Here is a 134,502-nt window from a genome sequence, read left to right as displayed (position 1 = left end):
CAAAAATTAAGAAAATGTTAAATGTCCATAGCAAGGAAGGGCTTTGTGGGGGTTGCTGAATGAATCCGATTCTTCCCTTGAGTAAGTACAGACCCCCCCACCCCCACTTCACCATTTCTTGGGTGTGGACAGAGACAGGGCCGAGGCCTCGTCCATCTCCAGTACCCCTTGCCCCCAGGCCAACGCTGGCTACTCAGCTAGAGGCCGGGCTCAAGCCTCGAAGCGCCAAGTCCTACCCCCGCCCCCCGCCCCGCCATATCCCACTGTGATATTCTCAGCGCCTTTGCGCCTGCCGGCCTCAGGCTGCCCTGACTAGCTGCTCCCCTCTCCATCCCTTAGCGTTTCCCAACTCTCACGGGACGCAGGCCGGAGGAGCTACAGTCCAACGAAGGCCACGCCCCTTTGGTGCAGTGGGAGTCTATTCCCATTGACCCCCATCAGCTGGCTACCCTCGGAGGGACGCGGGAACAGCCCAGAATTAGCCAGGTGGATGGGTGGAGCCGGCCGAGCAGAGGATGCTGCTGGAGTAGCCATAGGATTAAATAACAACAGGGTTCTTGAGCTGCGGAGGAAATAGAAATGGCCAAGGATCCTTTCTTTGCAGTTAATGATGCTGTGTGTGGTGGGGGCTATCGCATCAGCCCAGCTGTTGAAAAGAAAAGCCCTCGCCATTAGGCCCGGCTCGGGGAAGGGCCAGAGCCCTCACAACAGCAGCAGGCCCGGCCCTGGCAAGGAACGGAGGAGACTGTGGGGGGCGGGGGGAGGGTGGAGAGTGGGGTGAGGTGGATGGCTTTGATGCCTGAGTAAGAGCTAGGCCAGGGCCTAAATCCCCCCTAAGTCTGTCTTGCTGGTGTTCTGGCTTGACCGCGAGGTTGTGAGCTGTCTTTTTCTTTCTACACCACTGAAGGACTGGGCTTGGCTGTTGTCAGAGGAGCCAATGAAAGGCTTCCAGTCCAGGTCTGAGGTCTGGCCTTGGGCTGGAGCTGGGTCTAGGGCTCTGGGGATGGGCCATGAGGGGGTATTTTGCAAATCTGGACCAGAATTCGAGGTCACAGAGTCTCAGTCTAAAATGTCTTCTTGCTACTCAAAGGTACCTTTGCAGCGTGATTTACTTACTTAGATCCTGGGGGCAGAGCCCCCCTCCCACCCGCCCAGCACTGCAGTCTTAAAGCGAAAAGAAAAACTCTTTACTAGGACAGTTGTTTAGGACCGACCTTTGCTGGTCTTGAATTAAGTGTCATTCTCGTTTGTCAGATGTAGAAAGAAATTGAGGGCAAGAGTCCTATACCTGCTCAATGAAAGACCTAGTAAATGTAGAGCTGATTTTCCCAGATCTTTGCAACCTAATTCTCTCTACTTTGCTACCACCCCTTCTCAGCATCACAAACACAAAACTTGTTTTTTTGTTAAGTCATTTAAGCACACTGAACAAGGGAAGTTGGAGTAGTAATTTTTGCAGCCAGTGCTCACTCTGGGACTTGCTTGAACAATTAAAAGGATGGCAGTAAATACATCCTTTCTAAACTATCAAAAGAAAGCAGGATGGTGGTGATAGTGTGTGTTTGCTGTCCTGTTTCCTTAATTTGGAGGAATTAGTCAAGAGACAGATGGGGTTCCATTCCTGGTCTTTTCTTAGCTTTCTGAAGGATGAGGTGAAGAAACCACAGCCCTGGTGATATGGTGAGAGGATGGAGAAGCCTCCAGTCCTGGGCTTGGCAGAGCCTCTGATTTGTAAGTGGAGTGTGATTCAGAGTGTCTGGGAGGTAAATAAGGATTATATTCTGCCTCTCCTTGGAACCTAAAGAGAGGTTTGGGGCAGATGTTACAAGAAATGTGTTCATTCATTCATTCATGCATTTGCATATTATTCTGAGTAGGAGTCTGCCCTGACTCTGGGGACTCAGTGGTAAGAGACAGACAGTGTTCCCTGCCCTTGTGAAGCTCACAATCTTGAGGAGACAGGCAGACTGAGCAATTTGAGGCTGTGATAAGTTTTGGGAGAGGGACTGTGTTGAGACCTGAAATCTGAGAAGCGGTGAGCCTGAGGGAGGAGACAAGTTGGGCTGAGGGAGCCTGGTGGAAGCCCTGTGTGGGAAAGACCTGACGTGGAAGTGCAGACAGTAGGCCTCTGCGGCCACAGCTTGGCAAACAAGGTGGAAGTTGGCCTGGTGAGGAGTTCATATACTATCCTCTTAAGGCTTTTAAGCAGCATCATGACACATTCTGTTTTGTGTTCTAAACCTCTGAGCAGCCCAGAGGCCAGTGGCTAGGGGTGAGGGGACAAAGTGAAAGGTGACAGGGGAATGCACGATGTTTGGTCCTGGCAGGCTGAAGGTGCCAAATTTGTTCTTTTGGATTGGGTGGCCAGTAGGCCTTGCATTTTTTTCTCTTCTACTTCATCTGACTTTGTTTACTCCTAAGGGACTGTCTCCTGCCCAGGTATAACTTTTCTGCTAGAGGCAGATCCTAAGGGCCCTGCGTTCTTGCTTGTGCAAATTACAGTCCTCTCACCCCCACGTCAATGTAAACATTTTCAACCCTACCAGATCATGGCCAGGGGAGGAGAGTGGCTTCACTTCTGGGCTTGGCCCTCTTATTAAGCCCCTGGCCTTGCCAAGACCTGGAAGTTGAGTTAGTGGGAGTTAGGAGAGGCAGGAATTCCAATTCAATGACTGACATTCATGGAGCACTTGCTATGTACCATGCCTGTGCTCAGCATGTTTTCATATGTACTGTTGCTTTAAAAAACTGTATTCTGGGTCTTACCCTCCTTCTTTGTCAGATAAGAGTTCAGAGGCTGTTTTAACTATTTAATTCCACCAAAAATTATTATGCACTTCCTGTGAGTCAGGCACAGTGCCAGGTGTTGGGATTATAGTGATAAAAGAGACAGACACAATTTTTGCCTTTATAGAGCTCTCAGTCAGTGGTAAGGGGGCCAGGGCAGGGTGGGGGGTGGGGTGTGCTTTCCCCTATACTCTTCCATCAGTGCCCTCATTCATTTCTATATTCACTTGACATTTCTCAGCCTTATTGTGCTTACTAAGCACTGGAAACCAAGCCCCTTAACCCAAACAGATTACCTGCTTCCCCTGTAGTCAAGTAAGGGACAGAAGACATTAAACAAACAATTGATGGAAGACTGATTTAATTACAGTTAACATCAGTGATGCAATAGAGAGTGCAGAGAGCAAAGTAGAGGGACAGAGCCTAGGGGCTTTGGAGAAGTTTTCCTGCAGCTCAGATCTGCAGAATGCAGTCTCTGTCAAGCTGGGCTCAGTGGCAGAAGGCTCAGACACAGAAAGAAGTCTCAAGGACTGTTAGAGTAACTGAAGATAGGTTGGGGTACCCTAGTCCTTAAGGAAGGGATGGTATGTCAGGCCTGAGTTAGAGCCCTGCTCTGGCCCTAGCTCCTAGGCTTTCTGGCTCAGTGTGTTCATTTGTTTCAGTTTTGAAGGCTCGAGACCTTGAAAGACAGATGTGCAGATACTGAGCACAGACTGCTGAGGTTCAGTCCTACCCTTACAAGCCTTGAACAAGTGATCCAAACTTCATGTATCTCAGTTTCCCTCTCTGTAATATGAAAACTAATAGTAGTGCTTACCACAGAGGGTTGAGGGGAACTTGAATGGAAAAATGTACATAAAGCCCTTAGAACAGCGTCTGGCAAATTGTAAACACCAAATATGCATTTAGGGATTATTCAACATACTCGGCCATTTTGGTGCAAGGAATGAGTTAGAATTTTCTTTTTTTAAAAGATTTATTTATTTATTTATTTGACAGACAGAGATTACAAGTAGGCAGAGAGGCAGGCAGAGGGAGGGGAGGAAGCAGGCTCCCCGCTGAGCAGAGAGCCCAGTGTGGGACTCCATCCCAGGACCTTGGGATCATGACCTGAGCCAAAGGCAGAGGCTTTAGCTCACTGAGCCACCCAGGCGCCCCATGAGTTAGAATTTTAAGAGGAGTCCATTTCATGGGGATGTATCAAAACCTCAGAAAGAGAAAAATAATCTAAACTGTGCACAATGTTTTAATTGTTAATAAACAGTTAAAACAGTAATACTGTGGCTGTCATCACTGACTTAACTAGTACAGTTTTGCAGAACAAAATTATGGTATTTTCAGCTGTGTGGCTCGGTATCTTAAATAGTTCACCCAGGAGTTGCTTTTAACTATGGCCAAAATTGATGCTTGAACTTCCATGGTAGCACATGTGTGATATAATGCTGAATGTATGCTGCATGATGATTCTGTTCTATTAAGCACTTGGTGACTTTGCATAATTCTTAATCTCTTCAAGCCTCCATTGTAAAAAAGGGGATGATGGCACAGTATCTGCTTCAGAGAGTTGTGAGGACTAAAGGTGATGTGTTTCAAGTAACTTAGCTCAGAACCAAGTGCATGGAGATCTTTGTGGTCCTTGATAATAATAAACCTGTGTGACAGGATTATTTTAAGATTTTAAGTTGGTTGTGATAATACAGGTCTCTGGTTTCCTTTGCCCCATTTTTCCTACAAGACCCTTGATTTTCACTGTTTGCTGAGCAGGGCAATAGAATTGTATGAGAAAAAAAGCATTCCAGAAGACCTCACGTAATCCAAGAACAATTTCCTCATAGGTATGAATGTGAAGTCAGATTTGCATGCTATCAGTTTTGGCTACCGAGTCAAGATTTTTGTGAATATACTTCTGTGGCACAAGAATATATTCTTGTGAATATATTTCAGATTTGCCATAGTTCAAAGTCACATAAAATGCAAGCACACTGTTCATTTCAGGTGTGGGAGCTAAATCAAAAGCAACCTTTGAGAGTAATGAACAGAAAGAGAAGGGAAAAAATGTCCAAGAATAGCCCCCTTGGTCCTTGCTTGCAAATCACAGAAATTCCCTAGTAACATTGAAAAATCAGGTGATAGAGTAGTTAGCAAGTTCTGGCTTTAGGAATAAACAGACTTAGACTTTGTCCAAAGTAATTGGACGCTTAATTATTGATGGATCTCAGGTGAGATCCTTTACACCCTCAATCATATCTATATAACGGGCATGATGATTCATTCTTACTCTGTACAGTGGTTCACGTAAATACCTCATAAATGCTTCAGTCCCTCATATAACAGAATGGGCACCCTGGGAAAACACAGGGACAAGGAATGAATGTCTAGACTTGGGGGTTCAGCAACTTTCTGAAGGTCCCTCTTGCTTCAGGAGAGCAATAGGGACTGTGTCCTTCTTTCTGAATGACAGTTGTGCTTCTGGCCACCTTTTCTTCCCTGACATCCATTGATGCCACTTCATTGGTCATTTATTCGTTTTCTCATCATTCAACCAATATTTAAACACTTTCCAAGTCCCAGGTGCCATGCCAGTCCCTGAGAATACAAGAGTAAAGAAATTTTAGGAATCCGCTGTTTTAATACAGCTTAGCCTATCTAATGGGGGGTGGGGGGGGCACAGATAATCAAAAGTAAACACCCAAATAATAATAATTTTAGATGTTGGTTAAATCTACAAAAGTAATAACAAAGGGATGTGACTATGGTTGGGGGATGGAGCTGGCCCCTTTAGGGAGGATGGGGAAAGCCTCTCTGGGCAGTCTGAAGGCTGAGGAGCTAGAGTCATGGAAATGCCTAGGAAGGAGGGCGGCTTGAGTGCAGACACTAGGGCAAGCGAGAACGGATGTGTTTCAGGAACACTGACACCTTGGGCCCAAGGCTGGAGTTGCTCATCTCTGCTTTAGGACATTCTGGCTTCCTCCAGCTGACTTGCATCATATTGGGGCTGGCCCAGGCGGTGGACTCTGGAGTACACAGCCAAATGCACCAGCCTCAGGCCCTGGGGGAGAATTTACAACCATCCTGAGCCTGTTTACCACCTGCCAAGGAGTCCTTGGAAGGCGTAGGCTCTTTCTCAAAACCACTTTTTACGGAGCTGTGTACAAAGCAATTCAACCAGATAGGATTTTTTTTCCTTAAGTAATCTTTTTTTTAAAGTATAACATATTAATTAAACACATGAAATTGCCGATATTCAGCCATTCTCACGCACAAAGACGGCAGTTTTATGCAATTCAACCTAAATTTCATGTGATTCAGCATTGCATAAATCAAGTGTACAACTCAGTGAAATTTTCCCAAAATGAACACAACTATGGAATTAGTGGACAGGTCAAGAAAGAAAACACTACAGTGTTCTGGAAGCCACATTCATGCTCTTCCCATCCCCAACCACCACCATAACCCACCTCTACCCACAATAGTAATCACTATCTTGACTTTTAGGATGATCTTTCTATAAATGGAATTGTATAGGAGATAACCTTTTTTTGTGTAAGATTCTTCCATGTGGTTGATTATAGTTAAAGTTTCTTTTTCATTGCTGTCTACTATTTTGCTACATAATTGCACTGCAGTATATTTATTCATACTACTTTTGATGAATATATATATATTGTTTCCAGTGTTTACTTTTTTTTTAAGATTTCATATTATTTTTTGACACAAAGAGCACAAGCTGGGGATAGGGGCAGAGGGAGAGGGACAAGCAGACTCCCTGGTGAGCCCAGGCCCTATGTGGGAGTTGATCCCAGGGCTCGATTCCAGGACCCTGATATCATGACCTGAGCTGAAGTCAGATGCTTAACTGACTAAGCCAGCCAGGTGCCCCTCCAGTGTTTACTTTTAAAAATGCTCTTTCTTGGGACACCTGGGTGGCTCAGTTGATTAAACCACTGCCTTCGCCTCGAGTCTGATCCAAGGGTCCTGGGATTGAGTCCCACATTGGGCTCCTTGCTCAGCAGGGAGCCTGCTTCTCTCTCTGCCTCTGCCTGCCACTCTGCCTGCTTGTGCTCTCTCTCACTCTCTCTGACAAATAAATAAAATCTTAAAAAAAAAAAAATGCTCTTTCTTGGGGGACCTGGCTGGCTCAGTGGGCAGAGCATGTGACTCTTAACCTTTTGGTCCTGAGTTTGAACCTCACTTTGGGCGTGGAGTGTACGCAAAGAGAATAAATAAATAAATAAATAAATAAATAAATAAATTTTTAAAAAGAATACTGCTGGCTCAGTTGGTGGAGCATGTGACTCATGATCTTGGGGGTGTGAGTTTGAGCCCCATGTTGGATATAGAGATGACTTAAAATCTTAAAAGAATGTTGCTTCTGTTAATAATTCTGTACATGACTTTAGTTGAACACGTTTGTGTATCTGTGGATATACACTGAGGACTGGTTTGGCTTCAGTGAGTACTCCCAATTATCTCATGTGGTTGTAGTAATTCACACTCTGTACTGCTTTGTTGTTTCCTTGCTGCCTAGCTCTTGGGCCAGGTTCTATGCAAAGAATGAATGGAGGGGAGGGGCACCTGGGTGGCACAGTTTGTTAAGAGTCTGACTCTTGGTTTCTGCTCAGGTTGTGATCTCAGGGCTGTGCGATTGATTCCCAGATGGGGCTTTGTTCTCAGCACAGAGTCTGCTTGAGCTTCTCTTTCCCCCTGTCCCTCCCCCTCCTGCTCTCACGCAAGCACTCTCTCTCTCTCTCCCTAAAATAAATAAATCTTAAAAAAAAAAAAAAAAGAATGAATAGAGGGGAGATAATCATGACATGATTCGTGGAATGAGTCTCAGTTTGTGTAGTGATTAAAAGCACAAGTGGGTTCAGTTGTTACTCAGCGCCTCTCTTTACCTCCCATCTCTGTGACCTTGGGCAAGTTACCCAATATCACTTCATCTGTAAAATTGGTTAAGCATAGTAGTTCTTATCTCACAGAGTCTTTTACCCATTCCTTTACTTGAGAAACATTTGTGGAATGCCTCCTGTGTGCTGCTCTGTTCTGGACACTGAGAATTCAGGGGTGAACAGGACAGATGAGGCTTTGGTCATGGAATATATGTTCTAGTTAGAGGAGGCAGATAATGATGAAGCAGATAATTAAGATAATTTCAGATAGTGATACAAGCTATACAGGCAGTAAAATAGGGTGCTCTGACCAAGCGATGGGGGAAGGGTCGTAGGGGAGTCAGGGTGGTAGTGACTGAGATGGGACCCGGATTACCAGAAAAAGGCAGTGGTGGGTGGCTCTGAGGGAAGAGCACTCCGTGCAGAGGGGTCAGCTGTGCCAAGGCCATGAGGTAGGAACAAGCTTGGTGTACGTGAGTTGCAGAAAGAAGGTTGATCCTGCTGGAGCTAACTGACTGATGGGTGAGCTGCTTGGAATACAGCAACGGAAGTAGGCAGGGGCTAGGTGGTACAGGGCCTTGAAGGCTAAGGAGTTTGTGTTTTATTTTACTGTTTTTTAATTTTTAAATTATTTTTTTAAAGACTTATTTGAGAGAGAGAGAGAGAGTAAGTGGTCGGTGGAGGGAGGGACAGAGAGAGAGAGAGAGAGAGAGGGAGAGGGGATCCCAACCAGAATCTCTGCTGAGCACAGAGCCCAACATGGGGCTTGATAGTAAGGATTCTAAGATCCTGATCAAGCCAAAATCAAGAGTTGGAGGCTTAATCAACTGAGCCAACAGCAGGTGCCCCCTCCCCTTTTAAAGGTTTTGTTTATTTATTTATTTTTTAAAGGATTTTATTTATTTATTTGACAGAGATCACAAGTAGGCAGGGGTGGGGGGTTGGGGGGGGTAGCAGGCTCCCTGCCGAGCAGAGAGCCCAATGTGGGGCTCGATCCCAGGGCCCTGGGATCATGACCCAAGCCTAAGGCAGAGGCTTTAACCCACTGAGCCACCCAGGTGCCCCTTAAGGTTTTACTTTTAAGTAATCTCTGCACCCGAGATGGGGCTCAAACTCACAACACCAAGATCGAGTTCCACACTCCGCTAAGTCATGGCTCTCCACATTTTATATTAATAACAGTGGAAATCATTGAAGAGTCTTTTTTTTTTAAATTTTTTTAAATTTTTTAATTTTTAAAAAAGATTTTATTTATTATTTACAGAGATCCCAAGTAGTCAGAGAGGCAGGCGGGGCGGGGGTGGGGGAAGCAGGCTCCCTGCTGAGCGGAGAGCCTGATGCGGGGCTTGATCCCAGAACCCTGAGATCATGACCTGAGCCGAAGGCAGAGGTTTAACCACTGAGCCACCCAGGTGCCTCTCATTGAAGAGTCTTAAGCAGGTGACCACCATGAGCTAATTTACTTGAAGATTAAAAGAGATTTTTTATACATACACAGGTATGTGTGTGTGTGCGCGTGTGTGTATGTGTGTGTGTGTGTGTGTATTTAGCACAGAGCCTGGCATAGAATGATATTTACTTTAAGTATTAGTAGCTGCTACTGCTATTATTATTACTGATACTCTTAAAGAATCTAAAAATTTTCATCCTGTGAGGATCAGGAAGCCAAGGCATAGAGCCATTACCATCCATGTATAAAGTCAATCAAATGAGGGAACAGGATTGTAAATTTTATTAATCTAAGGAAATGCTTTCCGTTGTCCCTTCCGCAAATGGGAATTTTAAGAGAGAGGATTTTTCTGTGGTTAGCAATTGTCTGAAGCCAACCAAACTCAGCTCCTTCAGCCCCATTTTGCCAAAATGCCCAGAGTTCAGTCATTTGGATTCCCCTGGCTGTGGCCCTGTCCACCATTTAGGGCCCTTGGAAAGGCTTCATGGTTGATCGCTAATCCTTCTGCCATTGCGCTGAGTCTGATGGGTCAAGAATGGGAAGGCGTTTCCTGTCCTTCACCTTGAGTGTCCATCAGGTTTACCAAGATGCCGTCCACTGCCTTGGCTTGGAGGCTTTCCTACTATGTTCTTGCCATATGAACAGCCCAGGGAATGTTTTTATGCTCAGGAAACGCTTTTGAAGGTAGCTGTGTTTAATTTTCTCTAACACAGAGAAATGGCAAGTAAGTAATCTGTGAATGAATGAATGCAAATTGTGTGATGAAACTGGGGAAAGCTTCTTAGGGTGTTCCATACCGTAAGTAACAAGAAACACTTGTTTCTGGGCAAAGTGCCTTTCTCTTAGTGAGGATGTTTTCATTCCTTTATTTGTCAGTATTGCTTAAGCTTCTGCTAGGCACTGGGTGCCAGGCACTGCACAGATGTGAGTATGAAGAGTGCCGTTCTTACCCTTAGAGAGCTTCCAGTCTAGGGAGACATACAGTCATCAAAAACTGCACCAATATGAATACAAAGTGACGCCTGTGATCAGTGCTCTTCGGGAGAGGTATCAATGCCCTGAATGTATATAATGAAGGCTGGGGCTTTGGGAAAGTTCCTCTAGTATCTAGTGATACCTGAGCTCAGTCCAAAAGGATGTCTGGTGATAAGTGGGTTTGGAGGGTGGAGTGAGAAGTCTTCCAGGCCGAGAACAGCACACACAAAGGTCCTGAGATGGGAGGGAGCCAGCATGGTGAACCCGAGGATGTAAGAGAAAGCCACTGTGACTGAAGGATTGACAATCCAGTGGATTCTGGGCCTGGAAACAGCTAGAGATAGGGGAGAGGGGACAGATCATAGAAGTCGTTGGAGGTTCTGTTAGGATGTGCAGTTTTATCCTTCTTAAGGACCACGGGATGCTATTAAAAGTCTTAAAGCTATGGATGTATGTGTGTGAATGTGTGTGTTAGGGACTGTGTCATTCTGTCCTAGAGGTGATAAAACGGAGCCCAGTTTTTCCCAGTTCCAGAATGTCACACTATCCTTGTGATTTCCTTACAGTCCGGCCACATATTTGCAAATAATTCCTTTATCAAACTCTCCTTGGATGACCACATTTATTCTGTTTGACTTTATGGGGAAATCACATTGGCTGGATGAAGCGGGAGGAAACTTTAGCAGTTACTTAAACTCACTCCCTTGTTTTACTTGTAACAAGCACATATTACTGGATTTGGGTTTCTAGCCAGCCTGCCAAGGTTTGTCTTTTTAGGGCAGAGCAGTACCTTTCAGTTTGCATGTGTTTGTATGGGAAATGAAAATTACTGAATTAGATTTCTTTCTGTCTTATTTTGTCCTATTTGTCATTTGTATGTATGTGTTGAGATTACTTTCTAGAGCAGTTTTAGATGTTTTTAAAAAGATTTTATTTATTTGATAGAGAGCAAGAGTGAGGGAGAGGGCATGAGCAGGGAAGGAAGGGACAGAGGGGCAGAGGGAGAGGGAGAAGCAGACTTCTCAAAGAGCAGGGAGCCTGATGTGGAGCTTGATCCCAGGACCCTGGGATCATGACCTGAGCTGAAGGTGGATGTTTAACTGATGGTGCCATCCAGGCCCCCTGAGCGATTTTAGATTTATAACAAAGATGAGGGCCGCCAGTTAAGCATCTGCCTTAGGCTCAGGTCATGATCCCAGGGTCCCGGGATTGAGGCCCTCCCTCTCCTTCCCACAGGTGCTATCTCTGTCTCTGTCTCTCTCAAATAAATAAATAAAAAAAATCTTAAAAAAAAAAAAGATTTATAACAACGAGAGGAAAAGTACAGAGATTTCCCATATACCCCCTATCCCAATACCTGCCTAGCCTCCCCTAGGTGCTGGTTTTTATTTCCGCTTTTCTTTCTACTTTCTCATCCTGTGGACTGAGGTTTGTTTGGTTGGTTGGTTGGTTGTTTTGGTGGGGTTTTTTTGTTTGTTTGTTTGTTTTTCCCCCAGTCATCCCATTCTTTCCTGTTGATTGCCATGGAAGTACAGTCTCTCTATCCTTTTAGTGGATCCCCTAGATATTTAAAAATTAATCACAGTTTTTACCCTCTTAAATAATTTAATACAAGGACCTTAATTTTTTTTTTTAAGATTTTATTTATTTGACAGAAAGACAGCAAGAGAGGGAATACAAGCAGGGGGAGTGTGGGAAAGGGAGAAGCATGTTTCCCGAGGAGCAGGGAGCCCTATATCGGGCTCCATGCCAGGACTCTGGAATCATGACCTGAGCCTAAGACAGACACTTAATGACTGAGCCCCCCCAGGTCCCAAGGACCTTAAATTAACTTAAATCCGTAAGTCTCTACCTACATCCCCCTTTATATTCTGCTCTAGTTGAGTGTTTTTATTCTATATTTCTTTAATTTTTAATTTTTTTTTTTCAAGAGAGATGAGACATTGTTGTTTCTTTATATGGTCAAATTATTGTTCATTGGTGATTTACAGAACCACTAATCTCTTTATTCACTGTTCCTTCTTATAAAAGCATCTCTCTGAGATTGCTTTCCTTCTGCCTGAAGTCATCCTTTAGGATTTCCTTCAGTGTCTGTTGGTAGTAAATTACCTCAGTTTCCATTGGTTTGAAATTTACTTTCTTTCACCCTCATATTTAAATTCTTTTTTTTTTTTTTAAAGATTTTATTTATTTATCAGAGAGAGAGGGAGAGAGCGAGCACAGGCAGACAGAATGGCAGGCAGAGGCAGAGGAAGAAGCAGGCTCCCTGCTGAGCAAGGAGCCCGCTGTGGGACTCCATCCCAGGATGCCGGATTTATGACCTGAGCCGAAGGCAGCTGCTTAACCAACTGAGCCACCCAGGCGTCTCTCATATTTAAATTCTTGAAAAAAATTCTGAAACAACAGTTATTTTGACTCAGGACATTGAGATAAGCTTCTGGTTCCATTGTGGCTTTGGAGAAGTCTATGGTCAGTCTAACGTTCGTTTCTTTGTTATTGATCTTTATTTGTCCCAGGCCTTTGCAGTTTCACTATGATGTAAGTAGTTGTGAATATGTTTTTCTTCATCCTTTCTTGGGACTTCTGAATCCAGAGTTTGCTATCTTACAACATTTTGGAAAAATTCTCAGCATGGCCAGCACCAGTGTGAAGCCAATGAGGTGCCTAGGGCACTAAATTTAAGGAGATCCTCACTCTTGAGCTTGTGTAAATACAGAATTGGCCCTGAGAGTGAGTGTCTAAAATACATTTTAAGCCCCAGGTTCACTCTAGTCCTGGTCCTGACTCTACGAACACTCCTATTTCTTATTCTTTCCTTCATTTTCTTTGTTAAAAACAATTAAACATATATTAGACCATTTTACTCTATCCTCCGATGTCACATATGTAGTTCTTTGTATTCTTCATCCCTCTGTATCTTTCATTTTTTAGATTTCTTCAGATCCATTTTTTAGTAAATTAACTCTGCCTTTAAGAGTATGTAAACTGAGGGCACCTGGGTGGCTCAGTGGGTTAAGCCGCTGCCTTCGGCTCAGGTAATGATCTCAGGGTCCTGGGATCGAGTCCCACATCGGGCTCTGTGCTCAGTTGGGAGCCTGCTTCCCCCTCTCTCTCTGACTGCCTCTCTGTCTACTGTGAACTCTCTCTGTCAAATAAATAAATAAAATCTTTAAAAAAAAAAAAAAGTATCTAATCTGCTATTTAATTCACCCTAGTTTTAATTTTTTTTTTTTTTTAAATTGGCTTGGATACTTTTTTAGTCTTTTACCCTTGGCTCATATGTTTAAGGCTCACATTTATTTTTTGAAATATGGGCAACTGAATGGGTCAGTCGATGAGGCATCCAAGTCTTGATTTCAGCTGAGCTCAGGGTCATGAGATTGAGTCCAGATCAAGCTCTGTGCTGAATATGGAGCCTGCTTAAGAGACTCTCTCTCTCCTGGGCAGTCCTGTCAGGACCCCTCTCACTCTTGAGAGCTTTTTCTGTATCTTCACTTGGTAAACTTATGTCATTTTAGTCACCCCACCCCCCAAAATCTTTCTCTCTCTCTGCTCCTCCCCGCCTTGCACCCCCCCTTCCACTCTAAAAAAAAAAAAAGAAAGAAAGAAAGAAAGAGGAAAAGATACATACTTACTCGTTTTTTGTACTTATTAATTTCTATGTCATATTTTTATGGATATGATTATTCAGGTTTGTTCCTGCTGATTCTCACTTATGGTATCTTGTTTTCTTTTGTGTTTTGTGGTTTTTAGGTTTAGCCCCCGTTTCTTAGGATTTTATGGGCATTCTTGAATGCATTGCTTGAAATTGTAGTCCTTTAGAGAGATTTTGTATTTGTTTTACCATTCCTGAGGTACCTAGCTCTGTTGTCTTTTGGGATCCATTGGAAGTTCCTTGATTGGCTCTGTGGGAGGAAAAAGGGCAGAGTAAAAGATGATTCCATATTTTTGAGTGACTAGATAGTGCTTTTAGGGATAGGAAAGTTGGGAAGAGAGCCGAGTTTATTTTTGTTTTGTGCCTCAGTTTCCTCATGGATAAAGCAAGGTGGTTGGGCTGACCTACAAGGATTTTGTGGTTTTAGACCCCTTGAGGTTTCAGGATTGGCCAAACAATTCAGGCATAATGGAATTTGGAGCTGGGATCTGGATGACAGTTCAGGTTTCGGTGTATGGATGTGTTAACCTGAGAAGGCCATTGGGAAGGGGAGGGATGATAGTTTAGGCCATGGAAGTGGGTTAATAGAGGAGGATGGAATCAGGCTCCCTGCTCAGCGGGGAGTCTGCTCCTTCCTTTATGCCTCATCCTGCTCTCATGCTCTCTCTCACTCTAACAAATAAATAAATAAAATCTTAACTAACTAACTAACTAACTAACTAAAGATCTTATCTCCAGGGGCGCCTGGGTGACTTAGTTGAGTGTCTGGCTCTTGATTTCAGCTCAGGTCACGATCCTCAGGGTCGTGAGATCAGCTCTCCATCAGGCTCTGCATTCAGCACAGACTCTGCTTGACAACCTCCCCTCCCTTGCTTGTGCTCACTCACTTTCTCTCTCTCTCTCTCTCTTTCTCTCTCTCTCTCTCGCTCTCTCCCTCAAATAAATAAATAAATAAATAAATAAATAAATAAATAAAATGTTTATAAGACCCTATCTTGGGGCACCTGAGAGGCTCAGTCGGTTAAGTATCTGCCCTCTGCTTAAGTCACGATCCAGGGGTCCTGGGATGGAGTCCTTATTGGGTCTCTGCTCAGAGGGGAACATGTTCCCCCCGACACACACTTGTGTGCTCGCTCTCTCTGTGTCTAATAAATAAATAAAATCCTTATAAAACCCTATCTCCAAATGCAGTCACATTCTGATGTGCAGGGGTTAGGACTGTAACATGGATTTTGGAGGGATGCAGTTAAGCTCACAACAGAGGGCAAGAATCAGGGGCAGAGGAGAGAAACTGAAGAAGGAGAAAGGTGCTGGGAGAGAGGTAGTGAGGAACAAGAAGTGGGGAAGGGCACCTGGATTCACAGTGGGAGCACCTGAGGACTGACTACCTGTCCAGAAGCATTTTCACCAGGGATTTGGAAATCAGGCTTTGAGGGTTTGAGGCAGAGACCAGCATGGCAAGAGAGTAGAGGCAAGGCCAAGCAGCAAGCTTTTGGTTTCAATTCTAGACACACTAGATATTCCACTGTATATTTATTGAATGAATGAATGAATTTTCTTTCCTCCTTCCTCTGATATTTCATGGTCCTAGGACTTACTGAGGTGAGGCTACATTCCAGGACCTTGGCTCTGAGCTTATTCTTTGATGTGGCTGGGTCTTGAGGACAAAGCAGGGGGAATAGAACATCCTTTCTCTGAGGGAGGGAGAGAGAGAGAGAGAATGAATTGAGTGAAACAAATCAAACTGCATTATCAGTAAACTTCCATATCACAAGGAAGAGAACAGGGTGACGTGAGGTTGGAAAGGCCTTGGAGGTTATTTTGCAATTTTCCCGCCTGCCCTTAAGAAGTGAAGAGGTTGTTCATTCATTCATTGAAAAATTTTTAATTAAGCACCTACTCTGAATCGGGCACTGTGTTAGGCAAGAGGGAGATATCAGTAAAGCAAGTATCAGAGATTTATTGACGCTTATGTAATCCCATATTCTTGTTAAGTACTTGGTATACCTCCTGCCTTCGAGGACAGTGTAACACAGGGACTATAATTGTTGTATTTACTTTTTTTTTTTTTAAACAGATAGGGGAATGGGCTAACTGAAGCTTAAAACTGGGTCATAGAGTTCTATGTAAACAACTTGGATACATCCCAGGGGCAACTTTTTACAGCCCTAGTTTTCACCCAGGGTATGGTAAGGGGCTGGCTTGGGGTCCTGCATGAGTCAGGCTGAGCTGGGGATAAGCAATCAAAGTTCCTGCTATTCCATCCTGTCCTTGGCCTGAGCAAGGACACAGTGTAAAGGGACGGATGTCGGCTAGGATAATAATGCCGAGTCACTGCTGATGAAAGCCCTGTGTGTTCACCATCCGCCAGCCACCACCTGAAGTCTGTCTCAGCTACTGTCCTTACAGTTACACTCACATCCCTCTCAGCCCCACTGAAAACAGCTGGGATTATGTCTCATGAACCAAAAACACATTTCCTTCCTTCTCTGGAGCTACCTCAGGACTACCTGAGAACACAGCCAGATTCTGAAATCTTACTTCCCGATGCCTGGGATTCCCCCTCCAGTTCCAGATAAAGGGAGCAACATGGGTTCTGTGAACTCTTTTCGAGTGGGATCATGAGGAAACCGTCCATTGACCTCTTTCTTCTATTTTAAAGTGAAGAGGAAGGTGGTCACACCACCAACCAGTGAGTCAGTGGGCATTGGGGACTGAAAGCTATATTTGGGTGGAGACTTAGGAGGTAAGACCAAATTTGATGAATCACCCCCAATCTAGTCTCATTTGGCAATCGGAAGCCTGAAGAGTTAAGGAGTACACAGAAATATATATACAAGGATGTTCATCATGTTGTTGTAGTAGTAATATCCTGCATGCCCATGTGTAGGGGATTGATGAAATCAACTTCGGTCGCTTTTTATAAAAGAAATGTAAGGGGTACCTGGGTGGCACAGTCTGTTAGGCATCCAGTCTGTGGTTTTGGCCGTTTTTTGGTTTTTTTTTTTTAGATTTTATTTATTTATTTGACAGAGATCACAAGTAGGCAGAGAGGCAGGCAGAGAGAGAGAGGAAGAAGCAGGCTCCCACTGAGCAGAGAGCCCAACGTAGGGCTCGATCCCAGGACCCTGGGACCATGACCCGAGCCGAAGGCAGAGGCTTTAACCCATTGAGCCACCCAGGCGCCCCTCAGCTCTTTGTAATCTGGTAGTGGTGGGATTGAGCTCCACATCCGGCTCTGCACATAGCACCGAGTCTTCTTTAGATTCTTTTTCCCTCCTCTTCTGCTCCTCCCCACTCACACACTCTTTCTCAAATAAAGAAAGAAAATCTTAAAAAAAAAAATCTAAGTTGCCATTGTACAGTGTGTGGTGAACCTATCAGGTATGGGTAGAGAAAGGTATTCCAGACCAATTATTATTAAGTGAAGAAAGCCACAGAAAAGCTTATGTGTATATACATTTCTATAGCCATGTTTTCTGGAAATACACATGAGAAACTGCTAACCAGTTTCTTCTAAAGAGTAGGAATGAAGTTTGGGTGAGGAGTGAGACTTTTGCTTTATACTCTAAATGTACTTTAAAAAAAAATAATGAGTATGTATTGTTTTTATAATACAATGATTGTGATAAAGAAAAAGTAGAAAAAAGAAACGCCTAAGGTTCGTAAACCAAAGGTACTAAACAATGCAGCACAGAATCCAGTAGTGCTGAAGGCAGGAGGAACCACTCTTGGGGCCTGAGATGACTTTGCATGATGGAACTTTCTCTTAGCCACTGCTTACAGAGAATGCTTTGACCAGCCAAGAGTGGACACGGAGACAGGGATTGGCAGGAAATCACTATTTGCAAGGCTGGCTCAGTGACAGAGAGTCTGAAGCAAAATCAAGGCCAAAGTTCAACTCCAAGAACAGAAATTGGAGTCTCTAATAAACAATAGCTATTGCTACTGAGTACTTACCCTGTGTCCAAACTGTGTAGATTGCTTTACTTAGCATTATCTCATTTAAATTTTCACATCAAATCTATGGGATAGCACTATTGTTCCAGTTTTACAGATGAGAGTACTGAGGCTCAGAGGGTCCAAATACACATAATTAGAATTGGTACGGCTGGGATTAACTCTGGTTTGTCTGTTTCTGAAGGCAGCTTTCTTACCACCTCCTGAATTCTACTCTGTGCTGAACTCTAGGGCCCTCAGGTCCAAGAACAGGACATCCTTACCATTAAGGGGCAGCCAGGCTAGTTGGGGAAGACCGCACCAACACATGTGGACTATATAGTGTTTTATATAAGGCACACATGTGGATGTAACTGGGCTGCAAAAATGATAATTACTATTTGAATTTTAAATTTGGGGAGATCTGCAAGGCCTGAAGTTGTACATAAAGGCATCTTAAAGGATGAAGGATTTAAATCAGGTCTAGAAGGTTGGATTGAATTAAGAGAGGGTTGGGGAGAACATTCCAGAGAAGAGAATGCACAAGTTGTGCAGAAATCTGCTCTGTTGTGTCTGAAACAGTGAGGCCTCTTGCCTAATCTTTGAGAGTTGAGTATATGTGAGAAGTGAGCTGGTGTGTGTGAGGAAGGGAAACAGAGCATTAGAAATCATTCTGAAGGTTGAAAACTGGCAGAAGAGTTGTGACTTAACATGGGAGGAAGTCAAGGATCTCTAAAGGTATTTTGGGGCAGTGAGGAGACACTGCCAAGTGATGCTTCAGAGAGATTAATCTGACAGAGGTGTCAAAATGACTTGGAGTGAAGGATGGAGCCATAAGAAAATGTAGGTGTGGGGTGATGGAGGCCTCACTGGGGGTACTAGAGGAATGACACCAAGGGGTCGGGGTGAAAGCTGCTATAAAGGGAGATAGAGGAAGGAACAGGACTTGCTGACTGAAAATAAACAGACTGTGAAAGTGAGGGTTCAAGCTATATAGTTGTGGGGCTTCAAATCCATGTGTCCAAAGAAGGGAATGCCTATATCTGGAACAGGGGAGAGGGAGAGGGTTTGCTACTGGAGTTGGGCTGGGAACAGTTGATGAATTGTGTTTTCATTCCAAACCTCCCTTTTTCCTATGACTGTAAGACAGTGTAGGGACTTTTCCTCTCTGTCTTCTTGGTCCTGTAATGCATAGGACCCCCTTTGTCTGGACCAGTGTGTTCATTCAACAGTTCTTTATTAAGCTGTCATTATGGTCTGATTCTTGGGAACTCAACACTGAGAGGCCAGATCTGGTCCCTGTCCTCATGAAAGGCTCATATTGAGCAAGAAATTACAAGTGTTCTTACTATGCTATTAGTATCAAGGTGGCATTTCTTCCCCAACACCAGTCCTGCTCTCTACTACCCCAGCATGCACCAAGTGGTAGGAGAATTTGTCAGACATTTTACTGTATGTTGTGTCTTATAATAAAAGATATCATCTGGGGTGCCTGGGTGGTACAGTTTGTTGAGTGTCTGACTCTTGATTTTGGCTCAGGTTGTGATCTTAGGGTCCTGGGATTGAGCCCCATGTTGGGCTCTGTGCTCAGAGTGGAGTCTGTTTGAGATTCTCCCTCTCCCTCTGCCTGTCCCACTCATGCTTGTGCTCATTCTCTATCTCTCTCAAATAAATAAATCTTCTAACAAAAATCACAGTCATTCATGTATTTCTTTGTCCAATAAATATTTATTGAGTGTCACTGTGGCTCTGTGTTTTTAGCCTTCATGCTCACAGACTAGGGAAAACACAGATGAGTAAATAGGTAGTGATAATATGGTGTAAGAAGTATAACAAGGGGGTAGCACTGGCTTGTGGGAGCAACTAGGAGGGATATATGGTTGGGCAGGTCCATTTCCCTGACAAGAATAATGAGGTATGGGGCACCTGGCTGGCTCAGTTGCTGGAGCATGCGACTCTTGATTTCAGGATTGTAGGTTTATGTCCCACTTTGAGTATAGAGATTACTTAAAAAAATAATAATAATAACATCTTAAAAAAGAAAAAGAATAATGAAGTGTATACACAAGGGGAGGGGGTGGGCATGGAGTATATGGAGTATATGTTCCATGCAAGAGGAACTTCCAGTTCAAACACTTGGAAGCTGGAGAGGCCTTGGCTTGTTGGGGAATGATTTACAACCTAGATTTTTATACCTAGCAAAACTACCAGTTAAAATATAAAGAGAGAACAAAAAGCAATATATATGCTGAAATGCAAGGTTTCAAAAAATTTACCTCCCATGTATCTCTTTCCCAGGAAGCTAGAGGAGGATTTCCACCACCAAAATCAAGGAGTAAATCAAGAGGGCAGACAACATTAGAATAACTGCATGAAGCTCAGGTAGGCACGGGCTGGATCAAAAAGGGTTCTAAAACCTAATGAGGAGTTTGGATTTGATTATAATGACAGAATTACCAAAAGTAATAGTACAGTGATTACTGTAAAATCAAAAATAGTGATTTTTTTTTTTTTAATCCTAGGGACCTATTTGAGCAACCTTGTGATTGGCTCTTACCAGAAGCAATAGTTTTAATCTGTTTTTCCTTTGTGTTCTTTTGGCAAGGATTCTGCCGAGTTTTAAAGAGTTTGGAAACCACTGTACTAGAAAAACCTAAAACTGTGTGCAATTGCTACTTAAGCAGCTTTGTGCAACTTGGCGGGGCTTCCAGAAGCTGTCTGGGCTGTGCAGGCTTTCCTGGAGCGGTGCACTGTGGGAGAGGAGAGAGTGGGATAAGGAGGTGATAAGCCCCAGCTGCCCAATCTCAGCAGGACTCTGCTGGTCCTTCAGCAGCAAAGGTGATCCCCAGAAGAATAGTTCTTTTTACCAATTAAGTGTTGAAGCTGCCTCCCCAATGACTTCCAGACTCCAACAAATAAAATTCCAAAATACAAACTCGGGGTTGGGGATATACAGCATGACCATGACTCTTCTACTGAACTTCATCACGGCTGGACTAAGGCAGGATATGTATGAGAGAGTGTTGAGAGTGTGTGTGTGTGTGTGTGTGTGTGTGTGTCTATTTATTCACTGGGCTCAGAAGAAATTTATGGATATGTTGTATGTAGCAGGGATCCAGGTATTCCCTAAATCTGAAACCAAGGAGAACCTTTTCTTTATGGATTCAGTGGATTGGCCTTTGTTTTCTTTACAGTATCTGCATCTTAAGTAGTATGATAAAAGATTAGCCCTAAAACCAAGCAGCTTGTTAAGGTGTTTATTAGTTTTGCTAACCATAAAAAAGGGTGTTCCTCAGTTTTCCATCAGCTGGGAGAAGTCCTTCCCCACCTTCTCCTGACCATCTTCTTTCCCTCCCACTAAGCCAGCGAATTTTAAATACCACTCTAAAGTTGTTGGCTGGTGACCTGGAAAATTCCTTTTGCTTTGTTATCCTGTTAATGGCCCATCAGTTTAAACCTCCCTACCCCCAGAAACTTTCTTTCTCCTAACCAGATGGAAGAAGGAACAGAGATTAAAATAAAAACAAAACAAAACAAAACAAAAAAGAAAGAAAAAGAAAGAAAGGATTCTTATTTTTAAGGGCTTTGGGAGGATTCCAAGATGGCTGGGCCTGATCGAATGGAAGGAAGGAATTTCATTTGTCTTGATCAGTCTGTACAACAGCTAGCAAAAATAAATGCAAATGTAAATTAGAGTCTTATTGAATGACTTTAGAGGAAGGTGACAATTTTTGAATGCGGTGAAAGCTCAACTATGTAGGATTGTGGTGGTCACAGGTCTTGTGGAAGAGCTCTAATGCTAGAGGCCACAATTCGGGCTTATGTTAGAGATGTGTAAACTAGTGTGTGGACGTCAGTCACCTTCCTTACTACCATTTGAGGGGTATAGTTCTTGTTATTGGATGTTGTCATTGTTAGTTATAAAGCCAACAGCTACTTTTTTTTTTTAAAAAAAAAAGACTTTATTTATTTATTTGACAGATAGAGACAGTAAGAGAGGGAACTCATGCAGGGGACGCAGGAAAGGGAGAAGCAGGCTTCCAGCAGAGCAGGGAGCCCGATGTGGGGCTCCATCCCAAGATGCTGGGATCATGACCTGAGCGTAAGGCAAATGCTTAATGACTGAGGCACCCAGGCACCGCGCCTCCGCCTGCCCCCCGCCCCTGCCACCAAACAGTTTTAACTGCATGTGCCAGGTCCAGGGCTCAGGACTTTTCCTGCATTATCTCATTTAATTCTCACCAGACAACTCCATGAGGTAAGTACTATTATTATCCCCAATTTAGAGGAGAGGAAGTAAAGGCTTAGGGAAGTGGTACAGAATCCCACCTGGGTTCTCTGTCTTCTTAGCAACTACTCTTAACCACAACATTATGCTGTTTATAAACGACAAAGATGTAAGAAAACATAAAAAGGAAGCAGATTCATCTTGTGCTGTTCATGTAGGCCATGAAGTTGCCAAGTTATCAGGTCCTCTTTGGAGGGGACCATCCTGCATACAATGTTCTGAGCGGACCCTTCACCCCTAACCTTTTGGATTTCTGGCAAGAGGTTCTCACCTCAAAGCACTATTCTTTTCTTTCGGTCTTGGTATGTCAGTTTCCATTTCTCAGCTTCCAGACCAAAACAGAGATGCACAGAGAAGTCAGAACCTTTAACTTCAATGCCACACCCTTTACCCACCTCTACTGGGAAGTAGCACCTTGGGTAATTTTCTCTCCAAATAAGCTTTGTCATCTTTTCCATCAACTGGGGCCATTAGCTTTCAAATCCATCTTCTGTAACCCAGAACTTCCACAGGGCACTCCATGACTGGAGAGGAAGCAGCTGTCTACGTAAGAGGCTGCCATTGGAATGGCATGCAGAAGAGACCGAGGAGAAAGCAACAGGGGAGAGTGATGGGACCATTAACACTGGCTGGGAAAATTGGCAATGATGACCTTGGTGGGGGTCTCTCCTGGACAGAATTCCCAGGGCCTAGGGTAGGCTTTTATGCTCCCTTTTTTAGTATTTCTTTTGATTTATAAATTGAAGTCCCCTTGTCTAAAAAAATTAATACACAGTTATCAACAATTTAAATAATATGGTGATTAATAGAGAAAGTGAAAGTATGTCATTAATGCAACACTCTGTCCTACCATGTACCTCCACCCCACACATCTGCCCAGTCATCACCAGTAACAGTTATGAAGTCTGTCCTTCCAGATGGTTCTGCTAGTTTCCTCTGTGTGTGTGTGTTGTTTACATAAATATCAGTGAGAAGATCCTGTTCTGTACCTTGTATATCACAAGTATCTTTTGAGTCTATCTGTACAGCCCTCCCCTTGTTAACAGCAGCACAGTATTCCACTATAAGATTCGATCATCTTCCCCTTTTCCTAATCTCTGATTCAACAGATCTTTCACTTCCTTGGGAACCTGTCTCAGCTACCACTTAACATGTTGTTCTCTGGGTGCCCTCTCAGAGAACTGCACAAATGGGAAGGTGGTCAGAAGGTGGGAAGAGTAGTGGTGGGCCCCATATGGGAGGGCGCAGGGGTGGGTGAGTGTTTTCTGTCCTGGCCATACTGAGGTACACAGGAAGTTCTTTCTCCTCACCCAGCTAGATGGTTCCTCTGTTTGCCTGTGGTAAAACTGCACATTTTATTGGGAATCATCTCTGAAAATGACCAAGATCAATGAGGAGAAACATGAAAGGCTATTTCCTTAGAGTTACACTCCTGTTATTTAGGACCCGCGTTCTGGGCATGTGCACTGTGAGGCTATCAGAATGAGCAGAGGTCTTATAGGCCAGTCCTGTGCCTGCATCAGAGTACCCCAGGCACTTCACTTGGTATCTCTTCTGTGTGAGTAACAACTCCATTAGGTAGTAGTTTGCTTCTTGTCACTGGGAAGGCACTCCAGGTTAGAGGATTCAAGCTCTTATTTATTTATTTATTTATTTGAGAGAGAGAGAGAAAGAGAGAGAGATTGAGCATGGGCAAGGGGGCAGAGAAAAGGGAGAAGAAGGGATTCCAAGCTGGAGGTGGGGCTCGATCCCCAGACCCTGGGAACATGGGCCTGAACTAAAGGTAGCCACCCAACGGACTCAGCCACCCAGGCACCCCAGGATTCAAGCTCTTGACCAAATTTGCTCTCTGTACCTTAGTTTCCTAAAATGAGGTTATTAATAGTACTTATCTAATTTGTAGTGTTTTCCTCTATAACTTAAATATATGGTAGATGGAAAGTACTCAATGATGTGGATGTTTATACCCTAAGTCCAAATAGGTCTCACTGCACTTTTTTATTTCCTCACTGCATTTTAAACCTAGACTTTAGAGATCATCTAGGTCACTGGCTCTTGACCCTGGCTGTATACTGAAGTCAGCCAGGGAGGCTTAAAAAAAATGCCAGTGCCCAGGCTTCATTGTCAGGCATTCTGATTCCATTGGTCTGAGGTGGGATCAGGGGGATCATTGCTTTTGAAAATCACCCTGGAGAATTGTTTTGCACCCAGGGTTGAGAGTACTGAATTTAGTTCAGTATTCTAAGTGAACCAAGTGTGAGGTCTGTAATGGGAAGGGACTTGCCTGGGTTATACAGGCAGACCAGAAGGACCCAGGTCTCTCATCCTGTATGCCAACCTCCAAGGCGTTTCCTTGGGAGGGAAATCGGTCCCTGGGATGCCCTTCAGGTGGTCTTGGGTATGATCAGGGGTGCTGCTCCTGCTTCTAGTTTCTTTCTGGGTAATATTGCTGGACTCCTCAACCTGTTCTTTGGTCACTAACTCAAGGAGGTATCCCTATAGAAAGCTGCAATTCTAGAATACCACCCTCTTTTATTACACCATTTACAGCATGTGAAATAATCCTATCCATCTGCCCGCCCCTCTGTCTGTCCATCCATCCACCCATCCATCCATCTATGTTGAGAATCTAAGTCCCCTGGGGGCAGGGACAATGACTGTTCCTGTTGTACAGGGCCTAGGATGGTTACCGGCGCTTGTTTTAAAAAAAATTAAAATTAAAATTAAAAAAAATTACCCATTAGGTGGCTGATGAAGGATATCCCAGGAGGGTAGTTGAATATTTTTTATTTTTCTGGTCCTAGCCATCTGATTCTCATTACTCCCACAGTTTGGGAAGCCTCTCACCGCTTTGGCGTTTTATAAACCTCGTGTGCGTACGTTGACATTTTAACCATAAATCCAGAGTTTGGGGGCTGGAAAATTCGAGGCGAAGGGTTTAGTGGAGGGGGTAAGAACTACCCGGAGGTCCGAAGACGGCCCAGGGTTGCCGGGGTAGGGAGAGAAACCGTGGGGCGGACGCGCCTCCGTCCCCTGCCTGCCCCCTCCGCGGGAGATGGCCCCGGGCCGCAACATCCATCAGAGGGGTGCGCCGCAGCCGGCTCCTCCGGTCCGCGGGGAGGGGACGCTGCGGGGGAGGGGACGTGATCCGGGTCGCGGCCCGGGACGGCTCGGGCAGCAGACCCCGCATTCCGGCCGCGCGCGCCCCCGGAGGTGGCGCCTTGGGGAGGCTGGTTTTCTTTCTTTCTTTCTTTCTTTCTTTCTTTTTTTTTTCGGAGCCTCAGGGGAGTGGTAGGAGGGGGGAGGGGGCCCTGTGTGTGTCCCTTTAAGAGCCGGAGCGCTGCCCCCGCCTCGCAGGCGCCCGGAGCCTCACAAAAGAACAGGATGTTGTTGATTTGTCACCAAACCACAGAGAGGAAATGATTGTAAATTTCCTTTAAACATCCCCACCGCGCTCCGGCCGCCCCCGCTTCCTCCTCCGCCGCCCCCGCCCGGCCCGGCGCAGCGGGGCCTCGGCGCTCCCGCGGGGCGCCCGCTCCTCGGCCTCCCCGGCCAGGCCACAGGCCCCGGCTGGCTCCGGGGCGCCTGCGGGAGGAGCCCCCCGCCCCCGCCGCTCTCCCGCTCGCGTTTCAGTTGCTTTTTTTTCTGATTTTTTTTTTTTTTTTTCTTTCAACAGCTGCCTCAGAGAAAGGGCCAGCCCTGGAAGCACCGTAGCGTGCACCCGTTCTGTTTAGCCTTACAACGGCCTTGCAGAGGCAGTAATCATTAGGTCCAGTGCCCGGGGGGAAAACTGAGGCCCGGGGAGGTTCCCTGAGCAGCGGAGTCACCAGCTCCTGAAACCTCTTGAGGGCTCTTGGAACACCCAGTCTAGATTTGGTTTATCCCGAAGATTATGTTTGTAACCAAATAGCCATACTGCCATGGGAACTATTCTAGAAATTCCCACTCATCAAAGATGGCAGTTTCTCTTAAGTTCAAAGCAACAATGACTTCAGACCTGCTAATTTCATGAGGAGCATCCCCCACCATGTCCAGATGGGCACTGGTTTTTCAGGAGCTGTTTGGGTCTTGGTTCCACCTGTGCCTTGATGCACCTTTATGTACTTTTACCTCTCCTGGCTTTCTTCCCCATTGTTTTGGATGATTTTTGAAAGGCTCTGGTGGAGTTAATGCTTGCTCCCAACCTGCAGTCTGTGGTGGAGTGGTCAAGTTTGGTCTGTGGTGCAGAGAAAGGCTCCTTTTGCTGTACAGAGTGTTCTTTCTGAGCAATTAATGCTTATGATTCTGGCATTGGCTGCACTGGGGTTCTTGGCTTGAATATTCAAAGAAGCAGTTAATGCCCCAGGCACGGTGCATTCCCTCCTTTAATCCTTACAGTAGCCCCCTAAGACCTCCCTCTAGCTATCCCTTAATACAGATAAGGATACCCTGGTTCTGAGGGGTTGAGGAGTTGGACCAGATCACACAATGTTAGGTGGAAGAGACAGGACTCATTTAGTCACCGGTTTCTGATAACTGGTGGTGTCCTTTTTTAGTACTTTAAAATTGATTATTTGGTTAGAAGAATGGGTAAGGACAGGAGCACAGGATATTTTTGCTAGGTCCTTTGTCACCTTAACTTCTGAGGGACTCTAGGCCAAATCTCCCTTTCTGCGAGAAGAGCGCCTGAGTGACTCATACTCTCAGGCTGGAATCTTCCTTTTGAGGCTAGACGTGGTGGCTTGGACGAGGAGGGGGACTGGTGTGTGCTCGGAGTTCTTTCCATTCTACCTGAACAGGAACATGGAAAGTTAAAAAAAAAAAAAAAATTATCTTGTGCTGGATTCCCAAGGCTGAATAGTGCCTTTCTTTTGCAAGACTCTTAATTCTAAGCTTTACCGGGTGGTGAGGTAGATGGGCGTAGGATGACAGAGGGTTGTGTTGGACTCCAGGTATCATCATCATCATATAATTTAACGTTACCATGTGCCTGCTGTGTGCCTGTGGACTGGGCCAGGGGCTATCTCTGTGCTTTCTCATTTGATCCAGAGAAGATCCTAACAAATGAAAAGTCAGTACCCGGAGAGAGGCTGTCCACCTAGGAATGGTGGGTAGTTGGGGTTGCATCCCTCTTTTGTCTAGGCAAGAGGAAGCATCAGTTATCCAGCGCCCCAGAAATGGGACTGCAATCCTTGCCTTCAGTCAGTGAAGAAGGCCAAGAGGGTTCTTGATGCTGGTGGATTTTGAGAGAGAAATGCGGTGGCCTTTGGCTCCTCTGTGCTGCAGCTGTCTTGCAGTTCTTCGACTCTGAGCACATTTGTTGATGGATTTCCAGCATTGCTGCAGTGTCTCCACCTGTCCTTTTTGCTTTTATAGATTGCCAGTCACTGGGGCATCCGGGTCCTGAGCACTGGGGAGGGAGAGCCATCTGCTGAATTATTTCCATTCCCCAGCTGAGGAACACAGGGCACCAACAGGCCAAGTTGTTGGGCTGGGCAGGCTGGTTTGATGCAGAGCAAGGCAGCAGGAGTTAGGGCCTTCAGCCTGTACCACAACTCAATTCTGGGGAAGCAGGAACTGGAGGAGGGTAGGTCCTCTGATATCTCTTGGCCTCAGTTTCCTAGGCTGTGCAGAACTGTGGCCTGTGTGGTCTTTGATGGCTCTTCTAATCATCGTCATCCAAAGAATAGCTTCTGTTTACTCATTCGGTTAATATTTATTAAACATCTACTCGACACCAGGCACCTCTGCTATAGGTGCTGGAGTTACAGCAGAGGACAGAACAAAAGCTCTATCTTCTTGGGGTTTACCTTTTAGGTGGAGACCAAAAAAAAAATTAAACACATGGGTATGTAAAATGTTGGGTAGTACTTTGTGCTCTGGAAGAGAAAATGAAGAACGTGAGGGGGGATGCTGTGTGAGTACAGGAGGGGGGGTCCTGTTTTGTCTAGGGTTGTAAGGGAAGGCACACCGATAAGATGGCATTTGAAAAGGGTGGGAAGGAGTGAGCCACACTGCCTTGTGAGGTTGCTGTAGGTGTTTGGAATGGCAAGGATAAGGACCAGGAGATGGGACTGTGTTGTATAGCACTTACGGGGTGTCAGACCCTGTGATAAATGCGGTATGTTATTTAATCCTGTTACTCCAGTATTTTATTTGAGGAAGCTGAGACTCAGAGAGGTTTAGTGACTTGCCTAAGGCCACACACCTAGTTGGTGGTGGAGGTGAAATTCTAATGCTAGTCTTAACCTTCATGTTGCTTCCTACTCAGGGAGTCTTCTTTTGGAGTCAGTGTTTAATTTATGACCTAGTTCTTGTTAATTTCTTGGGAATTAAGGGTCAAAAGTGGCCATGACTCCTGACCCCTAAGTTGCTTGGTATTGGGGAAAGAGCTGAGGGCCTGAAATTCCTTTTTGTGAGTGGAAGAAGGTAATATGTTTGATGCTGGAAAACCCCATGTTGTGTTTATGGCAGAAAGGGGAAAAACACCTTCAGATTAGTGTAAACAAGAGAAATGGGAGAATGGGGTAGCCTGAATCCCTCCACCCTCCCTTCGTTTTAATTTCCCCATGATGGGCTCAACACAGCATGTTGTATTATATAGTGATAATTAAAACACTTGGATTAGTGAGCTGAGATTTATAGGGCAAACAGGAGCCAGAGGAGAAACGACAGTCATGTCTTTTATTTGCAGGCAGATATCCAAATTGCCACTTGCTTGCATTTTCTTCCTGACACTATCACCTACTCTGCTTAATTAGATTCTTTTTTTCTGTATCATTTCCAACACCCGCTCAGCCTGCTGCTCAGCAGCGAGTTTAAGAAGCCGTATTCTGAATCCTTTCCCACAGCCCAGGGAAGATGAGTCAGGAGAGAGGCAAATAAAAGCCAAGGAGGGTGTCTTGCCATCCGCCTGTGGAGCCCACCTGTCCATCAGCATCCTGGCGTAGGACTGGGAGGACTGCACCCAGAGCCAGGGAGAAGAAGTACTGCACTCCTTCCAGTCCTGCTCACTTTCTGCAAAGCATCCTCTTTTTTTGCAGGGAACCAATAGAGTGAGTTCCCCAAACAGCATACCACCCCCAACATACTCCATTTCAAAACAAGTAGAGTTAAATCACACTCTCAGATTTTTATTGACTATTTTACTCTCTTCAGAGTATCATCATAGACTCTGATGGGGGTGAGGGAACAAAATGAGATGAACAAAATGCTGTCCAAATTTATCATCCAGTAGAAAGAAGAGCTGAAAATAGCTGATGAGAATTTTTGGCCAAATTCATACATTTGGTAAGTCTTTACTGAATATCTAGTGTGAATCAGGCATTGTTCTAGGCAGGTACAGGACACAGTAGTGGCAAAACACCCCCCAAGATCCCTGTCTGCTTGAGTTTCCCAGCTCTTGGAGTGGGGGAATGGCACGGCAGTGAATTCATTCCTGAAGAACATAAGAACTATGAAGAAAAATTAAGTGGGGGAAGGAGAGTGCTGGGGCTGGTCATTTTAGAAACGAAAAGGGAGAAGGCGGTGTGTCCTGGTGGAGAATGACAGATCTATTAGGGAATCTGGGCTTCCACACCTGCTAGCTGTGTGACTGTTATGTTTCTTTGGCCAACTGGTCTGAAATGTATTTTTCTCATCTGTACAGTAGGGCTAGTCATAGACACTCATGAAGGGATTCAACGAGGCAAAAAAATACAAATATAAATAATAAAGGTATAATAAATAAATGATAAATAGCATAATAAAGAATTAAAAAATATGTAAAACACATACCTAATTAGGGTTCTGTGAGTGCTTGCTCTTTTCAGCATTTCGTGGTTATAATAAGGTGACTGAGGAGTGGAAGGAAGAGTGAAGGAAAAGGGTTATTATCCATGTCAACCTCCCCTCTTTCAGTAATCATGGTTTGCCCATCCACCAGGAATGCAAGAATGCTGGTGAGCTCTTGCAGCAGAATTAGAACAGCTCAGGGTTTAGGTCAGGGTTTGGTATGTGGGCTATTAGGTGGGAGTTTGAGAATCATTGATTTTTGCATTCTGTCTTAAAAATTGTTTTCCACATGCTTCGGGTTCACTGTGATACTCCACAACAGGCTTGGCAGGGGGGCCGGGGCTGCCCACTTGACAAACGGGAAAACAGGCACAGGATGTGAGTGCCTGGCCAAGGTCACCTCCAGTCTCCAGAGGAGATCTCCTGCCGGCCTGGAGATGAGTCATCCTAGAGTGTTGTTCCCGGGGTGAAATCACAAAGGAAGGAAGCCTTGGATTTATTGCAGGCAGCCCGGGAAGTTTCCTGTTCTTGAGAAATCTCAGAAACAGAAACTCCTCCACCTGAGGGGCTTTATTCTTCTGAAGTCAGCCTTCTGAGGAGCCCCCAAGCCTCCAGAAGATACAGTGTCTGGTAGAGGGTTAAGGAGAGGGCGGAAGGCCTTTGACGTAAGCAGAGGAGAAAAAAGAAGAAAAAGTATAGGGGTTGAGAGCTTGGGCCCTGGGGCCAGACAGATCTGGATTTGGTGGTTCTGCCACTTAACCAGCTTGGGCAAGTCACGTGACCCTCTGTGACCCTTAATTTCCTCGACTTCAACAGTCCATACCTCACAGGTTGTCAGGAAAGTGAAATAAGAAGGCATGTGCCAAGTGTTTAGCCCAGTGCCTGGCAGTCAGACGCCCTTAGGAAGGTGAGTTGTCATTACTGCAGCAGGAAATGGAGTAGCTGGGTAAGGGAGAGGGGGTGACAGGACCCCCAGGTTGTGCATCCCTCTCAACACTGCACCATTTAGATGAGGTCTTTTGATGAAGTTCTTTCCAACCAAGACTTCTGGAGTCAGTTACCCAGGAGGTGCCATCCTGGCCTTCTAAGAAGTTTATGCTGGGACCAGCAGAGCAGGATCAGACAAGTATCCGATGTCTTCCTGCCATTGCTCACCCATCCTGGCATCACAGTTCACTGGGCATGACGGGCCTGAGAGCCCCCCCAGCCTTGATTCACTCTCTCCCCCTCCCTTTAACCTTTGCTTCTCTGGCTCAGACCCATTATTCCTCCTGTTGCTGTTGACTCCATGTAATGAAAATAATTGAGCCTGTCTCCACCGATGACTGTCTAGGAACAAATTAAGCCCGCCCCAGTCACCGGCCTCTGACTGAACACACCCCACCTGCTGCAAACTGTCCTGCTTAAGCTTGGGGCTTAAACCCAGGCTGCAGTGCTGGATGCACTTTCCACGGTGCCTGCCCTACCGGACGGTCTCATGGTTTGCTGAAGGGTGTTTAGGGGTTCTGGGACCAAGGTGCAGAAGCTTCGGGAACACCCTATGCTTTTATCCAAAGCCCTCATTATTGTGCTTTCCCATCACACATGTGCTCTTCATCCTCCAGCCTACCTTCCTTGCCTCTCTCCCTGCCCCACTGGATGTAGATCTCTAGAAAACAGATAACAAAGGGGGCTGAAGAGTTGCTTGGGCTTGGGGTTTGCAAGCTCCCGAGGCTGTGGATTTTTCTGATTTTTCCGATTTTTATGTAAATGGTTCCAAGAGCAGAACAGTGCAGGAGCAGCTCTGCCCAGGAAGAGGGAGAAGGGCAGGGTTGCTGATTAGAGGAATCTTATTTAATTGTATTATTCTAGTCGGAAGCCCCATTTATGTTTGTATATTTTGTTAAGATAATATCACAGTCTTAAGTGGAAACACCACCACCACTGCCCCGTCTTATCTCTAGAAGGAACCTGCCCTTTGGCCTGCTATGCCTTCTCCTCCTTATCCTTGCACATATGCACATATGCACATACTGTGAACAGCCTCTCCTGGGGCCAGGACTGTGCTCCAGGCTTACGATTTTCCACCAAATTCTTGCAGTCATTCCAGAAGGAAGGAATTACTATCCTGATTACTTCAACGAGGAGACGGAGGCTCCGAGAGGTCTTTAGGCAGAACCAAGATTCAAACCCAGGTCTGATTCCATCTTACGGCTGCAAATTTAGGGACATCTGTGACTTTTGTGACTGTTGTCTTCCAATCACCATTATATTATAGACATTTACCCAGGTTCCTTTATAGTTTTCCTAATGATTGTGTAGAATAGGAACCAAAGATGCCCTGCACCAGTGCTGTGTCCATTTTCTCCTTTTGGGCATTTGTGGACAGGAGTGTTGGCCGAGGAACACTGAGCAGTGTTGAGAGGAAAGGGCGCAGTGTGGAGGGTGGAGGATTGGGCTGTTGGAACCAGAAGCACACTGCAGTGGGGGGAGGGGAGCACGCAGAACTCCCCTCGCTTTCACGTGGGGACACTTGGGTTGGCAGTCCCGGCATCCCTTGCTCTCTATTTCAGCTGTGTGAGTTGGTGTGGGGGCTGGGTCAGGGCCAGCAGCCATCTCCTCAGGGGAGGGTGGTGGAGAATGAGCAGTCCTCTTGAGGTCGATAGAAGAGGAGTTTTTATCCCCATTTTATAGAAAAGGCATCTATGTCTCCCGGAGGTCAAAAGACTTGCCAGAGCACAGCTCTGAAGCATCAAGATGGAGAATGAGGTGTGGGAATTCTGACTCCTCCGCGCTTCTCCTCCCTCAGCCTCACCCTTCTTTCCCCTCCTCTGGTTATCTCCTTCAGAGGACTTTTCTTCCTGATACAGCTGCTTCCGGAGTAAACCCACGTGTGCCCGCCTAGGCTAGACACACATGGTATAGCAGGGCTAGACCCATGGAGTAAACGGTTTCTACAGAAGGGCAGAGTAGCTGGCAGGGAAAACCAGGAAATTGTTTTTAAAAACTTTTCAGGTATAGGGGCCACAGTCCATTGGGCATGTCTTTTGGTTTTCCACTCAGGTCATGATCTCAGGGTCTTGAGAAGGAGCCCTGCACTGGGTGCCGTGCTCAGCAGGGAGCCTGCTTGAGATTCTTGCTCCCTCTTCTTCTACCCCTCCAGTTCATGCTTTATCTCTCTCTAAAACAAATAAATCTTTAAAAACAAACAAAAACTTCCCAGGTGCAAGGTGGTTTTTTTTCTTCTTTTTGTTTTTTTGGCCCAATTTCCTCCTATAAATTTTTAGGATTTAATGCAGCCACTCAGCCTGTTCAGAGAGGTGCAGTGCAGCTAGAAACACCTTTTCCGAGTCCAAGCAGTAATCACTGTTAAGTTCCGTGATCAAAGGAACGAGACTGATGCAAAGCGAAAAGTCAAGCAAAGCTTTATTTCGCGCCAAGCATCGAAAATCAAACCGACTGGTAGGGGCCATCTCTTAAGAAGAGACGACGGTGACCCGACAAGGCCGCTCCCAAGAAGGCCGCTTCGGAGGAGGCCGCTCCCCAAACTAGGCCACTCTGGACGAGGCCGCACTGGATGCTGCGGACGAGGCCACTTGCCAATGAGGCCACTCCCAGTGGCGCTGTTCCTGATGACTATTACTCTGAGGACTACCCTAACTGCTATTCTGACTCTTCTCCTCCTACTCCACCCCCGCACCCCAGCCTCACAGACTAACTTTTATAGAGGTGGTTGAGCGCGGCCCACACACAGGTGGCCAATGAGATTTCAACTCACCACTGTAAATATATGCGCACCCCACTGATTGGATGTCTTCATCCAGCCTGGCCCGCCCCTATATCCAGGGTTTGCAAGTAAGTTCCTTTGGCTAACCAGGCCCTCATATAGGCCCTCACAATCACTGTAGGTTTATCTTTCACAGTAGAAAGCGCCGAGTCCCTTAAGAGTGTTTGTAAACAGCATTGAGTTCTTAGAATGACATGACAGTTTTAAGAGAAAAACAAAACTCATTGTTTATGTCAGCTCTGTGGCTTATTAATATGAAATGAAGATGAAGATTCATTTATGTCAGTAGACTTTTTTTTTTTTTTTGGTGGAGGAGTTGTTAAAAATTCATATATCTTTGCTAATGGAACCATTTCCACATTCACAATGGGGGGAAAAACGAACAAAAAAGCGAGGCTCATAAAACCTTTCCTGGAATAATCAGAAAAGGAGTGAGTCCCTGGAAATACAAATTTGTGGTATTAGCTTTGCACATTAGCAAAATTCTTCTAGCTTTCGAATAGCATGTTGTGGACCTAGGTTATATTAGTTTAGCATCCTCTTATGTGTGCGTGTTTTTAAAAGATTTTATTTATTTCAAAGAGAGCAGAGCTCGAGAAAGAGAGAGAGAGAGAGAGTAGAGTGGGGCAGAGGGGCAGAGGGAGAGGTAGCAGCGGGCTTCCTGCTGAGCACCGAGCTTGGGTTCAAGCCCAGTGGTGTTCTGGCTCAGTCCCAGGAGCCTGGGTTCAGGACCTGTGCCGAAGGCAGATGCTCAACTGACTGAGCCACCCAGGCACCCCTAGCATCCTTTTTTGATTTTTGCTTTCCCTAGACCATGTTTATCTGCTCTCACTCTGAGCCAGTCCTGTGTGACCCACTTTGCACTCACTGTGGCCTTGAATCCTCCCCCCACTGCCTGCCTTTGAAACAGCCAGGGTTCCTATGTCCCTCACTCTATGAAAACACTATGAGAAACTAGAGTTTTGCACCATAAGGGCCCCAGAGCCGTTATAAGTGATGATCAGGCTCTGAAAGCCTCCTCATAGGAAGTCAGTGGCAGAGGTAGGATTTGAATCCAGCTGTGTTTTGAACTACCCCATTTGCCTTAAATTAGTAAACTGCCGAGCCCCTTCTTTGGAGTAAGGCAACTTACTAGGAAGGCACCTTGAAGGGAATGCTAAAGTGAGCCAGAATGTTCACTCACTTCAAGGCACCTGTAATCTAGGGTGGGTTGGAGGGTCATCTTTCATTGTATAGAAATGATTATTAATTTGTAATCTTCATTTTACAGATAAAGAAACCAGATCTAAGAGGTCAAGTGACATGATCAAGGTCACACAGCTATGATGTAATAAGACTTTTATTAGGTGGTTTTGCCAGAATTCCACAGTAGTCCAGGCCCCTTATGTAGACCATCACATTCTTACATGCCAGGCAGACAAAGGCCAGAGCTGCATTTAAAGATCAGACAGAGGCAAAGGTGGCAAGTACTTGGAGGGTATGTGCTCAGTGCTCCTAAACAGAGTGGAAATTCCAAAAGAGCTTTATCCCAGCAAGATGCCTATAGGCTCTTGGGTCCATTGCCTTCTGTGCAACAGAACTCATGGGCTCACCCACCTCTCTCCCTGTGGCAAAGAGTCCTTGCTTCAGCAAACAGACTCAGAAGACCTCCTGTCCCCAGAGGTTTTCCAGTAGGACAGTTACCACTTAGGCCTGCTGAGCTGTGCTGTGCTGTATAGAAATATTTGCTTTAAGCTGTGCAGGCGGAAGAAAGCCTAGAGGAGCAGAGGAGGGAGGGCAGGCTGGGAGATGCCCTTTGCTGTTAGAGAACAGTGGGCTCCTGGGTCTGGGTTTTCTAGGGCCCCACCACCTAGGGACTTCTTGAACTCTCAGCTTGCCTGCTGAGCTCAGAAGTGGGCATGAGGATGACAGGGACTCCCCTTTGCAGTGATGGGAGGGTATCTGAGGAACAGTCAAGTCCTTTGTCAGACTCAGGGTAGATGTTTCACAAGTTTTCTTCCTTTCTTATCCATCCTTGCCTCCCTCCCTTCTGAATTCTTAGCTGTTAATAAACCATGTAAGGGCTTTTCTGCCACCTTCACATCTGCAGTGACAGCAGACGTCCCATACTAGGCTCCCTGATGACTGTCCTGCTATACATGGATTTCAATGGTGATGCACGTGTTAAAAGTGAAAAAAATGCTAGGACACCCACGAATCATACCAGGAGTGGAGCCAGTGAGACTGCTCTCTTATTTGGCCTTTAGAGTCACCAGCCTGGGTGTTGTTCATCCCATCCTCTGCTTCATTGGCTGTGTGGTGTGACCTCGGATATGTTATGTAACCCCTCTGTGCCTTGGTTTCCATATTTGCAGAATGGAATGAGAATAGTACTTACTGCACAGAGATGCAGGGAGTATTAAACACAATAGTGCGTTAGAGCCCCCCCGCACTGGAATCTGCTAGGAACTGTCATCTAAACAAACACCAAATCCAGCTGGAAGGGATTTTAGGCATCAGCACCCACCTTTTAATTTTTAAAAATTAATTTATTTAACTAATTGACGATAACATTAACTAACAGCAATAGCTGATATTTATTGGGCGCTTGTCACATAAGCTAGGCACTGTGCTAATGACCTTCATATGTAAAGTTGCTTACAAATGTGAAGGCGCATCCCATTTTTTTCCCCAGAGAGGCAGCCACCATCACCAGTGCTGTGTATCTTTATGTGTGTCCTCTATGCATGCACAGATATTTAAATCTCTTTTGACCCCTTCATCTTTCAGTATGACAAATCTTGAGCTCAGGGAGAAAAACACAAATTGTCAGAAAAGTTCTTATTTTGCACTGCTTATTTTGCACTGCTCCAGACGCTATGGGATTTTGAATCCTTGCTATAACTCTGAAGAACGAGTTGTGTTATTTGGAGTAAATGCTCTAAGCCTCAGTTTATCTCTGTGGGTTTATTGAAAATTAAGTTTAAATAATCCACAGAGAAGGATCTCTCAGAGTTCCTGACACATCTTGGTGCTCAGGGGATGGTGTCTGCTGAGGAGTGTCAGGATTTTATGGGAACCAAAGCTTATACAATTGGAGAAAGAATAAAAATTAGGAATCCAATATTAAGAATGTAATAACTATTTAGAGAAAAAAATATAGAGCATTGTATGTCAACTATGCTTACAATTTTAAAAAGTCAAGAAAAAAGATAGAGAAAAAAGCTCTATCAGTTTACATATTTTAAAAAGTGGCAGATACCTCAAACACTATAAAATCCAAAAAAATAACATTTTTCTTAATTAACTGCCTGACATACCTCCATCATACTTTTTATTCTTGCATTTTCTAGCTTCATACTCTTTGATCATTTCTTCCTATGATAATGATTTTCTAAATCAGTTTCTATGAAGAGAATAAAAGATAATCTAGCCTTTTCTCTAGCATCATGTCTTTTGATCGTGTCATGATCAAAACGTGTCTTTTTTTTTTTTTAAAGATTTTATTTATTTATTTGACAGACAGAGATCACAAGTAGGCAGAGAGGCAGGCAGAGAGAGAGGAGGAAGCAGGCTCCCCGCTGAGCAGAGAGCCCGATGTGGGACTCGATCCCAGGACCCTGAGATCATGACCGAGCCGAAGGCAGCGGCTTAACCCACTGAGCCACCCAGGCGCCCAAAACGTGTCTTTTTTTGAGGGGAGCAGTTTTATGGCTTTATTAGCATGAATATGACGTGCACATCAGCTATCTGTCCATCTTCTTCACTGTGCAGCCTGGCATTGGGATTGGCGAGTGTGATGGACCTCTGGGCTGCTGTTCTCACAATGGCTTTGCAGTTTTTGGAGGAGACAGTGGGAGTAATCTCTGCACAGTAGGGTTTGTCGTACATCAGCTCCTTGATCTTGTGGACTAGGAACTTCTGGAAGCCATGGGCAGCACGTGCTTTGTTTTCTTGTTGCTCCCATAACTAGCATTGGGCATCAAGATCTGGCCCTTGAGGGGCGCCTGGGTGGCTCAATGGGATAAGCCTCTGCCTTCGGCTCAGGTCATAATCTCGGGGTCCTGGGATTGTGCCCCATATCGGGCTCTCTGTTCAGCGGGGAGCCTGCTTTCCCCCACCCCCCGCCCCACCTGGCTCTCTGCCTACTTGTGATCTCTGTCTGTCAAGTAATAAAGAAAATCTTAAAAAAAAAAAAAAAATCTGGCCCTTGAATCTTCTTTGTACCCTATTGTCACTGCCTCTGGGTTTCTGCCCTTGTGCTTAGTTTTGACACATTGGTCTGACTGGTGCTGGATGAACTTCTTGGTCCTCTTTCTAACAATCCTGGGCTTTACTAGAAGTCTGAGGATGGCCATGATGCCAAGTGAGAGATGGCTGCTAAAATTTGTCTTGCATTCTTAACAGCTGAGACACAGAAAATGAGTGAATTCACATAGACACACACACTGTTTGTAGTATTATTACATGTTCATGTCCCATAAACAGAAGAATTTTGTTAAATTCTGTGTTGTGTGAGTCCATCAAAAATGAAAAAGTTGGGACGCCTGGGTGGTACAGTTGGTTGAGCATCTGATTCTTGGCTTCAGCTTGGGTTGTGGTCTCAGGGTCATGAGATTGAGCCCCACATCAGGCTCTACGCTCAGTGAGGAGTCTGCTTGAGATTCTCTCTCCTTCTCCCTCTGCAACCTCCCACTCATGCGTGCGCGCTCTCTCTTTCTCTCAAATGAATAAATCTTGAAAAAAAAAAGGAAAGAAAAAGAAACTATGATGTATTATAACTGCATACGTCGAGTATATTTCTGACAGAAGAGAATTTTCCCTTTGCGTAAGTTGAATCCTCCACTTGTAATTATACAGGTCTCCTAATTGGAAGCATCTCTCCCACCTTGGCATCTGACTCTATTTCAAACTTTCTCTTTCTTTCCCATCACATATTTCAGTGTTGGGCACTGTAGGACAGGTTCATGTGGTGTCTCACCTGCTGATATGGCTGTGTCAGGAACTGGGGTCAGTGGGCACGGGGGTGCGGGAGTATTCTTGGGAGCTATGTCTGCCCTGGAGGGTTTGCAGTCATTCAGCTTATGTGGGGGTGACTGTGAACCACATAAATACGTCCTGCTAGAAACTCACTATACTACCAGTTTGCCAGCTTAACTCCTGCTTGGGTACATCACACAACAGGAGGGCAGGCATAACAGAAGGGAAAATGGAGGGGGGAGAAACAGCACTCTTTCCACTTGGGGTTGAGACTTGACTTTGGCAGAGCTTAGAGAAACCCAAGACTATGTGCATATGTTTTTTTTCCAGGGCCTTGGAAGGGGCTACTGTGGGTAAGGGCTCTGAAGCTTTAGCTCTGGGAGCTTCACAGTGACCTGCTTAAGCTGTTGTTTGTATCTGTGGGTAGAGAGGACCGTGCAGCCCATGTAGGAGCTGTGTGAAATTGTCTCTTCATAAACCTGGGTCCTTCAGTAGTAAGCATACTATTACTAGCATTTACTTCACTGGGAACATCAACAGGAAGGCAGGCCCTGATCTAATTGTTTATTGCTGTGTCTATAGTGTCTAGAAAACATAGCCCACACTCAACAAATTCCTGTTTTGTGCATTTCATGAAATGCAGGGTGTTCGGTGTTTAGGTCCAGGCTCTCAGGGAGAAAGAAACTGAGGCACAGTTAATTTTCCTATGCTATACACTGCTGCTGGTTAGACTCAAGGGAGACCTTGTGTCTGTGGGCCTCCTTTCTTCCCGCTGACCCTCCCACGTGCACTGTATAGGAAGGGGAAGCTTAACTCACTTCCGAGTACCTGAGATAGTCATCTGAGTTATTATTCCCCCCTCTTATGGACATGAGCCAGGGTCCCTGGGTCTCATCCCTGGAATTTGCTCTGATCCACAGAACCCACTGTTGTAGAGGCTCACCTGCCTTCTCCCCCTCCCTGACCTGACCTGGGTCCCTGGGAATGGTGGGAGGCTAGCAGACAGTTGAAAGAACAAAGGTGAATGGTTTTGAGCCATAAAATAGTGAGCCTGAAAAACAAGTTTGGAAGATGAATGGCTTTGGGCTTGTAGAGCTTAGCAGGGGCAACCCTTAGAATTGTTGACATTCCCGCCTAAGAACTCTGGGAGGCCCTCCCTGGGCCAGAGCCCATCTCCACACATGCTCTCCTCAGAGAGATCCTCAAGCAAAGCCAGAAGTCACCCGCCCTGTGACGTAGCACACTGGAGATGAGGCCGGAGGGCCCTCGTCAGTCAGCGGTCATTGTGTCATTACAGGTTGGGAACTGTGGTCTCAAGAGCCAGGTGGCTACAGGTGCTCAGTCTGCCACACAGGCGATGGAACAGCAGTCTGGGCCCCATACAAAGAGGATGGACCTCTTTGCCCTCCCTCTCTGGCTGCAGGGGATTGATTGCCAGTCGTGTTCTTGCACCCGCTCCCCACTCTGTTGATTACAAGCCACTCTGATGGTGTGGACCCCTGCCTGGTATGCTTCCCCTTTCTATAGGAAGCTCAGGAGAAGGATGAGGATGCTCACTGCTCTTGCAGTACCTCCACCCCCATTAACAAGACAACTGGGATGTTGTAGCCTCTGCTTCTAGTGGTTCTCCCTCCAGCCTTCTGATAATATTTATATACAAATGCTGCCTCTGATCTCCACCGAGAAAAACACCAGCTGCTATTGAAAATCTTTTTTGCATGTGATAGAGAGCAGAGTGCTGGGCCTCACGTGGTCCCCCTTGAGCATCTCCGAGGCTGTTAGGAAGAGTAAGTGCATTTTATTTGTATTTTTCAAAGTCAACCCAGGGCTGTGTCCAGGCAACTGAAGGCCTATCAGAGCCAAAAATGCCTCATTCCTTTTTAGAAAAGACAAAGGGATTAGGTGTCCCTGGGACTTTAACAAATGCTTTGTTGGTGGTTTTGATTGAGGTTTCACCAAGGGAAGGCGGATGCAGAAATGAGGACGCCAACGATCCCGGCAGCCAGTGTCATGAAGATGCCTGGAGACAGGCGTGCACAGACTATTGGCCGTGATGTCAGTTAGTGCAGCCTCTTGGAGAGAAATTTGGCAATGTCTTACATAAAAAAGGAGTGTGAGCTTTTGGCAGCAATTCCATTCCTTAGAAGCTATCCTAGAGTGGTTCGCCCATGTATACAAAGATCTATGTTCAGAAATGCAAAAAGTAGGAAATCACCAATGTGTCTCTCAGCAGGGGACGGGCTTAATAAATTACAGTCCATCCAAATGATGGACCACTATATGAGCATTGAAGACGAGAACAAAGCAAATATACGAGTTCCCTCCTCCCCCACCGCTCAAAGTTTTGCTTTTCAGGGTTCCAGTTACCTGTGGTCAACTGAAGTTTGAAGTTCAGAGGCAGATAACCCTCCTGGAGAATCTGGAGAAGGTCGAAAGTGGTCCAGTGCTATGTCATGGTGCCTGCATCGCTGACCTCTCTGTCTCATCATGGAGGCATTTCGTCATTTCCCTTGATCTCAGAAAGAAAGGTGAGTATGGTAAATAGGATATTTTGACAGAAAGGGAGAGACCACATTCACCTAACTTTTATTACAGTATATTGTTATAATTGTTCTATTATTGGTTACTATTGTTAATCTGTTACTGTGCCAGGTTCTTAAATTGAATTTTATAATAGGTACGTATGTATAGGAAAAAACATGCTATATATATGGCTTGGAACAGTCCATGGTATCTGGCATCCACTGGGGGTCTTGGAATGTACTGCCTGCGGACAAGGGGGTCTACGATGATGACAATGGCCAAGACAGTACTTACTCTACATGCTCTCCTAAGTGGTTTACATATTTTATAATATTTACATATTTACAGTATTAACTCATTCAATCGTCACATTAGCCCTTGGTTACAATTAGCATATTTTTGTAGGGGCACCTGGCTGGCTCATTCGATTGTGTCTGCTTTGGGCTCAGGTCATGATCTCAGGGTCCTGGGATTCAGCCCTGCATGGGGCTCCCTGATCAGCTGGGAGTTTGCTTCGCCTTCTCCCTCTGCCTCTTCCCCTCGTTCATGCTCTGTCTCTGTCTCTGTTTCTTTTTTGAAAAAGAATATTTTTCTAGATGGGGAAAGAGATAATAAGTAATTTGCCTAAGATCACATAACTAGTAAGTGGGGGAGCTGGATTTCAAGCTGGCAGGCCCCAAGGTCTAGAACAACCACACACATGCTTGTAACTCCACATAAAGATGCCATTGAGTTATTCTCAAGTGAAAAATTCAAGTAGCACGGGGTGTGATCTTATTTGTGTAAAAATATTGTGTGTCTACACACATGTGTGCATGAATACATGAATGCATCACATGTATATGTAAAATTTAAGGTGTGGAAGAATACATATCCAAGCAGTGTTTCCCTTCTAGGAAGGACAGAGATGGAGTGTGTAAAAAGGATATACATTTTTTTAAGATTTTATTTATTTGAGAGAGAGAGAGAAACAGAAAGAACAAAAAAGGGGATTGGGGGTTGGGGAGAGGGAGAAGCAGACACTGCTGAGCAAGGAGCCCCATGCAGGGCTTGATTTCAGAACCCGGAAACCATAACCTGGGCTGAAGATAGTTGCTTAGCGGACTGAGCCACTCTCCCACCCCCACCCCCACCCCTGGCTTTTATTTTACTTCATGTTTTTTCTATTAACTGGATATAGTTTTATATTTTCTGGAACAAGTGCTTTTGGAATTTTAGGAACAATAAGATTGACCACACTATTAAGGTAATGATAGTAAAATAATCATACTTTAGTTTCTCTTTCTAGCTGGTCCTTAGAAAGGAGAGGCTTCCTATAATCATGGGCTCAGAGTAACCACTGTGATTAACTCCAAAGTAAAAGCTATGGAGCCAAGCCTAATAGAGAGGACTAGTGATAAATTAGATAAAGATAGTCCCAGAAATTGTTCTTCTGATTGGCTGAAAGGCATCCCGACATAATTATTCTTTTTTTTTTTTTTTTTTTTTTTTAGAGATTTTATTTATTTATTTGACAGAGAGAGAGTGGTCACCAGTAGGCAGAGAGGCAGGCAGAGAGGCAGGCAGAGAGAGAGGGGGAAGCAGGCTCCCCACTGAGCAGAGAGCCCGATGCGGGCTTCCATTCCAGGATGCCAAGATCATGACCTGAGCCGAAGGCAGAGGCTTAACCCACTGAGCCAGCCAGGTGCCCCCAACATAACTATTCTTATTCTCATTACGCTTCAGAGTCTTGCCTCCTCCTGGAAGCATTTGCTGAGACACTGAAAGAGTCTGGTGATTTTTTTTTTTTTGACACACGGCCCCTCCATGTTCCATCTTCACTCACCGGTCCCCTGCATTTAATGTGTTCATGTAGTGCATTATTGTACCTCATGGAAATACTGCAGGTGTTTGGGCCTTTGTTCCATTACCATCCCTTCAGGGTCATCCCATCCGGATGCATTCATGATGTATTACACCTTAAGGTACTTTGCATTTTGCAAATCTCATTCCCATTTCATTATTTCAATTAACTGGGCATAGTGCCTTATCACTGTAATGCATTTCGTACAATGTCTCTTTTAGAGGAAAAGAATGGGCTTAAGAGTGGGTCCCATGAGAAAAATGAGAGCTATCAGAATTTTGATCCCCATTTTTAAATACCAATGTTTAAGTATGGATTTGTGAAATGTGACCCATCACAGAATACAGACAAATAACCCAAGCAGCTCTGTTTATCCTGTCAGGGATTGGAATGTATTCAGTGTTAAGGTATGTTTTATTTTAATTCATGAATTAAGTTTAGGTGACAATTTTTATCTCCCTTTATCTCCATAAGGAACCGAGATTCAGCGAGGCTGCATGAAGTCCTCAAAGTTGTACATGTAGCGGGGCGCCTGGGTGGCTCAGTTGATTAAGCATCTGATCCTTGATCTCCGCTCAGTCTTGATCTCTGGGTCGTGAGCTCAAGCCCCGGGTTGCACTTCATGCTGCCATGGGATCTACTTTAAGAAAAAAAAAAAAAAAAGGAGGTTTACATGGGGAAAGTGGGACATGGATTTCTCACCCAGGTCTGTCAGTCTTTCTGCAAAATCCAAGTGCTGAGCACTCAACAGAGAAATAATAGGTTTCACTCGAGGGGCGCCTGGGTGGCTCATTCGGTTGAGCTTCTGGCTCTTGATTTTGCTCAGGTCCGGATCTCAGGGTTCTGGGATGGAGTCTAACTTAGGGCTCTGCTAGGAGTAGGAGGGAGTCTCCATCTTTCCCTCTCCCTCTGCCCCTCCCTTGCGTTCATGCATGTGCACTTTCTCTCTTTCTCTAAAATAAATAAATAAATCCTAAAAATAAGAAACAACCAGCAAGGTTAAAAAAAAGAGAGAGAAGTTTCACTGAAATAACACCTCTGTAACATACTGTTAGCAGTTTAGTTTTATTTCCTTAGTTTTCTCTATTTAAAAAACTAAATTAGAAAAATAAACACTTGGTAATTGAAGGATATGTAAAATGTTTATACTGTTTTCCTTTTTCACTAACATCATCAGAACGATCTTCCTTGTTGCTTCATGATGTCATTATTTTAAATAATCACATACTTCCTAAAACTCAATAATTAAAAAACGCGATTTCCTGATTCCGGGTGGGCTAGGGCTTGAGAGGAAATTTCTTTAAAGAGGACAAAGAGGCCGACAGGTAAATGAAAAAATGATCAATGTCACTAATTATTGGGGAGATGCAAATCAAACCACCATGAGATATCACCTCACACCTGTCAAGATGGCTTTTATAAAAGAAAAAAGCATTGGCAAGGATGTGGAGACATTTGAACCCTTGCACACTGTTGGGAGGAATGCAAAATGGTATAGCTACTTTGGAAAACAGTATGGAGGTTCTTAAAAAAAAAATTAAAGATAGAAATACCCCATGATTTAACAATCTCATTTCTGGATATTTACCCCAAAATATTGAAATCAGGATGTCAAAGAGATATTCATGCTCTTGTGTTCATTGTAGCACTTTTCACAGCAGCCAAGATGAGGAAACAACCTAAGTGTCCATCAAAAGATGAATGGATAAAGAAACTGGTATATACATGTAATGGATTACATGTATATTCAGCCTTAAAAATGAAGGACATTTGGGGCACCTGGGTGGCTCAGTGGGTTGAAGCCTCTGCTTTCGGCTCAGGTCATGATCTCAGGGTCATGGGATCAAGCCCTGCATCAGCCTCTCTGCTCAGTGGGGAGTCTGCCTCCCCCCCCACCCCCGCCAGCACCCTCCATCTACTTCTCTGCCTACTTATGATCTCTGTCTGTCAAATAAATAAATAAAATCTTTTTAAAAAAATGAAGGACATTCTACAATATGGGACAGCATGGACCAACTTCAAGGACATCATGCCAAATGAAATAAGTGGATTACAGAAAGACTAATACTGCATGATTCCCTTTATGAGGTATGTAGAGTAATCTTTATAGAAAGAGTGACCTGGTTATGTTAGGGGTTGGAGGGAGGGAGGGAGGGAGAAATGGGAATTACTAATCAGTGGGCATAAAGTTTCAGTTAAGATGAGTAAGTTCTAGAGATCTGCTGTACGACATTGTCTCTATAGTCCACAGTAATGTATTATACACTTAAAACTTGGTCAAGAGGGTAGATCTGATGTTAAGAATTCTTACCAAAATTGAAAAAACAAGGAGGAAGTCTGGGTGGCTCAGTCGTTAGGTGTTAAGTGTCTGACTCCAGATTTTGGCTCAGGTCATGATCTCAGCATTCCTGGAACCAACCCCTGCTTCAAGGTCGTCCACACTTAGCCGGAAATCTGCCTGAGAGTCTCTTTCTCCCTCTTCTGCCTCCTCTGTCCCTCCCCTCATAGTGTTTTTTTTTTTTTTCTCTCTCTCTCTCAAATAAATAACATCTTAAAAAAAAAAAAAAAAAAGATGCATACTATTCCAGGAGAGTGCTGTCTTTGGGAGGAATGGATTCCTACACATAGAATTGGTAGGTCTTAGAATATAAAGGTTTTTATGATTTTTGATATACACTGGTAAATTGCTTTTCTTTTCTTTTCTTTTTTTTTTTTTTTTAAGATTTTATTTATTTATTTGACAGAGAGAGATCACAAGTAGGCAGAGAGGCAGGCAGAGTGTGTGGTGGGGAAGCAGGCTCCCTGATGAGCAGAGAGCCCGATGTGGGGCTCAATCCCAGGACCCTGGGATCATGACCTGAGCTGAAGGCAGAGGCTTTAACCCACTGAGCCACCCAGGTGCCCCGGTAAATTGCTTTTCAAAAGGGCTATATTAATTTGCATTTCGACCAATAATTTTGAGGGTCATTTTCATCACATTCTTGTAGGCATAAGTTATTGTTAAAAAATGAAAACAGAGAAAAAGTCTGACATGTTTGCTAATATGTACCAGACTATTCACACTGGTTAGTTAGAAGAGTAGGATGAGGCTGGTGGTGGAGGAGGAGGGACATTAAAGGGGGATGTCTGTTTTCTTTCCTTTTTTTTTTTTTTTTTAAATTAATTTATTTATTTTTGAGAGAAGCAAAGGAAACGTGTGTGAATGGAAGAGAGGGACAGAAGGGGATGGAGAGAAGGAATCCCCAAGCAGACTCTGTGCCTACCACAGAGTCAGACGAGCTCAATCTCACAACATGACAGGACCCCAAACCAAGAGTCAGATGCTTAATCTACTGAGCCACCCAGGCATCCCGAATGTCTGTTTTCTACTTTACCTAATGTGGTACTATTAAAAAAAAATTTTTTTTTTTAAAGATTTTATTTATTTGAGAGAGAAAGAGAACACAAGAGCAGGGTGAGGGGCGGAGGGAGAAGCAGACCCTCCATGCCCCCTGCTGAGCAGGGAGCTCCATGCAAGGCTCAATCCCGGGACTCCGGGATCATGACTCCAGCTGAAGACAGGCGCTTAACTAACTGAGCCACCCAGGCACCCCTAAAAATATTTTTATTATAGGCACATATTACTTTTGTAATATATATGTTTTAAAGTTTTTATTTTGGAAATAATTTATCTTTTAGAAAAGTTGCAAAAATAATACAAAAAATTCCCTGGCTACCCTTTGCGATATATATATCTATCTAGAGATATATATATATATATATATATTTTTTTTTTTAAGATGAAGTAATTAGAAAAGTTCCCCAAATATCCTTACCTCTGCAAGATGTCATAAGTCAGGGTTTCTTCGAAGGTAGAATGGGGAGATGCTCGGTGAAAGGCAGACTCTTGAACGGGATCTATGAAATCAGAATGTCTGTGGGTGAGCCTGAAAAATCAGTATGTATGTATGTATTTATTTATTTATTTACTTACTTATTGGTAAAGACTTTATTTATTCATTAGTGGGAGAGAGAGAGAGAAAGAAACATAGGGAGAGAGAGAGAGCATGAGCCAAGGGAAGAGGCACAGGGGGAATTCGACTCCTGACTGAGCCAGGAGCCCAACGCGGGGCTCTATCCCAGGATTTGGAGATCACAACCTGAGCCATAGGCAGATGCCTAACCATCTGAGCCACCCAGGCACCCCAGAAAAATCAGTATTTAAACAGCCTCTCCCCCAGGCTGTTCTCAGAACCCCCAAGTGCTAAGGAACTCTGTTCCTCCTTTTCATTTGATTTTCTCCAGCAATATTATAGCTTCCTTACTTGGAAAGATCTCCAACGTGCTAAGACTGGGAAAAGTGAGTGAAGTATGAGCATCTTTGTTGCAACTTTTCACACTTTGTGTTGCTACTGCTCTGCTGCAGCCAAGCTGTCTTGTAATTTGTTTTCTCAAAAGCGTGCTTTCTCCCTCAAGCTAGGAAAAAAGCACCCCAAGAAAGGCCAGGTCCAGAACAGTAGTGTAGCTGGTGATAGTCCTCCTAGCCCTCGCCATTTCCATCCTGGATGTCCCAGGGAGTGGTGGCTGAAGGCCCTCCTGTCTCCTGGCTTCCTTGGAGCAGCGGTCCTGAGGCCCTGAGACAGTGGCAATGGCAGTGGCAAGTGGGGTGGGGGTGGGTGGGGTGCGTGCAGAGGGTGCAGTGAGGGAGTGGGATCCCCTCAGGTACTGGCTCCCTGTCCTCCTGCTATTTCTTTTGTCTGTTGCTGATGCTTTTCCATGGATAGTTTGTCTCTCTCAAACACTGTGGGCATGTCCTTTCCACGTGTGTGTTATGCCCTGGCCATTTGCTGGATCATCTCCAGAGGGACCCCTTCACCTGCCCCCACCACCTCCACCTGCCTCTCCACCTTCCTCTCCAGCCCAGAGGTGTTCTTTGCAAACTGACCTGACCATGTCACCTAATAGCTTAGTGACTTAAAGACTATGAAAAAGGAGTATGGGAGATGTGTCCAGAAGGACAGCAGAAAGCCAAACTGTGGAGAATTAAAGATGAAGTAAGGTTTATTGTTGTTGTTAAATGTGCTTTGGTCCTAAGTTTATTGTTTCCTACATTAAAAAAGTAATACAACATACCAAGTGTGATAAGCCTGGATTACCTTTGCAGTGCAAACGAAATGTTCAAACAGTGTCATAATGGTTAATATAGACAATTTGGAAAATAAAGTGGGACGTCAAGGGAAACATGTGCCAGCAGTTCACCAGCCAAATCAAGCCACTGTCTGCACCTGGGTCTAGGATAGTGTGGAAAAGTTCTTTCCCCCCTGTTAGCTGTGGGCAGCCATTGGGCCGCTTAATTATCTTCTTGGAGCTTGGATTTTCTGCTTGATAAAGGGAAGATCAAAATAGTTCCTAACTTGTCGTGAAGATTATGTGAGATAAGAATGTAAAGTGGTTCCTTAGCAGGATGCTTACTTAGTAAGTATGAGTTCTTCTTTATGGTGTTTGTTTCCTTTTGGTCCTTTCCCTGCAAGTAGTATTTTTGTTTTCACATAGTTGTTTTCACATAGTTTGTTTTCACATAGTAATCACACTGTCTTTATAATTTTATTTCCTACTTGTCGTGCTTAACATGGTAGCCCAAGCATTTTCCGTGCTATTTTCAACTCATCAACATACATTTTAGTGGTTCCATAATATCCAATTGAATGGATATATCAGATGCATCATAGTTCAGTTAACCCTTTATTGTGAGTCATAGGAATTATTCCAAGTGCCTCGTTCCAAGTAGCCCTATGTACAAACACCTTTATGTGTAAAATGTCACCCTCCTTCACTCTGTTGCTGCGTTAACAACCGTTTCCTTGGGGAATAGTCTTAGAAGAGAGATTATAAAGTCAAAGGGCATGCACTTGTATCCAGGTTTATGACCTCTGCTGCGAAATTGGTTCCTGTAGAGTCAGCCTTCACTTCTATTTTCAGGGCGACAGATGAGACTCACGCTGAGGGACCTGGATTTTATTATGCAGTGTGGCTGCTGACGTGCCAGACAGGGCTGGAGGAACACATCCAGCTCTGGGCTTTGAGTGGATTCATCTGGCAGCCCGTGAGCAGGTGGATGGGGGTGGGGCTGATGTTAGGGGCTTCTGGGCTCTGACCAGGGCAGCAGTGCCATAACTGTCCAGGGGCCTGATCATCTCCTTAGAGCTGCTAGGGGTCCCATCAGTAGGAGAGCTTATGGTCACAGTCTCACAATCGCATTTTCTTGGTGAGTTGTTCCACATATGTCTGCTTTGTCCATCCAGCCTAAGTCACTGCAAGTTGATTTTGTCCTCTGTGATCAAAATGACAAGGACTAAATCTTTTGGGATCACAATATAAGGCAGTAAGTTTGGGAGCTCTGGTGTCACTGCCTGGATTGGAGTCCCAACCCTACCACTTATTATCTGTGATTTTGGGCCACACTTTCCCAATCTGGAAAATGGTTCTCTACCTCATAGGATTAAAGAAGTCATTGTATACTCAGCAGGGAAAGTACTGAGTGGCTGTATTCTTATCCAGCTCCTTCTTTTTATATTAAAGTCTTTGGTTGAAAGAAACTAATTCAACCCAGAGATTTATCACTTCCCTTCCTTCTAAAACCCAGCAAGAGCGTGAGGATTAGGGAACAGTATCGGGAAGCCCCCTTTCCCCAAATATGTGCCCATCTGAAACTGTGGGGAGGGAGGGAAGGAGATTGGGGAAGCTGCATGGATGAACCCGACCATCCTGGGATGGGATACTGTAAGGGCTCAACCCGGACAGTCCCTGGAAACCTGAGGTATTTGGTCATCCTAGCATGATGGTATTGAGTGACAGGATCTGGTAAAATTGTCCAACCGAGAATGAACCAAAATCTGGAGTCTTGGGTAAGTATTGTCTTTTCCTTTAGTTATTGTTTGGCAAACGCATCTGGACACTCTCTTCACCAGAAACTTCTTGGGATGAATTGGCTGTGAGAAGGGAGACCCACCCACCTGGGGTGGGGGTGGGGTGTCTGATAATTAAGCGCCTTCCAGGAAGTAGGGGCCCCGGCATTTCAGAATCTTCCAGACTCTGGGGTGAGTGCAGTGAAGGCTGTGTGTAGCGCTCACCCTTCTTCCTATCCTGGAATCCTGGCTGGTTGATCTTCTTTTCAGAAGCTCTCTTTCTTGGCAGTTAGAGGAGTTGCTACCCCTTGGTGGACCATGACATTGGTTCCTGCTTCTGCCCCAGGTACCTTCCTAGACCCGGGTTTCTCTGTGTACAGTATCCGGAGACAGAGGTTGTGGGCAGGGAAAGTGACAGTGGTTTGGCTGCAGGCTAGTGGAGGGGGTCAGACTCTGTACTTCCTCTTCTAGCCCTTTCAAAGCATTTTTAATCCGGTTAGGTTTTCAACAAACACCTGAAGGTTTGCCCTCCTCCGAGAGGCTCACAGGGAGAGGAAGAGCCTTCTTTTGTTTGCTTTTCCTTTATGTGGAAACCTATTTGGGCGGTTTCGACAATCAGTCCCCCAGCCCCGCCAGGATTCTAAGCAGGCTGGAATTCTCAAAGCTCGGGGCCTTGGGGCCCCTAGTTTTGCAGGCCCCTAATGAACCCTCATGCCCTCTAGGAGCCACACTTTGAGCAGTGGGCTTAAGGCCACTGCTCTAACCTGCGTGGGCCTCGTAAGTGTGGTAGACTAACCCCCCTCTTGCAGGGTAGCCCACGGTGTGCCAGCTCTCCCCCTGTGGATAGAGAAAGCCAGGAAGATGGAGGCCAAGCTGGGCTCGGTTTTGGGTAGAAGAAACCTGGCCTTCAGCCCCACACTGCTCCTCTTCCTCCCTCTTTTTATTTATTTAGTTAGCTCTACGCCCCATGTGGAGCTCGAACTCACCGCCCAGAAATCAAGCACTCCTCTCCCCTTTTTATTTATTTATTATTTTTTTATTCAATTGACAGAGAGAGACACAACGAGAGAGGGAACACAAGCAGGGGAAGTGGGAGAGAGAGAAGCAGGCTTTCTGCCGAGCAGGGAGCCCCATGCGGGGCTTGATTCCAGGACCCTGGGATCACGACCTGAGCTGAAGACAGACGCTTAACAACTGAGCCAACCAGGTGTCCCATCCTCTCCCGTTTTTAATTAAGCCCCTGCTAGGGGGTAGGCAGTGTCTGTGTGCTGGGAGGAGGAGACACACAGACAGACATGTGTTGGCCTGTACAGATGGAGAAAACACACTGGAAGTGGGGTGGTGTGGAAGGGAAGGAGGGCAGATGGTCAAGATAGACTTCTCTGCTTCATATTGCATATCAGTATATTGTAGAAGTAGTAATTAAACATACCTATGCACATACGTGTTAATATACATATTAAACCAAAGACTTATCCCTTGTGATTAGTAGGATCACTGCTGGTGAGGTGCAGTGTCAAGCCTTCGAAGATTCAGGAATGACTTCCCAGAGGAGGTGGCAGGTGAACAGACAGTGAGAGACAAGTGGAAGATTTGTTCATTCAGCAGAGAGTTGTTGAGTGTCTGCTGGATGGCAGATACTGCTCCAGGAGGCTAGTGGAGAGCAGAATGTGTGTCGACCCTATCAATCCGGTGGGGAGACACAGATGAATGAAAAGATTACATGTGAGGTCGTGTTGAAGAAAAATTACTGTGGCACGGGTTAAAATGGCAAGGAAGGCTTGATCAGGACTCTTTCTGTAGGGAAAAGAGAGTGAGCTCGACGCCGAATATAGCAAAGACAGCTGGACATCTGTGATGTGTGGAAGTGGGTCCGTGGTTGGAGGAAACATTAAGGGTGGGGAAATTCTTCTTTAATTATCAGGATTCTTGCATAAGGCAGGCCAATATCAGAGGTGGGCGTGGAGGAATTTGGTCAGATATCAAGGGTAGGGGCTCACTTAGCAGGACTCTGGGTTGAGGACTGGCCAAGGTGAAGGCCAAGTTGACAAGGGCTCAGAGGAGACTCACAAAAGTTTGGTCAAGGAGAGTGTTTGGTGGTTGTGAAAGGTGCTTTGAGTTAAAGAATGTGTGGGAGAGAGCAGCTGGAGAGAGACGGGGGCTGCTTTTTATTAGACAGTGTTAGCAAAGCCTCTTGAGGAAGGCAATTTCCCGGCAGAAATGTAGATGGTATCAAGGAGCCAGGCTTTCAAACACCCCAGGAGAAGGTGTCCCGGGTAGAGGAAATAGCAAATGGGAAGGCACTGAGGGGTAGTTTGGTGTGTATGAGCCAAGGTGAGGAGGAAGAGGTCTGCAGAGGGAAAGTGGAAGGAAAGAAGGACAGAGAAGGGGTGTGTGTGTGGCGGGGGAGGGGGTTTAGACCTTGCAGGGTCTTTCTTGTAGGATGCGATAAGGGATTAGAGAGTGGCCAGAAGGATAATCTGGGCCCAGTTTAGCCCAGGTTAAGAGGGAGTTTTGCTCATCTGGAGGACTGCAAGGGGTTCTATGTTGCCTGGGTATAAAAACGGAGCATGTGCCAAGGAGAGTGCCTGGTGAAGATGGCTGCAGGGCACAGGGGAGGAAGACTGAGAGCCGAGGTGGGTGGGGGCAGACCACGCAGGTCCTTTTCCAGCTTTTCAGTCAGGGTTTCTCAGTCATTTTAATGAGAGTCTCCTTCCCTGAGTAAAAAATCAAGCAATAAAGGGAGGAATGCCTCCCCATTTAACTGGAAAGAGAACTGGAGAAGACACAAGGAGGGTTGGTTGAAATAAAGTTGGAGCTGGCCTGGTTTGGCTGGCTGCCGTTCCTATAAATATCACCCTCCCGGTCCTGGAAAGGCATCAGTGACGGCTGTTGCGAGCTACTGGGGAACATCCTTCCTGTTCAGATGTCCAGGAGTTGGCTGCATGTGGACATCCGCGCGCAAAGTGCCTGGAAGCAGGGGGTGAGCGCGCAGAACAAGAAGTTCAGGATTCTGAGCCCACTCCTTTTACTCTTGGGGCCGGCCCCACTTCCTCTGGGGGCCCAGGCATCCCTCTGGCAAGTCTTCAGCTAAGAAATCTGCAGAAGTCATTGGCCAGACTTAGAACTAATCCTTTGTGCCAAAAGGGTTGGTGGAAGGGGAGGGAGCTTTGCCAGAACCAGGATGTTCCTTGCTTGTGGTGAACCCTGCTGCCTCCCAGCCATCCCACTGCTTTTCTTTGGGAAGTAGGGGAAATGCGATTGAGGGGCCAGTGTAATTCGGCAACACGTGAGTTAAAAAGCAGATGAAAACCCACAGAGTAACCAGACATTCTTCTCTTTGCATGCAAGATCCTGCTGAATGTTGGAAGAGGAAGGAATATTTTTCTTGCTTTTCAGACATTACATCCTGTGAGGAGAAGATTTGGAACAGATGGGGGCCAGGGGGACCTTACTGTATTTGCTTGTTTCCCTCTATCCCCTCCCACAACCAGAAATGGTTCACTTATTGTTTTTCCTCGTGAAGTTAATTTTTTTTCTTTAAGAGAAAGTAGGAAAGTAAGATATCAAGGGCTGGGGAGAAAAATCCACAAAGTTCCAGAATAAAAATCCACTTTTCATCACAGAGGCTAAGTCTAAGTCTAAAGATAGATAATTAACTCAGAATTTCATTTTAGGTTTAATCGCTGTTCCAGTGACTTCTACATTAATGAGAGGGGCAAGATGAAGGATCCCTTACCAGGTGGAAAAAGAGGCTTTCTGAGTAGAGAAAGGTAAGGAATGTTTCTGAAATCGTGGGTACACAATGTGGGAAAACAAAAATATGGCGTTTTGTGGGGTAGCTCAGGTGTCTGAATGATTTTTAGCCCTCCCCCACTGTAGGAGTGATTGCATTAGTGTGGTGATGTAAAGTGGGCTCTGGTGTATTTGACTGACTGCAACAGGGTCCCCTAGAACGGGGTCCCTAGCATGGCTGTGGACAGCTAGATGCCTGGTGTGCCTAGGTGCCCTAAACCACATCTGGTCCTTTTTGCTGAAGAATGTCCAGGGCAGTTTTCCTTCCCCTATACCCTGAAGGGGACTCTGCCAGTTGAATCTGATGGCAGTAATTAGCCAGGGTGGGCCAGCCGAACTGCCTGCTGCTCTTCTATCTGTTCCCCAAAGGCAGTATGGGGTGATTGCATGTGAAAAGGGAAGAGCATGCAGCCTCTGTTTTCCTTTTATTGTCCTTCCTTTCTGACTCCTTGGAGCCCTTGGAGTTGGGGCTGTCTCTTAATCCTTGGGAGGGGATTGTGAGCGCACAACTCTGGTCCACTGCTTGCCTCTAGCATGCTGTTTCTGAAGGATGTTCTGGAGAGTGGTTTACTGAGTCAACAGCCCCAGCAAGCTGATTCAGGAAGGGGAAGAGGGAGGTGCTCATGGTTGTAAGCTCGGGTTCCCAGTGGATAGGGAGAGCTACTATGTTGGGCTCTCCTCCCCACCTGCATGATATGTCTTGCTGTGGCAAGAGAGACCCAATTTAAGAGTTAGTTGACAGGAGAGAAATATGACCTATGTGCCTAGAATGGCAAGATCTCCCATCTTGATTCTTCATTCTCACCTTCTAGAACTAGATAATGTGGTAGATGATGTGTGATGGGAGCAGTACGTTCTGCCTCCCTGTCTACTGTTCACAGGCATGATCTGGGCATAGGAGAGGATTCTGGAAGAGCAGCACATAGCACTTGAGTACTGTTATCTATTGGGTACTGCAGTTAGCACTTCAGAGGACACATCAGTGAATAAAATATAGGTCTTGCTTCCCCAGAATGCAAATGCAACTAAAATAGCATTTAATTCACGGTGCTGTCACCAGGGTTAGGCAAGTATGTACACAGGAGACTGAATAATTTCAGTTAGCAAGTATTAATTGAGCCCCTGCTATTTGTGAGACCCTGTGGATACAGCAGAGGATGGGACAGACCAAGTCCCTACCTTGTTGAAACTACAGTCCGGTGTGGTGGATGACCTCGTCAAAGGCTCTGGAGCTACAGTGTGTGGGAATTGCTGTGTTAGAGGACACAGAGGGTGCTGTGGGTCCGTCCTGCAGACTTGGGGAAGTGGGAATGCCTTCCTGGAGAACTGATAAGTTTAAGTTTATCCATGAATAAGAAGATGTAACATTTGTCGAGTGTGTACTCTTATTAGTTGGCCTGGTACTGTACTTTAATCCCGGCATCACTTTTCTTTGTTCCCTGTTTTACTCTGAAAAGTGCTGTGTGGTGGTCGTGAGGTATATGGAAACCCACTATGTGCCCAGCAGGGTGGCAAGAGCTCCAGCACTAGAGTAGTGCTTGCTTGTACTCAGTGCTTGAAAATGAACTGTTCGCTGGTCACTGGACTTACCTCTTTTCATCCGTAGAACAACCCTGGGGTAGGTAGCAGTTGAGTGGTTAGGAGTGCTTTGGTTACAAGTAAGAGAAACCTTTTGTAACAGTGGCTTTAATCACAATCGCGTTTATTGTGGACAAAACAAGGAATATGGGGTTGGTGGTCCAGTTTGCAGGTTGGCAGTGGCTCACCAGTGACATCAAGAACTCAGATGCTTATCTCTTTCTGTTCCATCATCAGGGTTGGCTACCTAATTTATGGGGCCCAGGGCCAATAAATGTGGGATTCCTTGTTTAAAACGGGGGAAGAAAGTGCCATTTAAGGTACTAAAATGTAAAGCTTTTTACTTTCTTTGTCATCTTTCTTTTGACTATGCAATTTATTTGCTACTTAATGTTCTAAGAAAAGAAATTACAATATTAAATTATCACCATTAATTTTACTGTTTATCTTTATATCGTCAATTGCTGGTTTTAAAAGCAAGCGTAAGAGCATTTAACTTGTATGCAAAATTATGCCATTACATTCAAACAAGATAATATTCAAATGATCTTTTTTAGCAAGCTATTTTTCTTCTAAAATGCTCCTATCTATCAATGAAAAGTAAAAAGCAAAATAAAATTTAGAGTTAGTGTTAAAATTTTAATCAAAAGTATTTTAAAGCTAAGAAGCCATTTTAGGTTTTTGAAAGTTACATCTGAGTTTTTTGAAGAATTTAAAAACTACAGTTAGAGTGCTCACTGTCCATTTCTTTTGCAAAATAAAGAATTAGTATTATGCTTCGTGCATGCTCTATTTCATATGGATGTGGGAGGAGGAGTATCTGCATGTATGACACGCATAGATGCAGTAGGATGTTAGTTTTGCAAAGTGTTCCTCAACCACTGTGTGCAGCTGGTGTTAATATAGCTCTGATTTGTGAGTTCCTATACTTGTGTTTTGCAAGAATGTGCTCCCTTTGTGCCAAGAGGAAGGACCCAACAGGCTCATTTGTCTTCTTTCTTTTGCGAGGGCTCCGGCTGCTCAGGTCCTTCTCACAGTCATAGCAGTGTTGGTCTCTGGGGGTGGCCAGAGCACAGTGCACAACCTTCTCATTCGGATGCAGCTGCCTTTTTTTGAGGATATAGGGCAAGAGATAGGAAGTGTTGCTGTGGCATCTGAATGGTGTTGGTTATCACAGCAGATGCTGAGGGTTGTAAGTCGTTCTATGGGAGCCTCAGGGACAGAGGTACCCATGTGTTTGTGATAGGTTAGACCCTCTAAAGCACGGGGCTCAGGGAAGGGACCTCTCTTGCCTGGTTCTAAGGGTAGAACTGTGTTTCTAAAAGTCCTGAGCTAACTTCTTCTTAAGTTGTACTGGCCAGGATTAATCACTGGGAAAAGGGAGGTAGGTTTCTATAACTTACTTAAACCAATCATGATGGATTCCCCAGAATGAGCATGTGGGCTCTGAACAAAACTGGGTTTCTGTTAGGAAGAAGGGAGATAGCTGGGTACTCAATCAATGATGTGTCCTTGATTATTATTCTTATTTTTCTGAAAGGGAAATTGAAGCTTGGAAAGGTTAAAGTCACACACCTGAAAAGAGGTGGAACTGTGGTTAACTGACTTGGGATATGTCTTTTATTTATTTACTTATTTTTAATATGTCTTGACAATTATCCTTACTGCTCCCCTGGCTGTTGAGCAGGAGTTAGCCTTGTTGGGGAGTGAGGCAGTAAATAGGGTAGAAGGAGCCTTCCAGGCAGAGGAAACAGCAGGTGTAAAAAGCCCAGAAGGAGGCAAGAAATGGCATGGTCTAGCTGAGAAGTGAAAGCTATTATGAGAACTTTGAGCATACTGTATGAAGGGGAGCACTAGGGGATGAGGCTGGAGAACGGACACAGCTAGGGCTGCTGGGTGGAGATAGGAGGTGGCAAGATTAGAGAGAGGCACGGTGTGGCAGACATAGTGGTAACTGAAATGGGAGGGATATTTAGATATTTAGAAATTTATAAACATATTTAGAAAGCAAGATTAGTAAGATCTGGTGGTATAAAGGTAAAGGAGTAGGAAGAATCAAGGATAACACCTGTATTTATGGCTTGGAAATGGTTTGGTGGACCTGCCATTCAGATACAGAAAACGGGAGGTGGTGCCAGGGGAGAGGGTGGAGGAGAATGAGTCCACTTTTTTTTTTTTTTTCCCTTTTTAAAAAATCTGATGTTGGACATGTCAAGTTCAAGGACATAGAGTAGAGGCGTCCTGTAGACCTTAACATCTATAACTCGGGATAGAAGTCTATACTAGAGAGTTGTGGGCTTCTTTACATACAACCTTTGGATTTCACTGTGGGTGAATGTGTAACATGTGAAAATGGAGTCTAGGACAAGCCTCAGAATCCCAGTGTACAAAGAGAGAGGCCCACAGAGGAAACTGGGAAGTTGCTGCCTCTAATAGAATTCAGGAGAATTTGGTGTTACAAAAGCCAAGTAAAGATGTCTTTAAGGAGGGAAAGGTAAGCCCTGAGAAATGGATACCATGGTAATTGAGAGATTGTAGTGAGGGGTGTGTCATAGAGTGCCACAACCTGCTAGCAGGAAGTTGACTGGACACTGGGATGTGGGACAGTAGAGGGGATGTGGATGGAAGGGTAGTGATAGCTATAGAGCTATGGGAAAATCCAAGAAAGGTTGTTTTTTCTTTTTCTTTTTTCTTTTTTAAAGAGTGGGGAGGAGGAAGACTTGGGTGTGTTGAATTGTTGATGAGAAGTAGACTTCTGGTAGACCAGAAGTTGCAGAGAAGAAGCAGGTAATGAGTAGTGTAGGCATCTGTGGGGGCAGGAGGGGGTGGGATCCAGGACTCAGATGGGGAGGGTACTCTGTCTCAGGGAAGGATGTGGCTCCATTGAAGCAGGTGGGGAAGAGGCAAGGAGGATACACATGTGGGAGAATGTGTGGGACTGAGAGTTTGAGATTCCATTTGGATGGTTTGCTCTGTAAGGCAGCGGAAAGAGGAGGCGGTAGGTCATATGTTTAAGAAGGCTGAGCTCTGAATTGTCTCCCGTAGAGACCAGAGAACTGCCTGGGGAGAGGAGAGAGGGAGCAGCTCCACTGTGCAGCTCCGCCTGGCATAGCCACGCACGTCCCTGCGCTTAGAAGGATTTTGTGCTTCAGTGCTCTGCTGCCACTGTCTTGAACTTCTCAATTATTGAACAAAGAGCCCCTCCTTTTCATTTTTTTGTATAAATATATCCCTTATAATATTTGGGACACACTTATATTAAAAACTATTCATTGTGCATCTGAAATTCAGATTCCATTGTATTTTATCTGGAGACCTTACGTGGCGCTGGGAAATTATGTGTCCGGTCCTACTGGGAGTCCGAGGGTGATAGCGAGGTGGTGTTGCAGGCCCCAGGAGGTCTCCTCTGTGAAGTGCCAAGTGGTGGTGGGCGTGGAGACTAGGTTTGTTGCTGCTATTCCTTGGAGACTGGGCAACCAGCTCCCAAGATCCTGGCCACCTGAACATCCATGTGAAGGCAAATGGTGTGAGGCTTCTAGATTCAGTCATTTCCTGCCTCACTTGGATGAAACCCGAAGACCTTACCTAGGTTTGTGAGGCTCTGCCTTCCCTCCTATTTTATCTCCCACCCTTGCTGTGCTTACTGCAGCCTCTGGTCATTTGCTCCTCAAACACTCCAAGCTGGATTAGCCCCCAGCCTCTGCTCTGCCCATTCCTTCTGCCTGGAATGTTCTTCATGTAAGTCACCTCAAGGCTTCTGGTTCTTGTTCCCTCTGAAGCACTCAGAGGCTTTCCCTGGCCACTTTTTACAACAGTGCCACCCCCTCCATCTTTTGTACTGTTCTGTTTTGCCTCATGTCATTTCTCACTGCCTGATATACATTTATTTTGTCTTTTTGCTTTACAATGGAAGCACCATGGGAATGAAGACTTTATCTCGCTTACTGATGTAACCCCTGTTCCTAGGCACACAGAGGAAACCCAAACATCTGTTGAAGTGATACATAAAATGATACATCTTATCAGTATTTTAGATCATGCTTTTTTTTTTTTTTTAAAGATTTTATTTATTTGACAGATAGAGATCAGAAGTACGCAGAGAGAGAGAGAGGAGGAAGCAGGCTCTCCGCGGAGCGGACAGCCCGATGCGGGGCTCGATCCCAGGACCCTGGGATCATGACCTGAGCCGAAGGCAGAGGCTTTAACCCACTGAGCCACCCAGGCGCCCCAGATCATGCTTTTTTATAGGTGAATTTTTAAAAGTCTCCGTGTGTTTGTGTGTTATGCTCAACAATAAAAGGAATGAACTAATGATATGTACACCAACATAGATAAATCTCAAAAGCATTGTTAAAAGTGTAAGAAGCCAGACTCAAAAAGCTATATACTGAATAATTCCTGATATTCTAGAAAAGGCACAGTTAGAAGGAGGTGAAACAAATCAGAGGTTGCTAGGGGCTGGGAATGGGGGAAGGGGCTGGAGCAAAGGAACTCTTCAGGGTGATGGAAATGTTCTCTGTCTTGACTGTGGTTATGGTTACATAACTCCGTGCCTTTATGAAAATTGATAGAGCTCTTTACTAAAAAGGGTGAATTCTATATGTAAATCACACCTCAGTAAACTTAACTAAAACATGCCCTGTTCTCACCTGAATTTATGTTATGGTATTGGCGCATTTTTTGTGAGAGTTAGCTAATAATTCACTCTGCCTGGTGGCAAAGCGACCCCAGCCCTGTGGTGTCACTCAGGCTTACTGCTGCCACTGAAAGCCTGTGCCAAGAAACTGACTTGTTCTTAGAGTGGGAGAGATTTGTTTAGGTGGAAATGTGTTGTTGATTTCTTTCCCAGGATCTCCCACTCCCTTTTAGGAAGAGAACACCTTTTCCTGTGTAGTTGGGTGGGGCTGACCTCTGCCCTGTGTCCCTAGGAGTGATTGCGTGATCTGAGCCAGCTGAGTCCTTTCTGGCACTTTGCTGCCAGAGCTCTTGAGGAAAATGGTGGTCTGTTTTTGCCCGAATTGGTAGTGTAAGTGTGAGGCTTTTAGTGGAGATCTTGCTCACCAAATGGAGAAAGCAGGACATGTAGAGCACTGATATTTGAGTGCCTGAATCTAGCCATGCCTGAAGTTAGGTCTGTACCCTGGACTCCCCAGTGACACAAGCTAATGAATTCCACCAGCACCCCCCTCCCCCCCTCTCCCCAATTAAGCCAGCCTGACTTTGGTGGCTTCTATCAATCACAGCTGAGCAAATTCTGACTCACAGTATTCTGGTTGAAAGTGAGAACTGGGAGAAAAGAAGATTAGACGATTTTAATTAGACTAATGAGTTATGAGAGGAAGTTCTAATTTCCCTGAACCTTTTTATTACGGAAGCAAGAGAGAGGACAAAGGATTGAGATGGGAATGAATGAGGGAGAGTGAAGGATGGGCAGAAACAGGCATGCCCCAGGCCAGATGGGGCTGGGAACAATAGGGTGGCATCTGCTCCCAGTAGGGGTTCCCTGGCTGGCTGAGGAGGGCCTGGAGTCAGCAGGCAGAGGGATCGGGCAAGCCCTGGGCTATAAGCTAGCTCTAGGCTCTTGCCTTCAACTTGGTAAACCTCAATCCTGATGAATGTTGAATTCAAGGGTTGCAAGAGGCTCAGTGGAGGTAACAGCCTCCTTTGGTGACACTCTCAGGAAAACCATCAGCACTCTATAGCTTTATTTGCTTGAAGGTAAAAGGCTGGGATAGTCAAGGACGAGAGAATCACTCAGTGTCTGTTGTGTACTTGGGCTTCAATACGACCTTTGCATGAATGGCAGATGACAGATCATTTTGGGTAAAAGAGGGTGAGAGGAAGCATTAAAGTAGGGCCTAAGGGGCTGCCTGGGTGGCTCAGTGGGTTAAGCCTCTGCCTTCGGCTCAGGTCATGATCTCGGGGTCCTGGGTTCGAGTCCCGCATCGGGCTCTCTGCTAGGCAGGGAGCCGGCTCCTTCCTCTCTCTCTCTACTTGTGATCTGTCTCTGTCAAATAAATAAAATCTTAAAAAAAAAAAAAAAAAGTATGGCCTAGGGACTGAGCATTCCTTAGGGGTCAGAGATAGGGATGTGGAAAGAGATTTTTGAATTCTAGCCTGAGCAAGGGACCTGGGGCCGGGTTTGGATGGAGTTGTTCAGTGCCTTTCATGTATTGTAAAGAAGGAAAGCCTGCTTTTCAAAAGTCTTTCTTTTCCGAAATAATGTAGAATTTTTCTGAATACAAAGTAATGACTTACCTGTTTAAGAATTTTTAAAAAAACAACGTAGTACATGTAAGGAAACACCACCCATGATCATGATACCTCCAGAGAGAACATGGGCAGCATTTTTATGTATTTCTTTCCAGTATTGATTTCAATGTGCCTGTGTGTATTTTTAAATATATGCGAGAGAGACTATAAATAAAATTTGACTCTACTGTGTATATAGATTTAGAATCTGTTTTTTCACTTAATGTATGATAGAAACATTTTCCTATGTATTTTTACATCTTTTTTACAGCTTGATTTTTTAATTGTTACATTCTGCCATTTAGATGTATTCCTTTTATTAAGTAGAAGACAGTTTCTAATTTTTTAGGATTACAAAACAATATTGTGATTAAATCCTTACAGATATCTTTGTGTCCATCCTTTTTTTTTTTTTTTTTAAAGAATTTATTTATTTATTTGACCGAGAATGAGAGAGCACATAAGCAGGGGGAGCAGCAGGCAGAGGGAGAGGCAGACTCCCTGCTCAGTGGGGAGCCCAGTGTGGGCTCCATCCTAGGACCAAAGGCAGACGTTTAACCGATTGAGCCACCCAGGTGTCCCTCTTTGTGTCCATACTTAAATAATTTTGTAGGACAGAGCTTTAGAAGTGGTAGAAGGTAAATGGGATAGCCACTTAAGAATTTTTGTCTTTAGGGACGCTTGGGTGGCTCAGTCGTTAGGGGGTCTACCTTCGGCTCAGGTCATGATCCCAGGGTCCTGGGATCGAGCCCCCTATCAGGCTCCCTGCTTGGCAGGAAGTCTGCTTCTCCTTCTCCCACTGCCCCTGCTTGTTTTCAATCTCTCACTGTGTCTTTCTCTGTCAAATAAATAAAATCTTAAAAAAAAAAAATTTGTTTTTATCTGGCCAGGTTATCTGTGTTAAGTTAGGTGGTGCATAAGGCTTCAGAATTCTCAGAATCTGACCCTTGCTGGGTTTTTAGGAACTTGCCAATTGATACATGGGCAAAGCTCTTTGCAATTTTATTTTAATATACTCTTTTTCTGATTACAGTAAGGCTGAAATTTTTTTCCCCATAGAATTGATTGCTGTGTTTGTGTGTTTTTGTGTATGTGTGTGTGTGAATTGTTCTTGACCCCCTTTATTAATTTTCCTATTGGAGTGCTTATATTTTTCTTACTGATTTCTTTCTTTCTTTCTTTCTTTTTAGTTTTAACAACTTTGTTTTTTTTAGAGTTTTTAAAAATTTATTTATTTGACAGACAGAGATCAGAAGTAGGCAGAGAGGCAGGCAGAGAGAGAGGAAGGGAAGCAGGCTCCCGCTCAGCAGAGAGCCCAATGCAGGGCTCGATCCCAGGACCCTGGAATCATGACCTGAGCCGGAGGCAGAGGCTTTAACCCAACTGAGCCACCCAGATGCCCCCTTACTGATTTCTAATGATTCTGTTTCCAGGAAAAATAGTAGCCCTTTGTGGGTACCGATATATTTTTAAGAGTGTGGTGAAATGTTTTAATAATAGATCTTTTATTGAGGTTAAGGTCGAGTGCTTGATTGGAGCAGGTAGGGTTTACAGAGGGGAGCTGACAGTGCCCACCCAGTTCCTATGCAGTGAAAATGTCCTAGAGCATAGCCTTGGGTTTACAGACAGTTGGGTTTAGCCTGGAGGGGGTACCTGGCTCAACCCCACAAAGCTGGCTACCTGCAGACTAGGGCCTGAGCTCCAGCACCACTTTGCATTGCCTAAACTTTTCTGTCTTTTCTCCCAGGCTTCTGAAACCTCCCTGTAGGCATTTGGTGCCTAGATGATGAGTGTTTTTATAGAAGCCACTCTACTAGAAAGCAAAATCTATTTGAAAGCTGTTACAGGTTTTTCCAGAAGTTCCAGTTTTTCAGAATCCACCTGCTTCCTTTGCCCCCAGCAATTAACATTTGAATTTCCCAGTCTGCAGTTTACTTTGTACTGTGTGGTGATGGGGTCCAAAGGGACATTCCTCTTGGTGAGGGGGGGCTGTGTTTTAGTTCCTTGGGTAAGGGTGGTGGAGCCCTTCCCCTGACCTGGGGCCAGGCTCCCCAGGTGAGCTCCTTCTCCATCCTCATTCTTCGAGAAGAAGCAGCAGGTCACTTAGGATGTGGATTCGCTCCACCTCTCTTTCATATCAATATGTTCATACATTCTCCTACTGCTCTTTTTTCTGAAAGAGTGAAGTTTGAGGCTTCAGTTGCTAAATTTAGCTCTTGCTGACGCACTGGCTCTCTCCTAGCAGTCTCCTCATGTATCAGTGTTGCTCTTACCCTCACTCTTGTGCTGGTAGACGAACACCATCACATCCCACATAGTACTTAGCTCTGAGGCGTTTCCAGATGGGCAATGCATTTCTGTATTTTCATAGCTGTGTTGTCTGCGTGAATGGACTGTCATGAAGCCGGGGGCTGGCAGCCAGCAGGGCAGGTAGCGGGGCTGGCAGCCAGCCTGGGAGAGACAAAGATCCCCAGGGTGGTGGCGGGGAATCCGGTGCAGTTGTTGCCATAGATTTGCTTGCGGTCAGAAAGAGAGAGAGGTGCCTGGTGGAGGGGTTTGGGGGTGGTATTTGACTAGGATGTGAATAGAGGATTTTCACGAAGGGGAAGCCTTCCTCCTTGAAGCAAACCTTAGTATACTGTTAAAGAAAATTAGATACTGGTTAAAATAAGGTGGATTTCATTCAGGGCTCTAACAGAAAGGGTCTTGCAGGAGGAGAGTGAGATGAGGCTAAGCTCTGAATACAACAAGGACTAGTAAGGCTTGCTCGCCCAAGAACAGAATGAGAGGCTAAGTGGATGCAGAATGGCTAAGAGGAGATCTCAAGGGTAAGGGGGACTTACACATCAAAGTAGGGGATTCTCTCTAAACCAGTGGAGCAGATTCTGGCCAAGACTGGGCTGTGCAGGGGCGGAGGGATAAGGGCCCAGTCAAGGCCTGGTGGAGAGGAGGGCTCAGGGAAGCCTGACTCAAGTTTGATCAAGGAGAGAGTCTTGGTCAGCCCCTCCTGTGTTCAAGGACAGGAAGAGACCCCTTTCTTTACTCAGAATGATCTAAGTTCATTTCTTGTTCCAATGCCTTTTGTTCATCAAGTATCAGCAGAGCCATCTGTTCGGCCTCGTGGTAGAGGACATTTGCTGGATGGTGCAAACTCTTCAAACGAGGGGGACTTAGGATCTGCAGTGGCAAGGAGTTCTTTGAAGTTTTTGTCAGGTCGTCCAGCTTCAGCTGGCTGGGCTTCTTTAGATCTTGGCGGGGAAGGTGGGCTATGACCCCCCCGGAGTTCCCATGAGGAACTCAGCAGTCAGGATGTAGTTCTCAGTGAAGCCGGGTCAGGACAGTGGGAGAAAAGGGGGAAACAACAATTGAGAACTTGCTGAGGAGTGAGAAAATGTGCGAGGTGGCAGGATTTAATCCAGTTGACAGGTAGGTAACAAAGTAAAAAGTCATTTTACTAAGAGGTAATAAGTAGCCCAAGGACAGTGAACCATACCAGAATTTGATAACCCACAGGGCTGTGCCATAGTTTCCTACTAAAAGGTATAATTTCTATAGTGTCTAGCACTGGCCACTGGGTGGATATGTTGAAATGTCAGGAGGCCTAGTTCAAATGGTGGCCTGGTGTCAGCAGGCCTAGATTCAAATCTCTGCCCCAGCTGTGAGATGTTGAGCACATTGGTTTAATAAATTCTGTAATTTGTCCATGGGTAATACTGACCTGCAAGTAGAGATGAGACTCAGGTACTTAAATGGGTTTGGCACTTAGTAGGTGCTGGTGGAGCACGTGCATTGTGCCCTTGTGGCAGGGGAGGGCTCTCCTGTGAGGCAGAAAGGGAGCTGTGGCCAATAGAGACTTGATCCCAAGAAGCTTCTCACTGGCTATGCAGTGTTTGCTGTGCACCTGACTGGTGTTTATCTTGGTCACGCTTCCCATCTCTTCACCCTGCTGTGCAGATGGAATTGAAGTTTCGAGAAGGTAACTACTTGCTCAGACACACAGGGAGTGTCAAGGCAGGGATTTGAGCCCAGGCCAGTCTGGCCCAGAGCCCAGTGCTGTCCTTTCGGGCACTGCTGGTGACCAGAGAGGCTGACCCATGCTAGGGAAGAATGTTGTGGGCAGTGCTGAGGCACAGGGATATAGTGGGTAATGGCATGGACTTTGGAATCAGACAGGCTGGGGTTCAAATCCTGACTATGATAGTACTTAGCTGTGTGAGCATGGGAAATGAGTTAACCTCTGTGATCTTGGTTCTTCCTTTGTAAAATGAGGGAGCTGTAACTATTCTAAGGGAGTGTGTGAGGCTGTCATGAGAGAAAGTCTGCAGAACCTTGGCACAGGCCCTGGGAAGCGATGAGCATTCAGCCAGCTGTGGCTGCTGGGGTTTACATGGGGGTTGCTGGGCCCTTTCTCATTCACTTGATCTCCATTTTGGTCCTTGGGAAGGGCAGACTCTAGAGGGCATGTCTGTGGGACATAGGAGTGACCTTTGGCATTGCTTGTTAGTCCTGGCATGTGTTGCTTGGAGCTGTTTATCAGAGACATAACCAGTGAAGATTGGCAAGACAAGGAAAAAACTGTCTGGGTGCGGCGTTCCCAGAGTGGTTCCAATTCTGCTTTTCCTAGTGATCGGCCAGAAGAAGAGACCAGAATAGGGCTCATTTGGGCCTAGTAAGAGCTTCTGAGGGAACCCCGCCTGGCAGATGTGGGCAGGGTCCAGAGTTCCTGCTGGGGCTGGAGGGACTATCAATGTCCTGACCTTCTATCTGTGGCTCATTAGTAATTTGTTGATTCTGGCACTATTTTGTGTTCAGAGGTCACAGTGATACACAAACAAACAAAAAATCCACACACTCAGAGGGGTCGTGTTCTAGTGGGGAGGACAGACAGGAAACATGTAAGCACATAGATCTGAATGCAGTCTTGGGGAATGAAGAACAATAAAGCAGTGGAATGGGGCAGAGGAGTGTTTTGGGGGTGACCAGGAAGGGGACACATAAGCACAGATCCTGGTGAAGTAAGGGCGCCAATTATGAGAATGTTGTGGGGACATTCCAGGCAGAGGCCCTAGGGGTGAAACTGACCTGGATACAGCGAGAAGGCCCACGGGAGTGGGGGCCTGGGAAGGGGTAGGAAACAAGGTCAGGCTGGAAGCTACCAGATGCCATTGGCCTTCTCACCATTTGCGGCAGTCATTATTTCCAGATCTCAGGGAGGAGTTAGCTGCTCCTTTCCTCACATAGGGTAGGACTGTTGTTCTGTTTTACCCCCATATGGTGAGCTCTTCAGGCGTGGAACCATATTTGTCTTGCTTCCACCTAACACCTAACGTGGGACACAGGCTTCACATGCTGGAAAATAAGTTCGGGTGATGGGGGTGCTATCTGGTGTGGTTTCTCTGTGCCTGTCACTGTGGTGAGCACTTCATACTTGGTCCTCCCCTTCAGTCAGTAGCCCTCTCCCCAGGTATCATCCCGGTTTCATCCCCAGAGGATACACCCCTAGGATCTACTGAGCTGGAATTGGAAGTCCGGAGTGGAAGGTCCATGACGGTGGGCCGCAGGCAGTGGCTGAGGTGGGGGTGGCGGATGGGAGCACGCTGCCCAGGGATGGGGTGTGCAAGGCTCCGGGGCCTGGCAGTGCTCCATCTTCTCCAGCCCCGAGGAGAAGCGCTGACCCCTGCCTTCTCAGAGCATCCCATGGGGCCTGTGGGGTAACCCTCAGACCTCCTCTCAGCTCCCTAATCCACAAATGGAAAAGAGGCACTTAAAAAGAATTTATTCAGGTGGGAACTGTGTAAGACATGGAAATAAGGCTTTTGAGCTCCTGCATATAAACTGGAGTGTAAATGAAAAGCTTTTTATTTGGTTCCTGAGCCAGACTTTGAGAAGCCAGTGGGCCGTGTGGTCTGGAAGCACACGTTATGGGCAGTGGGTCGGAACAGGGGCCACTTTGAATGGCGAGGAGGGAGACTCGTTCTTGCACAGCAGAACGGCCAAGAGGCCAGGACGTCAGTAAACACGGTCGGGACACAGAAAGTCTTTTCCAAGAAGATGGAAGGTGGGGGAGAGGAGGAAAAGCAGTGCCGCACTCCCCGTGTATTTGAGAAGGAAAATGCTTGAGGTAACCCGTGTTGGCAGCTTTTATAGCTTCCTCCCAGTAATGTGCCGGGCAGACCCTGAACAGGCTGGTGTTTTGTTTTCATGTAACCGAGCCGAGTGGACCAGGGGCAGCTCTCCAGCAGTGACTTGCCTGGGGCTCTGCCCTCAAAGTGAGGCCCGAGTGCTGGGTTCAGCTGGGTCACATGGTCCTCCTGCCTGCTGGGTGAGCCCCAGGGAAGGTAGGGGCTGCATTCCCGGCCTCCTCTAGATGCTCAAGTTTGGCTGGTCAAGCTTCTTCAACTGGAGGTCCCCTCTGATCGGTGCCAAAGAAGGAGGTGACAGGTGGGGTGGGAGGGCAGCCACTCTGGGAACGAAGGCACGGGTCTACCCTGTCAAAGTGTTGCTGCTTGGGAACTGCAGAGGGACCATAGCACAGGGCACCCACAGAACGCTCTTTGTGCCTTGGGTTACCGCTTGCCAGGGCACTTTCTATGACTAGATTTAACCTACATTTATAATCTCTTATCTTTGGTAATAAGTCCATATGTGTGTGTGAGGTATATTGGGACATTGGGTTACGTGTGTGATTAAAAATATGTATCTGTTACATGGGTGACCTGCACAGGCATGTTTTTTTGAGAGCCACGGGCTAGGGGAGACGCCCGAGTAGCTGCTCTGAGATACTAGAAAAATCAGGAAACGTCTCTGAGGTGAGGGCATGAGCTGCTGTTTGATGTTCTTGTTACAGACACCTTCTCCCTGTTCTCTTTTAGGTGATTATATGGAAACCAGATAGGTATCCTAAAATTTTTTTTAAAGATCTTTTATCCTAAGAATTTCAGGTTTGTTTTTTAACCTGTATTAGTTATAGAAAAATTAAAACATAGCAAAAATAAGGAGGCCAAAATCCTTTGCATTCCTCTCATTTGGGATAGTTGTTGCTGCTGTATTGGTGTTTATATTCTTCTAGACTCTTTCCTGATGAACATATGTTAATATAAAATAAAATCTAATGAGTGATGATGGCTTACATATGACCATTACTATTTGCAAGCACTACCTGTATAGACTAGTTTAATCCTCAAGAATTCATTTAGTATTTATTATTAAACCCATTGTATGGATGAGAAAGCTGAGGCCCAGAATGATTAGGTACCTTAAGATCACATAAACAGCCAAGCTGGGATCTGAACCCTGGCAATCTGGTTCCATAGCCTATGCTTATAGGTACACACTATACTAATTTGCAAAAGAAAAGGATAGGGGCGCCTGGCTGATTTAGGCAGTACAGCATGTGACTCTTTTTTTTTTTTTTTAAGATTTTATTTATTTATTTGACAGACAGGGATCACAAGTAGGCAGAGAGGCAGTCAGAGAGAGAACGGGAAGCAGGCTCCCTGCTGAGCAGAGAGCCCGATGTGGGGCTTGATCCCAGGACCCTGGGATCATGACCTGAGCCAAAGGCAGAGGCTTTAACCCACTGAGCCACCCAGGCACCCCTTGTGTGTTAATTTTTAAAACAACTTGTTATTTTGAAATAGTTTGACTCAGAGGAAGTGGCAAAATTAGTACAGAGAATTTCTGTGTGTTGTTCACCCTGCTTCCCCCAATGACAATATCTTCCATAACTGTGGTACACTCTTAGAACCAGGATGATGTTAGCATTTCCTATTAACTCAGGTTCTCCGTTCATTATTAAAGTTAAATTGTTTTACAAAAAATAAACAGAAAATACACAACACTTGATAATCTAATTTGGTAGTTCTTTGTTGTTAGATATAAAAGAGTCTCTAAGTGATGGAGGCTGGGGCCTCTCTCCTGCTTCACAGAGGTGAATAGTGTTATTAGCTCCATTCAACAGGAAAGGGCTGGGGGTCAGAGAGGGTCTGTCATTCACACAAAGTCACATAGCTATAGTGAGCTTCAGAGCTGGTACTTAACCCCTCTGATTCTAAGATCCCCTCTTGAGCCCCCACACTTCTCAGCATCTCTTCTGATTTGCTGGCTCTTCAGGGCAAGGCTCTGAATATAAATAGGTATATTTACGTGAAACATACACACACATGTAGATTTTCCCCCACTCTCCAGAGTTCCTTCTCAGAAACTAGAGAATGCCAGAGCTCAAGAGGGCCTTGAGTAGAGCATTTAGGCGAATGCCTTACTTAATAGAGAGCAGCTGTGCCAGCGCAGGGGCCCATGTGCTATGTTTCGGGTTGGCCTGGACCTCAGGGCTACAGGCCACCTTCACCCATAAACCCAGTCACGTTGTTGGTTACCTTTGCGAGTCTCCTCCAGTTGATCGTTTCCACATTTGCTGACTTCAGCCACCTGGCTGTCAGTTTGCTCTGTTCCCTCCTGGAGGTGTTTGGGGAGCCTGAGCAGTGGTGGGCTGTGCCTTGCTTCCTGAACTTGTTCACCCTCCCCCTTTTCTCCTGCCTGCCCAGTGCTTCTCAGCCAGTACCTGGGACTCCAATGAACAGCAAAAGGCATGTGTGTGGGGAAGATGCAGGAAATAAGATTTCTGAAGAGTCCTGTCTATAGGAGAAGATTTTTACCCCCATCCCAGTCAGTCCCCCTCTTACTTTACTGCCTTCTTTCTACCTTCATTCAGAGCTTGAGCTCCCAGTGCAATCCACTTTTGTAACCCAGAAAGCTGAAAAGCCCACCCCCTTTCCTTCCCAGCCATAGCCATGGACTGTCACTGAAGCAAAGATGATGTGTGAACTCTATCATTCCTGTTACAGAAATCTGGGACCTGTCTACTTGGCCCCTGAAGTAAGTCTGCCCAAAGTTTTATTGGATTTTATGGATAGAGCTGTGGGAGCACACGCAAGATTGTTCCAGACCTTCTACCCACCCCGCTTCAGAAATCCCAGGTGTGCCTTCCATCTTAGTTGACCTGGTATGTGTGTGTGTGTGCACGTGTGCATGTGTGCACGTGAACCTGTGCAGGAATGAGAGGGCATCTGGGGGCCCTTATGGATCTCCTGAGCGGTTGGGACCAAGCCTACTTGCTGAAGCTTTTGGCCACTTCTGATGGAGAAGTGATCTTGGGCCCAGGGCTGTACCTGTTAGGGGCCAGGGTGGAAGGTGCTGCCTTCACAGGAGGGCTGCCTGAATCTGCTGCAAGAGCTGGTCTTCGAGTTGAGCAGGGCTTGCTGAGTCGCCTTACCATCCTAAAATCATTATGTGCAGGGACCTGTCCACTGCCATCCTCCCAGCCACACAGAGACACCGCATTCCCTCACTGGAAGCCCCTCCAGCCTGAGAGGAGGGAAGGAGGAAGAGGATTACCTTGCCTCACCCTTGGACCTGCCCAAAGTCCTGTGGTTGAGACCTCAGGTTTGCAGGGGTGGGCTCCTGAGAGAACATTCCTGGTCACCAGGTGCCTGCCAGGAAAGGTGCTGGTAAAGGGGAACTAAGTGATAGAAACAGTGGTATTTCACTTGCCTTAGTTTTGAAAATGGATTCCAGCGTTTTAATATTCATTCCTTCTTCCAACTTTGTACCATGCAAAGTATAATACAAATGTGAAGAAGACCATCTTTGTCTTAAGGGGTGAGCTGGCACCGTCAGCAGCCCCTGGGAACCTGTTAGAAGGGTAGGATCCCAGGGCTCATTCCAGCTAACTGAAGCAGAGCTGGCATTGTCACAGGTGGCTATTGTCTCCAGGTCCCCTGGTGCTTCACATGCCTGCTCAAGTCCCCATGTCCTGCCCCTCCTGGTACCTCCACCCGTGACATACATCACTTGTTGATCAAATAATTTTTCCACTAACTATATATTTGAGTTGGCACCTGTGATGAAATCTCTTTGTCATCTCTGTTGGAGTAGGAGGGAATTCAATAAAAAATAATTTCAGTACAGTGTGATAAGTCTGCCAAGTCAGGTATAGGCTATGGGCTACAGAACTTTTTCATTCTCTTGATAAATTGTTGCTGTATTCTGTGTGCCTGGGGCTCTGCTAGCAGAGGGGTATAGTGTAAGGTCAGACAAGCTTCCTGTCCTGAGAAGCTAAAACCCCATGGAGAGAGTGGATGATAAGCGTAAAGAAACATACAAACAAGATAACTATCCATGGTGATAAAATGCTTTGCAAGGAAGAAATGGGGTGATAGGAGAGAGTGGTGGTACATAGGGCAGTTGGGGAGTTGAGGATCACAGGAGATAACTCCCGGACAGCACATGAAAGACACTTGATAAGGTTAGTATTCTTCCTACAACTGTGAACATTTTATCTGCTGACCCTCCTGGTTTTTAATTTGCAGCAGTGCATGATGGATTTCTGTCCCCAGACAAAGCCTCTCTTTCCTTAGGGTGTGTGGCAACCTAACATATGTCACTGCAGTGATGGCCCATGGGCTTCCCAACCTCTCAGCACAGAGTCCACCTGTGTTGTCGTCTTGGCCTAAAACAAGATTCTAAACCGAGCAGACAGGATTTCAGAGCCCTCCAGTGCTCCTCCAGGCCTTATAATCAACTGTCTCCTAGAGCGGTCTCTGATGCCTGTGTCAGCCCGGCTCTCTGCTTTGGAGGAAGGACATCTTTTCCTTTCGTGGCATTCCCATCCTATCTTCCCTTAGAATCCAGATCCCATTCTCCCTTTCAAGTTGGACGCACATCTCACTTGACCATCTTTGTAACCATACCTGATCACACTAGTGCCTGTAAGTTTCTCTCTTCCCTGATCTCCTACCTGTCTGTTGAGAGCTTGCTCTTTGCCAGGTCCTGCACTCGTTGCGTGGAGTAAATCCGTGGGTGAAAGGATGCGGTCCCCGCTCCTGGAGTGCCTGTGAGTAGACTAAGGCTCTGTTCATGTGGCAGCCACAACAAAGTAAGATGCCCTCAGGACCTATGCTGGGAAGGACACAGGTGCTTGGTACCTCGAGAGTCTGTTTTGAGGGGAGCTGGCCTTGTTGGGGAGGGGTTCCTGGGAGAACCGAGGTCAAGATGCTAAGTAGACCTCAACTCAGTAAAGAGAGGCAGAGAAGCAGGGTATGCAAAGGCAAGTGGAAAGAAAGGGGCGAAAGCCTCCTGGAAGCATGGGAGATCCCTGTCTCTGTGCCTTATGGCTCCCCACGTAGTCTGGCTGCTTCCCGCACTTCTAGGCTCTGTGGTCAAATTCAACAACCATTCTCAAACCTCGTCTTATTTGACCCGTTGGCAGCATTTGGCACAGTTAATTGTACCCTTCTCCTTGAAATGTTTTTTTTTTTGTTGTTGTTGTTGTTGTTGTTTATTGACTCCCTGGACACTGTGCATTTCTGGTGGTCTTCCTGCCTGCCTAACAGCTCCTTCACTGAGCTTCCCCATTGAGGTGTCCCAGGCTTTTGTCTTTGGCTCTCTTCTCTCCTTCCTCAAGCTAGCTGTAAATACCATCTCTAAGTTTATCCTTTCCAGCTCTGACTTGTCACCTGTGAGACTCATGTATCCGTCTACTCACTTAGCACCCTCCCCCTCAAATATCCATTAGACATCTTAAAATTAATAAGGCCCAAATTCAATTTGCCTGCTTCTCCCTGCCCCCCACCCCATTGCTCTTCCCAGTCTTCCTCTACCCCACTAAATAGTTATTCAAGCCATAAACCTTGGAATCATCCTTGACCTCTCTCCTCGGATCCACTCCCATTCAATGCTTTAGCAAATCCTGTCTGCTCAACCTTTTGCATCTATCTGTAATCTTTGCACTTCTCACCACCTCCCCTGCTACCCTTTGATCTAAACCACCCCTGTCTCTTGCTCAGATCATTGTGGTCCAACTCCTAACTGCACTTCTGCTACTGGCCCTGCTGTTCTCAGCATGGCAGCTGGCATGGTCCTTCTCCAGTAGAGTCAGATCATGCCACTCTTGGCTCAGAACCCTACAAAAGCTATACCATGTCACTAGAATAAAAGCCAAAGTCTTTACAGTGACCCATTTCCTCCTTCCCTTAGACACTGTTCTAATGTGTATAATGTGTATTCTCTTCCATGCATTCTTAGAAAATGTGTATAGTTAATTTATGTGCAGGTTTCTCAAACTTTTAACTCTATAATTGTATTTTAATATGTAAGTGGTATTGTTATAGATGTCATTCTGATTCTTTCTTCACTCAGCTCAATATTTTTAATCTTGTTCTGTTGCTAATGTATGATAATACAACCAACTATCCACATTAGATAAAACATTAATACCATAATTGAATTAAAAAGGAGAAATGAAAGGAAATTAGTGTATAATAAAAGATGTAATTTGATATGTAAATGCCCAGGCACAGATATACCAGAAGACATAATGAAATATGTGCTTTTAAGGAAAAGCTTTGGATTTAAAGGAGAAGCGAAGATTTAAGTACTGTTGTGCAAACTTTCTATAAAGCTTTTGTTATTTTCAAGTAAGACCTAAATAGACACCTATGTGACAAACAATTTTCCCATGTGAATGTTTGGCAAGACATTTGACAGTTCTACGGGGCATGGTATATGTGTGTTTCCTGCGCATTGTGGGACCTCTAGTGTTCCTGCCCTGTTCCCAACTGTGACAAACAAACGGGCCCCCACAGATGTCTAGAATGCCTCCTGGAGATGGATCGCAGACCGAAATCTAAAGCCATAATATTTCTAGAGGAAAACCATAATATTTCTGGAAGAAAACCTAGGAGAAAAATATATGTGACCTTTGTTTAGGCAAAAAAGAACTTAGCTACAACACTAGAAGATGAGCCATAAAATGAGAAATGGATAAATTGGACTTCACCAGCGAACTAAAAATGTTCGCTTTTCAAAAAGACACTGTCAAGAGAATGAAAGGATATACCACAGATGAGGAGAAAATACTTGCAAAGTGTATTTCTGAGGAAGGGCTTGTATCTAGAATATATAAAGAACTCTTAAAACCGAGTACTAAGAAAACAACCCAATTTTAAAAAATGATGAAATGACATGAAAAGACATTTCATCAAAGACGTATGGATAGGAGATAAGGCACATGAGAAGATGTTCAACAGCATTAGTCATTAGGGAAGTGCAAATTAAAACTAAACTGGCTGCAGTTAGAAGGACAGACCACATACTAAATGTTGGCAAAGATGTGGATTCCAGAACTCTGACACACTGTTAGTGAGAAGGTAAAAAGGCACAGCCACTTTGGAAAAGATTTTATTTATTTATTTGAGAGAGAGTGAGAGACAGAGCATGAGTGGGGTGAGGGACAGAGGGAGCAATACATTCCCCACTGAGCAGGGAGCCCATATGGGGCTTGATTCTGGGACTCCAGGATCATGACCTGAGCCGGAGGCAGTTACTTAATTGATTGAGCCTCCTAGGCACCCCGGTTTGGCAGTTTCTTAAAAAGTTAGGAAATATCTTCTATGTTATCTAGCCATTGCTCTCCTAGGTGTTCACCCAAGAGAAAAGAAAGCAAGCAAGCTGACTCATATACAGATATTCATAGCATGTTTATTTGTAATATAGTTGACCCTTGAACATCATGGGCTTGAACTGCATGGGTCCAACTAAAATGTGGATTTTTTAAATATTAAATTAACCTGGATTAATTAAACATGGATTTTTAAAAATACTTAAAGATAAAATTAAGATATGATTTTAAAATAAAATATAGTATAGCCCGATAAATGTGTTTTCCGCTAAGATCTTCTTAACCTTTTCTCTCTAGCTTACTTTATTGTAAGAATTATAGCATATAATGCATGTAACATATAAAATACTTACTGTCAGCTATTCATGTTATCAGTAAAGCTGTGGTCAATAGTAAGCTATTTGTGATTAAGCTTTTGGGGAGTCACAAGTTATATTGCAGATTTGTGACTGTGAGGGGATTGTCACCCCCTAATTCCTGCATTGTTAACAGTCCACTGTAGTCGAAACTTATAGTAAAAACTCAGAAATGACACAAATGTCCATCTACAGGTGAAGGGATAAATTATAATATGTCCAAAATTCCCCTGGGAGGGGTATTTCCCCTCTGACAACCTAAAGTCCAGATCTCTGAACTTCATGTTCAAAGCCTTTCAACAGCAATTTTCATTCCACTTTCTCTCTTGACGTTACCCCCTGCCCCCAGATGCCCTCTACATCGAGTTCTCCAAGTTCCCTGAGTACTCTGCATGCCTTTAAAGGTGAAGCTTTGCAACTATAGTTATTAAGTCTTGGCTTCCCTGTCCTTTATTTTGAGTTTCTTTGTGTGTTTGTTTCAGATGATCTATCCATCTGTCTGTCTGTCTGTCTGTTCTCTGTGCCCAACATGGGGCTTCAACTCCTGACTCTCAGATCAAGAGTCCCATGCTCCACTGACTGAGTCAGCCAGGCGGCCTTATTTTGGCTTTCTTTTTGTTTTTTGTTTTTTTTTTTTAAAGATTTTTATTTATTTGTCAGAGAGCGAGCGAGCGAGAGCGAGCACAGGCAGACAGAGTGGAAGGCAGAGTCGGAGGGAGAAGCAGGCTCCCTGCGGAGCAAGGAGCCCGATGGGGGACTCGATCCCAGGACGCTGGGATCATGACCTGAGCCGAAGGCAGCTGCTCAACCAACTGAGCCACCCAGGCGTCCCTATTTTGGCTTTCTTATCCTGTCAAACTCCTACCAAAGCATATCCCTATTCTCCACAGTTAGATGCTCCTTGACTTAAACCTAGCAGAACTCCTAGATAGGATGTTGAGTTCGTTTATGAGTATGTCTGCCCTCCAAACTGTCATTTGCTCAAGGGCAGGAAATGAGACTAGGTTTTTTGGTTTTTTAATCCTTTGGCCTTAGTACAGAGCTTGGTAGACCATGGGTACTTGAATGAATAAATGAGCAAAAGGTTGGATTGGTGTTTAGATCTGTGTCTTACTGTTGAAAATAGTAATCTCAGCAGCTGGGATAGTTTTAAATGTGAGTGGGATCTTTCATTTAACTGAGTGAAGCTCCATTTCAGCACCAGTACAACTAACATTTGTAACCCTAATCATCTCATAGGTCACTAGGACAAGTACCAGAGATTCTTAACTATTGCAGCACCAAAAATAGTACCAACCCAAATGTTCTTCAACAAGGAACTGATTAAATCTCAGTTTCATATAATACAGTTATTTGTGTTGGTTAAAAAAACTCAGGTCTTTTCAAACGAATGTGGAGATATGTAAATAAATAAAATTTTGAATAAAAAGTTTCCAACTATAGAATAGGATCCTGATTTTGAGAAAGAAAACTGTCTATGCATATAGATCTGTGTATATACTATGTTAGTTCTTAGGAAAATCCAGAAAAGACACTCAAGTAGTTGAGACGTGATGGGAAAACATTCTTTTCTTTTTTCCTTTTAACTTTATATGATTCAGTATTATTTGAATTTGTTATGAGCATGGATTGTTTTAATAATTAAAAAACACACACAGATTAAAAATATATACCTGACCAGTTTATTTCACATACCTCCAAACATTAATTCTTAGGATAAATTTTTTTAAAGTTTTATTTATTTATTTGACAGAGCATGAGCAGGGGGAGGAGCAGAGAGAGAAGGGAGAATCAATCCCAGGACCCTGGGACCATGACCAGGGCCGAAGGCAGATACTTAGCTAACTGAGCCACCCAGGCGCCCTAATTCTTAGGATAATTTTAACATTTTAGATGTATATAACATATTCCTCAGTTGTAAGTTGTATTACCCTGTGATATTATTTTCACCGTCAGATATCTTTTTGGGGGAGGTGCAGTGAGGAGGGCACTCCAGGGCAGGAAGGGTGTATAAGGTATTGGAGTGTGGCTGGTGGTTTCCCTCTCCTATTCCTAGCCCAGTGTGCTCTTTAGGAAAGCTCAGCTACCACCTGAATGAACTAGAATGCTCTGACTCCTTTGGTTGGGGAAGCACATGGGCTTTGCCATCACAGACCTTTTTTAACTTCTGGTTTTGCTGCTTATTAGCTGTGTGACCTTGGCCAGGGGTCTTAATAGCTTGGAGTTAGGTTTCCTTCTCTGCAGCGTTGGGATGCTGGTGGCATATTCGTCTTAGGGTGGTGGTGAGGCTTGGGTTTTAATTGTTGCAAACACACGTGGTACTTAACGAAGGTTTGCTTTTGTTACTCTGATTATTGTGGTGAAGGTCAAATCCTGCACCTGAGAGAAATGAGGCGAGATTAAAGGAAAGCAAATGACGAGGGGTGCCTGGGTGGCTCAGCGGGTTAAAGACTCTGACTTCGGCTCAGGTCATGATCTCAGGGTCCTGGGATCCAGCCCTGCATCGAGCCCCGAATCGGGCTCTCTGCTCGACAAGGAGCCTGCTTCCCTTCCTCTCTCTCTGCCTGCCTCTCTGCCTACTTGTGATCTCTGTCAAATGAATAAATAAAAATCTTTAAAAATTTAAAAAAAAAAGGAAAGCAAATGACGAAAAGGACAATTTTTAAATGTATTTATTTGAGAGAGAGAGCGAGAGTGTGAGTGCAGAGGGGCAGAAGTGGACAGAGAAAAAGAATCCCAAGCGGACTTAGTGCTGGGCGTGGAGCCCAAGGCACGACCCGATTTCCAGGACCCTGAGATCACGTCTGGAGCCGAAATCAAGAGTCCGCTGCTTAACTGACTGAACCAGCCAGGTGCCCCGAAAAGGACAATTTTTAATGAAGTTTGTAGATACAATTCGATTTCCCAGTTACTCTTCCCTGCCTTCTTTTTTTTTTTTTTTTAAAGATTTTATTTATTTGAGAGAGAGAGAGCGAGCATGAAAGGGTTGAGGGGCAGAGGGAGAAGCCGGCTCCCTGATGAGCAGAGGGCCCGATGTGGGACTTGATCCTGGGACTCCAGGATCATGACCTGAGCCGAAGGCAGTTGCTTAACCAACTGAGCCACCCAGGTGCCCTTCCCTGCCTTCTTTTTTTAAAAAAAATTAAGCCTTTGTGGGGCACCCAGGTGGCTCAGTCGTTTACGCATCTGCTTTCGGCTCAGGTCATGATCTTGGGGTCCTGGGATTGGGCCCCATGTGGGGCTCTCTGCTCAGTGGGGAGACTGCTTCTCCCTCTTCTTCTGTTTTCTCTCTCACTCTCTCTCAAGTAAATCAACAGTTAAAAAAAATAATAAAAACTAAGTAAAAATTAAGCCTTTGCTAAATGCCAGTAAATGTATCACTGCTAGCTCAGTAGGAATTGTAGGAAGGCCCAGAGCAAATACTTCCCAGTGTGAGCTAGGTGGAGAGAATTGCATGGACTGGTGAAAAGCATTTATGGGCCAAGAGGCTTGGATACCTTGTCTGCAGTGCTGGAGTGACCCCGGAAGCCAGGCGTGCTCCTGTGCACTAAGCAGGGCACCTGGTTAGCCGAATGTAGTGGTGGGACCAGCACACTAGCCCTGGGGCTGGAAGCTCCATGAATTCCCAGGTATGGTCAAGCTTTCCATTGGGCTCCTCGTACCTAGAACATGTCTGTGACTCCAGAGTGCTTCTGAGAAATGGTCCGGAGCTGCTTATCTGCCTGGCAGAGCCATCCCAGGCTGCTGTCACCTTGGGGACAGAGGAAATGAATAAGGAAAGGCAGATGACATGCTGTCAATGGGGTATTGCCTTCAGTGTCTTTGAGTCTTGCTGCCTGGTATCCCTGGGTCTCTTGGGATGCTGTCAGGTGCAAGTAGAAGGTCTTCTCACCCAACCTTCACAGCTGTGTGAGGCTGAAATGTGTGGCTCCATGAATTGCGGTAGGGGCCGGCAAAGTTGGCTAATATTGGGCCCTCTTAAGAGAAGGGTTTCATTTCTTCTATGTCATGTTTGCAAAAGTGATCACGGTAACAGTGAAAATTTACATAATGCTTACTGTGAACTGGGCACTGTTACAATCGCATATATTTTTTACATATTTATACTTAGAATTGCTATATAAATATCTGTATATTATATAACAAACTGTATATTAAAAAAATATATGTATATACCTTTTATTCTTCACAGTAGCCCTATGAAATAGGCACTAGTATTACCTCTCATGATAGCAGTTTTTCAGGTGGGGAACATGAGGCATGAAGTGGTTTAGTAGACAAAGACACTGAAGGCAATACCCCATTGACAAGGTCATGTGCAGGTAAATGGCAGAACTGGGACTCAAAACACAGCTGCTCCGGTTCCAGATCCCAAGCTCCTGTTAACACTCTATTGCATCTTGATTTGTTTGAACTGATGTTTCAAAACTGGGAAAATCTGGAAAGCTGGCATCTGTTGACATAGCAGAAGAACTGGGGACATGGGGCTGCGTCCCCTTGTGGTAACAGTCAACTGGTGACCAGTCACTCTGGCTCCTTATGTGGTCTCTGCTTTACCCCTGTCCCCACTTGTCCATCTCATGCCCAACTCTGAGTCCTGTTCTCTTGACTCAGCTCCCATACTTATTTGTACCTACAGACACTTTCATTTTCAACCCCTGGCTTAAGGTTGTATAGTATTCACAGATTGGGTATTTATAAAAATGTCAGGCACTTTTCCTCCAAGATAGGGACTGTTTTCATCCCCATTTTCTGTGTGGTCCTTGCAGCATGGAGGGGGCAAATACTCAGGTGAAGTGATGGAGACAGGGTTGAAGCTTTGCCTCGACCCAGGGTCTATGCTTCGGTGATTGCATTATGCCTCCTTCCCTTAGGGACTGGGGGTTTCTCCCATCCTGTTAGACATTCTGTGGTTAAGTTGGTAATTAGAGCAGAAGAAATTGTAGCACTGGAGGAAACAAGTGTGAAAATGTCAGCCTAACAGCCCATGTCTGGTTTTGTCTGTACACAGAGCGGACAGCTATAGAACATAATCATTCCTCTAGACCTATTTGTTGAGTGGAGAATAGATCAGAAAGAGTTTGTTTGTTTGTTTGTTTGTTTGTTTGTTTTAAGTAAGCTGTATGCCCCATGTGGGGCTTGAACTCCAAACCCCAAGATCAAGAGTCACATGCTGTACTGACTGAGCCAGCTGAGCCAGCCAGGTGCCCCAGAAACAGTTAGTCTTAAAGAGAGAAATCTGAGAACATTTCAAAAAAATGAATTGGCACCTCGTATATGTTTAAAATTTTTTAATTTACTGGAACCGCCCCCCCCCCTTTATTGTTGAAAAAAATGGCCTTTTTCTAGCCAGGTATCACCGAGGATTTTTTTTTTTTTTTGGTAAGAAAATGTAACAATCCTGGCCCATTTCTCAGGAAAGTTTATTTTAAAGTTCCCAGAATTCTTTTTAAGTGGTTTGAGATTTGGAGCCTAGTGATAGTAAGCACAGCTGAGAAATGAGGTTTTGGCCTGGTTATTGTCTAACCAGGTGGGCTGGGGTCCTTGAACTTTAAGAAGCTTTTGTGTTTCCAGCTGTACCAGGGGATTAGTGGCTTAGTCCCACCTCATGGGAGCAAGTTTTATTGTTACCTCTTATGGGGCTGAAACCATAATGCCATGGTTTTTTACACAACACCATCTGCTTCAGGATCTCAACATGCTTACTTAGAGTGTGTTTCCCCCCACCCCTGCCCTGACTCAAGTCCCTCTCTCTACGTAAGTTTAGTATCTGGAAGAGTGAATTCACTTTGGACGGAGCAACAGATGTGCGTGGTAATATGTAAAATGCAGTCGGTTGGTTATCAATCAATTATGTGGTCACTGAGCATCTCATACAGGCCCGGCAGTGTCTTAGAGTTTGCAGCGGAAAGAAAGGTAATCAAAATGTGGTTCCTACCTTGGGGGACCTGGCTGGACAGGTCAGACAAAAGCATATGAAAAGTATGATAGCCCCAGGAAGTAAAATAAAATGTAGTAATGGTAAGAAGAGAGAGCACACAGCCATGATTCCTTTCCCACGGAAGGCTTCCAACATGCAGTACTGGAGGTCTGAGTTCTTTTTGCTAAGGTCCCTGCTTGGGCAGCAGCAGAGTCCACAAGGAGTGTGTGCCATGCAGTTAGAGGGGCATTTGGAGGGGGAACAAAGCTGCTTGTGTAAGCACGAGGGGGAGTGCTCATCTCTTCAGCGATGTCCGGAAATTCATTCTCTAACAAAGAACTGTAATTCCAAGTCAATGACACCTTCTAAATCCTCTCAGACTATGCCCAAAATTATAGAGAAGGAATGGTGAGTTAGTTCCGTTCAGCCAGAACTGGATAGCTGTGTACTTTGCTCAAATGCCTGGATCTAATGGAGATGGGACAGCAGCCAGGAGATAGAGCAAGTCAATACAGGACCGGGAGAACTCTGATCCTGGAACAGATAATGAGGAAGGGCCAGGGTTTGAAAGCATGACCTCTAAGTCTTCCTGTGTAATGAACAGAGTATAATGGAGGGCTGAGATCTGAGGCCTGGGCACACCTGTGTCTCTGGCTCCCGGCCTGGCTGCATCTTCACAGAACTTGAATAAGCTCTGTGGGAACCTGACAGTCTTCAGGCCACCTTCACAGCTTACCGAAAAGGGTAGAAGGCAGGAGATCTCTAAAGGAGATAGGTGTGTGGCTTTAGCGCTTGAGGGACTTCAATGTCAGTGTCAAGACCTGGCTTCCCCATTTAGTAGCTGTGTGGCCTTGAGCAAGTCACTAACCCTTTCTGAGCCTCCAAAATCAGCCATAAAATGGGAAGAAGAAAGATGATAGTACCTATAGGGTTATTGTGAAGACTAAGAGAGGATAAGAAACCACTTAGTGTATACGGCGCATGTAAATGTGCAGTAAATCAAATCTTATATTATTAAAGGAGAGGATCATAAAGATAAATATTTTAAATGGCTTTTTCCTTTACTAAGTTCTGGACTGGGATTAGAGAGAAAGTGGGAATTATTTCATTCTTCTCCATCTCCGTCTTTGAGAGGATAAATAACTCACGCGACAGACACGGAGTGGGATGTAGATTTAGAGAAAGGCTCTGGCTTCTAGGCCTTCAAAACCCAAACTTACTTAAAACTATAAAAGGTGAATTTTCTGAAGGCGTGGGTGGAAGATGACTGCCAAGGGACCAGAGTATTTTATTTCTCGCTCCTTGGAGAATCTTAGAAATCTTAGAGCAAGGTTTCTTAAACACTGATGTGCACACAAGTCCCCCGAGAGTCTCCATTTCTCATAAACTCCCAGATGCTACTGCTGGTCCTCAGACCACATTTTAAGTTGCAAAGTCCTGAGTCCTTGAGTCCTGTAGCATGGTTGAAACCTCTACAGCATTTTGGTGAGAATGCTCATCCAATTCTTGCTTGAATACTTCCAAAGATTACATGCTCTTTCTGTATCCAGATGGCAGGCGTGATGAGAATGTGTGTCTTTTACTGAGCTGATAGAGCCATCCATTGATCCTAGTTCATTACTTTGACAGCAGCGGGGGTGGAGACATGACACAGATAATGCCTAGTCCTGAGAAGGCTTTTAACCTGGTTTTGGTCTTCTACGAGGTACGTCCATGGATGGGCTCCCACGGTTATGATGGGAGGCCAGGGTTACAACCCCTTGAAAATGTAATTTTTGTTTGCATGTACATTTTCCTGGGTAAAGTTCCCATAGCTTTCAGTAGTTTTTCAAGGGTGTCTGTCTGTTCTCTCTAGAAGATTAAGAATCATTGGATTCTTTTTCATAGAATGTCATATCCCTCATAGATCTATTTGGAAGGCTAGACCCTCCCTACTCTTTTTTTTCTTTTTCTTTTAGAGTTTATTTATTTATTTGACAGTGAGAGAATGGGAGAAAGAGGGCACAAGTAGGGGGAGCAGCAGGCAGAGGGAGAAACAGGCTCTCCACTGAGCAGGGATCCCAACACGGGGCTCGATCCCAGTACCCATGGGATCATGACTTGAGCCGAAAGCAGACACTTAACGACTGAGCCACCCAGCTACCCTCTCCTTAGTCTTTATAACTCTTGTCTTTTTTAACATTTGTTTCTTAATTCTTTGAATAGTATAGTTTCAGGCACACTGTTTGTCCTGCCAATTTTTCCTTTCCCAATTTTTCCCCCCAACTCTGAACCATGTACAAGCTAAACATCAGGAGTCATTGAACCAGGAGGTATGGGACATCTTTCCTTGATTTGACTTGAGACTTCTTATAATTCTTTCTAAAAGTACAATATCTTCTCTGGAAACCATAGGGTACTTGGCAGTATGATCATTTTGGAATGTTATGTTGCAGATTAAGAAAAAAGAAGAAATTGGGACTCCTGGGTGGCTCAGTCATTGGGCATCTGTCTTTGCCTCAGGTCATGGTCCCAGAGTCCTGGAATCAGGCCTGGCATTGGGCTCCCTGCTCAGGGGGAAGCCTGCTTCTCCTTTTCTTATTCCCCCTGCTTCTATTCCCTCTCTCGATGTATCTCTTCCTCTCTGTCAAATAAAGAAATAAAATTATAAAAAAATAAAAGAAAAAAGAAGAAATTAACATTGAAAGGGAATTTGTGCGTATATGTAACAAGGCCCAGGCCTAGGGGTGGTACTGCCTTCAGGTAAGGCTTGATCCAGAGGTTCGGACACTTTGACCAAAGACCCCTCTTCTCATTCTCTTTGCATAGGCAGGAGTCCCAAGTCTTTTTCACATGTACCACATTGAGCCCCATCGTCCACCATCCTGAATTCTTTGCATTGGTTTTGGATCATGTATGCAGGACCTGAGATTTATTCCTATGAAGTGTCTTATTAGATCATAGTCCTGAGGGGGGCACCTGGGTGGCTCAGTTGGTTAAGCATCTGCCTTCAGCTCAGGTCATGATCCTGGGCTCCTGTTATCGAGCCCCACATCAGGGTCCCTGCTCCACAGAGTCTGCTTCTCCCTCTCCCTCTGCCTGCCACTCCCCCTACTTGTGCCCCCCCTCTCTCTTTTCTCTCTCTGTCAAAAAAAAAAAAAAAAAGTGATCTTTAAAAAAAGAAAAGAAAAAAGAAAAAAAAGACCATAGTTCTGATCATCCCATCCCTCCCTCAGTCTTCCGGTCCAGCTTAGGGTCATCTTCAAACCTTATCCATGTGCCACCAAAATACTGATGTTGAGCCAGACAAGGTCAAGGCCAGAGCCACAGCATGCCCCTGAGATACTCCTGCCAGGGTTGATGTTACATACCTTTGAATGTTGATGACATATCTCAGAGTGTATTCTGAAGAATGCTAGTCTATAATATGGTCCTCAGAAATGTACCCTTATAATAATCAAACGTATTTGATATGCTATATACCATAAACTTTTCTCAAAAACCCACAGTGCTTAAGAGTATATTAAAAATTCTGAAGAAAGGGGGCGCCTCATGGCTCAGTGAGTCAAGCCACTGCTTTTGGCTTGGGTCATGGTCTCAGGGTCCTGGGATCGAGCCCCACATCAGGCTCTCAGGGAGCCTGCTTCTGCCTCTGTCTCTGCCTATCTTTCTGCCTACTTGTGATCTCTGTCAAATAAATAAATAAAATCCTTAAAAAAAAAATTCTGAAAAAAGCAATTATTAGAAATGGTTTTCTAACTGTATCTGACCATGAAATTCGCCTCCCCTATCCTGCTTTGTAACTCCTAGTAATAATCTGTAAACATATATTCTAGAGAGCACAGTCTGACCAATGTTTGGGTAGATGTTCCAGTGACCAGTTATTTGTTTTATCATTTGGCCCAGCTTCTTCCATTGTTGACCACAAGGATAGAGTGAGAGATGTTGTAAATACCTTGCTGAAAACCAGTTGATCGTGCCAGTCTATCACCCATTCAGAAGGGAGGCTCTTCTCAAAGGAACACTGTTTTTGCTGGGGCTGCTCCCATCCTAAATCTGCTAGGTAAAGCCTGGGTGCCTTGGATGGGGATTTTTCAGGTGTTTTGGTAAAAGCACAGTACTCGGAAGTACTCAGGGAAATCCAAAGCCAGGGGAAGGTAGCCTGTCATCATTCACAATAATAGTGATTGAAAAGAATAGTAATAATAACTCAGTTACTGAGTGTTTACTTTGTGCCTGGCACATGGCTCAGTACTTCTTACATGATACCTCACTTTTCCGTCACGGGAACCGTGTGTGAGTTGGGCAGTACTTTTGTCCTCATTTTATGAATGAGAGGTCTAAAACATCAAGAGCCTGGAAAAGTTACTCAAGTGGGCAGCAAACGAGAGACACAGATGGGCATCAAACCCACATTTGACTCACCCCAGAGAGCCCATGTGCTCAACCATTCACTGTATTGTTTTTTTCATCATCATGTAGTTGATAAATGTTGACTTTGTTATGGCATGGTATTTGGCAAAATTGAAGACACAGTCCATTCCCTTAAGGGACCCACACTTTATTTGGGGGAGATTTTGTAGTTTAATGAACAGAATACTCGCTAGACAAATAGGAACAAATGCACGAAAAGAGAATGCCAGATGCCATACCAGTGGCCTGCTCAGACCCTGACAGCCAAATCTCTGGAGCTTGCTTTTGGAAATCCACTTGCCCATGAACGTCTCCCTCCCATTCTTCCACTTTACCCATTGTCACAAATTCCCTTCTTAGTCTTCATCTTCCCCTTGTCCCCTTGACCTCTGCTTTCCCCGGGGGAAACCACTAACCTCTTGGCCTCTCGGTTCCTGGTCTGTGCGAATTCCCAGCTGACATTCACAGCACTTGGAGGTGACCTAGTTTGAATGAAATGCTGGCTTTTCAGTTATATCTTCAATAGGCTGAGTTGGCAGCTTGTCAGCAGGCTTATGTCACCTAATGACTGTGTCAATTCCCTTCTTGTCTGACTTCCTGTTAGTAAATATCCTCAGGATGCTCTTGGAACCCAGAAGGTGTAGGAGGCCTGGTCAGGGAGCCAAAAACAAAAGAAGAAAGAGAAACAGGGAGAAAAGCAAGGGAAGACCCATCCTTCCCTGCAAAAAAAGAAAAAAAAAATTACAAATACAAACAAAATAAATACACCAGAGGGGAAAAATTCTCTAAAACAGAGGGAGGGGCTCCAGGTGACTCAGTCATTAAGTGTCTGCCTTCTGCTAAAGTCATGATCCCAGGCTCCTGGGATCTAGCCCCGCATCGGGCTACCTGCTCCGCCAGAACCCTGCTTCTCTCTCTCCCGTTCCCCCTGCTTGTATTCTTTTTCTCGCTGTCTCTCTTTCTCTGTCAAATAAATAAATAAAATCTTTTAAAAAGATTTTAAAAAGATTAAACAGAGGGAGACTAACTTGCCGAGGGGTGTGTCTTCCTACAGAACAATTTTTGCTCCCAGGAGTTAGTTTCTTTAATTTTTTTTTGACCTGCTCTGATCTCATTTATCTCCACGCCCCCACCCCCACCCCAGGCTCTTCCTTCCTGTTTGGCACTTTTAAAATGGTATTACTTCTCTTCCACAATAGTGACCTGCTGGGATTAATAGCAGAGACATTTCCTCTCCTGTGGCTCTAGTTGTCTTTTTAATAACAATCGGCATCCCACCCCCTTCCCCTCTGCTGCTCTTCATAAACGTTTTCCTAAGGCTGGGTGGAAAAGCTTCAGGTGTGTCTATTATGTCTTGGAAAGGTTAGCTGTGTTTGAGGCTTGAGAGATTCCACCCCTCACGCCCCACCCACTCTTTTCCTGAGGGCAGCAGCGTCCAGATTTCTGCACAGTGACCTCCTTTTTTGCACGGTGAACTGTAGCCTTGGGTTTGGATGGTACACGCCCAGAAATTTGGGTCTTAGGTTTGAAGGTAGCAGTGATTCTGTGAACTCCTTCTCATGGGAGTTGCTCTAGGGATTCAAGACCCTTCCAGCCCTGTGGAGTTGGGTTAAATGTTTCAAGCAGCATTGGGGTTGCTTGCCTGTTGAGCCTTGCCTGAGGTCACACGAGGTCATCTTTGGAGGCCCTGGGCAGCTTCATGGTCCTTTCCAAGGACTGTCTCTGCAGAAGGCAAAGTTCATGTTTGCACAAACCACCAGAACAGATGAACTGGTTAGAGTTCTCCCTTCTTCCATGTCACTTCTTCCAAAAACACGGATTCCTAATTCTGAATTTTCATCTTAAATTGTTCTACCAAACAACCACTATTTTAGTGAGTGTATCTCTCCAAGAGTTGAAAGGCCTAAGGTGGCAATTCCTCCCTTCCTTTGGCTCCTCCTTCCTTTAGTTAATTAGTTCATTCTTTAATTCATCCCTTTGTTTCTTTATTTAATAAGTATTACTTGAACACTTCATTGCCAAGTGCTGGGTGAACAAAACAGAACAGTTCCTGCCTTTGTGATGCTTATGGGGCCGTCAGGGAGATGGACAGTAAAGATGTAGAAAGCAACCATGGGCCCAACCACAGAGAATTCACAGAGAATCCTGCTGTGGATTCAGTGGTAGGGTAGCTGAGATGGAGAAGCCAAGGGAGCCCTGGAGAGGGTTGCCAGGCCAGGCCCCAGAGATGGTAACCAGTGAACCCAGATGAGAAGGGTAAGGAGCAGCCGAGTGGAGAGTTGGCCATGTCTATAGAGGATGGTCAGCATGTGTGGGGGTTCCTTGGCAGAAATGAGCTTGGCACTTTCCAGAAACTGAGAGGAAGCCAGAATGGAATAGAGAGGGAGATGGAGAGATGCCCATCCCCTCCTCCCCCACACTAACCACTATAGCCCTACTGTTTTCCCTCATTATCTCGCACCTAGTTGGGAGCAACAGCCTCCTGACAGTCTTCCTCTCTGTGGCATGCCACTACCCCCTCACCCCAAGTCAGACCAAAGAGAGAGGGGCTTGGTGGAGAAAGGCTCCATATGGGACAGATTCCATGGGAGGTGGGCTTTCAGGGATGGTGGGACGTTGGGGACAAAGGTACTATTCAGTGACCTTGGCATTGACTCTAACCCCCGACCCATGTGTCCCATGTGTCCCGAATTCTGAGTTTGGTTCAGGGATCAAGAGATCCCAATGTGGGCGATCATATCCTTAAACAGAAACATATGGATTTGGAGGCTAGATTCTGGGTTGCTGATGTGTGCTTGTGTGTGTGTTTATAAAAAAGACAATCACGTACAAAAATTCAGTCTTGGGGTGCCTGGGTGGCTCAGTGAGTTAAGCCTCTACCTTTGGCTCAGGTCATGATCTTAGGGTTCTGGGATCAAGCCCCACATCGGTCTCTCTCTGCTCAGCGGGGAGCCTGCTTTTCCCTCTCTCTGCCTGCCCCTCTGCCTACTTGTGATCTCTCTCTCTGTCAAATAAATAAATAAAATCTTAAAAAATACAAACAGCTCAGTCTTTTCAACTCTGGTGGGATCTTTTCAGGGAAAAGTGTCACCATGTCAACTGCTGGGCTTAAGAAAACCTGGGGCCCAGGAGGGAGGAGGGGGTTGAGAAAAAGATACACAGCATCTGCCCTTACTCCATCTACAATGACCAGTAGGGGATAGTTTCTGTTTGGAGTCCTTGTGGGAAGGGATAGGCAAGTGAAAAAGCACTCCTCAGCCAAATCCATGAAATCCAAATAATTACATCCTGCAAATCTTCTGCCCCCACCTCTGCCACCAAAACCCCTTCTGTTTGTCCCACCCTGATGAGACTCTATGAGCTGAAATGACTGGATAGAGTGAGCAGTGTGTATTATGTTGTTATTATTTAATAAAGCGTGTGTTGTTCCCCACTTGGCAATGCGGCCAAGTTGCTGTTCTAGCAGGTGGTGGGTAACTGGACCCAAGCCCCCTGATCTTCACTCAGGAACTCCCTGGTCCAGCCTTTGATATCAGAACAAGAGGAGAAAACAGTGACACAGGACACTTCCTGTCCCAAAGGGGATGTGTGATACAGGACACCTGAAAAAACAGGCAAAAAAGAGAGTTTCACTGGAGCTGCTCTGGGAGAGCTGGCCTCAGCCTGCCCTCCACAAGTCATCCAAGCTCTGGCCAGCAGTGGGACTGGGCCAGCTGTTGCAGTAGAGTTCAGCTCAGTGGATTCTTGTGTGTCCTGTATGGGCTGGGTGCAGGTTGAGCGCTGACATCCCAACCCCTGCCCTTGTGAAGAATATGATTCAGTGATGAAGTTGGATAAGCAAGCAGGCAATAAAAATTAGTGTGATAAGTTTTAATTTTTTCTAGAGAACAGAGAGGGCTTGTGGGAGCCTAGGTGAAATGCTCTTAAACTGCCCTGGAAAAGTCAGGGAAGGCTTCCTGGAGGAAGAGGCATGTAGCTGGGACTTGAAGGATGAATAGGAGTTGGACCATGCACAGGCTCCAAAGGTCTAGGTTGAAAAGAAAATGGAAATTAAAGCTTAAGAATTTTAATAAAAATAGAAAATTAAAACTTTAGTGCCAGACTCCCTTCTCCCCCACCCCATCCCAGTTCTCTAGGTCACTGTTTATTAATAGAGTTATAGTTCACAGGGCATGGGGTAGGGGTAGGTGGAAGGTGCTGACATTAGATTGTCTCAGGTCTAGATGTATGCAAACAGGAAGGCTTTTATGTTGTAAGGTGAAATGGCCTGGAAGCAAAAGTCCCAGATTAAAATCACCCAACATTGTTTTGATTTTTTTTTTTTAAATTGATGCACATCTGACAGCAATATAATTCAGGGCCCTGAAAGTTCCCTATTTGAAATTGTCAGGAGTCCAGGTGAGTTGTTTTATGTAGTGAAAACTAAAAAAATCTGGGACTTTGGAATATTGGTTTTAACCCCAATTGCCAGAGGCTACCCATATGATCTTGGACTATCACAGCCCTTCAGTGAAAGTAAGTAGAACTCTGTTTGGTTATTTAAGCCATATATTATTTGCCCCACACCCCCAGGTTTTTATTTTGAAAAATCTAAAACCTGTAGGACAGATGGTAAGACCAGAACAATATTCTCTGTAGGTATGTATAGACACACACACACACACACACACACACACACACACACATTTATTTTTGCTGAATTGTTTGAAAATGAGCTGCAGTTGTCATGACATTTCTGCTGCACAGTATTCTAGGGCATGTCTTTGTGCCCTTCTCCCTAACATTGGTGGAATTATCAAGCTCGGGAAATGTAACACTGGTCCAGCACCCTTCATTCACATGCAGTTCAGATTCAAATGGCTGTACAGTCTCAGTCATGTCCTTTATTAGTAGTAGTGTTTACTTCGGATCAACTCCCTTCAACAGACACATGTTGCATTAAATCGTTGTGCCTCTTTGGTGTCTGCTAATCAGGATGGCTCCGAACCTTTCTCTTTCCCTCATGAGCTGACATATTTGAGGAGCCCAGGCCAGTGTGTCTGCAGATGATGCAGCTAATTCGTTGAAGTTAGCAGAGATGGCACACCTCCCAGGTGCTGGGCACCGTGCTGGTGGGAGGGAAAATTTGTGAGCAAGGCGGATAGGGTCTGTTCCCCTTTTGGAGTTCCTGGTCTCGTGGGAGAGCATGATGCCTAATGGGCAAGTTACAGAAAAGTGAAAAATTCGCCGGGGGCACTGAGAAGAGTTCCTGGTTAGACAGCATCTGCTCTAAAAAAAACACAAAAAAACAAAACAAAACAAAAAAAACAAAGAAATAAAATCGGCCTGAGATAAGACAGAGAGGGAAGAGTGTTACTTTTGATGGGTGACTGAGGAGGGCGTCTCTTTGAGGTGGTGCTATTTCAGTTGAGAGCTGAAGGACGAACAAGGTCCAAGGAGGGAGCCAGTGTGGAGTGCTGGTGGCGGCACACTGGGCAGAGGGACCAGCCTGTGCAAAGGCCTGGCAGTGGGGAAGCGTATGGCTTGGTTGAGGAACTGAGAGGAAGGCATTTTGCCTGCAGAGTGGTGAGCAGGGGGAAGGAGGCAGGAGATGGGGTGGACGCTGTGGGCTAATTTGAGATGCGATAGGGAGTCCATGGAGAGTTGATAACCGAGGAACCTCCTGAAATGAAGTCATCATGAAAAAGATCACCAGCTGCTCTTTAGCGCGCCTCTGAGGGTCACTGCCAGGTTGGAATGAAATCTCTTCTACAAGTTAATGAGGGTGTGACATGTTCAAGGTATTGTTTGCAAGAACTGAGAGGGATCACAAAGGACGGCTTAAAAAAATTTTTTTAAGGGTATTATTTATTTATTTGACAGAGATCACAAGTAGGCAGAGAGGCAGACAGAGGTGGAAGCAGGCTCTCGTGGAGCGAAGAGCCCGAAGCGGGGCTCGATCCCAGGACCCTGAGATCATGACCTGAACCAAAGGCGGAGGCTCAACCCACTGAGCCACCCAGGCGCTCCTGATTTAAAATTTTTAAGTTGTTTTTGTAATTGAAATTATACCTGAGTAATTTATGAGGCATGGTCTTGGCCTTTTGGAGAGGTGGGTGGGGCCATGTCTTGTTTCCTTATTTGTCTTCAGTTTGTCAGTGATGAGAGCCAGCATTGTTTGGCTCCAGAAATAACCTAGTGGTACTTTCCCCTTCTGGGCAGCTTGTAATTTGGTTGAGGGCTGGCGTTTCTGGGGAATCCTGCCACCCTTGCCTGTGGAGCTCCTGTCTCCCACCTGCTCCGCGCCCCCAACTCCTTCCCAATGACCACCCACATTTGTTCAGGTCCTTCACATTGAACCTTGAAACCAAAGCAAAGCTTCAGAATAAACCCAGCAGCAGATCTGGCAGCTGGCTGGGGCAAGGCACCCGCTCGCTCTTGGGCAGGCCCCATGCAGCCCAAGGCTTTCTGTCAGTGGTGCTAGATGCCTCGAGCCACAGGGACCCAGAGCCGGCTCAAAGCTTCAGAACTGGAGATAGAGAAGCATCCCTCTTTGCAGAAGATGCTCTCCAGAGTTTGGCAGCCCTGAAGTTAAAATTTTCTTTACCATCGGCCTCAGCTTTATGCCAGTGACTGTATATTTCATTTATAGATGTGCATTCATTCCTCTCCTTGGGTGCCCTCCATGAGGTCTGTCCTCAGTGCTGATCTTCTGTGCTCTTCCTGCTTCTCCTTACTCTGGACTGTGGACTGTGTTAGGAGCTCAGGGGAAGTCACTGAAGAATGAGCATAACCTGGAATCTGGGACTGGTTAGAACAGCTGGGAAACAGCACAGCAGGCAGGGAGGAGTCTATCAGCTGCAGAACCTACCCCCGGCCTATCAGAGGCAGGGCTCCCCCCCCCCCCCGCCCCACCCCTTCCCCTGCAGCCACACTCAACTGTAGGAATCACATCTCAGGTCTTGGAACATTCCATACTCCCTACTTCTTTAGAGTCTTGGCACCTGCTCTTCCCACAGTTAGAATACTTTCCTTCCCCACATACCCCCCGCCCCTCAGCCCCCGCAGCCAGCCAACTCCTACCCTGGGAAGCCTTCCTTCTCTGACCACCCTATGTCTGATGAATTGATCGCATGCATGCCCGGGACTGTTTCCTCCAGAGTACATAGTTCTGCTTGGCTTATTTTACTTTATTTTTAAAGTAATCTTGGAGCCCAGTTTGGGTCTTGGGCTCACGACCCCGAGAACAAGAGTTGCAAGCTCTAGCAAGTGAGCCAGCCAGGCGCCTCCATAGTTCTGTTTTTGAATAACGCCTGCATATGTGTGTGTGATTATATCATTACTATTTGTCTTCCCTACTTGGCCGTAAACTCTGACAGTGGCGGGAACATGTCAGTGGTTGCACATCATGTAACCCCGGTGTAACCCACACTTAACCCTTTAGTGGCTGAGCTCTCCAGGGAACTGCTGGTTGCCTGTGCTTCCATGGAGGTTGAAGAAGCGTGTGCATGGTGGGCAGCTGCTGGGGGCCACGGGGCAGGGCCCACTCTCCCGCAGGCACGGGCACGGGCTTCTCTGTTGTTGACACATCTCGGCACATGTGAAAGAATCCAGTCAGATGGAGATGAGAGAGGGCTGGAGCACTGAACAGGAGGGATGGCAGATACTGGGCATTTCCTGACCCTCTGAACAGCAGGCCCCCTGAAATGGGAGTTACCTGTTTGCCTTCAGAGCCGGCCACAAGGCACTTTGTTTCACTGATGTTTCTACCCAACCTTTTACATCTTGGCTCCCATTCCCCATAGTTGGATTTTTTAGAGAGGAGCAAGGGGTGTGCTTCATTTTTCTGCTCTCTGCCAAGTCTCAGCAACGGGGAGGAAGCTCTGTAATGAGATGGGTTTTCTCTCCTCGGCTCCTTTGTTAGGATACTGCTCTGAAAGAATGTCCCATTTCATGGAAGACTCAAGCCAGCCTCAGCTTGAGCCCTTAGTTCAGTTGGATTGTATTTCTTCCCAAACGGTGCTGGGCAAATACACTTCTGGGTCCCCACTTCCCTGGGATGTTCTGCATGAATTAAAACTTAGAATTCGTATGGCAGGAGTTGAATAATGCAGGAATTGGGTGGAATTAGGGTGATTATAATATGGAAAAAGAGACTATTCTTGAGTGGTCCCAAGCTGGGCATCAAGCATGCATGCCCAACGAGCCCTTCTCATTTACCATCTAGTAAAAATAAAACATTGACAGTAATAAGGCCAGGCCAGGGACTCAAATATGTATAAGGACTAAGGAGGTAGAGCTCAGCCACAGTCGAAGAGTGTACTCTCCTCTTAGCCATGGTCCCCGCTACTCCTTTTTGTCCCTAAGATTAAAAATGACTGCTAGTTTTGAAGGAACAGGTGGTCATATGTCTTAGTTTCTATTTTGGTTGTTAGATGTTTGGAGTGGAGACGATGGTGAACTAGAAAGCTGTGGTTACTCAAGAGGGCCGCTGCTTTTCAGCTGAGAGTAGGAACCCCATGTCACCAGATAATTTGGGTTTTCGGGAGAAACTCGATATCTAGATTTGTATGTAAAAATTTCTGATTTTTAAAAATGTTGACAATAAACCCATGGTGTGAAATCTCTTTGTGGTTTGAACAGAACTTATCTGGGAATTCTATTTTGCCCGAGTTAGCTGTCCCTGGGCCAGGGCAGGGTGAGTCATTGGAAAGGTGCCATTTCTTCAGATGGCAGAACATAAGCAAATGAATGTAAACAAGAGAAGGATTTAAACCAAAAAAGAGCTGCAGGGAAGCTGCATGGGCTTGTGGAGAGAGATGGGCTCTGACCCACAGGGTTCCAGGCACGAGTATGTGAATGGCCTAGTCACTCCACCTCATTGAGTCTTACCTTTCCAAAGTATAAAATGGGAAGATAGCATTTGTTTTTGTTTTTGGGTTTTTTTTTTTTTAAATATTTTATTTATTTATTTGACAGACAGAGATCACAAGTAGGCAGAGAGGCAGGCAGAGAGAGAGGGGGAAGCAGGCTCCCCGCTGAACAGACAGCCTGACGCGGGGCTCAATCCCAGGATCCTGGGACCATGACCTGAGCTGTAGGCAGAGGCTTTAACCCACTGAGTCACCCAGGCACCCCTGTTTTTTTCTTTTTTAAAGAATTAACATATAATGTATTATATGTTTCTGGGGTACAGGTCTGTGATTCATCAGTCTTGTACAATACACAGCACTCATTACAACACATAGCCTCCTCAGTGTCCATCACCCAGCCAGTCCATCCCCCTACTCCCCTCCCATGCAGCAACCCTCAGTTTGTTTCCTAAGATTAAGAGTTTCTTATGGTTTGTCTCCCTCTCTGGTTTTGTGTTGTTTCATTTTTTCCTCTATGATCCTCTGCCTTGTTTCTTATATGCTGCATATCAGTGGGATCATATGGTAATTGTCTTTCTCTGATTGACTTATTTCACTTAGCATAATACCCTCTAGCTCTATCCATGTCATTGCAAATGGCAAGATTTCTCCTTTTTGATGGCTGCATAGTATTTGTATTCGTGTGTGTGTGTGTGTGTGTGTGTGTGTGTGTGTGTGTGTACACACCACATCGTTTTTATCCATTCATCAGTCGGGACACCTGGGTTCTTTCCATAATTCGGCTATTCTGAACATTGCTGCTATAAACATTCAGGTGCATGTTTCCCTTTGGATCACTACATTTGTATCTTTGGGGTAAATACCCATAGTGTGATTGCTGGGTCATCTGATAGCTCTATTTTCAACTTTTTTTTTTTTTTCACTTTCAGCTTTTTTATTTCTTATAAACATATAATATATTTTTATTCCCAGGGGTACAGGACTGTGAATCACCAGGTTTACACACTAAACAGCACTCACCATAGCACATACCCTCCCCAATGTCCATAGCCTCACCCCCCTTCTCCCAACCCCTCCTCCCCTCAGCAACCCTAAGTTTGTTTTGTGAGATTAAGAGTCACTTATGGTTTGTCTCCCTCCCAATCCCATCTTGTTTCATTTATTCTTCTCCTACCCCCTTAACCCCCCGTGTTGCTTCTCCACTTCCTCATATCAGGGAGATCATGATAGTTGTCTTTCTCCGCTTGACTTATTTCGCTAAGCATGATACCCTCTAGTTCCATCCATGTCGTCGCAAATGGCAAGATTTCATTTCTTTTGATGGCTGCATAGTATTCCATTGTGTATATATACCACCTCTTCTTAACCATTCATCTGTTGATGGACATCTAGGTGCTTTCCATAGTTTGGCTATTGAAGACATTGCTGCTATAAACATTTGGGTGCACATGCCCCTTCGGATCACTACGTTTGTATCTTTAGGGTAAATACCCAGTAGTGCAGTTGCTGGGTCATAGGGTAGTTCTATTTTGAACATTTTGAGGAACCTCCATGCCGTTTTGCAGAGTGGTTGCACCAGCTTGCATTCCCACCAACAGTGTAGGAGGGTTCCCCTTTCTCCGCATGCTCGCCAGCATCTGTCATTTCCTGACTTGTTAATTTTAGCCATTCTGACTGGTGTGAGGTGATATCTCATTGTGGTTTTGATTTGTATTTCCCTGATGCTGAGTGATATGGAGCACTTTTTCATGTGTCTGTTGGCCATCTGGATGTCTTCTTTGCAGAAATGTCTGCTCATGTTTTCTGCCCATTTCTTGATTGGATTATTTGTTCTTTGGGTGTTGAGTTTGCTAAGTTCTTTATATATTTTGGACACTAGCCCTTTATCTGATATGTCGTTTGCAGATATCTTCTCCCATTCTGTCAGTTGTCTTTCGATTTTGTTAACTGTTTCCTTTGCTGTGCAAAAGCTTTTGATCTTGATGAAATCCCAATAGTTCATTTTTGCCCTTGCTTCCCTTACCTTTGGCGATGTTCTTAGGAAGATGTTGCTGCAGCTGAGGTCAAAGAGGTTGCTGCCTGTGTTCTCCTCAAGGATTTTGATGGATTCCTTTCTCACATTGAGGTCCTTCATCCATTTTCAGTCTATTTTCGTGTGTGGTGTAAGGAAATGGTCCAATTTCATTTTTCTGCATGTGGCTGTCCAATTTTCCCAACAGCATTTATTGAAGAGGCTGTCTTTTTTCCATTGGACATTCTTTCCTGCTTTGTCGAAGATGAGTTGACCATAGAGTTGAGGGTCTATTTCTGGGTTCTCTATTCTGTTCCATTGATCTATGTGTCTGTTTTTGTGCCAGTACCATGCTGTCTTGATGATGACAGCTTTGTAATAGAGCTTGAAGTCCGGAATTGTGATGCCACCAACTTTGGCTTTCTTTTTCAATATTCCTTTGGCTATTTGAGGTCTTTTCTGGTTCCATATAAATTTTAGGATTATTTGTTCCATTTCTTTGAAAAAGATGGATGGTACTTTGATAGGAATTGCATTAAATGTGTAGATTGCTTTAGGTAGCATAGACATTTTCACAATATTTGTTCTTCCAATCCAGGAGCATGGAACATTTTTCCATTTCTTTGTGTCTTCCTCAATTTCTTTCATGAGTACTTTATAGTTTTCTGAGTATAGATTCTGTGCCTCTTTGGTTAGGTTTATTCCTAGGTATTTTATGGTTTTGGGTGCAATTATAAATGGGATTGACTCCTTAATTTCTCTTTCTTCTGTCTTGTTGTTGGTGTAGAGAAATGCAACTGATTTCTGTGCATTGATTTTATATCCTGACACTTTACTGAATTCCTGTACAAGTTCTAGTAGTTTTGGAGTGGAGTCTTTTGGGTTTTCCACATATAGTATCATATCATCTGCGAAGAGTGATAGTTTGACTTCTTCTTTGCCAATTTGGATGCCTTTAATTTCCTTTTGTTGTCTGATTGCTGGGGCTAGGACTTCTAGTACTATGTTGAATAACAGTGGTGATAATGGACATCCCTGCCGTGTTCCTGACTTTAACAGAAAAGCTTTCAGTTTTTCCTCCATTGAGAATGATATTTGTGGTGGGTTTTTCATAGATGGCTTTGATAATATTGAGGTATGTGCCCTCTATCCCTATACTTTGAAGAGTTTTGATCAGGAAGGGATGCTGTACTTTGACAAATGCTTTTTCAGCATCTATTGAGAGTATCATATGGTTCTTGTTCTTTCTTTTATTAATGTGTTGTATCACATTGATTGATTTGCGAATGTTGAACCAACCTTGCAGCCCTGGAATAAATCCCACTTGGTTGTGGTGAATAATCCTTTTAATGTACTGTTGAATCCTGTTGGCTAGTATTTTGGTGAGAATTTTCGCATCTGTGTTCATCAAGGATATTGGTCTGTAGTTCTCTTTTTTGATGGGATCCTTGTCTGGCTTTGGGATCAAGGTGATGTTGGCCTTATAAAATGAGTTTGGAAGTTTTCCTTCCATTTCTGTTTTTTGGAACAGTTTCAGGAGAATAGAAATTAGTTCTTCTTTAAATGTTTGGTAGAATTCCGCCCGGAAGCCCTCTGGCCCTGGGCTTTTGTTTGTTTGGAGATTTTTGATGACTATTTCAATCTCCTTACTGGTGATGGGTCTGTTCAGGCTTTTATTTCTTCCTGGTTCAGTTGTTGTAGTTGATATGTCTCTAGGAATGCATCCATTTCTTCCAGATTGTCAAATTTGTTGGCGTAGAGTTGTTCATAGTATGTTCTTATAATTGTCTGTATTTCTTTGGTGTTAGTTGTGATCTCTCCTCTTTCATTCATGATTTTATTTATTTGGGTCCTTTCTCTTTTCTTTTTGATAAGTCTGGCCATGGGTTTATCAATCTTACTAACTCTTTCAAAGAACCAGCTCCTAGTTTCGTTGATTTGTTCTGTTGTTTTTTTGGTTTCTATTTCATTGATTTCTGCTCTGATCTTTATGATTTCTCTTCTCCTGCTGGGTTTAGGGTTTCTTTCTTGTTCTTTCTCCAGCTCCTTTAGGTGTAGGGTTAGGTTGTGTACCTGAGACCTTTCTTGTTTCTTGAGAAAGGCTTGTACCGCTGTATATTTTCCTCTCAGGCTGCCTTTGTTGTGTCCCACATATTTCGAACCGTTGTGTTTTCATTATCATTTGTTTCCATGAATTTTTTCAATTCTTCTTTAATTTCCTGGTTGCCCCATTCATTCTTTAGAAGGATGCTGTTTAGTCTCCATGTATTTGGGTTCTTTCCAAATTTCCTCTTGTGATTGAGTTCTAGCTTCAGAGCATTGTGGTCTGAAAATATGCAGGGAATGATCCCAATCTTTTGATACCAGTTGAGACCTGATTTAGGACCGAGGATGTGATCTATTCTGGAGAATGTTCCATGTGTACTAGAGAAGAATATGTATTCTCTTGCTTTGGGATGAAATATTCTGTATATATCTGTGATGTCCATCTGGTCCAGTGTGTCATTTAAGGCCTTTATTTCCTTGTTGATCTTTTGCTTGGATGATCTGTATATTTCAGTGAGGAGAGTGTTAAATTCTCCTACTATTATTATATTATTGTTGATGTGTTTCTTTGATTTTGTTATTAATTGATTTATATAGTTGGCTGCTCCCACATTGGGGGCATAGATACTGGACAGATCCTTTGAGTATAATATAGTGTCCTTCCTCATCTCTTATTATAGTCTTTGGCTTAAAATCTAACTGATCTAATATAAGGATTGCCACTCCTGCTTTCTTCTGATGTCCATTAGCATGGTAAATTGTTTTCCACTCCCTCACGTTAAATCTGGAGGTGTCTTCGGGTTTAAAATGAGTTTCTTGTAGGCAACATATAGATGGGTTTTGTTTTTTTATCCATTCTGATACCCTGTGTCTTTTGATTGGGGCATTTAGCCCATTAACATTCAGGGTAACTATTGAGAGATATGAATTTAGTGCCATTGTATTGCCTGTAAGTGACTGTTACTGTATATTGTCTCTGTTCCTTTCTGATTTACTACTTTTAGGCTCTCTCTTTGCTTAGAGGACCCCTTTCAATATTTCCTGTAGAGCTGGTTTGGTGTTTGTAAATTCTTTCAGTTTTTGTTTGTCCTGGAAGCTTTTAATCTCTCCTTCTATTTTCAATGATAGCCTAGCTGGATATAGTATTCTTGGCTGCATGTTTTTCTTGTTTAGTGCTCTGAATATATCATGCCAGCTCTTTCTGGCCTGCCAGGTCTCTGTGGATAAGTCTGCTGCCAAGCTAATATTTTTACCATTGTATATTACAGACTTCTTTTCCCGGGATGCTTTCAGGATTTTCTCTTTGTCACTAAGACTTGTAAATTCTACTATTAGGTGACGGGGTGTGGACCTATTCTTACTGATTTTGAGGGGGGTTCTCTGCACCTCCTGGATTTTGATGCTTGTTCCCTTTGCCATATTGGGGAAATTCTCTCCAATAATTCTCTCCAGTATACCTTCTGCTCCCCTCTCTCTTTCTTCTTCCTCTGGAATCCCAATTATTCTAATAATAATTGTCTTATAAAAAACTAATGTTTTGTCTTATGGTGTCACTTATCTCTCGAATTCTCCCTTTGTGGTCCAGTAGCTATTTGTCCCTCTTTTGCTCAGCTTCTTTATTCTCTGTCATTTGGTCTTCTGTATTGCTAATTCTTTCTTCTGCCTCATTTATCCTAGCAGTGAGAGCCTCCATTTTTTATTGCACCTCATTAATAGCTTTTTTGATTTCAACTTGGTTAGATTTTAGTTCTTTTATTTCTCCAGAAAGGGCTTTTATATCTCCCGAGAGGGTTTCTCTAATATGTTCCATGCCTTTTTTGAGTCCGGCTAGAACCTTGAGAATCATCATTCTGAACTCTAGATCTGACATATTACCAATGTCTGTATTGATTAGGTCCCTAGCCTTCGGTACTGCCTCTTGTTCTTTTTCTGTGGTGAATTTTTCTCCCTTGTCTTTTTGTCCAGATAAGAGTATGCGGAGGAGCAAGTAAAATACTAAAAGGGTGGCAATAACCCCAGGAAAATATACTTTAACCAAATCAGAAGAGATCCCAAATCGTGAGGGGGGAGAAAGGGCATAAAAAGAGGTTCAGAAAAAAAAAAAAGAAAGAAACGAAACAATTAAAAAAAGAAAACGAATAAAGAAAAAGTGTAAAAAAGAAAAAAATATATGTATTAGATAAACTAGTTAAAAAACGTTAAAGAAGAAAAGGGTAAAAGTTAAAAAAAAAATTAGCAGAAGAAGAAAAAAAATTGAAAAAGAAAAACAAATTAAATTAACTGCAAGACTAAAGAATCACAGGGAGAAAGCCATGAGTTCCGTGCTTTGCTTTCTCCTCCTCTGGAATTCTGGTGCTCTCCTTGGTATTGAAACCGCACTCCTTGGTAGGTGAACTTGGTCTTGGCTGGATTTCTTGTTGATCTTCTGGGGGAGGGGGCCTGTTGCAGTGATTCTCAAGTGTCTTTGCCCCAGGCGGAATTGCACCGCCCTTACCAGGGGCCGTACTGAGTAATCCGCTTGGGTTTGCTTTCCAGAGCTTTTGTTCCCTGAGCGCTTTCCGTAGAGTTCCGGAGGATGGGAATGAAAATGGCAGCCTCCCGGTTTCTGGCCTGGAGGAACCGAGAGTCTGGGGCCCCACTCCTCAGTGTGCCCTCAGAGAACAGTGCTCAATTACTCCAGTCTCCCTGGACTCCCGCCACAGTCCGAGCTCAACTAGCCTGCGACCGGTTCAAGGTAACCCTGAGCTGGGAGCTCACTCCTTGGCTCTGTCTCTGTAGCCGGCTTCCCCGTTCTAATACCTGTAAGCTCTGTGACACTCAGACACCCCCGATCCTTCTGTGACCCTGTGGGACCTGAGGCCACACTGACCCTGCGTGGGCTTCACCCCGGTTTAGTCTCTGGAGCAATGTCCCTCAGTGGAACAGACTTTTAAAAGCCCTGATTTTGTGCTCCGTTGCTCCGCCGCTTGCCGTTAGCCGGCCCCTCCCCGCCGGGGTCTATCTTCCCGTCGCTTTGGATTCACTTCTCTGTCAGTCCTACCTTTCAGAAAGTGGTTGATTTTCTGTTTCTAGAATTGCTGTTCTTCTCTTCGATCTGCCATTGGATTTTTAGGTGTTTGCAATCTTTAGATAAGCTATTTAGCTGATCTCCTGCTACCAGAAGTAGTCTCAGCCTGCTACTTCTCCGCCATCTTGACTCCTCCCCGTCTATTTTCAACTTTTTGAGGAACCTCCATAGTTTTCTCCAGAGTGGCTGCACCAGCTTGCATTCCTACCAACAGTGTAGGTTTCTCCGCATCCTTGCTAACACCTATCATTTCCAGACTTGTTAATTTTAGCCATTCTGACTGGTGTGAGGTAGTATCTCACTGTGGTTTTGATTTGTGTTTCCATGACAGATGGCATTTGTTTCTTAGAGCCTGTTGAGGTGCCCTGCATCGTGCCAGTAGCTGTCACTCCAGTGGACATCACCTTCAGCATGATCAAACAGAGCTGTTCATGGTGCCTCAGTTTTCCTTCTGGCTGTTCAACAGCCCCATACTCTAGTCACCAGATTTGACTCAAGTTTCTTCCTTGATGCTCTAGGCCTTGCCTAGGTCATGTCCTCCATCTCTCTGTTGTCCTTTGAATTACTTTCCTCCACTTTAAACCTCTCTTGCCATCATTCCCTCAAGGTACTCATTACCTTTTACCTGGATTAAGGTCATTGTTTCTATACCACCAGTCCTACTTCCTCCTGAGTCACCTGACACATGTCTCCAGACCCCTTCTTGAGGGGCAGCGCTGCTTGCAAAAGTGTTTAGTTCCTCCCACCCAAATGGTGGACCATCCCTAGCCTGGCCTTAAGAGCTCCCCACAACCTGTCTCCCTCACTTTCTTCATCTTCTCCATTGCCAGCCTGCCCAGACTCCTGTCCTGCTACCCCTGCTTCCCTCTTCTCACCTATTGCCCCAGACCCCTTTGCTCTCTTTCACTTGCTATGTCTGCCATGTTCTTTCCCAGATCCTGATATGTGGCGGGTTGATGTCCCTTCTCTTCTCTCAGCTAGCCTTTGAATGTTTCTGCCTCAGATGACATTTCTCTAGTCGCCCCTCTTACTTGCTCATTGCACCCTAGAATTCTCGGTTTTTATCCCAGCAGTAATGAATTATTTGTCTATAAACATGTCTGTGTCTGGCTTTCTTTTTGGACTAAAGTTCTGGGAAGGTGGTCCCAGGCCTGGCTGTCCTGTGCGTGTCTTGTGTTGACCAAATGACTGTAGATTCTTCCCACCTGAATGGCTGCAGAGAAATGGGATGACTTGCTGTTCCATGCACATACTTTAGATTCTGGAAATGGACTCTGGCATTGTCTGCCTTTTTTAAATACTCTCTCTACCATTATGGGCTGTACCAGTTGGAAAGGTCACTTTACCTCTTCGTGTCTTACTTTCTTCATCTGTAAAATGGGGCTGATAATGGTACCTACCTGGCAGCTTCACTGATGCACCTTGTATTAGCTGTGTTCCCCTGAGCCAAGTAACCTTCCTGGGTGTGGGTCTCCCCTTCAGTACAATCACCCAAGGTGATGGTAATACCCTTATGCCCATTCATCCCCTTTGTAGGAAATGAGGGAACGTGTAGGAGGCATAGAGCACTGCTCAGGGAATGATCATTGCTGTTACGATTATTATCTAGTGGTGGTTCTGGCAGAAATTCGGGAGACCTGTGTTTCTGGCAATGCTATAGGGCTGTCTGTGGGGAGGAAAAGGAGACGCACCTTCTGCACTGTTACGTGGGTTCATGGTGGCAAGGGAGCATTACAAGGGAAGACTCTCAGTTTAGAACTTCTCTTCTCACCTGGCTCTCCCGCTTATTGGCCTGGTTTTGACCTTGAAGATAAGGCATTAGAAAGATAACCTGTTTGTCATGACAGGCTCAGCCCTGGACCCTCTGTCACTTCATTGGGACAGCTTCCTTGACCATCCCCTGTGAGGTGCTTCTCCATCCTCTGTCCTTCTCCATCCTGTCCCCCACTTTGTTTCCATCATAGGGTTTTTCCTAACTCCTGCCATTATGTATGGTCTGTTTTCTTCCTTCCTGCACTGGATGTTCCATGAGGTCAAAGACTTTGTAAGGTTCCCTTCGGGGAGTGAGGAAAAGGAAACCTTCTAGAGGTCCTTTTTAAAGTTGAGGTTTTTAATCAGGTGTTGAGTCTGATTTGGGGGTTGGAAACTGGCAGAAATGGAGTTGGGCAGCTCTTTCTGTATTGTGTGGCTTGACTTGGTCATGAATGGATTTTCTTAATTTCACAAAGAACTCTCCATCTGTGTGGCCTGACAATCTCCAAGGAGGACCCAGAGCCTTTTCATCCCCATTCCAGTGGAAGATGTGTTTCTCCATGATCAGCTGGTGGCTGCCCAGAGCCCACTGGCCCGGCTATACCCAGCTCATCTCTGGAAGACTGGGTCAGGGTGGGGACAGAACAGTAGTAGAAATAATAGCAACCAACATTCACGGGTGGCCCTTCTCCCATGTGCCGAGAACTCAGTAGGTGCTCTTGTTGCCCCCGTTTTATGGAGGAAGAAACTGAAGCTTGAAGAGCACAAGTTATTAGTCTAAAATCATAAAACACATCAGTAGCAGGACCAACGTTCAAGCCGTGTCCTCTGTTTTAAAAGCAACTTCTTGGCTGGCGTGCTGCTGAGCTGCGGAATACTTCACGTCCTCGACCTTTGGATTCGAGATCCATTGTGGGCAGGTGGAGTGAGGGAGAAGGGGAAGGAAGTGCTATAGATTTATCTCGCTAATTTTTACTGGGCTTAGACTAATACTAAAATTATTTTGAGCACTCCACTGACAAAGGCGGAAGAGAAACCCCGTTCGATATTAAATATTTGCAATGGAAAATTCACAAAGTCTTTCTGAATGGAAGATATTTCCGAGTAATTCCCACAGGACTAATTCAGCCAGTTGTTCCTTCTGCAGCATGCTTCCTGTGGTTGCTTCACTGTTCTCAGAAATGAACATTCCTGACTTTGAAGTCCTGGGGTTATGCCGGGCTAGTCGCTGAACTCTGCCTTGGTTTCCCTGGCAATGAGTGAATCAAGGGGAGACGGCTGTGCGTTGTGCTTAATTGCCTGAGCTGTGATTCTATGATAGACGAAAATTACACGAAGCCCCGTGCCTGGAGTCAGGGAAGTGGGCTATAGCATGGTCGTAATAACCACAGTCACAGATGCTGAGTGAGCGTTCGCTACGCAGAGCGCTCAGCACTTCACATGCCCTCACTCTTTGAATCCTAACAACTACCTGTCGTCCAAGTCCTATTAACTCTCTTTTATAGACCCGGGATCAGGATCACAGAGGTTAAGTGCTGGGCCCAGCTGGCAAGTGGTAGAGTTGAGACAAGAAGCCAGGATGGCTGGACTCAAATATGCCCTGCTGTCTGTCACGACGTTCTGTGCCAGGATGATTGGCAGAACTTAGAACTGGTCCATGGAGAAGCTAGAGATCTTTCCAGACCCCTTGCCCTGGTGGTCCTGAATGGCCAACACTGAGCCAGGTTGGCTTCATGTGCCCCGTTGCCCGCTGCATTCCTCGGAGATCTTTGTCTGGCATATAGCCACGCAGGGGTGGGACATGAGAAGCTAGCTGTCCACTTTTAAGTTTGGAGGCACACGCTATGAGCCCTTCAGGTGAGGAAAATCCTGGAGCATATGAAGTAGCGCTGTCCTTTCCTTCCTCAATGCCGTGCAGCCTGAATTAATGGGAACTCTGCTGGAATCTGGTTCCTAAAGAGGTGAACATCTGGGAGGGAGACTCTAAGAGGGCAGCCACTTGGTGAGCGGTGTTTGGTGCTGTATTCACAGTACTTGGGAGAGCACCTGATGTGTTGGGAGGTATATGACACATTTGTTGAATCTTTACTCCTAACTGGTCCCTGGCTTCTGGGGTTGACACCATCTGTCTATCTTCCCTTCAACCAGACCTTCACATGTGCTTTTCCATAAAATGCTCTTCTAACTATGTAACATAGTAGTCCCTACGCTGCTTGCTGAGTCCCTCTCCCTTTCAGGTCTCAGCTTCGATGGTACTCCTTGAATGGGCCTTCCCAGATTTCCATGTAGCTAGACGCCCATGTCCACATGCTGTCTCTCTGCTGAAAGCCCTCATAATACCCTATATGGACTCTTTCTTCAAGGCACACATGCCGATTTATAATTCCACATAACTGAGTGGAACTGTTCAATGTCTGACCGCTGACTAAACTGTGAGCTCCGTGAGGGCTGAGACCTCTGTTTTGCTCACAGGGCTTAGCGGGCAGTCACTAACATTTAGGAATACGTGAGTCAGTTCTTCACCCTCTCTACTGACAGCAGAACCCCCCAGAGTGATAGGTTCTAATGTGTTTCATATTTATAACCGGATGAAGGCTTTTCTCCCCACCCTGACCCTCATAACCACTTCTTTAGTACCAATCAGACTCAGTGCACCAAGGCAGGGAGTGGTTTATCTTCCCTTCTCATCTGAGAATACTCAGATTCAGGGAAAGCTCTTGTCTGCCTTCACTGTAGTCAGCCTACCCCAGGCCTGGGCATCAGGACTGGTGCTTTGAGGGCCATGGCTATTTACTGAGGATTTTAAGGTTTTTGAGAGTTATGTAGAGTCTTAGTTCTCAACCATTTTTTGGGGGGCCAGGAGAAGAAAGGCATGTCTGTGGCCCTGCCTGTCTGCTTTTCCTCTCTCCCATTCCATTCCCTGCCTCATCATATCTTGTTAGCCTTGAAATGAATGACTCTTCCATTAGGGAAAATGGGAGAAGTTGGGAAAAATCAAAACCAATAATACTTTCCATCGAGGGGAAACTGGGTTATTGCAGTTTTGGGGTGAGCAGAGAACTCTTAGGTTTGAGGTCAGAGCTGGAGGGAGGCCTCTGAACAAAACATTTTGCAGGCTGTGAACTGTTACTGGGCTACAGTACCCTTCACCTTTCTCATAGGTGGTCACTTTGAGGGGTAGGACATAGAAGAGAAACCAGACATTCTGCTTGGGCCCTTCATGTCTTGCTCATTCATACATTCCGCTTTCTTTTTATTGACAAATGCAGTGCAGGCTCGTCCTCACTCGGCCCTTCCTCATCAGTGTTGGCTTTCAGCTCGCCCGCCCGACATCCTGTGGACGCTGCAGTTCAGACAAACAGCAAGATCATCAAAGAGAAGAGCATGAATGAAAAACTGCTTTATGACATGCCTTCAAAGTGTCTTTTTAGAAGTTCAAAGGATGCGGAGAGGAGGCAGGGGAATCAAAGACGATGGGGGAGAGCAATGAACTCTCCAAGGGATCATTGGGGTTTCATTGTATATTTTCTATGACGCTTGTGATGTAAAAATCAAAAGTAGTCTCAGCCCTCAAGGGCTCTGTGTGTGTGTACATCTGATGCAAAGGAGAAGACTCACCTTGCTGATGGAAGGCTTTACCCTGGCATTCTCAGTCACACGCTTGCATCTGCGTTTCCTGTTTGGACCTTGATCGAATCTTTTGATCTGGGAAGACTGTGTCCAGAGACGGAGATTGAATGCTGCTTATGTGGTTCGATGGAGATGAATAATTTAGTCCGTGCAGAAGTCCCCCATTACCTTTTCCATTACCTTTCCATTACTCTAAACAAGCTAGAGTCCACTTGTAGCAGTGGCTATGCAGAGCTCAGAAAAGATCTGGCATAGATGATAAGATCCCAGAGGCCTCTGATCTGACAGAGAGAACTGAGATTCTACTTGAGTTTAGATCCAGACCTAATTGATATACTCATGGGAACGCCACTGATACTTGGACACTTTAGAATGCCTTATGCCCAATCCATCCAGACAGAATGCTTGGGCAACTAACTAGTGCCTGGCACATGGTGGGTGCTTAGGTGAAATGAATGAATGACGGAACAGCTGAGCAGCTTTGTTTTATAACCCTAGAGTAGATTCTTTTATGGGAATGCTTCCTATTGTCCTTGGGCCATTGATGCCCAGAATACAAGGATAGTCTTAAGGATCTGAATTGCTCTGTTAGTCAAGTCTGTAAGGGATTTCATCTGCAAGGGACAGATACCTCAACTCAAACTGGACTGAGATAGAAGGAACTTTGTTGATTAAAATTATTGAAAACTCAAGGGTCACTTGGGAAGCATCTGCCTTTGACTCGGGTCATGATCCTAGGGTCCTGGGATTGAGCCCCACATTGGGCTCCTTGCTCAGTAGGGAGCCTGCTTCTTTTCCCTCTGCCCCCTACCCCTACTAGTGCTCTCTTCTCTCTCTTGCTCTGCCCTGCTCTCTCTCTCTCTCTCAAATAAATAAATAAAATCTTTTAAAAAAGTAAAATTATTGAAAACTCTAAAGATAGATTTGACTTCTGGCTTGACTGATAAAACAGATAAATGTGTCCCTGTCAAATTCATACATGACGACACCTCTCACAAGCAGTATATATGGTATTAGGAGGTGGGCCCTTTGGGAAGTGATTGGGTTATGAGGGTGGAGCCCTCCTGAATGGGGTTACAGCTAAAACCAAAGAGGCCCCAAGGAGCGTCCTTGTCCCTTCTGCCCTCTGACGTCATAGAGAGAAGATGGCTGTCTGTAGACCAGAAAACCCTTACCAGACATTGAATTTGCCAGCACCTTGATCCTGGACTTCCCAGCCTTCAGAACTGTGAGATACGAATTTCTATTGCTTACGTGCCGCTCAGTCTATGATGTTTTTGTTACAGTAGCTAGAACGGACTAAGATAGGTAATTCAAGGGCTCTGACAGTATCTCCAGGATTCCATTTTAATTTGTCCATCTCTCAGCTCTGTGTTGTGTGTATTCTCTGTTTATGGGCAGACTCTCCCATAGGGTGCTGGAGCACAGAAAATATTATTTTGCAGTTAAAAAATATAGTCTCCAGAAGCAGACTTGATTCAAATCCCTAGTCCATCACTTTACTAGATGTGCAAACTTAGATTAGTTTAAAGTCTCTGTGCTTTGTTTTCCTTGTCCTTACACTGGAGATTATGGTGGTGATAGTCATAGCTAAAACTTGCAGAACACTTGCTACATGCCTGGTGTTCTTCTAAAGACTGTACATTGATAAATTGACTAATCTGTACAACAACCTATGAGGGAGGTACTATTATTAGCCTCATTATATGGATGAGGAAACTGTGGTATAGAAAGTTTAGACAACTTGCCTGTTACACAACTAGTACATGATGTAGCCAGAATTCAAATGCAGTCCTATCGACCTCCAAGCTGTGCCACCTCATATAATAGAACTTGTGACTCCTGGGGTTGATGTAGGAGTTGAATGAGATAATAATATTACAGACACTTTAAATCATTCTTGGCACATAGAGTTATTCAACTTACTCTTGAAAAGGAAAAAAGTTGTCAGTAACTTTAGTCCTTTATTCTGTGCTCTCAGGAACCTCAGCGTAGAATGATTCTCTCCTCTAAGAGTTCCACAGAACTCCCAGAACGGGTCTTGTTGACTCTTTTCAGGTCACATACCCATTGTTGAACAGTCATTGGCCAAGAGCTGGTGATGTTCCAACAAGCCAGGCAGGTTTGTATGTGCTTCTCTTGGGGCTGGAGGTAGAGTTGGCACTACCTGAATCTCATCAACTGAAAAGTGAGGGAGGGTTGTTTCTTCAAAAAAGTGGAGTTACTTGAAGTAGATAGAGAAACAACACAGAGTTCCACACTGATAGTAGAGGCAGTCTGGATTGCTTTGGGAAAAGAACATTGCAGCTGATAAAAGAAATGAGAAGGTGATCAGAGGCCCCCACCTCTAAGTACTGTTGAATCCTGTAGCATGGAGTAGGAAGGAAAGAGGGATGACCAATTTTGGAAAGAAGCACCATCTTTAAGGCTCAAATCACTGTATCATCCAGGGCAACACTAAGAGAGGTTAAGTCTGGGCTAGTTCTTCCGGATCTACAGGAAGGTGAATAGGACATAATTACCCAGATGGCATGTGGGCAGGCCCTGAAGCTACCTTGTGAGAAGTGCTGGGCAAGCATTCGCAACCACTAATGATGCCCCTCAAGGCCCTGGTGCTGCTCAGAGATGGCGCCATCAACCCCAAAGTACCCATTCCCATGGTCCTGGGTGAGTCAGACCATACTACAGTGGGGCACCCCCAGCCTGATTCATTAGTCCCACTTCCTCCACTTCCTGGTGGTCGCACCCACACAACCACCACACCCAGGTTAGTACTGACCAGTGGGACCAAAATTAGCATCTGAGGCAAAATGCAAATCTTGGTCCAAGGTCCTGTGGGTGGCAGATGAATTACAAAGGGACCAAGGGCACAGATACCAGTTTACCAGCTTCCCTTTAGATCCCTACCAGTTCTACCTCCTGGGCCATCTCTTGCTAGGGTAGACATCAAGAGACATTTCCTTGAGTGGCCAAATCTGAGCAGCTAACTCTGGTCAACCATCTCAGGGTTAGCTTGGAAATGTGAGTGTGTGGTTGGTACCATCACCATAAAAATAACTTCATGATAGAAGCTCATCTACTTTCTTATAACTACTTACCTATGTGCATGTTTGGGACCAGTCAGTTTGCATATTATTGGCCATGATAGTTCTTCCAGAGATACCTACCCTGCATTCTTCTGTGCATTGATGACCTTGCTTAATAATTCATTAATAAATGAGACCATCAACTTGACAACCATCTCTTTCCCTCTGTTCTTAACCGAGGCACCAGAACCATCTCCTTTTGCAAACTGTGGGTATTTTATACACAATTTTTTCTTCTCTCTCTCCCCTCCATGGTATTATTGATTTTTTTTTTCTGACTCCTTTCTTTAAACCTATGTTGAAATGACTCATTCTACAAATAATCACCTTCCTTAACTCTCCACTATGCCTGTAGCTATGCCCTTTCCACCAAATGTCTTGAAAGAGAAGACTGCTTATTATCCCCGCTTTTCAACAGCTGTAACAATCTGGTTTCTGTTTCTACCACATTACTGAAATTGCCCTTCTGGGCTTACAACAACTCAAAGGTCTCCAAACATTTGATGAAGATGATGATGATATTTTATTTTTATTTTATAAATAGACTCCATGCCCAGTTTGGAGCCCAGCACGGGGCTCAAACTCATGACCTTGAGATCAATACCTGAGGTGAGATCAACAGTTGGAGGCTTAACTGACTAGCCACCCAGGTGCCCCCCTCCAAATGTTTCACATGGTTAATCCCTATCATTGAAAAAAAAATTGAGTAGGTATCTCAATGTATGAATATTCATTTACAAATGATATACATATGCTAGTATACAAATATATATATATATATGTACAAATACACACACATACACTGTGAAATATAAATTATATAAAAATGATTTAAAAGATGATTTAAATGTAAAAGTTCAAATATTTTCCCTAAGAGGATAATCTGCATGCTTTGGTCTCATTATTGATTCCAATGTATCTTATTTTATTTTGTTGTCAAATTTATTGAGGTATAATACAGTAAATAAAATCAGTTTTAAGTGTACAATTCACCTACATTCAATGAGTTTAGACAAGTGTATAAAATCTTCCAACTGCTACCCCAGTCATAATACAGAACATTTATAGCATCCCAGAAAGATCCCCCTTCCTCCTTCTTAGTTTATCCTTTCCCTGTACCTTGGCCCCTGGCAACCACTGACCTGCTTTTTAGTACTAGAATTTCATACATACAAAACTAAAACTTCATATAAGTTAAATTGCATAGTAGGTCGTCTTCTGTATGTCTGACTTTTTATATTTACCCAGATGCTTTTGAGATTCAGCCATACTGCTCCAAGTGTGGCAGTTCATTCATTTTATTTATTTACTTTTATTTTCAAATTTTAAAAAATTATTATTTTTTTTTTTACTAAAAAAAAAAATTTTTTTTTACTAAAAAAAAAAATCTCTGGACCCAATGTGGGCTCAAACTCATCCCAAGATCCTCTGACCGAGCCAGCCAAGTGTCCCAGTAGTTCATTCATTTTAATGACTAAGTAGTTACCCACTGTATGACTGAACCACAATGTGTTTATTCATTTACCTATTGATGGGCATTTAAGTGGTCTCTAGTATTTGGCTATGAGGGCTAAAGCTGCTATGAGAATTGACATGTAAGTGTTTATATAGATACATGTTTTGATTTCTCTTGGATAAATATGAAGGAGTAGGAGTGTATGCTCAGTTTTATAAGAAACTGCCAAGCTGTTTTTTGAAGTGGCTGCACTGTTTTGCATCCCCATTAGCAAGGTATGAAACTTCTGGTTGTTCCCACATCCTTGTCAACACTTGAGATTGTCAGTCTCCCCCACCCCCTTTTACTTTTTAAAAAATATTTTATTTATTTACTTGACACAGAGAGAGTGAGCACAAGCAGGGAGAGCAGCGGGCAGAGGGAGGGAGAAAAGTGGGCTCCCAGCTGAGCAGGGAGCCCGGTGCAGGGCTCGATCCCAGGTCCCTGAGACCATGACCTGAGCTGAAGGCAGAGGCTTAACCCACTGAATCACCCTAGGTGCCCTCCCCTTCCCCCCCTTTTTAAGTAGGCTCCGCATCCAGTATGGAGCCCAAGGCAGGGCTTGAATTCATGACTGAGAGATCAAAAGTTGAACACTCCACTGACTGCTCAGTGCCCTGCTCTGCCAGGTGCCCCATATTTTTAGAAAATGTAGAACTGTGCAACATTACCACAATCTAGTTTTAGAGTATTTCTGACACTGCAGAAGGATCCCTCGTGCCTATTTGCAGTCAGTATAATTCCCTTTTTTATCTCTTTCACTGGTGTAATCAGCTGTATCTTTTTGTGTTTTCTCAGAAATACCTGTAGGGTTTACTATATACAGTAACTTTACCACGGTCTTTCAAGTAATACGTCATGTTCAGTGTAAGAACCTTATGAAAGTTTATTTCCGCCCCTTCCTCTCTTCCCTCCTTCTTTGTGCTGTTGTTATTCATTTGTTTCTCCATGTGCTATGAACCCCTCAAAGCACTCTTGACAGTTTCCCTTTGAACAGTCACTTCTCTTTTAAGGGTTTTTTTCTTTAAATTTAAGTTTTTATTTAAATTCCAGTTAGTTAACACACAGCATTGTATTAGTTTCAGGTGTACAATTTAGTGATTCCACACTTCCATACCTCACTCAGAGCTCATTATGACAAGTGCACCCCTTAATCCCCATTGCCCATTTCACCATCCCCTCCCCCGCAGCCAATCTGGTAACCATCAGTGTAGTCTCTATAGTGAAGAGTCTGTTTATTGGTTTGCTTCTCTCTCTTTTTTGTTGCTTTGCTTCACTTTTTAAAAAAGATTTTATTCATTTATTTGACAGAGATCACAAGTAGGCAGAAAGGCAGGCAGAGAAGTGGGTGGGGGGAGCAGGCTCCCTGCTGAGCAGAGAGCCTGATGCGGGGTTCCATCCCAGAACCCTGGGATCATGACCTGAGCTGAAGGCAGAGGCTTAACCCACTGAGCCACCCAGGTGCCCCTGTTTTGTTTTTTTTAAATCACATATGAGAGATTTCTTTTTAAAGATTTTATTTATTTGAGAGAGAGAGCATGAGGGAGAGACAGAGGGAGAGGGAGAAGCAGACTTGCTGGGCAGGAAGCCCAACACAGGGCTCAATCCCAGGACCCTGGGATCATGATCTGAGCCAAGGGAGATGCTTAACTGACTGAGCCACCTAGGTGCCCGGAGAGACTTTTTTAAAGTAAGAAGAAAGTATATTTACCCACATACATTTTCTTTCTGGTGTTCTTCATTCCTTTGTGTCGACCTCAAGTTTCCATTTGCTATGAATAACCTTTGGCCTGAAAGACTTGCTTTAACATTTCTCATAGTAGAGGACGGTTTATGGTGACTTTTTTCATTCTGTGCTCTAAAGTGTCTTTCACCTTTGTTTTTGCAAAATATTTTTGCAGGGTATACAATTCTGGGTTAAGAGTACTTTTTTCACTTAGCACTTTAGAGGTATTACTATATTCCGGATTGCGTTGTTCTGACAGGAAGTCTGCCATCGATCTTTATTCCTTTTTGCCTATTTCCTCCAGCTATTTAAAAAATGTTCTCTTTATCACCAGTTATAAGCAATGTGATTCTGCTATGTCTTCTGTTTGAGATTTCCTGAGGCTATTGCATCGGTAGGTTTATAGGTTTCTTTAAACTTGGAAATCTCTTAGCCATTATTTCTTCAAAAAATATATATTTAATGTTAATTATTTTTGTATTATTTAATATTATTAAAATGTTATTAGTAATGTATATATATCTGTACATATACACATATATGTACATGTATATATACATACATACATACATACGTGTGTGTGTGTGTGTGTGTGTGTGTGTGTGTGTGTGTGTAATTTAAGTAGGCTCCACACTTGAACTCATGACCCTGAGATCAAGAGTTGCATGTTCCACCAACTGAGCCAGCCAGGTGTCCCCCCTTCAAATATATTTTTATGTCTCCCCGACCTGTCTTCTTTTTCTTGGACTCTAGTTACAGGTATATTTGTCTGCTTTATGTTGTTAGACATCTCACTGATGCTCTGTTCATTTTATTTTTCTAGTGGGTTTTTTTTTTTCTTTTCCTGTCAGTATTTCATTTTTGGATGGTTTCTATTGCTGTGTCTTTAAATTCTTTAATTTTTTTCCTGCAGTGTCTAATCTGCTCCCAAATTCCATCCAGTTTATTTCACATCTCAGGCATTATATTGTTTATCTCTAGAAGTTGGACCTATAGCTTTTTCTTTGATGTTTCTTCTTAACATGCTCATGCTTTCCTTTAACTTTCTGGAACTTACCTGCTTATAATAATGTTTTAATGTTTTTGTATGTTTTTTCTGTATCATCTGTGACATTCCTTGTGATTGATTTTTTTCCCCTTTCTCATCATGGGGTGTATTTTCACTTCTTGGGATGACTAGTAATTTTTGATTGGATTCCAGACATTGTATATTTTATACTGTTGAGTGTTGGAGTTCTTTGCATTCCTGTATATATTGTTGGGCTCTGTGGCTCTGGGATGCAGTTAAGGTCCTTGGAATTAGTTTCATTCTTTTGAGGCTTATTTATCAACTTTGTTAGGGTGAGTCCAGAAGACTGGCTTTAATGTAAGCCAGGGCGGGGGCACGGGTGGTGGTGGTGGGGGTAGCTGCCTGTTTGGGGAAGATAAAATCTTGAAAAATAAAAATAAAATCTTGAAACACAGCCACACCCATTTGTTTACATATTGTCAGTGGTTGCTTTTGTGTTCCAGCTGTGAACTGAGTAGTTGTGGCAGAGGCTGTAAGGCCTACACAGCTAAAATATGGAGAGTCTGATCCTTGAAGAAAAAGTCGACCAATATGTGTTTGAAGCTAATGTGGGCTCAGTACCTACCTGATGTTGCATGTATTAGGAGGTCTGTCCATTTTCCCTGGTTGTACCGTGGACTGTGTTTCTAACCTCCTGGTTATACTGCAGTAGTGGAACTGACTTGCCCCTCCTGACTTTTTCTAGTGACTCTGCTTCCACAATAATGTCTTCTTCATCTGTGATCTCGTTCTTCTGTTCTTCTTTGCTGCCTCCACCTCTTTTTCCCTGCCTTAAGGATCAGGTTAGCTGGGCATGCTAATTCCTTCCATCCTCCCCACACTTTAGCCAGCATCTGGATAGGGATGCAATAAATGCTTAGGCATCTTGAGTATAGCATGGAGTTGTGCAGGCCTGGAGAGAAGACTCATTTTGACCACTTGTTTTGATGTGGGGAAACAAAAGTTTTCTGGGAGTTTTTAAGAATAATTTCTAACTTTTTTTGGCCCTCTTAATATAGACCTGGTGATGTGCGAAGTACTTCATACATATCATCTCTAATTCTCCACAACAGTTCTATGAGGGAGATATTTTTGTTATATCCATTTTATAAATGCAGAAATGGGGGTTACAAGAAGTTGAGCCACTTTTCTCCATTGTATAAGCCAGATCTGAGGTCCCGATGAGGCTCATGTGACTAGACTGATCAGCTGCTCTGTTTCCCCTGAGATTTTCCTGGTGTTAGTACTGAAAGTCCTACATACTAGGAGACCCCTCAGTCCTGGGCAGACCAGCACGGTTTCCCTGATAAATTGCTTTGCCCTCCCTCAATCTCTTCTCTATACTCATTTTATACTTTTTGCATAGTTTAAACTCTAAATGCATGTTAACCGTTTTATGTGGTGCTTGGCACGTGTTAAGTGCTTAAAAGTAGGAGCTGTTCTTACCAGTCCTGTTTCTAACCCTTCTGAATATATTATAGCAGACATTTGTTATTCTGTTGGTCTTCCCAACATCTGAGCATCATTCCTCTTGGTTGGGTATCTCCTGCCTTACGAGACCTGATGCATTTCACACTCCAGAGACACCCAGGGGCAGAGGCTCATACCCAACCCCATCCCCAACCTGGCACCTAGGGCACAGGCCTGTGGTCTGATTCAGATCAGAAGCAGAGCCCATGCAGAATACATCCTTGTGAGGGTGATAGTGGTGGACGCATCCTGGCTTCTTGTGGCAGCATTTGTGTTCTAGAAGCAGAGGCCTGGAGCAGATCTGTCAACTACAGGTTCTATTTCCAGTGGAATCAACTAGGGCTTCCTCCCTGAACTGGGTCCAGAATGTATTTGGAGGTTCTCTGGCTGTTATAGAAATTCTGTGAATTGTCAGATACCCTTTAGTAAGTTCTTTGTCTGGTTGAATTGATCAGGATTGCTTTCGTGTGTCTGCAACTGAGAGTGCCTGGGTGTTGTGGGCACTTTAGACTTAATGGGTCCCTAAAAGGACTCATTACCTTCCTTCAGATACTTACGTTGTTTTACTCAATCTCACAGTTCGTTAGTCCTTACTGAAGTTGTGTGATTTCAAACCAGAGAGTCAGCTTCAGTTTCGTCTTCTCTGTGTGCATCCCTCTGGCATTTGCCGGGGAAGGGTTTTTCTCTTTTGAGAAAAACATTGCTCACGTCTTCCCCCAGGTTCCATTGGCTCTTGCCTTGACCACACACAGCCGCAGATCCATCTTTTGTCTGACGTCCTCAGGGCAGGAAGCAGAGGGCATCCAGCGTCCAGTGTGGTTCCTAAGGCCTGAAGATAAGGACGAAGCTGGAAAATAAGGGAGGAAGATGAGGGCAGATTCAAACCCACAAAACTCATGCCTTGCATGGGAACAAAAAGAAACTTTCTTTAAGGGTTTGAAAAGGAGAAAGATTACAAAATACCGTTGATCCTCATTATTCACAGATTCTATAGTTGGAAGTTGCTTACTTGCTAAGATTTATTGGTAACTTGGAAATCAGTACTGGTAATGGTTTGTGGTCATGTGTGGACGTGCTCTGAGAGGCACAAGAATGAGTCCTGGGATATGCACTTTCCTAGCTGAGGCGGATGAAAATGTCGCTCTGCCTTCTGGTTTCAGCCCTTGTGCCATAAGCAAGCGCCTTCTCGGTGTTTGTCTTGTGACACTTTTCCTGTGCTGTTGGTCGACGATTTCAGTATTTGAAATGGCCCCCAGGTATAGTGCTGAAGGGCTGTCCAGTGTTCTAAGTGCATGAAGGGTTTGATGTGTCTTATGAAGGAGATACCTATGTCAGATCAGCTTCCTTCAGGCGTCATTTGCAGTGCCTCTGACCATGGGTTCAACGTGAATGAATCAACAATGTATATTACATAAAGTCTTTGAACAAAAATACACATAAATCAAGGTTAGTTAGGCATTGATGAGTTGATTGACTAACTGGTGGGAGGAATATCTGTGCTCCAGAATGCTCTGCCCTGATGTTGTCATTTAGTCTGGCCAGACTAAAGACACATCTGAAGACCGTCACAGTGATGCATCAAATGTAGGTCTAATTGCATCTTATTTCTAGAGCCCGAGTGATGAGATCAGCATGAATGAAGTCACATGGTTTTATTTGGCTATCTTCAAATCAGTCCACTTTTCATTTAGCTCCCCTCCTCTTTCCTAGGTTTGAGTACACACAGACAAGGTATTTTGATCATCCTCTTTTCACAGGCGAGGACACTGGAGCACAGAGAAGTAAATAGACTCATTTAAGTGATGGGGCGAGAGGTTGTGCTCTTAACCTTCCTCTCAGACTCAGGCCCACTTGGCACTGCAACAGTCATTTCTGCTCCAGACTCCCACGTATTCGGGGAGGGCAGGGTCTCTACCAGGATCACATGGGATCTGGTGGGCACTGGTTATCTGGAAGCAGAGGAGGCATACTCTTTTGTTGGGGACATTAGTGTCCCTTGCAAGTGCTGGAAACTTAGACCCTAGTTCCAAAGTTCTGGTCCCTCTGACCCTTCTCTTGAGGCATGTGCCACCCAGAGTCCTTTGAACCATCTCAACTTGTGAGTCATAAAAATCCCCCAGAAACTCTCTCAGATTTATTTTCTGAGGCTTCAACTAAAGCTGCTGGCCTGGGATAGATCTTCCCAGAGATCTTTCCTATTAGACTCTGGAGCCCTTTCCCCCATTCATCCATGCATTCATTCATGCATCCAAGCAGCTGGTGAGTGAATGAGCATTTACTCTGTGCCAGGCACCTTGCTAGGTTCTGGGGTTACAGCAGTTAACAGGACAGGCAGACTCTTAGTGCCTTCAAAATTATTACATTTCCAGGGGTACCTGGGTGGCTCGGTGGATTAAAGCCTCTGCCTTCGGTTCGGGTCAAGGTCTCAGGGTCCTGGGATCAAGCCCCACAGCGGGCTCTCTGCTCGGCAGGAAGCCTGCTTCCCCTTCTCTCTCTGCCTACTGCTCTGCTTGCTTGTGATCTCTCTCTCTGTCAAATAAATAAATAAAATCTTTTTTTAAAAAAATTATTACATTCTCAGGTCCCAGAAAAAAAGGCCTGGAGAGTAGGATTGACTGTTAAACAGGAAAGCCAGATCAGTGTGCCTTGCCTACTGCCTTAATTCCTCATTCAGCAAGTATTTGCAACTGTGTGTGTTTTTATTTTATAGGTGAACACATTAAAACAGTTTTATATCATTAAAAGCCCCTCTTCATCATCCTCACCCTTATTCTCCCTTCCCTACTCTTCTTCTCTATCCCAAAGGTGACCCTTATCCATTTAGTTCATGTCTTTTCACATGTTTCTTCCATGTGTTTATAAGCAAATGTGAATATATTGTGTTTGAAAGTATTCATAATTTTATGCAATAGTCATACATGCTTATTGGAGCCTCGGTGGATGGATGAATCTCTTTTCAATGTGTTTTTCCCTGATTTTCTTGCTGCCCTCCCTGATTTCTGAACCCTTCCTGGGCAGAGTGCCTAGGCCAATGAGGAGAGCAAAGGCTCTGGATTCCTGGTTTTCCCTTGAAACACATTAACTGGATATGGACATAAGAGCTGGTTGTCTGCATTAAACCATCATGTAACACTGTAGCTTAAACAACAGAAATTTATTTTTCAGAGTTCTGAAGGCTGGGCAGTCTAAGATCAAGGTGCCAGCATGACTGGATTGTGTTGGGCATTCTCTTCCTGGCCTGTAGATACCCAATCTTTGATCATGAGAGGAGAGAAGAGATTGGGATGCCATAGTCCTACTGGTTTAGGAACCCACCTTTATGGTCTCACCTCACCTTCCTTACCTCCTAGAGACCCTCTAGATAAACTCACACAGGGATAGAGTTTCAACATATGGATGTCGGGGGGCCACTATTCAGTCCTTAGCCCTGTCCATGATGTCCTGGCATGCCTTAGGGCCACCACATACAGAGCTGGGCTGCCCCAGTGCCCCTGGTTCAGGGTTCTGCCCCCAATGGGCATGCCCTGGGATGTTTATTGATTCATGCATTTCTTAGAGTAGAACTACTTGCCTGGGACCTGAGGGAAGCTGAGGGCCTCCCAGTGGCCTCCATCCTAAGCATTCCATTTGAATTAGTGGAAATTTCAACCACCACTTTGTGAATGGTTCCAGATGTGCATACTGGGGGAGAATGAGATGGCTTGGGGAGAGCGTGATAGCTGGAAAGATGAGCTTAAAATTAAAAGTTAAATTAAGTTTGGGGTAGGTGACAGTTGCCATCACCTGAAGGTCCAAGAAGGGGAACAGTGCCATCATGAGATGCCCCAGCCTATTAAAAATAGGGGCTAGCCCCATGCCTTCATGAAACAAGTAGTGTGCTAAAGACAAGTAATTAACCTCATCCCTTAGCCCAGATCTTGATTGGTTTTAAAGGCTCAGAAGAACAGACAGATGCAAGAGAAGGAAATGGAGAGTCCACACAGAGTGACAGAGAAGAGAGAACTGTTCCCTGGGAGACTGAGGGCTAATTAGTCTTTGGAAGGCGATTTCAAAGGAGAAACTGTCAAGTGCCCACAGAGAATCTGTTGTGGGGATTGTGAGTCACTGAAGATGGCTCTGAGACACATTTCTGTAGTGGTTCAGATGCTGGGATGAAAGACTATGATGCAGAGTTTTAGGGGGGATGGAGTGGATGACGTTTGTGGAAGAAATATTGGGGGGAAATGAGCTTTTGGCTTGATGTGGCAAGAATGCTTATAAGGCAAGCCAAACATGAAGACTCTGTGTTATTCAGAAATGAAATGTCTGCTTGATGTGGGAGAACCATGTGGGAAATGGAAATGCAAAATTAGATCTGCAAAAATCAAAGGGTTGATCGAGGACCAGGACTGTGAAGCTGGTAACCTGCTGTCAGGGTGGGTTGACTTGCATCAGCCATAACTATGGACTTGGGGACAGTTGTTTAGCATGGGGAGTTTATACCAGGTGGCTACATTGGGGAAACTCACCGTATATCAGCAGGTGGTACTGGAAGAAGGTACCAGAAGGGTTAAGGACCTAGATCTTGTGATCAGGCAAGCTCTACCACTTTCTGTGGACAAGTCACAATCTCTCTAAGCCTCAGTTTCCTTACCTAGGAAGGTGGGTCAAAAATAGTACCTACAAACTAGGGCTGTTGAAAGGACTAAATGAGGGGGTGCCTGGAAGAGGTTTTGTTTGTGGTAAATGCTCAACAAATATTAGCTCTAATTGGGGTGCCTGGGTGGCTTAGTGGGTTAAGCCTCTGCCTTTAGCTCAGGTCATGATCTCGGGGTCCTGGCATCAAGCCCTGAGGTGGGCTCTCTGCTCAGCAGGGGGCCTGCTTCCCCCTCCGCTCTGCCTGCCTCTCTGCCTACTTGTGATATCTCATTCTCTTATCAAATAAATAAAATCTTAAAAACATATTAGCTATAATTATACCAGTTAAGCAATACAATTTATGTCCTTATGATAATGACATTTTTGCTTCAGTTTCTCAAGCCAGAAAGACTAGGCATGTGAAGAAAGAAATAAATAGAACACAGGTGCAGTCAAATGGATTTTGGCCAAAGCCATGCCAAAGGGAGCAGAGGATAGTCCTTGAGCTGTAGTAGGAGCGTTTACCAAGTTAGGAGAAGGAATTGAGTAACTGAGAGGATTCAGAGGATGGGAGGATTGAAAGGGGAAAAAGAAAGAAAAGCACTGAATTTACATTCTTCTTAGCCCCACTGCCACTGAGTTGGGTAAAGCACCCACTATGTACATTGTGCCGCATTGCATACGGGATTCTGTAGAAATTGATGGACTGACCCTGGCTCATGTGGTCTTCACAAGACATGTGGTGAGCAAAGTGAGTGTAGCCACGTTGGAGGAATTAAACACCATACACAGGCCAGAAGCACTACCCCAGCAGAGGTATGATTCTGTCCCAGGGAAGATCCACCACCTTGGGGATGCCAAATATATCTGACTGAACCTGAGTGTCCACTTCTGGCATTGGGCTGTTCCAGGTGCTCGATGAAATATGCAACCTGATCTTCCATGTTCATCTCCATTTGGAAGGAGGAAGGTGTGAACATACCAGGAGAAAGGAGAGGAGCCCAATGGGGATTGGGAGAATGGGGTAGGAAAAGAGAATAGTTGCTGTCCAAGATGGTGATGGTGATGTAGGAGGACCCTGACCCCACCTCCTCCAGGCACACACCAAATCTTTACCTATTTCTAGAACAATTCCTCCTGAAGAACTGAGAGCTGACTGAACAGCTTCTGAAAAACAAAAGATAGACCACACAGAGAATAACAGCAAGAGAGAGGAGACATGTTAACAAGGGAAACCCCACCCCCCAGGCTGTGAAAGATAGTACTGAGGGACCATGAGCAGATCTGTTGGCCCTGGGGCACAGAGAAAAGGCTGAGATTTAGAAGGGAAACTAGAATATAAAGGAACCAGCTCTAGAATTCTGCCAAATGGAACTCTGGGCCAGAGAGGCTGACAAGTGCCATGTTTTTTTTTTTCTCCATATACCTTGATAACATGAACAGGAGCAGAGAACAAACTGGAATTTGCCAGATGGGAGTGGTGGGGCAGTGGGCAAAATGGGTGCAGGAAGTGGGAGGTACAGGCTTCTAGTTACGGGAATGAGTAAGTCACAGAGATAAAAGGTACAGCATAGCGACGGAGCCATTACTGCTCTAATGGCGTTGTATGGTGACACATGGTAGCTAACTTGCCGTGAGCACAGCATAATATAGGGAGATGTCAAATCACTAGAATCACTATGTCGTACACCTGAAACTAAGCATAACACCATGTGTCAACTATACTTCAACCAAAAAAAAAAAGGGGGGGGGGAGACAGATCCAGATACAAGGGACATTGTATTGACAGATAATCATTATGAGTCAACAAGAATGTGGGAGAAAGGGAAAGAACCCAAGAGTTTTGGCCTAAGTGACCCTAAAATCCTCTGTGCAGAGGTCATGGGGCAGTGCTCTGGAGAAACTTGGATCAGTGGTCATCACATTTTCAAAAGTTGAAGAATCGTCTGTATAGCTCAGTATTAGAGATGGCTAGTACACACCCTAGACCAACTGAGTCTGAATTGCGAGGGTGGGTCAGAAATGTGCCTTTTTAGCAGGTACCCCAGAAGATTCTGATGCAGGGAGCCTGCAGATCACACGTTGGGAAGTGCCAGAATAGAGAAAGTAAACTTCTTAGCTCGGCTCTCAGAAATTGGGGTCTGAGGAAGAGCTGTGGTCCTAATCCTTGATCAGGAAGGTAACATCCCAGGATGGTGAGGCTGAAGTAGGAAAGTAATAGGGTACATTGCTTTTGTGTGTGTGTTTGTGTGTGTGTGTTGGCTACCATTGCAAAATAAGCCATGAAGACTCCAGCAGGTCCCTCAGCGTGTGGGGTTGCTCCAGATAGTTTGCACAGAGGAATCACATATCGGCATAGTTGGAGGAGGAAGGAAATGGGAGGGTGGGTATCTGGCCCTTTCCTCATACTGCTCTAACACCTGTTTTCCATTGGTTAAGTTCACTCCAGTGAGAATTCAGTCCCCTACCTCTTAGTCTGTAGGCCCCTTGGTAACTTCCCCGGAAGCCAGTCTCCGTACCTCTGGTAGTCACGTGGCAACCAGGGTGTTAGGGACGCTGGCCTGGAGAGAAAGGAGGAAGGAAGCTCTTGAGGGCACGTGACACAGCACACAGCTTTGTCCCTTAGGAGGCTCAACAAGTCAGGCTGGCAAAGATTTCCAGTCCCCACAGTGAATTATAGTCTTGAAACTGGATTAAGAAAAGAGATTTGAAGGGAAATTATCTAAATAGGGTTATGTTAACAGTGCTAAGAAGAACGAAAGCGTACACTTTGTATCCCTAGTAAATGTCTTTAAATGCTTTTTGATTTGTATTTCTTGCCCCAGGAAAACTTCCAGTGAAAGAAGACACTGATGATCAAATGACACAATTGAGTGGTTGCAGAGTTTTGCAAATGGAGGCCTGCATACATTCAAGGTATCACCTGTTTATTTTATATCCTGAGTTAACTTTCTACCTTCCCAGTCCAGAGTTTTAATAAAAGGTTTCACTTGGGCTAGAGAGCAAATGTGTTTGTGAATATCATCCAAAATCCCACAGCTTTTTCTCTAAAGACCTATAAGTTCCTAAGACACTCTAAAAGGAATATAAAAATAATAATTGTAATTTTTGAGGGCTGCCAGTGGTATACTGGGTTCCAGAGAGTCATAACTTTATTTAACGTTTATGTGAAGCTTTCCATCTGTGTGTTACCAGGATGTGGATAACATTACACACTGGCAAATGGCATTAATCTGTCATAGAAATGGGGGAACTTAGTTTCACAAAGTGTAAATATCTGATCATGTCCTATAAGGAGCTGACAACAAATTGACTTTCGGCTTATTTTCCAGTATCCTCCTGAACATATAAAAATATCTCAGGTGGCTGTGAGATCTGATTCTAGGAAGAAACATCTCCTGAGTGTCATAAAGATGTTGATAACTCAGTAGTGAGGAGTTGGTTTTAGTTTGTGTGTGTGTGTGTGTTCCGGGGGCAGGGTGTAAAAAATTTGGAGCTGTTTTTAAACACAGTCGATGGACTCGTGGGGAAAGGGGAAGGACGGGTGAGGGTTGGCAGATAACTCACGGTTTGAGGTAGAGGTTAAAGGATGGAGAAGCAGACTGAAGGTTGGTTATTAAGTGCCTGTAGGCAATGCAGATTTGAATTGACAAGTAAAGAAAAGCGGTTGAGTCATAAAGGGGAAGAACAGGGAAGAGGAAGAAATGAGAAGCTAGTGTCAAGCAAAGAAGGAGAGAAGGAAGGAAGGATGGGAGGAAGGAAAGAGAGAGAACGAGACTGTGGTTGTTGTGGGAAGTGAACATAATCCATTAAGAAATTTATTGCAAGAGCTATTTGCCATGCAGAAGGAATGTTTATTGGAGACTGGGCACGTAATGTTCATTCAGAAAGGTTTTATTGAACAACTACATACATGATGTTGAGACACCAATGGGAAGAAGAGTTTGCTTCTTGTTTACTGTGTGACATCTTTTTCCCCCAAGCCTTCAGATGCATACCTGTTTAGAGAAAGAAAGTCAGCAGTGATGGCTGAACAGGGTGCTTTGTCCACAAGGTCTCTTCTAGCTCTAGAATTCTTTGATTCTGGGTCTCCATGGAGTCTATAGCAAGTGTGTTCTTTGCAGACTGGATCCCTTTAGGGTAGGCAGTTACTGTTTTTGCTTCCTGACCCCCAACCTTATGTCTGTTAGGTAGTATTATTTCAGTTCCAAATTGATAGAAAGTGCAACCAAAGGCAGCTTAAATATAAAAGTTATTTATTGGCTCACAACACTGGGAAGTCATCAGTGGATGTATTCAGGAATGGCTTAATCCGGGACCTCAAATGCTGTCACAGTGTTCCAGTTTCCCTCTTTCTTTTGTCAGTTCTGCTTCCCCTTGATTGATTCCACTTTCACATCTTTTCTTCCCTGTGGCAGAAGGATGATTGCCACAGCTTCCAAGTCATCACCTTTCGGTGTAAAGAACAAATCTACCCAACTGAACTTTCACACACATCCTAGAAATCATGCTGATTATACCGGTCTAGGTCTAATGCCCATCCTTGAACCAAATATTGTGGCCAAAGGGCTTAAATTGTGCTGATTGGTCAGGACCAGGCCATGTGCTCCCCCCTGCCAGAGCCTCATGGTCTGGGGAATTTGGGAACCTGTAACCAAAAGATGAGGGAATGCATTCTGGGTAACCAAAAATTAGTTCCAGGCTATTCCAGGCTCAGTGGAACCCAGGAAGAGACCTGAGGTTCTGATCCCAAAAATACAACAAGAAAAGGCCGGCAGAGGTGGGAGCAAGGAAGAATTCCAATCCACAGATGGCCCAGGGATTGAGTGTGATGTGTCCAGGGTGGCAGCTCACTACCCACTCAGGTTGCCCTTTGTTCCCTGGGCTGACCAAGGATTTTGTCTAACCCTGGTACATAGTTACTTTCAGGAGATTACGGGGGCGGTGGGGGGTGGGAAATACTCCACTTCCTGTGTAGGATGGCACTCTTAACCGTCCCCTCCCACGCAGGCCATATGTTCATTCTAAGCCTCTGCATCCAGCCAGAAAAGCCCTTTGTGTTTTCTTGGCAAAACTCAAGCCCAGTAATTAAAGTCCATATGCAAAGCTGCTACCTCCAGCCCACACCAAGGTCTTTTAATTAGTATGTAATTGGTCAGAGAGGTACTATCAAATAGCTCCCAGTCTGGCCGGCTGGAAATGCTGTGTTTGAAAAGTCCCAGACCAGAGAGGGGTAATAAATACTTGAAGTCCCATCTGTTGGAATGATTTGTTTAAGGTATAAATTTCTGTTCTGTTACTATTTTTACCAATTCTGCTTATAGCATTTCTTAAACCCTGTAACAACCAGCCCAATATTCACTGGAGGGAGCAGTACGAGTAAATGAACCAGAAGAAAGCTTAGCAAATCCACGTGGTTTTTTTTGGTGGTTGTTGTTGTTGTTGTTGTTGTTTCCTTTAAAGAAATTCATAAAGTGTAGCGGGGCTGGGGAGGGAAAGAAGTGAGCTGGGCATTTGGTTTGAATGGCTGGTCAGGAACTCTGGGGTTGCGTCCTTTCATGAGAACAACTGTCAGGGAAATCAGCCTGTTAACAATCTGTGGTCTTTGAAGTGAGCAGCACCACTGTCTTTGAGCCTGGGCCCCAAAGCACCGTGTGAATCTTTCTCAGTGCAAGGAAGGACTGACTCTGAATTTGCCTGGGTAGACCAGGGTCCTCACCTGTGGAGAAGCAAAGGGAATAAGAAGTAGGGAGGCTGAGATTTCATTGCCCCGTGGAAGCCATGCAGACTAGAGAAAAGCCGGAGTAACCACAATAATGATGAATATTAGTAGTAGTAATAATAGTGTGACTGTGTCATCATCGTCACCGCAGCCAGCATTCTCCCTGCGCTTAAGCACTCTGCTCAGCATTTTACACGAATGGTCACATCTGATCTTCACACGAATCCGTGAGCTCGCTACTGTTGTTCCCCCTGTTTTATAGAGGAGAAATCTAAGACTCTGATGGCTTGACTGACTTGCTAAAGGTCACCAGCTAGTAAGTGGCAGAGTCAGGGTTTGAACCCCAGGGGTCTGACTCCACAGCCTGGGTTCTTAGACATCAGGCATGCTGTCTCCTCCCAAGCAGCATTGAGTGCCTTGGTTTTGCTTGAAGAACATGTCATGGAAGAAAGAAGACAGATTGCCTAGTTGCTTCCAGGTTCTTTGTATTCATTTAGCCTTTGGAGCAAATCGATAGTCAAAGCTTGAAGTTGAGAAACTCAGGCAGTTACACAACATGGCCCTCAAAGGGAATGAGTCTGAGGTCCCTCTAGGCTCTTGAGCCTTCACAGATGGCCCGCACATGTGGATATAAGAGGTGTGGATACCATACAGGCACCATACCCAGAGCAGGGTGTAAGAATGTGTGTGGGAGGGTGGGGGGAGGTGTATGGAGCTTTTAGGCCACTGGAAGGCCCCTATAACCTTGGATGGGCCTTTATCTCTCCCTTCATGTGGCCAGAACGCTGAGGGTCTTAACACTCTTCCCTCCAAGGGATGCTCTCTCCTGTCTTCCTAACTCTACTACTTGAAAAGACAGGACCTACCCTTGCCCCATGTGCGCTTCTAGATGGAAGTCCTCTTGGAAAAGAGGACTTGTGCTAAGTGATTTAGAGTGAGGCCTGAACCCACTGAGAGAAGGCCTCATTGACTGGTCTTTTTTCACTTGCTTGGAGAGTGTCTGGGGAGGTGGCTTAGATTTATTCCATTTTGAGCACTGGGTCCACCACCCCATTTTTATTGCTTATTTTTGTCTTCTCTATGTTAGAGTGGTAGCTGGATCTTGTGGGAGGCTCAGATTTGGCCTGGAAGTGGATATTCAAGGTTGGCCCTCAGGCTTAGCTAGCGCAAGTAAGGAGCTCACAGCCCAGCCAGTCTTGCTGGAGACCTGTTCGGAGCTTGAGGCCAACCCGAGCCACTAACAAAATGTTGCTTTTCCTAGCTTTGTTCTCTCTGCACCCCTTTCCCCCAGGGGCCTTATGAGGTAGTGGCTGGTTTGTGGCAGGACTTGTGTTGATCTGTGCCTGGGCCAGTCCCATCATAATGCCATATTACTCTTCCTCCCTTAGATTCCTGTGCGTGCACCCAGGTACTTGCCTATGGGCATTGGGTACACACTCTGTTAGCTAGCTGAGATGGGTCAGTCTGGGTGAGTGGGGTCTAGATGGAAGGAGACGGAGGAATCTGTGGTAGTATCATGGTGCACTGAAGGCCAGAACTGAAAGCATTGGTGTAAAGTAGCATAGAACCAGGAATGAGGGTAAGGGAGGGGACAGCTGTAGGAACTGACAAGAAAGGAAAGCCAGAAAGTCCAGCTTCTAAGCGGAAGTTCTTTTTATAGAAAAAACTATGGCATTTAACATGCCATATTTAACATAAATTAAAGGTGATTAAGGCTAGAATCTGGAGTAAATGTTATTTGACACTTAAAGCCTTGCTTCTAGAATGTTTTCTCCTTACAACATAACAGTATTTCAGGTTTTGGTTGTAATGCCATATTAATAATAGGTCTTGGTTTAGGAGAATAATTGATAAGCTCTGTAGGAGTATTGATAGTAACTTTCATTTTTGCAACATTTAAAATAACAATTGTCTTTAAAAAAATCTTTGTAATATGCCTGATGTAGCTAAGGGTCTTGTCTGACCACTACCCATAGTTCGGTCGTTATCTAGGGATGGTTCCAATGTGCAGACTCCAAGTGGGTTTCTTGGTGGCTGGTCTGCACCTGCCAGAGATCTGGCACACCCATTGAAGTTACAAGGCAGCTATTAGTCACGAACTGACACCAAGATTACAGGTTAAACTCTGAATTGGTTTAAACGGTGTCATGTGTCCACCAGGGCAGAGTGAGGTGGGGGGCCTGTATTTGGCAAATGGTGGGAAGTCACTCCAGCCTGGGGAAGAAAGTCATTTGATGAACACCAGCCACACAGTGAAAGAAGTGGGGTTTTTTGTTGAAAAAGCCTTGAATCATGCCAGGGAGCCGAAATTTTGAGTCCTGACTCTGTGACCCTGGGAAGTCTCAGTTTGTCTTTTTTTTTTTTTCTTTTAAGATTTTTATGTATTTATTTGGCAGAAAGAAATCACAAGTAGGCAGAGAGTCAGGCAGAGAGAGAGAGAGAAGCAGACTCCCTGATGAACAGAGAGCCTGATTTGGGGCTCAATCCCAGGACCTGAGATCATGACCTAAGCCAAAGGCAGACGCTTAACTGACTGAACCACCCAGGCGCCCCTCAGTTTGTCATCTTAAAATGGAAATGATAACACCTGACTTATGAAAGGAGAGAACTCGTTGGCCGTTCTTGCTGGCGTAAGCCTAACAAAGTTACACAAAGCTGCATTAGTAGGAAAATAACAGCAGCGCCAGTGGAAGACAAGAGTTGGGCCAAAGCATCCAGCCTGAAGGATTGGGGCGTGGTGTGATTGAGAGAAAGGGTAAGCTCCCCAGCCCTGGGTTCAATTTTGCTCTCTGCTTTCTCATTTCTTCTGTGAGGCCAGGAATACAGACTAGCCCAGCAGACTGCTCAGGGCAAGAACCATGGATACAAGGAAGCCTGGAGAAAAATTGTAAACTGAGGAGAGGGAACTCTTCCAACAGTAGCTGAAATAACACCTTGCACAGAGGAGGCAAGGCAAAAGAATAAAGGTAGATTACTTTTTTTGATTCTGTATTATTCTGTCTCATTGGGTTTTTTACCTCATTTTTTACCTCATTGATACTAACAGGTATCTCATTATACATGATGTAAAAATAGAAGGAGAAAAAAATAACCCAGAGGTTGGGCCGACGGGATAAAATTAACTAAATAAATTGGAATCATGATATCTGACACAGTCATTTATTCATTCACCCTGATGATGGGGGATGTTCCACGGGCAGGATGTTGCTGCTGGGGGTATGGGGAGAGGTCGGTGCATGAGGTCTTCTAGCTCCCTGGTGGGATTGTAGGGGGAGAGATCATTAACACATGCTCACATAAGCTGGGTAGCTTCAGATACAGGTGCTATGGAAATGATCATGTGCAGAAATACCCAATCACATAGAAAGGCAAGTGCACAGAGAGACGGGCGAGGGATGCTTGTGCTGAGATCTGAGAGAGGGACAGGAGTGACCAGGCAGAGGATACAGTGAAGGCAAGGGTGCGCTGCAGGCAAAGGGAGTACCATGTGCAATGGTCCACGACTGGGTGAAGCATCCGATGTGTACTTGGTATATGGAGAATGGGGGGATGGGTGTATGGGGAAGAGGAAGGAGGTAAGCAGAGGCAAGTTCATCCTTTCATCTTCTCATCCTCTATATTCATGGAATAGCCCTTGTGTGCCAGGCCAACTGAGATGCTTTGGTGAGCAAGATGGACCCAGTCCTTGTCCTCCGGGAGCTCACAGGTCATAGGAGAGAGGATGCTCTTTCCATCATTATGGCAACCTGATGGGTTATTTAATGTCTAATTGTTATTTATTTGGGATCTCTTATCTTGCTAAATGTATTTGCTTCCTTTAAAAAATGGCAGCGTGTTCTGGGTGTCTGGTGTTTTATGGAATAAAACATTCCTGATGAAGACATTGCTTTTCAGCTCAAGAAGTCTTGAGGTTGGGGCGCCTGGGTGGCTCAGTTGGTTAAGCAACCGCCTTCGGCTCAGGTCATGGTCCCGGGGTCCTGGGATCGAGTCCCGCATCAGGCTCCCAGCTCCATGGGGAGTCTGCTTCTCCCTCTGACCTTCTCGCCTCTCATGCTCTCTCTCACTATCTCTCTCTCAAATAAATAAATAAAAATCTTAAAAAAAAAAAAAAGTCTTTAGGTTGAGAGCAAGAGGGTCAGCATCGGTATTCTGTATTGATTGTTATTTGTCTGTCGATAGACTTTGCTCACAACCTTTAGGACTTGGTCTTATGAAGTCTCAGCATTTACAGATGCCTAAGTAAATCTGTTTGAAAGGGGATGGATAAGAAAGCTCTTTAGTAGTAGTGGAACACTAGTTGCTATTAACAGATAAACGTCAAATTTCAGTGGCTTGCTGTCTAAATTTGTTTCTCACCAGCTGTTCCTGGTCAGTGGGTGGTTCTCCTCTAAGGAGTGTTTGGGGCTTCCAGGTTTCTTCTACGTTGTGGCTCCTTCCCCCTCACATAGCTGCTGAGATCACACAGAAAGGGAATGAGGTTGGCAAATGATACGTGGGAGGTTGTCGTGGGCCCAGCCTGGAATGGCACCCGTCCCCGCTCCCCATATTCTTTTGGCCAGAACTCAGTCACATGGGCACATCTGGAAGGTTGGGAAGTAGAATCTCTAGCTATGGGCCCAGGAAGAAATAGTAAACTGTTTTAAGAACGAACAAACCGTCTGGGTGACCATCTATAATTTAATTTTCTTGGCACTTAAAAAAAAAACCTCACTTGTGATCTAAATAACAGCACTTTAAAAATGATTTGTTACCTTTGCTTTCTTTTTTCTATTCTTTCTTTATGTTGAGAGTTAGAAATTTCCATTAATTTTTATTTTTATTTTACAGGCTTGAATATAGCCCGCTTACCTTTCATATATATGTCAGTCTAAAAATGTCGGTGGGCAAATAATAATTTAGAAAACCACTTATCTTCATTTTGAGGGGGAATTAGAAGGGTGCAGTTTGCTTTGGAGAGCCCAAGATAATTTGGTTTTAAGGCCACGTCATCCTGAACAGATGAAAGGGAAGGATGGAACTCACGTTTTCTCAAACCCTCAATCTCTCTGTCTATCCTTGATAACAAATGGGGGAGGGAAGCAATATTGAGGCCTGTTTTTGAGATCTGTTCATTTTCACCATGATTATACTGCACTACAAAATGTGAAAGACATTAGGGACTCTAAGCACAGTCCCCCTAAATGCCCCATTGCCCACAGGGAACCAGCCAGAGGCTGAGGTTGGCTTCAGATAGCTGGACAGGTGGCCTTGTAATTAAAACCTTTCCCTTCTAACTGCAGCCCTTGTTTTGCCAGGAAACTGAGGTGAAGAAAATGTTCTAGTTGTATGCCTATACCAGCTGCTTTGAAAGCTTCCTTACAGCTGTCCCCAGACCATAGCAGGCAGCCACATCTCTACTTTCAGAATCTTGGGGGCTTAGTGTTATTTGAGATGGGATAAGCAGGCATAGAGATGAGGGAAGATTTCTTCCTGATCTCCAAAGTTCTGAGCCTTTTTGAAGAATCAAACAGCACACACAAAAAAGTCTGGAATGCGCACATTTCCTCCTTACATACACTCTGTGATACTGGGGCTATTATCCGTCCTCATTTTATAGATGAGAACTCCAAAGCACAGAGGATTTAAGTAACTCCATCAAGGTGACACAGTTAAGTGTCAGAGTCAGGACTCAAATCCAGGTAGTCTTGACTCTGAATTCGGGCTCTGGTAACCTCTACTCTTAGGCATGTCCAAAATTAATTCCTGATCATTCCCCGCATAGAGTCTCCACCTTCAGTTTTTCTCTGCGTCCGTTCACACCCGTATCATCCTTGCAGGGACTCCGGCCAGAAGCCTGGGTGCCCTCCCTGACTTCTCCCTTTCTCTCATACCCCAATTACCAGGAAAGTCAGTTAATCATGCCTTCACAATACATCCAGCATCCCTTCATCTCCATTGCTCTGTCAAAGCCATCAGTGTTCCAGTCCCTGTTCTACAGTAGCCTTGACGTTGATCTATCCACTTCTAGTCTTATTGCCACTCCGGTCTCTTCTGATCACACTGGCCACAGTGATCCAGCCACAGAGGTGACTCTATTCCACAAGATCATTCTGGGACTGAGGATCCTTCTCTCCACTTCACCTTCCCTTGGGTTGCTGTGTTCATCTATAAGGTCAGAGCTGGCTCAGCTCCTTATCCACATTTTAGCCCACAGAAAGGGAGTAAGAGAGGAAGTCCTGGGCTGTCATTTACTTTGCAACACATGATATGGAAATTTGTGTACATCATTTCCATTCACATTTTTCCAGTAAGCAAATGGCCATGTAGTCAATGTAGCTGCCCGAGTGTGTGTGCGCTGGATGGGAAGATGTGAGTGTGTGTGGGGGGGTGTCTGGAATATGAAGTCTCTGAATGGATTGCCATATTCCAGCTCCCCAAGAAGAGGAGAATGAATCTGGAGGGTAACCAACATTGTGCCAGAATTCAAGAGGGGAAGTGGGTAGACCAGTTAGGAGGCTTCTCAGGAGTGTAGGGTAGTGTTGACAATAGCTTGACAGTAGTTCAGAGAAGAGGCAGTGGAGATGGAAAGAGGTAGACAGGTTTGAGATGTACTTGGGAGGTAGACCTGGGGTGAATATAGGGGTTGAGGAAAAAAAGAATCAGGGAGGACTTCCAGCTATTCCTGTCATGAGAGACAGAGTGATGTCTTTTTCTGAGCTAAGGAAGCAGTCATTGGAAATACCTGTTTCTGTAGCAGCCCCCTTTGGCCAGTGTGTGAGTCCTCTCTTAGGGGGCTCCTCTTGCATCACTTGATGTAAGTGAACCATGGCAGGTTGAAATGGCTCAGAGGAAGAATCTGAGGCGCAGTGTGCTAGATTGATGGAATGCATTTTATCTTAAAATGCTTCAGAGGAAGGAGGAGGGCAGCCTAGCCTTGGTGCCTTGGTAGGCCAAAGTGCTGGGCAAGTGGAGGTTTCTTCCTAAAAGAAGCCAGGAGCCTCAGAGCCCACATTTTGCTTGCAGTTCCAGTGAGGTGTGGGTAGCTGCTGCTGGTTTTGGGGGGAGGGAGGAGCTAGGCGGGGCACTTACTTCTCCATACCTGAGCCAGAAGGTGTCATGCTCCCCGCACCTTGATGCCCTTTGATGTTGAGGACTCTTAAGTGTTTGCTCTGTCTCCTGTTTGCCTGATCTGAAGCACGGTATGAGGAAGTGTGTTTGCAGTTAGAGTAGTGGAAGGGCTGAGGGTCTGGAAGGATGAATGACTGACACAGCTGGATAGGTAGAAGGCCTGCTAAGGCCATTTTGAGCAGCAGTGTGGATGGTGGTGGGAGGCTCAGAGGGCAGATGTGCCTTGAGCCTGATCCATTCTGAAAGAGCCAACAAAGCCAAGTTCCTCACTCTGCATCTGGGGGCGAGATGCTCAGCCTGAGATGCCCGACTTGTGTTGTCTCCTGGAAGAATGTGCCTGGAGCATGGCCAGTTGCTATGAATGTCAGCTATTTTAAAACACTGCATATTAGGAATTTCTAAAATCCTCGTTGTTGTGCCATGTACGTTTTTCTAACCTACCTATTTTATGACTGAGAAAGTTGAAGTCACCTGTATAAGTAACTGAGGAGAGCCAGAGTTTAAACCCTTGCTTGTGAATACTCTGGTATTGACTTAATCTACTGGCTCTTTTAGTGTCTAGAGGGTGCCAAGAGGGCCAGGATAGCTTGTAGCACCTGTGGTCATGACGTTTAGGGAAAGGACTCTAGGCATGAGGTCAACTGGCTTGGGCTCAAGTCCAGCTCCCTCTTTACTAGCATGGGGACTCTGCAACTCGGGCCACTTGTATAGCCTACTGGACACTGTGGCCTCTTGTTTATTTTTTATTATTTCTTTTTATTTATTTGGTGGCCTCCTCTTTAAAATGAGGAGTAACCACTTGCCAGCCTGCCTTTAGGCATCTTTGGGAGAGTCCCACAAGATGGCACCTGTGAGGGTTCTCGGAAGTCAGGAAACCGCAGGGCGTCCCAAGGTCTCCCTTATGATCTCAGAGAAGGGAGCAGAATACAGACATGAGGGCCTCAATGCTTTTAGTTTCAATCTGTATTTAGGTTTGTGAGTAGGGAAAGGCGGTTTGATGTTGGAAAACCCAAGCTGTGCTTATAGGAGAAGAAAAGGGGGAATAAATACTTTAAGGTAAGTGTAAGAGAAATGGGGACAAGTGTCCGTTTCCTTGTGGTGATGCATGTGTTACTTAGCGATAACAGAAACTCCTGGCTCAGTGAATGTGTTCATAGAGCCAGTCTCTCTCTGTCACCTGAGTGTTGGAACAGCCTGTGAGACAGAGGACTCCTTATGATCCCCATTGGAGAGAGGCAGAGAAGGCAGAGCTGGGTGTGGTGCTGCTGCTGCTCGGCGGCATCTGAATCTGGAGGCTCACTCCCACACTTCCTGCCTGAGGAGCCGTCTTCACCATTTCAGTCTGAGACTGTGGAAGCTCAGAGGTCACCTACTAGTGGCAGGTCTACCTCCTCACCTGAGTGCTAACTTAGCC

General features: G+C 44.9%; 1 long non-coding RNA gene across 2 annotated transcripts; it reads left to right on the top strand.

Annotated features, from left to right (window-relative positions):
• The first annotated feature begins 52,604 nt into the window (after positions 1 to 52,604).
• On the top strand, positions 52,605 to 130,246 carry LOC116586413. Of its 2 annotated transcripts, XR_004284026.1 has the most exons (5): positions 52,605 to 52,999; positions 53,388 to 53,483; positions 123,085 to 123,175; positions 128,800 to 129,891; positions 130,101 to 130,246. It is a non-coding gene; the product is annotated as an uncharacterized LOC116586413 (long non-coding RNA). The 2 variants fall into 2 exon arrangements; XR_004284027.1 differs by lacking the exons at positions 123,085 to 123,175; positions 128,800 to 129,891; positions 130,101 to 130,246 and adding exons at positions 54,963 to 55,123; positions 106,457 to 107,553.
• Positions 130,247 to 134,502: the final 4,256 nt, after the last annotated feature.

Source organism: Mustela erminea, chromosome 3 (assembly GCF_009829155.1).
Source record: "Mustela erminea isolate mMusErm1 chromosome 3, mMusErm1.Pri, whole genome shotgun sequence".
Lineage (NCBI taxonomy): Eukaryota > Metazoa > Chordata > Mammalia > Carnivora > Mustelidae > Mustela > Mustela erminea.
Note: the sequence above shows the minus strand (reverse complement) of the source record. Positions and strands in the feature narration are given on the sequence as shown.